This window comes from Panthera tigris, chromosome E2, assembly GCF_018350195.1.
Source record: "Panthera tigris isolate Pti1 chromosome E2, P.tigris_Pti1_mat1.1, whole genome shotgun sequence".
NCBI classification, from domain to species: Eukaryota; Metazoa; Chordata; class Mammalia; order Carnivora; family Felidae; genus Panthera; species Panthera tigris.
This window is the reverse complement of record NC_056674.1, coordinates 20581181-20720000: the sequence shown is the minus strand read 5'-3', so window position 1 is coordinate 20720000 and position 138820 is coordinate 20581181. Positions and strand designations below refer to the sequence as shown.

Genomic DNA, 138820 nt, shown 5'->3' with positions numbered 1-138820 from the left:
AATATTTCATCTTGTGACTATATCAAAAGTTACTTAACCATCCCCCAATCATTGTCCAAAGTGTTTCTAATGTTTGAATCATTGTAGATCATGTTGTAAATAAAATCTTCATGCATGAAGTTCATGCATGTTGTAACTAAAATCTTCATGCATGTTCACATTGTTTAGATCACCAGAGGTGGAATTACTAAGAAAATAAACATGTGTGAACCTCTTAACGGCATTCCTATTTTCTAGATGTGAAATGCTGTATGAAGACTATTATAAGAAATGATGGGTGGGCATAATAAATAATTAAAGAACATGCACTATTTCTTGGGCATGAAGGCTCTGTACTCTCAACATGTCCGTCTTCCCCCATCTAATCTTTCAACCAAATGCAAGTCCAAAAACAATTCCATCAAAGCCTCTTTGATATTTTGTCACATTGATTTCAAATTTTATTTGAAAGCATAAATAAGTAAAAAATATCCAAGAGACATTTTTGTAAAAAAAAAAAAAGAGAGAGAGAGAGAGAGAAATGGGGTTTTGCTCAACCAGATATTAAAATGTATTGCAGAAAGCAACAATAATTAAAACCGTGAAGTTTTAAAAAGTTTAAAGGAAAATAACTGTGGAAACAAACACATACATTTACATTTTAACACAAAGGGCATTTCATATCAATGGGGAAAGGATGGCTCATCGATAAAAATAGAAGTACAATCTGCCACTCATTGGGAAAACAAAATTAGTGCCCTGCTTCATACCACATATTAAAGCAAGCCCTGTAGGCATTCAAGATTTAAATTTTTAAGTGAAACTAAGAAGTACCATCTACATAAATTGCAATGGGGAAGGTTTTTCTAAATCCAATTCCAAAGACAAAAACCAGAAAGAAAAAAAAAAAAGATAACTAATGTTGAATTATACAAATTTAAAATATCCACTTGTGTGGGCTCCTGGGTGGCTCAGTCGGTTAAGTGTCCAACTTGGGCTCAGGTCATGATCTCACAGTTCGTGGGTTTGAGCCCCACATCAGGCTCTGTGCTGACACCTCAGAGCCTGGAGCCTGCTTAGGATTGTGTGTCTCCCTCTCTCCCTCTGCCCCTCCCCCACTCATGCTCTGTCTGTCTCTCTCTCTCTCAAAAATAAACATTGAAAAATTAAAATAATAATAAAATAAAATAAAATAAAATATCCACATGTGAAAAAAACAATTTTGCAATTGAAGGTAAACCAAAGCCAGGGGGAAAAGTTTTATACATATAACAGAAGGTTAATTCCCCTAATGCATAAAGCTTTCTTACAAATGTATAACAAAGAAATATTTTAACAGGAAAAACTATATTGAGGACAAAAGTAGCAATTCACAAAAGAATAAACATAAATGATAAATAAGCATATAAAAGATGCTTGACCTTATTAGTAATCAAAGACACATGCATTTAAACAACAATGAGTTCATTTGGGCCCTTATATTGGTAAAGATAGAAACAATGCTAATATAGGGGTGCCTGGCTGCAGAGTGAGCAGTTCTTGATCTTAGGGTTGTGAGTTCGAACCCCACGTTGGGCATAGAGCCTACTTAAAAAAAGAAAAGAAAAGAAAAGAAACAATGATAATATATCATATAGGACTGTCAAGGACAAAGAAATGAACCCTTTCTACACTACTAGTAATAGGGTAAGCTGGGCAACCTTTATGAAGGATAATTTGATAATATTATCAAAAGCATTTAAAATGCACGACCCAAAGATTCTATTCCCAAAGGAATCAATCATGGATGTGTATAAAGATTTCACTTAAGTTGTTCATTGCTTTTGGGAACAAATCATAATGTCAACAACAGAAAAGTAAATATACATGAAGAGTAGATATGTATGTATATATGTATAAATTCTCCATACAATAGAGTCCCCAAAAGTAATGTTATAGAAATTTACTTATTAACATTTAAGGATTTATCATAATATTCTGTCAAGTAATAAAAAGCAAATTACAAACAGTGTAACTATGCTTTCTGCACGCATAGAAAAACTATAAGGGTTTACCTCCAAATAATAATAGTGTTCAAGGTTATAAGTAATATTTAATATTCTTTTTGCTGGTTGGTACTTTCTAGCTTTCTACCCTTAATGATTTCTAATCAATTGTTAATGAGAAAAATAGTTTTTAGTGGTTTCCTAGAAATGTACTGGTATACATTCCCACGAGCAGTGCATTTAGGTGTCTGTTCACAGATTCACAGAATATGCTCAGAACACAGACTAAGGCACATTCTAGAAGCAGAGCCACAGGCATAAACCCTCAAGGAGTTCCAAGTTAGAGAGACCAAGAACAAAGCAAGAAAGCAGCGCTGGGATGATACAGAGGAAGCGAGCGGATATTGAGAGGCTGGGGAAGGGAGCTATCCCAGGGACGAGCTTGGGGAGGGCCACTCTGCGAAGGTGAGGAAAGAGGAGAAACAGGAGTCTGGTGAGGAGCAGGTCCTTGCACATCTGGGCAAGTATTTCCTGCAGAGGCAACAGCAAGGTTTAGGGCAGAGTGTGTGGTGTATGTAGAAGGAGGCTCGTATAGCTGGAAGAGAAAAAGCAAAGGTGAGCTGGCAGAAGGTGGGGTCAGGGACATCGAGGGAGGGGATGAGTAGCAGCATCCTGGAGAACCTTCTGGGCCATCATAGGAAGTTCAGATTTTCTTCTGGGTGTAATTGTAATGGGACCCGGGGAGGATTTTGTGCAGAATGATGTGACCCAATTTCGTGTCCCCAGGATACCACTACTCTGGGTTGAGTCAGGAGGTCACTGCAGACACTGAGCCTGAACTGGAGTGGCCTCAAGAACCGGGCAGCACTGGCCGTCACACGTGCTAATTTTGCAAGCAGCCAGGACAGCATCTGGCGGTGGGGGGTATCTTAAATTTCTCAGGGCCCCTAGCTAACAAGGATGCTCAGGCAGTTCATCCCTCAGTAGATCTGGACATTTCTGAAAAACAGAAAACTAGGCTGTGAGGGTCAACCGAAGATACAACGTCTGCCATCCCTCTCCAGTCCAGAAATCATCCTACAAATTGGCCTTGCACCCAACCTAAATGGTGACCAGTTAGTGGCTAAGCAAGGAAAGGAGAACATGAATCATTGGATCATTCAATCATCTACCTTTACTTTGTGTCCATCACCACATGGGCCAGCACAGAAGCCACACTTTCCACAAAACATGGATCAAAAGTTTTCCTGCATCCAATGCCCCATGTGATGGAAGGAAGGATATACGTGATCTCACATCTTTTCTCAGGGCTGGGAGATCACTGATGGATTTCCATGACTTATTTCCTCCTGAGTTCCAATGTGAGCCCACTGTATTCATATGGGGGAAATTTCTATGTTTTTCCTACCAAATCTTTTAAAAGACATTATCATCACTTGTATGATACAAATTAATGAAAATTTTTTCTTAAAATTATTCTTCTGAACTGAGGGGTCTGTTCTAGACCTACACATCTAGTACCCCCCAATTACAGGAGGTCTCTGCCTCTCCTGGTGCCATATTCCCATTTCTCTGCACACTGCTTCCCCAGTTTCTGAAGAGGTCTGTTACCTTGCTTGGGAAAGTCATTCTTTTATACTCAGAAAGCCCACTTGGGGTGTTGGGGGATAGGCAAAGTGGGAGAAGGGCCCTGGGGACAGTCTGGGGTTAGTCCCCTGCCTTCCTGGGAGTCAGACACCAGGGTCCATCGGCTCTGTGCAAATAGATCAGCCATGAATTTGTGATTTCCATCATCCTCACCCAAAGCTAGAACTGGCTGCTCTGTGTGCACCTGGGGGACCATGTGCATGGGGGGATGGGGGATAGGGAGGTTCTTTTGTGCGAGACGACTCAGGAGCTCAGCCAGTGTCTGAATGCCTGGGGATAACCTGGTTGAGTAGATGTGAAGGCATCAGAGAGGGAGGTATCTGTGTGGCTATAGGTAGTAGCATTCCAGGTCGGGACCCTCTCAGCCAACTGAAAATCCATCTGTCCCAAGCCCTCCGGGCACAGTGCCACCGTAAAGGCTAACCCAGGACCCACGGCACTGGCTGGAAAAGTCACAGCACGTGATACACAAAGCTGTCTATGGATAGCTTAGTGCCAGCTGACTCTGACGTGCCCCAGGCCCCCAAGGTATCACAGAAGCCACAGCCCAGCCTGAGACAACATCACGACACCGAGACAGCCCGGGCATGCAGTTGGCAGGCCTTACCTTTCCACTCTGACTGCTTCAACAAAGGGAAGAGTGGTAACACGCGTGGTGGCATGTGTGTGTGTGGTTCTGTGAGCATCTCACCTCTGGACTCATACTCCACTGCTCTGCCCTGGTCCTTAAGGTGATGCTGGGCACACGGTAGGCACCTAACAGTGTTTGCTAAATACAGAATACCACAGGGGAAAGTGGAAAGGACGTGTAGACACAATCCAAGGGCTCATTTCTCTACCTGTTTTCTATCCAAAGGCAGCACAGCAGAGCGCGTGCACGGTCATCAATTTCACACGAGTATCGCCGTAGGGGAGAAGGCCAGGCCCACAGCCCGGGTGGCTTGTACCGTCATAACGAATCACCTGCCGAAAGACACCGAGGTGTCCAAGTGCTGCTGAGGCAGGACACGGCAGAGTCAGAACTGCCCTCGGAGGCGGGCTGCAGAGCAGAGGCCGGCAGGCTGGAAGGTGAACACCACCACCGACTTGGCTACAGGGAAATTTGGACAACGCCGGATCTCTGTGTCCCTACGTGCGAGGCGATGCTAATTACCCATGCTTGTCCCAAGATTCTAATGACTTAATGAGCACAAAAGCTCCTCGTTAGCCAGGGGGCTAAAGGCATCACTGTGCCATGTTGAAGGGAAGCCGTGTTTGCTACTGGCCAGAGCAGGGAGGGGGTGGAAGGGGATGAACACACCTATCAGCGTCTGAGGCCAGAATTTTAGCCCTGGGGTGCCTGCCCCTCCCCGTGGGGGCCAGAACTGGATGGATGAGTCCCTGTGGAGTGCAGAGCAAGGAGCAGCTGTAGACCTCCAGCAACGCACTGCCCTGGAGGAAGGGGAGGGTTCATGGTTGGGGAGACGGGGAAGGCAGCCCCACACTTAAGTGTCTGTGCTCCAAGTGACCTCCTTTCCCCCAGGGGGCACCTCCACGCCTATCTCAAAATGGTTAAGGGATTCGGTGCCTGGGTGGCTCAGTTGGTTAAGCATCCAATCCATCTTGACTTTGGCTCAGGTCACGATCTCACGGTTCGCGGGTTTGAGCACCACGTCTGGCTCTATGCTGACAGCGTGGAGCCTGCTTGGGATTCTCTCGCTCCCTCTCTCTGCCCCTGCCCCGCTCACTCATGCTGTCTCTCAAAATAATTATTTTTTAATGGTTAAGAGATGAGAGGTGATATAAATTAGGAAATAGATAAGCACATATACTAAACATGGAGTTCTGTTGTGGTTTTTTTACCCCATTAGATTACTAAGCAGGCATTCAGCCATGCTTCCTCCACAAGAGTAGTGTAGAACGTACTAGAAACAAAGGGATCAGTTGCACTGACCCTGCTCTTTTCCCACCAGGCCACATGCCCTGGCAACAGTCTGTGTCAGGCTGTTTCCACGACCAGGAAAGGGTCCCCAAGCCGGAAAGGGAAGGATGAGAGCCCTTACCAACAGCAAACCCCACTTATCATAAAGGCAGAACTCCAGGAAGTTGGAGCCATTTTTTGCACCCACTGGCATATTGGGGGGCTGACCCATCCCCTTCAGTGACCTTCACCACCCTCAGGCTCACCAAAGATACACAACATATTTTAATCCAGAATGCTCTCCCTCAAGCCGTTCCATGAAGGGACCCAGGGACAAAACAGCCAAGTTGGAGACTGGGAGGTGTCTCCTGACAGCCTGTCTCAGTCCCGCCACCCTTAGGCCTGAGGAGATCACCGGAAAAGGCAAAGACGCAGTTCCACTTCCAAAGAGTGTGGAGGAAGAAGACCCAAGCTACAAGGGGATCCTGGGGGAGGAGGCGAGGCTGTCGCTGCCCTATGCCATGTGGCCCCACAGAGCCCGGCAGAGATCCATACAGGCTGGGCAGGCAGAGGCATGTCCTGGGGGAGTGGGCCGTGAGTTTCCAGCCTGTAGAGTGTGCTCTTTACCAAGCGGTGTTCCAGGTTCAAGAGAAATGTTCATCACAGGCTCCCTGGTCTGCACTGTGCCCAGTGGCCGGGAGGAGCCAGCTTGGCCCCTCCAGGTCGCTCCTCAGAAAAGAGCATGAGAACCACAGAGCTGGCCTCATTCAGGGCAGGAGACATCAAGGGAGTGTAGGCTCTCAGACCAGCCAGCGTCCCTGCCGTGAGGCCACCCCTGCTGCCTGCCACATTCTACCCACCGGCCTCTGAAATCCACACATGGAAGTGACAGGGCACCCTGCTGGGAGGTCATTAGATCTGAAAGTTAACTACCCTGAAATACTGGGGTCTCACCTCCGTCCCCATCCCACATTGAACACACCAAGCCCTCCTCCTCATCTACAACTGTGTGCAACCCCTTCTTTCTGGACTTTTCTCCCTCATTAACCGACAGTCATGTATTCAGATGCAGATCAACCACCCCTCCCTTCCTCAGGGGCATTTTTTCCACCCACCCCACCTGGCCTCATCTCCTGATTCTTCAGGGTGGAAAAGGGAAATGCTCACCTCAAAATTTAAGGAGGCACCAAAACACTCAACAATCAAGGTTAAGTGCAATATTTTTAAAAATCACAACTGATGTGGAAAAAAAAAATTCAGATGAGAAAAAATCTCAAAATTATATAAATAAAGACAGGGTCTGTCCTGGCACAGCACAGCCCTGCGTCAGCTGCCTGACCCCAAGGCCAGGCCCTGCCACTTCACACGGTCAGGGGCTAGTCCATATTCGTTGGGGTGACGGCTGGATTAGTCTCTGTCCCCACAAGGGCAAGGGCAAGGGCAGCGTGCTTCACCAGCCCTGGTGTGCCTGGCCTCCGGCTGAGAGCGTGGTGCACGGTAAAGAGATGCCCAGGGACCCCGGAATGATCACAGGTGGCAAACAGCCCTGAAAGCTGTGCTGTGAGCGGTTCTTGTCCGCTCAGATGCATGACAGCCTCGAGGCTCCAGCTCCTGCCCCGGGGGACCCCCTGCAGGACCAGCCACTGCTACGCAACCAGCCCCCGTCTTCTCAAAGGTAGGAGCCTGAGCTGGGCTCTGATGAGCCCTTTGCCGTCATTTGTGAGACAATATATTAAGTACAGAACTGACAGGATGGATGCAGTGAAGATGAGAAAAACAATCAGGCAGACCCAGAGAAAAAGTGGGACCAATTTCTTGGGGCTCCTGCGACTTTTCTCCCCGTTTCCCGAGGACTACAGCCAAGCGGCCGTGGGAAGGCATGTCCTGCCCCAGCAGGCGCCTGGGTGCCTGGGCTCCTGCCGCTGGGGAACCAGGCTGGATCCATATTCCAAGGCGGTCACTCTCTGTCCACCTCTTCACAGAGAACATTTCTATTTTGAGGAAGTGTCATCTGAGGCTGGTCTGGAATCACAGTGTACAGGTTTGCCTGAAACATGCCCAAATTCTGACAACTGCTCAATAAAAATCCCCAAATAACCATGCTCTATTTTTGCGTTTTTACAAGTTCTTTGAAAGAAAAAAGAAAAAAAAGAGAGAGAGAGAGATGAAGAAATACAGAATTTTTCCACTCTCTTACCTGATGTCCCAGTTGCAAGAGAAACAGGAAGGAGGGGAGGACACGAGCACGGGGGGGGGGGGATCGCCACACGGGCAGTCTGCGCATGCCGGCTGCCCCTGCCCTCTGACACACTCCCGCACTGCAGGTGGGCATTGCCCCAGCCTCTGCGTGCACCTGCCTTTTCCCTCCGGTCTGGAGAAGCAGCTGTGCTTCTCTGCTGATGAAAAGGGGGAGAAGTGCCCCAATCTCCACCATTCACTCCCCTGGCTCCTGGAAAGATGCCAGCCAGAGAGGGTGCCCATGCACAGCCCCTGATGCCACAGCCCAGCGCTGCTGGCTCCTGAGGACCCAGGCCACGCCGGAAACCAGCCTGGCTCATTGTTGAGGGGGGACGGCTGCAGAGGGGGAAAGCAACACGCTGTTGTGATTCTTTGTTGAAGACTCACAAGCCCTGCCGAAGGGTCAGTCTCCCTTTCAGAAAGGACATTAGGTGCCATTTTCCTCCTGGAAGCCCCATAAATCCCCACATCTCCTCGATATACAATTCAAAAAAGGCCTCAAAATTGCCATTGCTGTCATGCTAAGCACTGGAAAGTTCTGCTTGACCTTTATTAACATTTTTCTAAACCAATATGTTTTTTTTTTGCTACAAGCACCCTGAGGAATTATGAAAAATACTTTTTTCTGTAGTTTATCCCATATGCACTTAATAGGCTCACAAATATAATACCATTATAAAAAAGAAAAACTGCCAACTCTGCTAAAAAAATTGTCATAACACTAAATTATTATATAAATATAAAAGGAGTGTGTCTGTAAAATATTCACTCAATGAACATCCCAAGGTGATGGTTTTGCTATGTTGTTTTTATTCCTGAGAGATCCATAATGCATTTGGATATGCCACATGTCACCACATGAATCAGGCAGTTAATGCATGTGCTTTTTAGAAGCAGGGATGTCTTCCCAATAGAATGTGCTATAAAAAAATGTAGAGATCCGGCTGCTTTGTCTGATAGGCATAATTTAATGTCTTGCTTATAATACTGCATCTTAAGGAAAAATACACACTGTCCTATGTAGTTATTTACAATATATTGCTAAGTCTATGCAAATATGTTTCCCCGAGCCTGGGATTATATAACAAAGGTCAACAATGTTTGAAATATTTTGAAGCATATTCCCAATATGCTTAGTGTATGGTGCTAATGTCCAATATATGCACATATATCTTAATATATTTCCAGATATTTCTGTTCATTGTTCCCTCCATAGCTTCCCACAGAATACTATTAGAGGAATGTTTTCTTCGGAAGAAAGCCAAACATTGCCTATCCATCTTGGAAAAATTTATTAAGGTGGCTAATTACGTAGTCCTTAATATTGCTTTCGTATGGAGGTTGCTCAGTGGAAACTGTGGAAGAGAGAAAGATAGAAGCCAGTTCAATAACACCGAAATAGGGATACAACCTACACAAAAAGCCAACACACACCTATGTGATCTTATTTCTCTGTCACGGATTTCCAAAGCAGGCAATTAAACTTAGGCATTACATGTGTGCGTGCACACACACACACACACACACACACACACGGGTTTGTGATTTGGCCTACGTAAAAACAAAGATTACAAGCCACACATTTTATTCTCACCTCTAAATATTGCAAATTCTGTCCTTATTTTTCTGAGGCGACTTCTGTGGTCACATGCACATTTCATTCAGGTCACTTTCTTAAGAAAAGAAGATTGAGCTAGCTACACAAGATGAGGGAAAGGGTCTAAAAACCAGACCCCCAGCATCCAAGCTGTGCCCAGAAGAGAATGTAAGAGAGATTGTTTGCATCAAGGGTATCTGAGATCTGAGTGCCCAGTGTCATCTTTTATCCCAAATCGTTCCATTCCCTTATCGTTCTCCACTCATTGGGTTGGACCAAATTGAAGAAGCCTACACAGTCACCCAGATGCCAATACAAAGCAGCCGATGCTGTTAAGAAGAGGTTCCTTTCCAGAAAAAGATGGTCATCCCCAGCATGTGGACCAAACTGAACAGGTCAGCCAGCTTTTCATTTCTGGGCTGTTGTAACTCTGTGTAGCCATCACGAACTCTAGGCCACATTACTCCAGAGGTCACTCTGCTGGCTTCAGGCCCCCCCTGGCCTTCAGGGTCCTCAAAAACCCCTAGGCAATACTCTTCCAACCAATCCACTTTTAAAACACTACAAATATCACCCACTTTCAAGGACTATGAAGTATGTCTACATGTCTAGATCAGGACCTTTTATTACAATCCTTTTCGATATTGTCAATCCAGCCAACCACATGGCCCACCCGATGAGGCCTCTGAAAAAAGGGCCAAAGCTCTGAAATAAGCTTTTTTTCCCCTCCTAATGCTTTGCATCCCCATCACTGGCAGAAATGACTGACCCAGAGCTACCCTGAACAGAGACTTCTCACAGGAGGGCAGACACAGAATGCAGGTCTTCTCAGGGAAAGGCATACTCTCTTTTTTTCTGCAGAAGGGAACTTCACTAACACGCTTTGTTCCAGAGGACTTTTTTATTTGTCCTTGGGGGTCCTCTGAACCCCAGTAATGATCCCACATGTGTGGGGGTGTTGGGAAGACATGTGGGCACTGAAGGCAGGCCCTACTTCCTGCTAAACTGTACACCAGCTTTCATGGAACATTCCAGAAGGTTTTAAGGAAGGGTTTTCACGAAGGAAGGCCCAGAGAGCCATGAGCATCTTTGTTCTCCCACTGGAAATTCAACCGTATATAAGGAAGAGCAAATGTTAAATCATTTAAAGAGAGTTATTTTTCATAGTTTCCAGTACATAAATGTGTTTCAGTACATGTTATTGTAAAATAGTGTTTCTACTTACGTTCTTATACATCTGTTGTTATGTTTACTCATCCTCTAGTTCTGACTTTTAGAAATAGCAATAAATCTATTTTTTAATTCCCTCTCCTGATGACTGATTATTCATCACTAAAAGGGATGGAGGGAGGTCCACGTGAGGAGTGACCCACTCTGTGGAGCAAGCTCCAGTTTCACAAGATAAACAGGGTCCAGGGAGATTCCTCTTCTGTCCTGGGTAGTTTATGCAAACGAAATAAGAGTTGGTGGCAGCTCAAATAAATATAAATTACCCTCCAGTGGAAACTCCAACCACTTGTTACAGTCAATTTCAGCGAGGAGGAGCCATTGGTGACATCTACACAAACAATACAATTCATTTTCATACCACATCCCTAACACCAAGATCATAAATGGCTTCGTGGAGTCAGTCATCACTGAGCTAAACCCAAGAGGATGGGGCGTCAACCAGGTAGAAGGAGGAGGACAAGGAGCCTCTACTTCTGGACCCTGGAAAGAGGGGAGGGGTTGCCAAAGCAACTGCTTTTAGAGGGATATGTAGGCCAGGACAGGACGGGCTTGGGCAACTGTAACAAACAACCCCAGAACCTCCATAGCTTAGCACAGCGAGGTTACTTTCCCAGCTTCACAAAACCCCCTGAGGGTCTGGGAGGTTCATAGGACAGCTGTGCTACATACCATGTGACTCAGTGACCCAGGCTGCTTTGATCTTAAGGCTCCTACATCTCAACATAGGCCCTTATGCGCAGAGGAAGCCAAAAAAAGCCATGATAAGCCACACACAGGCTGGTCTGTGCTTTTACCCAGAAGCAGCCCTTTGGCCAGCAGAAGGCACACTCTCTGTGTTTGCAAGGAAGCTGGGAAATTTGGGAGAACAGAAGGGAATGTTTGATGGACATCGCCATCTCCACCACTGGTAACAAACCATTTCACAGAGAGTCAATCATGATAGAAGGAAGGCAGGTCCTAAGCAGAACACCTAATGAAGCACATTCCAAGCGCTTTTTCTAAAACACTATTTCTCCTTTCGTGTCAACTAAACTGGGCTTTGTTTAACTGGACTCCTTAGGCTACGAGATCAAGGCAATGTCATTTCCTCGTCTATAAAATGGGGGTCACAATACCAGTCTAACAGGCTACCATAAAGATCTAAGACTTCATGAATTTCAAACCATATAGGTTTGCACACATATAGGCTAGTAGAAATAACATCCATAGCCATATGGCCAGTGCATTTCAGCATGTTGGGACGTGCCCTGCTTCAATGGCCTGAACCATGGCATCCAGAGTGGTCAACAAATGGTGACACGCATTCAGTTCTATCTGATGTTTAGCTGGTTGCTTTGGAAACCACATTGCTTTTAATGCCCTTCATAGTCCCATTTGCTTTAACATCTCTTCCCCACCACCACCACCCCCTATCTTTTGTATACAAGTTCTTACTAAGTTTCAGAAATTCTGGGTTCCATCTACTTGATCCCACAGTGGAATGCCTAGATTATTGGCCCAAATTTTGTTTTTTAAATGAATTCCAACACTATCCTGGGGTATCTTGCAGCTCAGACTCCCTATCTGGTTCTTAGATTTGCACTTAGCACATGGTTAATTTTGTTGGTTTGCCCACACTGGAAAGTTCGTTCTAAAGGGTATGTGTGGGCATGAGGTCCAGCCATTTTTCCAATGATCTAATGCTGATTTTCTCACTGGGTTTTTGGGGGGTTTCTGTGTGTTTGGTGTTTTTGGTTATCCATGTATTGCGAACTGTTATTCCTAAAAGCTTCTAGACGCCTCATCTCTAGGCCCCATCAGAAATGACCAATTACAAACTAAACTACCTTTGAGACATGACAAAAGGAAAAAGATGAGCTGGAACCTTTCTCACTAGTTCAGTGGGAGAGCGGAAGAATCTTGACTTTGACCTTGAGTTCCAATCTTAACTCTGCCATTTGCTAACTTGGCCTTGAGCAGATGGCATCCTCTCTTTGGCCTCTCCCGGCAGGAGAGGAGGACAATATAGGGAAGATTCCATGGACAACATGCCAAAGACTGTGGCTTGGTGAGTATGGAGTGCTCCGTGAAGGGTAGTTCTCTTACTCAAACCTCTGGTGACACGCTCACCCCTGGACGTCCAAAGTGCCATAAGACCATGGCCCCATGTAAGTGTCACGGGCACACCGATTCAGAGCATGCATGTGAATCATCTCCTTTTTATACCTCCTATTGGTAAAATGGAGCCCCTTTCAGAAAGCTGCCCTCGTGGCTTGAACTCTGACTCCTGGAAGCACCCAACACCAGGGCCATCCCATCCAACCGTGGGCTTTCCTGCCTGACACCCACAGTCAGAGTCTGGCCCTTGCTGTTACTGCCTCCTCCAACATCACAGATGTGAACTGTTATCGATTTCATGGGTCCATTCTCAGATTATACCAACCTGTGCCTAATTCAGCTTCCTTAACCAGTCTATCGGCTCCTTCAACCAAATTACCAAAAACGCAAAGACAGAATAATCAGAAATGCTAATTCGTCACTGGAAATCTGGCAAGCAGGGCCTATATTTTGCAAGCGGTTTAAATATTACACTTTTGTGCTTTCCTAAACTAATTTAGCCTACTAATTTTCTATAATTACCTGAATGCTCTTAGCTTCCGCTGGTCAGATGAGTTCTCAGACACTCATATAACCAGCATTAAAAAGATGCATTTAGCAGCTTGGGTTGTTAAAGTAACAAAGCCTATAGAATCCAGAGGTTATTGTATTCTCCCAAAAGTACTTAAATAATAGCCTAAAATCTGAAGAATTACTTTAATACTTCAATAAAAATAACCCAATTCAAAACATTTTCAAGGAAACAGAGTTCTTTGCTCTAGGCTACCAAGTAATGGCTGAGAGAAAGTATATAGCCTGTCACTTCTGATTAGAGAACTGTGCCTCTGTGCTTTGAACGAGGGGCATGTCTGGTAATAGGAAGTGCAGATATTAAAGTTAATAAAATAATGTGGAATACGATATATATGAAACTTGACCAAGTATAGCACAGAATATAACATACATTACCCTGTTCAGTCAACTCCTGTGGCCCGGCATCTAATGACAAGCTTAATTTCTGTTTCCAATGAGGGTACAGCTAAAAATACAATTTCCAGATTAGACAAATATTTTATCCGACTCCCTAACAAATGTAACCAGGAATGGCTGACATGTCTCCACAGACGCCCAGCGACCATGAGAGGGAATTACTAGGATTGCAAACTGCTCAGCCTGAAAAGTCCATGAAACCTCATCATCTTTGAGGTCATTATAAATAATTAGTTGCAAACACGGCGACGTGGCGGCTTCACCACTGGAAAAGGACAGGGGCGCCTCCATTTCTCTCCCGCCCTGAGAGGCTCTCGGCTCCCTCTCGACACAATTAGGTCTCCCCAAACAACTGGGCATCCAGGGCTCTGCACACCCATTATTGCATCTTTAATCTGAAACCCCAACGCCAACTGTAATGGTTTTGTTTTGCGATACATTAACCTTCAACTTGTATTTTCACTGTTAAACAACCAGCCTGAGAACCTCCTGGAATTTTTTTTCTTCCCAGTCACCTACAGGAAGCCATACGGTACCCATGATGTGACCCTCTTAAGGGATTTAAAAGCAATTCAATGAGCTAATCTCAGTAAACCCAGAATTAAAGTTCTTGTTTCCATATTTCACTTTCAAAATATTTAGAACTTTGACAGATATGACATTATGTTTTCATTAAAACAGCTGATTTCAAAATGCTGCACTGTGCAGAAACGCCATAAACAGTTTATGATGAACTGCCACGCTCTTAATTAAAACAATAAATCCAGCACACAATATTTGCGCAGCCTTCGGTCTGACCTTTGCCTCTTGCTATCCACCACCAAGCCGCGGCTGCGTTCCCAACGCCAGACGTGGAAGGTTTTAAAACATGATCTGAAAGGCACTAAAGATAAAATAAGAGAAAACGTACCATTAGTCTTTGCAGTTATGATTAATTCAGTTCATATTTTACAATCTGGTTATGGAGTAAAACTGCAGACTTTACATCAAGTATTTGCCATTCACTATACCTAATGTATAAAAATGCTTGATATTTTAGAAAATGGCACCGAGCTAATTCACCACAACCCCGTTGAAGGACAGGAATTGAAATCATAAACACGGAGAGCGATGAGCTATCCGTCTGAAGTGACGAACGGAACTCACTCGTTGGACGGTCAGCCTCGGACGATAAATATGCCGGTTGCAGCCCAGTCTACCATGCCACTCTTATCTCCGTGCTGCTAGATTTCAGATTAAAATATTCCCTTAAATCTCTCACATCTGCTGCTGGAGCAGGCAGCAAGGGCGTTAATTACCGAGCAGGAATAAACGGGAAATTTGCTGCACTGGCCCCGGGGGGGGGGGGCCGCAAGTTAACTTCGGGCCCCACCCGCTCCCAGGGTGGAAACCGTTCTGAACTGGGTCTCAGAGCATCCCATACTGAGAGGGCAGCAGGATGACTGGGGGAGCCCATTCTGCAGCTCCGATTCCGCGGGACAGACACCGGGTCCGCAACTTGGCTGCATAAGAAAATAGCGCCACCCACAGGAGGAGCGGGGACTTCTGGCAGGAAGGGGAGGGCGTGTCCAGCTCCTCGGGCGGGGGGCGGGGGGGGGGTGTGGGGGGAGGGGGGGATTGCGGGGACAAAACCACACTGATGCCTGCAGCGGGCTAGTGCCCAAACACTTCCTCGCCACACCTGACCTGAGCGTACGCGTGCAGCCCTTCCCCCCAGGCCTTCGTCCCCGGACCCCCACCCCACCCTGTGCATATTGATGAGACAAGCACAAGCCCCTGGCACTGGACACGTTCAGAGCTGAACCCTGCAAAGCCTCGGAGGCTGGGGAACCAGAGGGTGACAAAGAACTGGACCCCCACCCCCTCTGCAGGTCCTTGTTGGAGCTGCAGGTAGAACCCACCAGAGTTCTAAAAAGACGGAGAAGGAAGCCACGCTGGCCAGAGGAGACCACGCAAGGTCTCAGTCCAGGACCTACATCTATTCCATCCACGTTGAGACAAGTGGAGTACCAGGTGAGCCACCTCCTGTTGTGAGGGCAAGACCCCACCTTAGCCTAGGGGGCTCTGGCTTGCACCCACCTCCACAGCCTCATCTCGCCTGCCCCCTCCCTTCTCCAGACGCCTGACTTCCCACCAAAGGCCCCTCCCGGCCCATGCTGGAGTGTGGACTCACAGCTCTGGCCTGTGCCCCAGCGCCAGAGGGGACCTAAGCTATTAGCCCTGCTCATGGAGTCTCCAAAGGTCACCACCAGGGAGACATGCCTAGCTACTCCCTGGGCCTTCTTCAGCCCTTGTTTGGTTGGGGAATTCTGTCCCAGCTGTCCTAGCAGGTGAAAGCCCTACAGAAAGGCTGGGCTCTGTTGGGGGAAGGTGGGCGGGGGGGGGGGGGGGGGGGGGGGGGGGGGCGGGCGGGTGGGGATTGTCTCTGAGTACCAGGCAGGATTCCTGTGCCCTGTCCCCCAGCCCTGACTCAGGACTAGCCTGGCCCTCTATAGGAGCCATCACTCAGTGCCCTTGTCCTTTGAGTCAAACATCATAGTAGGGGTGGTTCCCATTTACCCCTCCCTTTTTACCAAAGAGGGTTCCCCAACAGGAGTCAACCCCCTGCACGCCCCAACCACCCCCCACACCTAGACCCTGGGACTAGGAAGATCTGCCCCAGACACTGGGCACCTATAGGCCCCTCCACCATCCAGGTATGCAGCCCACCCTGGCTGACGAAAGTCACACTACAGGTGTCCTTATGGTCAACTTTGACCCCCCCCCACCATCTTATAAATACCACCATTTTTCAGAAGACTGAGGTCCAGAGGAATAAAGTCTCTATCTTAAAGTCACCCAGCTAGTGAATAGCACCACAGAATTAAAATCCACCTTCTCTGACTTTGGGGCTAGCGCTCCTTCAGGGAGCACCTCCGTCCTCCTTTGGACAGACTCTGACTCTCAAAACTGAGGCCCATGTATATATCCTCAGGGGGTCCACTGCTTTTGGCAGTTTTTAATTTTTTTTTTTTTTTTTTTTTTTAGTATTTTTACATTGGTGAAAATCCATCTAAAAGATACAATGAGTATAAACATTCTGGACCGCATAGGTAACCATTCCCATGCTAGGTTTTGTGTTTTCCGTCCTGTAGATGTCAAAGCACACTTTTGTCATCATCAAAGACTAAAGGGGTGGGGACTGAGTGTGCACTGGGGCTGATGGAAGGAGCAATAAAATTCTAGGTGCCTGGAGGCACCTGGGTGGCTCAGTCGGTTGAGCGTCCAACTTTGGCTCAGGTCATGATCTCACAGTTCATGAGTTCGGGCCCCATGTCGGGCTCTGTGCTGACAGCTTGGAGCCTGGAGCCTGCTTCAATTTCTGTGTCTCCCTCTCTCTCTGCCCCTACCCTGCTTGTACGCTCTCTCACTCTCTCTCTCTCAAAACTAAATACATTTTTTTCTTAATTCCAGAATTCTGTTCATGGCAGTGTGAGCCCTGAGTTACTCCAACCTCGGTGTGGAAAAAGGGGGCATGTACTGTGACAGACTGACCCAGGATCCATCAGGATAATGCAGAGGATAGCATATAACACGCCCCTGCTTTTCTCCTCTGAGTCATCTCTCAGTCCACACAGAGTCCCCCAGGTGGACACCTGGTATCTTCACTCTCTGGTCGCTCTTGTCTCCTCCAGCTCTCTTGGTTTCTTTGCATCCTACGCCTTCCCTCTGGATCCACATCCCACACTGGAGGGGCAGGGTCAGATTTTCCAGATGCCGTATTACTTTGAGATTTTAGATAGCTCGGATTCTTCAGACTGTCTCAATGAACCTTTCTTCCTAATCTTGACAGGTCTTAGAGTGTAACTTTCATGTGTTGTTATGCCATTCACGTACCTTCTCTCCATTGGTTCTTTGGCAAGGAATGAGGAAGGTAAGAGAAGAAGGGGTCAAGAAAAGAAGGAATGCCTGTCCTGTCACCAGTGATAGTTCAAACAGAAGAAAAATGGTAGAAAAGTTGAGTCTGCCCTCCTCCCACCCCACCCCACCCCCAACACATGCAATCTTACCAATCTGGAAAGAACCTGGCTTGTCTTTGCCAGTTCCAGATTCATCCTGTGAGTTGTGATTTAGGGTCAGCAAAACAACATCATCCTTTCCGTTAAATGAAAGTTGCTATTTTAAATTTCATTGGTTTTATCATTTTGTCTGTATTTAATTTGTACATGAGGCCTGGTTTTACAGTTGTCTACAAGTTATAAGCATAAGGAGTTTAACCTACTTTTGTAATATTGCAGTCAAGAACATTATTATATTCATTCATTGAGTGGTTATAAGAATTAAAGGAAATCATGGGGCACCTGGATAGCTCAGTCAGTTAAGAATCTGACTCTTGATTTCAGCTCAGGTCATGATCTCGCAGTTCATGGGTTCGAGCCCCCCATCAGGCTCCATGCTGTCAGTGTGGAGCCTGCTTGGGATTCTCTCTCCCTCTCTCTGTGCTCCTCCCCCACTCATGCTGCCTCTGTGTCTCTCAAGATAAATAAATAAACTTAACAAAAAAGAATTAAGTGAAATCATGCAGGGATAGTGGTTAGCACCATGTCTGGCACATGGGAAGTACTCAATAAATGTTACTGAATCTTATTTATTTTATAGTAATAAATATTGTAGCAAAAAATAATCCAAGTTACCAGTGCGGATCTGCAGTGGTTTATTTTTTTCTCAATAAGCTACACCAATCAAACTTGAGGAATTCTGGGCTGAATTAAATGCCCCCAAAATTCAGATGTTGGTGTCCTAGCCCCCAGGACCTCACAGTGTGACCATATTTGGAGATGGGGTCTTTAAAGAGGTAATTAAGTTATAATGAGCTCTTTATGGTGGGTCCTGATCCAATATGACTGTTGTCCTTATAAGAAAAGATTAGGGTGCACCTGGGTGGCTCAGTCGGTTAAGCATCCGCCCCTTGATTTTGACGGTTCGTGAGTTCAAGCCCCGCATTGGGCTCTGAGCTAACAGCTCAGAGCCTACTTGGGATTCTCTCTCTCTCCTTCTCTCTCTGCCCCTCCCATGCATGCACACTCACTCTCATAAATACATAAATAAATGTTTTAAAAGAGAAAAGACTAGGACACAAAGGGAAGACCATGTGAGGACACAGTGAGAAGGTGTCCATGTACACACCAGAGAGGGAGAGAGGCGTCAGAAGAAGCCATCCTGCCGACCCCTCGGTCCCGGACTTATGCCTCCAGGACTGCAAAAAAAACAGACTTCTGATGGTGAACCCCCCAGTCTGTGATATTTTGTTATGGCAGCCTGGGTGAACCGGCACACCTCTGAACCCCAAGAGGGGGGAAGCGACTTGCAGTTTCCTGTGTTCTGCCACTCCGTCCCTCCCACAAGGTGCACCCTGCCCACACGGTCATCATGGAAGAGAAGGTAGAAGAGAAGACCGACACGAGGGCTTCAGCCCACATCCCAGCCACCGTCCCATCCACTGGGCTTGCTCACTGGGCCACGACCCCTGAGCTGAGCCTTGTCTTTTCCACCCGGTCTGCCCCCTGGTGCCCAGTGAACAGCCCCCACACATCTGCACCTCTTGGCAGTTGTGCCTCCTGGGTGAGAGGCGGAGGACACAGAGCGATGCGAGGGGCTGGCCCCTAGGTGGGTGCTCAGCCCGGGCTCTGGAGCCCCAGAGCAGCCTGCGTGCTCCCGACGGCTACACATCCATCCTGGGGACACCGGTGCCCGGGCCAGGTGCCCACTACGGTGCCCGGCCCTCTTCCGGGCGCTAGGGCCAGAGGCAGAAGCAGGCTGACAGGGGATCCCAGGGCTCGGCTCGGCTTTACAAGGGGACAAACGGACCGTTTCATTTCCCAAAACAGCCTTCCAGGAACACTCCCATACGGGGCCATAAAAGAAGGTTTAGAACCAAGAACTTTTACAGGGGTTTTTATCTCTGTGAGTGTCTATTGAATTTTATACCCCTTCAGGGTATCCGTCGGCTGTGGGCAGAGGAAGAAAAGGCCTTTCATTAAATGCAGGAGACAGGAACAGCCAGAAATGAGTCGGACTCTTCACCCTCTGGTTTAAGGTAATGCTTTTAGAACCCCTGAGTTCCCACCTGCGAGCGGCCAGCAGACGGAAGGGTGAGGCTGTCTGGCAGCTGATAGCCGTCTAAGCTCTAGCTTGAGACGCAGCAGAAGTGTTAAGCCCCCTAGCTGGGTGTGCAGGCCTCGAGGGCCAGAGAGGCAGGGACGGTGAGGGACAGCTGATGGCCCATGTCCCATGGGACCTATGTCTCGTGTCCAACGGGCTCCGGAGCAGAGGGACCACAAGCTGCACGCTGTGCTGTGGAGGCCCCAGGGCTCCCTGCTTCTCACCGCGTGCCTCAGGACACCTCGCCCTGCCCTTGGACTCTCACACCCTATGGGCTCTGGGTTAGGAAGCGAGACAAGGCTTATAAGGGCAAGGGCAGGCCAAGGAGTCACCGGGTCTTCAGGCCATGCACGGGCCCCTGTCAGAGCAAGGCGCGGTGAGTAGTGTGTTACCAGCAACACGGGCCTGGGACGTCTTACTCCCGCTCTGGCACTGCTGGCTTACTGGATCGAAGCCTGCACAATTGAGATAATCGCAGAACTTGCTGGAAGAGCGAATGACACCCTGCATAAAAGTGCAGAGCACCATGCCTGTCCCTGGCGTGAAATGTAAACCATCTTTCCCACCATCACGGCCATTCCTTTCTTCCTGACGCTGCATCTATCCTACCCAATATAAACAACGGCCCAGAGACCCACAAAGGGCCCAAACTTTCCCCAGAGCCATATTTTGCACCAACAGGCAAAAACACTGGCCCAGGATTGCCTACATCGCCCCCACCCCCAGGACTCAAGCAGCATCAGACGCTGGCCCCGGCTGGCCCCCATCTGCCCATGAGTCATACCCGGTTCTTTTCCTCACCCTGAAGCCCCTGCTATGCAGCTTCACCGTCAGAGGATTGTGGAGGCCAACAGCCAGAGCTGAGCTCGAGGAATCATTCAGTGGTGACTAGGAAGGACATTGGCATCCCCAAGTCTATTTCCATCTCGAGACTCAAACATTCTGCAGACACCCTTCCCTCTGCTGTGAAGGCGGGTCCCTGCCAGTACTGCACCCACACCTACTGCTCCCCAAACCCTGCATCCAGAGCGCTCAGCAAACACGGGTTGTATCTTGAAAGCAAGAAAAGCAGGAAGCGGAACATTGCTAATTCTCACGGCAGCATTAACTCATTCGCTTGCACATATGGGGTATTTGGACCCCAGTGGGTCTTCTATATATATAACTTATCGTACAGCAGGTGCAACTTGGGAGAATTAATGTTGCTATAGGAACATTCAGATCAAGGCTGGCTTCCAGAGTGAAGAGAGAAAAAATAAGTTTTCCTCCTCAGTGTACTTCTCTGTTTTGAGTCTCAAAGAAGAAGCAATGTAATCGAGTCAAATGAGGCAAGGAGGGGCTTCCCCTAGTGGTTTGGGAAAGGTGAGAATTCCTGGAAGCAGCTTCCTGGGGAGAGAGGAGGGAAGCTCAGAGTCTGATCCTCATGTCCATGTGGACAAGAGGGCTGGAGAGAGGGGCCAGGGGTGGCAAACCCCTGTCCGGGCCAGGAGTAGGTCTTGGGTGCCAACGCTGGAGGGTTGCCTTGGGTGTTTCCAGAATGTTCCCTGAGGTCAGCTTGAAGATCCCATGAACTCCAGAATATGCGCTCACCTCCCGCAGCCCCGGAGTGCTGGCCCCCAGCCCCGCATTGCTGTGTCTTATTCTTACAACTTTTCATCCTTCCCAGGAATGGCATCAAGGAAAAGGGGAGATCAAGAGTGAGTTTAGAGGGCTGCCTTGGTCCCTGATAGACCCATGGACCCCTGGGGACCCATCTCTGGCTGAGGGACTAGAGCAGGAGGCATGTTGGAAGTTTGCTTCAACCTCTGGTATTATAACTAACTCAGCTCTCATTGGGAGCAATCGCTGTGCCCATCTGTGAATACCCTATCTAGACTAAACTCTTCTGTCAAAGATCTGAGCATTTGGCTCACCCATCAGAGGTTTTCCTGACTAGTAAACCAGGATACACATTGGATCCCCCATGTGTTTGGAAATGCAGAAGGCTACTGCCTCCTTTCAGGAGAGGCAGGAACCCTAAGTCTCCCTTCCCACCAACCTTCCTACCATATCTGGGGTGCTCAACAGGCCACATCTGCTGAGTGGTCACAGACAGCCAGACATCCTACCCATGGTGAGGATACCCCAAGACACACACCGGGTCCACCACATGACTTAGCCCTAGCATCTGGCGATGTGCTCAGAATGGGTTGGCCAAAGAAGCAGATGTTGAGTCCAAGATGATAGCAGAGCAAGGAGGGAAAGAAGAAAGGTCAGCATTCCTAACACCATTTCCAACTCAGGGTTCTCCAGGCACTCACGTGGTGCTAGGTGCTCTATTTTGCCCAAGGGATACAGAGGTAAATAAGACATTTCCTCTGCCCTCAACATGCTCACAGCCCACCTCGGGGAGGGGAAAGGAGAGGCACGGAAATAAATAAAGGAGAACCGTGTCTTACTTCTGGTCTCCCCAGGAACCCACGCTAGGCAGGTGCAGAAGAGGTGCCTACAAATGCCTGTGGAATGAACGTGGATGATAGAGGGGCGGGGACCTGCCCAAGGAGAAACATCAAGCATCCGAAGCAGCACAGAATAGGAAGAAATTTACTACGGACAAGGAGTCATGGCCCCATAGGCCGTGGCCCATGTTCCAGCTCAGCTAATGAAAGGAAACTCTCCAAGTCCACCTGGGGACTCACACCTCCCGTCCCATCGGGTATTTCAGACATGTCCCAGATACCATGACAGGGAAAGGGGCTGCCGCTAGCTACCCAGAGCTGCTGTTTTGCATTTCACTTGAGGCTGTGTCTACTTGCAAAAGATATACATACTAGTAAAGTGGCCTAGCTAAATGCTTCCCAGTTCACTCTGCTTGGAGCTGCGTGCTGAACATCTAACCACAGGCAGGGGACCAAGTCCTACAGACACTGAGGGAAGAGAAGCACGTCCCTCCTAGGGGAGGGCAGGCAGACAGGGCATCAGCATGCTTCTCTTTCCCACCCTCTCAGATCTTACAGTTGAAATAAAGGTGGATCGGTAGCATCCTTGGGACAACAATTCACCACATTTCACATGACAGACGAGCAAGGGGAAAGCTGAGTCAGAGAACCCACGGTCACCGGTCATTCTGAGATGGCGGTGGGCAGGTGGCGAAGGGTTACCTGTTTTGTCTGATAGGCTTCCTGAGCATCGCCGAGATAGACCCTCTTCTAGGGCTCCCGGGTCCCTCCTACACATGGCCACTCCGCTCTGTGTCAAAAATTCCTCTCTTTCTTCCTTTGGCTTTACTTTAACTCAAGTGCGGTGTTTTCAATTCTGTCTGTGACGTGGCTTTGAAATTAAGCAGTGTGTGTGCTGACAGCTGGTGTTACAACCGGCCTACTCCCTTCCGCCCCCACAGAGAAGCCAACTTAGTGGGTGGATGGCGTCAGCGGGGCTCGCACATGTTCCAGTAGCCACCTTCTCCTCGGGGAGGGGGCGGGGGCTGCAGAAGCGGGTGAGGATGCTGTGGGGGCCTCGCCCAGCCCTGGAGATGTCCTGGGGCAGCACAGGAACCACCCCTAAAATATTTATCCCCTACTTTCCAGCACACGCCTTTGGGGACACTGTCAGGGTCCAAACCACACTCTATGCCATGAGAATGCCTTCGTCACCTCATAGGTCAGGCCACAGGCCCCGAGGGAAGGGCCAGTGCCACTAAGGAGTAGTCACACAGGACATGTGTGTCCCACTGGCATGACAAATGAGAATTCTGGACACACCGTATGCCTTGAGAGCACTTTTTGTTTTTTAAGATTTTATTTTTAAGTAATCTCTACACCCAACACGGGGCTCAAACGTACAACCCCAAGATCAAGAGTCATTCACTCCACCAACTGAGCCAGCCAGGTGCCCCTTGAGAGCCCTGTATATTCTTTAATCTTGTCCTTTGTCTCAACACAGTCTTAAGACTGTGGGTTAGCCTGGCAACCCTACATGCGTGAGGGCGATCCATTTCCCAGGGAGTGAGCATCCCCAGAATTTTGCTGAGTCCACGGTGCTAAGAAATGGTCCCTAAACACAGAAGCAAATGTGAGAAGGTGACCCCACAAAGACCCAACAACATGTGCACTTCCAAGCCTCATCCGTGCCAATCAGTCGGCCACAGCCAGGCCCCACCCCACCTGGTGAGTAGCGAACAGAAGCGGCCCAATCCCCAGGTCGTACGCCCACCAAACCTCAGGTCTCTGGCAATCCTTAATGTCTTCTAACTTACCTGAGCATGCCAGAGCTGTTTTCATTCTGCTTTGGGCATGTGTATCTCCCTCATAATTTATAGGCTATTTTCATATCCTAGACGTAACGTGGAAGTTCCTAAGATGATTTTTTTTTTAACTGCATTGGATTCTAGACCTCAGGATCTGTAAATAGGTTAACAACTAATCTCAGCATCTAACTGCTTATTCACACGAATGCAGCTTTGAGATTTCTGTAGAACAAAGAATATGACATTGCTCTCCCAAAGTTCAGTAAATGGCTCACAAGGGCCTGCAACCCATGCAACCTCTCCCTGCTCTCATTAGTCTCGGGATCAAGTCCCAACTCCCGCCAGGGCCTATGGGGTGCACCTGCTTGGTCTGCCTCCCAATGGGCATGTCTGCCAGGTCCCCCGCCCCAGGTCTTCCCATGCTCAAACATGCCAATCTCCCTCTGGTTCAAGGCCAGGCCCTGGGTCTACTCCTCTGTCTCCATTTGGCCAACTTTTCCTCATTCTCTTCATTCCACACACATGATGCTTCTTCAGGCAAGGGTCTCTGCCATCTATTTCACCCTCTTGGAACACCTCCCCCTTCCCCTGGAGACACTTTTCGCCAGTAAAGTTACATAGTTACTGTATATTAAATAATATGTGCTAAAAATATATATTGTATATAATAGTATTGTATTAATACTATAAATAATATACTATATATTAAGTTAGATATACTACTATATATTAAAATTTATATTTTTACTACCTGTCTAGCTCTATATGGGCAAGAATAGTACATTTTTCTCAGCATGGTATCTCCCACCCCAGACAAGTACTTGGGGCTTAGTAGGTCCTTGGGAAATACATAGTTTTAATGGAGCATTGATTCTTATTAGCAAGTCATGCATACAGTTAGGCTTAAAAGAAAAGTACGTGAACTTACAAATTGGCCTCATCAAAATTAAAATTTTGGCCCTGCAAAAGCCATGTGAAGAGCAGAAAATAGTTGCAAACCACACATCCAACAAAGAGCTAGTACCTAGAATATATAAAGGACCTTCAAACTCAACAGCTAACAGAACACAAACAGTCCAATTACAAAGTGGGCAAAAAACATTAAGAGACACTTGACTGACAAGGATGTACAGATGGCAAATAATCACACGAAAAGGAAAAATGGACGTGTCAACACTCTGAAAGGCCCATATTTTTATGTCCAGAGATTCTACTTGTAGGGATTTCTCTGAAGGAAACAGAAATGTGCAAAAAATATGTCAGGATCCAGCATGTTGATTGAAGCATTATTTACATACAACAACAACAACAACAACAACAAAAGGAAGCTTCTATGTCTCCAACCACAAGGGATTGGTTAAGCGATTGCATTCCATCCAAATGTACCTAGATTGTCACTTCCAGGCTGGGGTCTTTGTCTGGGCATCAGTGTATCCCCAAGGCCTAGAAAGAGCTTCAATTAATAGTATCAGATTAATTTGAACTCAGCGATAAAACACTAAGCACCACAGAAAAATTGTGATGCAGGAAAACATTCACAATACCGTAAGTGAAAAGAGAGAAACAGATTGCAAGACTATGTGCATCGTAACCACAGTTCTGTTTAAAGAAGGAAAAATGTATGTATGTTTGCATATTAAGAGACTGAAGGAAAACAAGGCAAGACATTAGCAATGGCTGTCTCTGGTGAATGGGATCTTAGGGGATTATTCCTTTCCTTCTTTTCCCTTCTTTTGTGTCCTCTGTATGTGTGTGGGTTTTCTAGATATTCCAAATTCTCTACAAAGAACATCTATTCCTTTTTAAACAGACAGTAAGACCGTGGTATTTTTAAAGTACTTTGGAATCTGTGCTGAGTTACTGTGATTTCTGGAACAATGATGGAGTCCAGGAGGAGCAGCCTTGCCCTCTTGCTTCCAGGGCCTCACAGCAAAGGGGAGGTCACCTAGACTGCAGCCCTCTCTTCTCAGGGCACCCTCAGAATTTCCCCCACAAACTGGAACCACTTATACTCTTGTTTACTTAATGTTATCCTTTTTTTAAATGTTTTTAATTTTTTTAATGTGTATTTACTTTTGAAGGAGTGAGAGAGAGAGACAAAGCATGAGCGGGGGAGGGGCAGAGAGAGAGGGAGACACAGAATCCAAAGCGGGGCTCCAGGCTCTGAGCCGTCAGTACAGAGCCTGATGCAGGGGTCTAACCCATGAGCCGTGAGATCATGACCTGATCTGAAGTCAGATGCTCAACCGACTGAACCACTCAGGTGCCCCTTCTTTTTAAATTTTTTTTTAAAGTTTATTTATTTATTTTGAAATAGAGAGAAAGCATGAGGGGCAGAGAGAGAGGGAGAGAGAGAGAATCCCAAGCAGGCTCCACACTGGCAGCACAGAGCCTGATGCGGGGCTTGAACTCACGACCTAGAGATGAAGACCTAAGCTGAGATCAGGAGTCGGATGCTTGACCAACTTAGCCACCCATACTTCCCTATTTAATATTATTCTTAAATTGACTCTTTTTATTTAAAAAAAAAAATGTGTTTAGAGGGAATTGTTATCACTACCATAAAGGAAATCAGTATCATTTGTCACTAATAAAATGTAACTATAAAATAAACACCATGTTTTTAAAGTGGCATTTTTTTTGGTTCTACCTAGACACTGTCTCCTAAAGAAGGTTGTGAGTCCAAGGCCATCTCTCCTGTTTTTAACAAAGGGAGATTTACCAGATGTTAGAGAGGCAAGTGTTAAAGATATATTTGCACCAAATAAGCCCTTCTCTTAGATGTAATGAGAAGGCTTAAAAGTGGATTCAAGGAAGACTGACGTTTGATTCAATGGCGTTCATTGCCATGTCCCTGCAGCACCCACAAGCATTTACAGGCCACGAGCACTACACATCCCATGCTCCTGAGGTCACCGGGCTTTGGGGACGAGCCCAAGGGAAACCCCGGATTAGACCGACGCCTGCTGCTCCTTTGAGCTCCAAGCCAGCCCTCCCCGGTGGGGGACAGCACAGAGGGGGGCAGTAGGAGGCCCAGCGAGTGAGGAGGGACCCTGACCTTTGTTAGGCCATGGGGGACTCAGCAGGTCACCCTTAGACCTTTGGGGGTTGTCTTCTCCCAGGTACAGAGTCGTGGGGCAGGGAAGGGGAACAGCTGGCCCCTCTCTCTAGCTCAGTAAAGGTGTGGGATGCACTCTTTGGGATGCTGGACAGGAAGAACTGGAGTGAGTGATTTGCAGTCATGTTTGCTAGTTACAGAACGGGGAAAAATGATCCTCTCCTGCCTAGAGCATCATCAAGTGAGCTGCACCAGCTACATTAACGTTGGAAGCACCTATACGAGATTATGGGATGTATGATGGCTTTGTCTGGGAAACTGTTCGTTTCTGATCGGAAGTTCTATTACACATGAATTTAATTCTAAACAGTGTTACCAACAGATCCAAATGATTTACATTTTAAGCAATCTTCTTTCATTATCTCGTACCTTGTCGGGTAGCAAAAGATGGATTTTTATGGCTTCTGTGATGAGAAATGATTAATGCCCCTCAATGGGAGGCTCTCCCTACTCCAGCTGTTCGGGCGTGGGGGTCCCATCCCTCAGTCTTGCTTCAGTGGGCACATCTGAGAGCTGAGATCAGAGAAAGGGCACATGGAAAGAGCATTTCAAACTTTTTTTAAGTTGGATCTAAACAGAGGAAATGTTTCCAGGTAGGACACTGAACACCATTTGGTACCAAACATTCTCATCCATCCAGAGAGACAGAGAAAGAGGGAGAGAGGGTTCCCCACTTATGAAGCCAAAAGCTGTACAAAAGCTTCAAAAACATATAAGAGAAATGACTTGGTTTTCCCCTGCCAAGACACAGCTATGCGAGTGGGGAAACTGGACATTGGTCCCCAAACAGAAATAAATCTGGAATCTTGAACCCCTTGGTGCTTTAAAGGGTCATCTCAAAGCTGGGAGCAGGGACACCTGGGTGGCTCAGTGGGTTGAGCATCCGACTTTGGCTCAGGTCATGATCTCACAGTTTGGGAGTTCGAGCCCCTCATGGGGCTTGCTGATGTTCGCTTTGGATCCTCTGGCCCCCTCTCTGTGCCCCTCCCCCGCTTGCACTCTCTCAAAAATAAATAAAAATAGTTTTTAAAAGCTAGGGGTAAATGAGGCAGGCTGGGTCTCTCACTTGCTTTGCATTTGCCTTCGGTTCATTCTTTCCAAGGGAGGCCAGACAACCAATCCACAGACACCATGAAGACAAGGTGGTTGGTTCCACTGGTAAGAGGATACTTTTCTGGAAATCTCTGCCCACACTCCAGGTTCAGGTGAGACATTCCTTGAAGGGCAGATTCTCCTGCCCAACTTCCTGCAGTTAAGACCTTCCCCACCTTTGCTCAAAGGAAGGGCGGGGGGGGGGGGGTGGGTTGCGCAGGGAGGGTTCTCGGGTTCAGAATGGCTTGAGCCAGCCCTTTGGGTTGAACGGCTGAGTGAGAGGCCAAGGCACCAGAGGCGTGTCCAGGGGCTGTCCCCACACACACGTGGCAAACTTCAGATCTTCCCTAAATCGTAGCACACGTTCCCAACTCAGAAGCTAAGAGAGTAAACAAAATGAAAGGCGAGCAACTCAAGTGTTCTGATATCCAACTTTTTCGAAATATGCAGGTACAGCCTCAGAGAAACCATGTTCACAGCACCGGGACTGCCATGATCTGGACAGCCCTGGAGGCACCCCCCCACCCCCCGAAGAATCAGCCGCAAGCAGAGGAACAGGAAAGTAAATTGTGCCAGAGTATACCAACCGCCCTCCACTCGGGGAAGGGAGGTCATGTCCTTGAAGCAGGGCCCACGGTTACCCTGAGCCCCCTAGAAAGCCTCTCCCTCCCCCTACCGTTCATGGTATCTTTAGAATCAAGGCTACAAACTGCATGAATAGCGAGTAATTCAATTAACTCTATAGTCTGAGATGAAAAAAGGGCCATTTTGCTAGCTCGAGTGGAGCACTAGTTTAACCCTGGTGCTCAGGAAATTCCCAGGCCAGACAGCATATTAAACCAGCTCTTCAACTTAAGAACAATTACTGTCATTTATCAGCCTGAATAGCAATAATGCACAAATCGACAGCTTTCAGGAGGCAAAAAGCTAGCTAGGTGTAATGATATGCAAAGCCCCAGCACTCTACATTCGGAACTGTCTCAATCCCATCAATACATCTCCTACCACCTACAATTTATCAATACAAATGTGGTGCCCAATGAAGGCAAGACCGAGAAGATAAATATGAACGGGGTGAGGGGAAAAAAGGCTCAGGAATGTTTGAATTTTAAAATGATGAAGTGCAGATCACATTCTTAAAGCATTTTACATGCAATGACCCGATCACATCAAGTCCTATTCTGAAAGAGGAAACAGAATAAGGGATTTTTCTACTCCAAGGTTGCAGGTAGACGCAGCTTTCATTTCTTTTTCTGTTCCCAGATCATGTCTTTCACAGAAGTATGTGATCATTCTGAGCCTGAATAAAAGTAATAACCATAATGCTAATCACAGTGATGGATTTGCATAGACCCTTTCTCCTGATTACTTTCACATCCATGATCTCATTTCAACTTCATAAGGTCTGCAAGAGATAAAAAGGTAAAATATTATTGTGCCCATTTTGAAAGAAGGGGAAACTGAGGCATAGTGTGAGTTTGAGATTACTCTCCTTATCAGTCAGGGCTGGAACCCAGGTCTGGATTCTCTCACCGCCCTATCAAAGTCACAGCACACCCAGGACAAGACTGAGCCGCCCAGAAGTGCTGGGGAGGGTTCGAGAACTCCAGTATACAAAAGGAAGAAGTACCAGTGGAAGTAGGAGTTGGGGCAGGATGGAGACAAACAGAACTTCAAATTTCAAAATCAGACAAATGGAATTCTGGGGCTGCAGCGCAGGGTGACTGAGCCCCTCCTGAGCGCCAGGCGCTGGAAGAGGTGAGACAATGCCCCTTGCTGACCCGAGCCCTGCTTGTGGTCCCCGATGCCCACACACCCACCACGCTAAGCAGCATCGCTTAACCGATCAAATGCATTTACTTGCTGTCGAGAGAAGCCTGGGAGGGCGGTATCCAAGGTGGAAAATATTCCTGCAAGGGCAATGGGGACCGTATCCTGGGGAGCTCCTGGTGCAAGTCAGGCACACAAAAACCACCCAGCCCAGTGCCCGGGATTTCGGGGAGCTGTTGCCACAGTAGCCATGTTGGTTCTTCACCCCCCAACTCCTTCTACAGACCCATCCCAGCCCCCGAGAACTGCCATCTCAGGTGCTTGCCCCCTCAGCCCACATTTAGCAATAGCCTCAAGCTCTGGCATGCAAACTCTTGGCCTTCAGGTACCAGTTTTAACCAATTTAAAAGGGAAAATAATGGTTGGCGAGAAGATTTAGGGGATTTGTTTGCTTGGCTGCTTGTTTGTAAGGTTGGGTTGTGTTTTTTTTTTTTTTTATTCTGCTTATCTTTATTTCGTAATACAATGTCTACCTAATTTAAAATCACATATGCACAATAAAAGGATCAGATCTTATAAAACACTGAGATAACCATTTGGTGAAACGACACCCAATGTCTTAATTTTTAAATGGGTAGGGAAAAGGCTTGCACAGTGTCTTATTTTCTGACATCACATAAGAAGGCGGTGTATTTCCCTCCCTTCATAAGAAATTACACCTTGCTCTTACTATTAAATTAGAATATCCTCTCTTCTCTCTGAAATTTGGCTGCTTTACAGTAAATACATAAATCGAAGAGGCATGGGATCCAGACGCCAATTGGCAGACGACACTATGAAATAAGCACCAGGACACTGGCGTGCGGAAGTGTTACAACCTGTTCCCATCTGCTCCCTGTTCTCCCTCATAACAAAAGAGGAAGAGAGTCCAAACCCTCCTACACACACACACACACACACACACACACACATGCGCGCGCGCGCACGCCCACACATGCACGCGCCCACACACGCATACACACGCCCACACATGCACGTGCCCACGCATGCATGCACCTACACACACACGTGCGTGCGCATACACACACACACACACAGAGCAAAGTTTGAGAGGCTTCAGCACAGCTAAAGCTGCTAAGAAAAGCCACCCAACTGCTCAGGACCTGGGTGTCTCACTGTTACCGCTGAGCTGCAATTATTTGCCACATCTTGCCAACAGAAGATGGTGTGAACTCGCCACACAATGGCTGAGAAGTTTGGAAAAGCCTGGGGTTTTGCCAGTATTGTTATCCTCGTCATCACTGTCGTCAGGCCAAAGAAATTTTCCAGGCACGTGTCCTTATGATTTTTCTCAAGAGCCATGAGAGAGTGGTCATTAGAATTACTTCCATCAGAAGAAAGAAAAAAAGAAAGAGAGAGAAAGAGAAAGGATAGAAGGAAGGAAGGAAGGAAGGAAGGAAGGAAGGAAGGAAGGAAGGAAAGGAAGGAAGGGAGGGAGGGGAAAAAAGAACTATCTCCATCACTCATGTGGAATAACAGATCCAGAGACACAAGTGAGGCAGAGAATAAGTAAGTGTAACAATTAGGACACTTTTGGTTGCCAGTGACAGAAAACCCAAGCAAAAAAGCTCAAGGTGAAAGAGTATACATATTGGCTCACATAAATGAAGGTTCCAAAGGGTGAGCTGGCTTAGGGAAGAAATGAATCAGAGACCTACCGCTGTCAACCACAGCCTCTGCTTCCTGGGGTAATCCTCTTCCACAGCTTGGTGGGGAGACCTGGTAGCCTGGGGTTCGTGTCTATAAATAAACACTTAGGCCAGAGGAAGAGGAGTCCAAACTAGAGCTCAGAACTGAAACCGATTGGCCCAAACTGCATTTGACTTGGGTCATGTGCACATGCCTGTGCCAATCACTGCAGCCAGAGAGATAGAGTGCACTGCTTGGCTGAGACTAGATCTCGTGCATCTCCCTGGGCAAAAGCTTGGCCAAAACATGCAGGCTCAGAGAAGTGAAGTGTAAGCCCCACCCAGTAAAATTAGGAGGAATGGATGGTGGAAGTAAAAATGCAACAAATGCCCACTTCAATGCATCGCAAGACCCAATCTTCGGTTGGACCAAAAATCTCCAATTTCCATTGGCCAAGGTAGCTTGCCCAGAGTTTACTCACAGTCTGAGTAGTGAATATAGTCACTTACTTGTGTGGAATGCCCCGTAGCTGTCAGCATCCAGATTGCACGGGGCCCCTGCCATCTCCAGAATCTGATGGGTTCACAGAAATGATTCCTGGAAGTGAACTTTGCAATCACTAGTGTTCAGAATTTGAATAGCTGCCACTCTCAAGTTATAAAGCTTACACCAAATGATTAAAAAGTCCCTGTTCAATAAGTAGAGCAATAAGGTGAACTGTAGGACCAAGTCACTTGTGCTTTATATAGTTTCTAAAATTTTAATTAAGATTACAAGTCAGATTAAGTAATTGCTTTCTAGAAGATAGATAAACCTGGAAAGACAGCTACACCAAGATTTTTTTTTAAAGAAACCACTTAGTTTCAACTTTGATAGCTTCTTTTTTTGCACTCATTGAACTTTGCTTGTTGAAATACAACACACGGATGAACAAATGCACAAGTCATATCCCGATTCATTATATTTCGTATAATATTCATAATATCTCAATTCATTATCCCAAAGTAAACACGTTCGAGTAACTACTATTGAGGTAGCCAGAAAGCCCCAGGAGCCTTTTTTGGATCCCCTACCAATCATTGCCCTAATTCTTCCACACAAAGTTAACAACTATCTGACCTCTAACAACATAGATGAAGCTTGCTTATCTTTTGAACTTCATAAAATGGAATCATACAATATATACTCTTTTGTGTGGGGATTCTTTTTTCAAAAGAGATTCACTCAGCTGTCCCATGTAGTGGTAGTTCATTTGTTTTCGTTGCTGCTTAATATTCATATCCTGTAATCTGATGGTGCCTGGGTGGGTGACTCAGTCAGTTAAGTGTCCAACTCTTGGTTTTGGCTCAGGTCATAATCTCGCAGTTTCATGAGATCAGCCCCTGTGCTGGCAGCGTGGAGCCTGCTTGGGATTCTCTCTCTCTCCTTCTCTCTGCTCCTCCCCCACTTGTGCTGTCTCTGTCTCTCTCAAAATAAACTTTTTAAAAATAATTTTAATGTTTTACTTTTATTTTTGAGAGAGAGAAAGACAGAGAGTGAGTTGGGGAGGGGCAGAGAGAGAGGGAGACACAGAATCTGAAGCAGGCTCCAGGCTCTGAGCTGTCAGCACAGAGCCTGTCACAGGGCTCAAACCCACAAACCATGAGATCATGACCTGAGCCAAAATCAGACACTTAACCAACTGAGCCACCCAGGTGCCCCAGATAAACTTAAAAAAAAAAGATAGATAGATAGATAGATAGATAGATAGATAGATAGATCCTGTAATCTGTATGCAATGGACTGAATGTTTATGTACCCTCAAAATTCACATGTTGAAATCTTAAACCCCAGTGAGATGGCATTAAGAGGTGAGGCCTCTGGGAGATAATTAGGTCATGGGGATGAAGCCCTCATGCATGAAATTAGTGACCTTATATAAGGACCACAGAGCACTCTCTCATCCTCCTGCATCACTTAAGGATACAGGAAGTCAGCAGTCTGCAACCCAGAAGAGGGCCCACCAGAACCTGCCCATGCTGGCACCCTAATCTCAGACTTCCAGCCTCCACAACCATGAGAGAGAAATTTCTGTTGTTTATAAGCTACCCAATCTATAGTTTGTTATAGTAGCCTCAAAGGACTAAGACACAATGTAAGCAATCTATTGGTGATCATTATTTTTGGTTACCATCATGAATATTTTTATACATATGCAGATATGAGAAACCATTGGGTTTTGGGCTTATCTTTAGTAGATCAAGGCAAACAGTCTTCTCAAGGGGATGTACCAATTTATGCTCCCAGCAGCAGTAATACTACCCTGAACACCTTCAACCACTAGCTGTCACCTCCTTGAACAGCTCAGCTCTGCTCCTAACCATGACCCAACTCAAGTGACCACGTGTAGAGCCTGCAAGGCAGCCAAAGCTCAGTAGAAACCCTGGCTTCACCACCTGCCTAAGCCGTGAGTGTTTCTTTGGAGAATTTCATGTAACCTCAGACTCTTGATCTGTGAAGAGACCATAATCATAATGTTCTTGTAAGAATCAAATTGGATTTTATACACAAAAGTGCTTTGCAAACTGTAAAACTATATAGGTATATTAGGGATTAGAAAGAAACTGTGGGTCTTATTGGCTAATATTACAGTCGCCTGGTATTAAGATAGAAATCTCCCCATATACTAGGAATGCAGCGAATAGCACGTTAGAAAAGCCTGGGTTAAAGTCCTGTCCACAGCACTTACTACGTGGCCTTTGAGGAGTTGCCAAATCTCCTTGATCCTCAAGTTTTTTCATCTTTGAAATAAGAATAGTAAGACTCCTCTGATAGTTGTTGTAAGAAAAAAATGGCATAATGTATGAAAAAAGAGTAAGAGTGACAGCAGAGTTGGGAGAAAGAGAGAATCTCAGTACCTGGAACACACCAGGTACTCAAAAAATGACTACCTTCGTTAGTAAAGGTCTAGAAAAGATGGGACACACCTGGTTCCATGAATCCTTTTCACTGATACTCTTATCTTTCATAATTAAGGCTATGCAAAATTGCCAATTGATAAAATTTAGTTTTTGTGCCTCAAGATGCCCCTTTTTTGTTTTCTGCCTGTTTCAACCATTCAGGGGCCCAACCTACCCGGCATCTCTGCCAACCACCTGTCTAAGAAAAGTTTGCTGCCAGCAAAGAGTGAAATGTCAAATTCAATATGACAATTCCAGAATGTCAAAGCTAGAAGGGACCTGAGGGCATACAACTCATTCAATTCATTTTACATATAGTGAAGCTGAGGCCAGAAATCTAAGGTAACACCACTGGTTAGTGGCAGACCCAGGGCTAAGGCTCAGTTGTCCTAACAACGAGCCCAAGGTTCATTTTTTACCAGCTTAGTGTAAATGTTAATCTGTATCTCCAATTGTAAATAAAGGAGTTGGTTCTTTCAAATAGCAGAGAAAAAATTAAATCACATCTAATCCATCCATACATTAAATGGGTCCTGCTAAAATTTAAAGCACTGACATAGACAAAAACCAGCAGCATGTATATTTCAATAACATACTCTCTTTTAAAAAATTGGAGAACTCTGCTTCTAGCCATGACAAAATAACTGATAAGAGGCATGCCCTCCTGCCAGAAACAACTATAAAACTGGATGACTATATGAGGCAACTGTTTCCAGACAGTGAAAAACACGATGCAGGACTGTAATTTTGAAGGAAGGCATACATGTGGTGTGGACCCCATTATTTCTATCCAAATCCAGTAGTTGTACTAAGCTAAAGAGGTAGAGATCAGAGTTTTAGGCTGTTGAAGCAGCTGAATTTGGTGGAGCAGATTAACAACAACAAAAAAAGAACTTCACAAAGAGAGGCCCTGTACATCTAGTTAGGGTTTCACCATGGTACCTTGACCAAGGGCTGGGATGTGCATGCACAGAGTCAGATTCCAGGAAGCCCAGTAGACACCTCCTCCCATGGAGCTGAGAGTGGTATGGTGATACCAGAGGTTATGGCACTGTTAGAAGACCTCAAAGTTTCAGCCAAGTCAAAGTAGAGAAGCTTCACTGAAAGCTCAGTGTCCAGTTGAGATCTCAGAAGGCCATGTCTTCAGATTAAGAACCATAGTCCAAAGTGAAGACAAACTCAAAATTAAAATAGATCTTAACAAATTAAACCAACCCTAACAGGACAGAAAATCTCCACTAGTAATATCACTGTCTGACAGAACAAAAGTTAAACTCTTTGGAGAAAAATAACATAATCTGGAATCCCCACAGAGCATCATCATTGACAATGTCTATTAGCCACTCAAAAATTACTAGACATGAAAAGAAACATGAAAATCTGATCCATAATGATAATAATAATAATTCAATAAAAACTGACCCTAACATGACCCACATGTTGAAATTATCAGGGAAAGGTCTTTCAAGCAGCTTTATAAATATGTATGCAATCAAGGACTTAAAAGAAAAGGCAATCATGAGTGACAGCAGGGATATCCAAAAAAATGATACACACACACACACACACACACACACACACACACACATATGCAAAAAGAACCAAATGGAAATTCTGGATATTAAATTCTGCAATGCCTGAAATGAAAGCTCTGTATACATAGCTTTAACAGAAAATTGGGGGCTGAACACAAAAGTTAATGAATTTGAAGACACATCAACAGAAATTATTCAATCTGAAAAACAGAGAGAAAAATATTAGACAAAAAATGAACAGGGCTTCAGAGACTTGTGAGGCAAAAAAATAAGTTGAACATACATGTGATTAGAGTCCAGGATGGAAAGGAAAGAGAGAAAATAGAGAGAAAATTATGTGACAGAATAACAAGCAGCTTTTTTAGAAATTTTGTGGAACACATGAACTTATAGATCCAAGAAGCTCAGTGAATCCCAAAGAACATAAATCTCCTTGTGGAGAACCACACCTAGATCACATCATAGCCAAACTGATGACAGCTAAATATAAAGAAACAATATTAAAAGGAGCCACTCAATAAAGGCTCACAACATACAGGGGCACCTAGGTGGTTCAGTCAGTTAATGTCCAACTTCGACTCAGGTCAAGATCTCACGGTTCATGAGTTCAAGTCCCACATCAGGGTCTGTGCTGACAGCTCAGGGCCAGAAGCCTGCTTTGGATTCTGGGTCTCCCTCTTCTTCTGATCCTCCCCCACTCGCTCGCTCTCTCTCTCTCTCTCTCTAAAAAAATAAACATTTAAAAAAAAATTTTTAAGACTCACAACATACAGAGGAGCAATAATATGAATGACAGCTGATTTCTCATCAGATTGGAATTCAGATCTACAAAAAAAAAAATGAAAAACATCAGAACAGAAAATGTGGGTAAAAATGAAAAAATTTTGTTCCTCCCTTAATTTATTTTTAAGACAATTGTGTAAGCAAAAAATAGCAACACAGTGTTGTAGGGCTTATTAAGTACTATTAAAAATATGACACCAATAGCTCAAAGGATGGTAAAGTAAAAGGACGTTACTATTGTAATGCTCTTACTCTTTATGTGAAGTACAATATTAACTAAAATAGATGGTGATGAGTTTAAAATGAACATTGGAATGCCTAGCATGATCAACTTTAAAAAAATACTGATCACTAGAATTCTTTGTATTAAAAAGAATTAAAATGGAATGCTAAAAAATAGTACAATAATGCAAAAGTCTTCAGGAAAGGAAGGACAAATAAAAATCAAATGGAACAACTAGAAAACATACTGCAGCTGGTAGACTTGTAGACACCAATTATTAAATATATTGGACATTACAAATATAATTCACGAAACTCTCCAATCGAAAAGCATAGATAGTCAGATGGGATTCAACTATATGCTGCCTACAAGAAACATTTTAAATGAAAATAAATAGCTAGTTTAAATTTAAAAGAGTGGAAAAAATACAATAAGTAAATAGGAAAGCTAACTTGAGTTTATTAATATCAGCCAAACAGACTTTACAACCAAGAGTATGAATATATATAAAGAAGAACATTTCATAGTGATAAATAGGCAATTTATCAGGAAGACATAAAAATCCCAACTATGTGCACAGAGCTTCAAAATACATGAAGCAAAACTCAACCAAACCCAAAAGAGAGTAGGTAAATCAACAACTGTTGAAGATTTTAACATCCATGCCTTGTTAATTGATAAAACAACTAGACAAGAAAATCAATAAATATATAGAATATTTTAAGAACACTTTTCAGTGAACTTAACCTAATTGATATTTTTAGAACACTGCACCCAACAGTAAAAGGCACATTGTTTCCAAGTGCACCTAGAATGTTCACCAAGTTAAGTCTTATACTGGGCCAAATTCAAGTGTCAATAAATTTCAAAATATTGGAAGTTTAAACAATGTGTTTTCTGACCACAATGGAAAAACTGCAAATATTTGGAAATTCACAACACACATCTAAATAACCCATGGGTCAAAGAAGAAAGCCCTGAGGTGCCTTGGTGGCTCGGTCAGTTGAGCATGTGACTCTTGATTTTGGCTCAGGTCATGATCCCAGGGTCATGGGATCGAGCCCCATGTTGGGCTTTGTGCTGAGTGTGGAGCCTGCTTAAGATTCTGTCTCACATTCTCTCTCTCTAAAATAAAAAATATAAATGAATGAATGAATGAATGAATGAATAAATAACCCATGGGTCCAAGAAGAAATCACAAAGTAAATTGCAAAATATTTTAAACTGAATGATAATAAAAACACAACATATCAAAATTAGGAGGATGCAACTAGAGCAGTAATTAGAGTGAATGTATAGCTTTTAATGGGTATAGCTTTTCTAGCTTTTTATGCTAGAAAAGGAGAGATTTAAAGTCAATGATTCAATGGGGCGCCTGGGTTGCTCAGTCGGTTAAGCGGCTGACTTCGGCTCAGGTCACGATCTCGTGGTCCGTGAGTTCGAGCCTGGCGTCGGGCTCTGTGCCGACGGCTCAGAGCCTGGAGCCTGCTTCCGATTCTGTGTCTCCCTCTCTCTCTGCCCCTCCCCCGTTCATGCTCTGTCTCTCTCTGTCTCAAAAATAAATAAAAACGTTAAAAAAATTTTTTTTTGTTGTTTAAAAAAAGTCAATGATTCAAGTGTCCATCTTAGCAAACTGGAAAAAAAATCAGATTTAACCTAATGTAAGTATAAGGAAGGCAGTAATAAAGAAGAGAAATTGATAAAATAAAAAGCAAACACATAATCAAGAAAATCAACAAAACCAAAATTTGAATTTATAATATTAACAAAATTGATGTAGAAAGGCTAAGAAAAAAAAAAAGGAGTAAACCCAAATTATTCATATCAGAAATGAAAAAAGAAACATCATTACAGATTCTATAGACACGAAAAGGGAAAAAAGGCAATATTATGAACAACTTTATTGCCAGTAAATTTAACAGCTTATGTGAAATGGACAAATTCCTTGAAGATTTCAACTTACCAAAACTGGTATTAGAGGAAATAGAAAATCTGAAAAGTCTTAATTCCATTAAAGGAATTGAATTCATAAACAAAAACAAACTTGAGGCCTAAATGGTTCTACTGGTGGATTCTATCAAATATTTAAGAACAATACCAGCATTACATAAACTCTCAAAGAAAACAGAGGATGAGGAAACACTCCTCAGCCAGTTGTATAAAGCCAAGAGAACACTGTTTCCAAACCTGACAAAGAAATTACAAGGAAGGATAATTACCAATAAATATACTTCTGTATTAACATAGGCACAAAATGGCTCATAAAATATTAGCAAATAAATCTAATATATAAAAAGAATAATACATCATGATCAAGTAGAGCTTATCACAGAATGCAATTGGTTTAACAATCATAAATTAGTGTAATGAACTATATTAACAGAAAAAGGGAATGAAAATATCATCTGACTACATACCAAAAAAACTTAATTGAGATGTCACACCCTTTCATAGAAGAAAAAATGCAAACTAAGAGTAAAAAGAAACTGCATCAATCTGATAAAAGCCTTCTATGATAAATCTACAGATAGCATCACACTTACTGATAAAATGTTAACTTCTTTCCCCTGAGATTGGAAATAAGGCAAAAGAAAGTTCTCTCTCACCATCTCTATTCAACATTGTCCTGAGATCTTAGCCAATGCAATAAGAAAAAATAAAAGACCAGGATTAAAAAAGAAGAAATAAAATTGAATTCATTTACAGAGAATATGATGATTTATCCAGAAAATCCTAAGGTATCTACAGAGAACTTGCAAAAACATAAGTAAATTTAGCATGGTTGCAAATAAGTCAGTATGCAAAAATGAACAGTACTCCTATACAATGGCAGCAGAAAGAAAGAAAGAAAGAAAGAGGAAAGGAAAGGAAAGGAAAGGAAAGGAAAGGAAATTTTAAAACAATGCCATTTACAATAGCCTCAAAAATATAAAATATTTAGAGGGGTGTCTGGGTGGCTCAATCAGTTGAGTGTCCGACTCTTGACTTGATCAGTTCATGATCTCGCAGTTCGTGAGTTTGAGCCCCAAATTGGGCTCATGCTGGCAGTGCAGAGCCTTCTTGGGATTCTGTCTCTCTCTCCCTCCCTCCCTCTCTCTCTCTCCCTCTCTCTCTTTCTCTGTCCTTCCCTGTTTGCTTTCTCTCTCTCTCAAATAAATAAACTTTAAACAAAAAAATTAATATATATGTATAAAATATTTAGAAATACATTAACAAAGAAAGATCATTCTCTGAAAATATCAGTAGGAGAAATTAAAGAAGACCTAAGTATATGGAAAAAATATATCGTGTTCGTGGTTTGGAAGACATAACATTGGGGCATTTGGTTCAGTAGGTTAAGCATTTGGAAGACACAACATTGATTGATATTCTAATTAGCCTTCTGATACTAGAAGACTTGATATTGAAGAGTCAATAATGATCAAAGCAATCCCAATGGAGTTTGTAAGAATTTATAAATAAGCTCTAAAATTTTTATGGGAATGAAAAGAACTTATAAAAAGACAAAACCATAATGAAAAAGAATAGTAATTTGGGGCTCCTGAGTGGCTCAGTCAGTTAAGCATCCAACTCTTGTTCTCAGCTCAGGTCTTGATCTCAGGTCGTGAGTTCAGGCCCCACGAGGAGCTCCACACTAGGCATGAAGAAAGAAAGAAAGAAAGAAAGAAAGAAAGAAAGAAAGAAAGAAAGAAAGAAAGAAAGAAAGAAAGAGAAAGAAAGAAAGAAAGAAAGAAAGAAAGAAAGAAAGAAAGAAAGAAAGAAAGAAAGAAAGAAAGAAAGAAGAGAGAAAAGAGAGGGAGGGAGGGACAGAGGGAGGAAGAAAGGAAGGAAGGAAGGAAGGAAAGAAAGAAAGAGAGGGAGGAAGAACAATTTGATAGACTTATGTTACCTAATTAATCACTAATAGTCATTGAGACAATATGGTATTAGGATTAGAACAGATGAATACATCAATAAAACCAAATAGAGAATCCAGAAACAGACCCACATGTCCTGACTTTCAGCAAAGGTACCAAGGTACCTCCCAATGGGGGAAATAAAAGCCTTTTCAGCAAATGGCATCGGAAGAACTGAATAAACATATGGGGGAAAATGAACCTCAACTCCTACCTCAGGAATACACAAAAAATTAACTTGATAGTTAGATCATAGACTAACTAGAAAATTCAATACTATAAAGTTTCTAGAAGAAAACACAAGAAAATATCTTAATGACCCTTGGTAGGAAAAGTTCTCTTAGAGAAGATACAAAAAGCACCCACTTTAAAAGAAAAATGATTGATAAATTGGACTTCATCAAGGCTAACATTTTCCACTCATCAAAAGTCACTTTAAGAAGACAAAAAAGCAAGCCACAAACGGGCAGAAAATACTCACAATTCAAATACCTGGCAATATAAAGAACGTACACTGATCAATACGAAAAGCTAAACAATTCAATTTTTGTAATGAACTAAAGACTTGAACAAACTTTTCACAAAAGATACACAAATGGCTGGGGCACCTGGGTGGCATCTGACTCTTGATCATGGTCTTGATCTCTGGTCATGATCTCACAGTTCGTGGGATGGAGCCCTCATCAGGTTCTGCGCTAAGAGCACATAGCCTGCTTGGGATTCTCTATCTCCTCTCTCTCTGCCCGCATGCTCTCTCTGTCTTTCTCTCTCTCTCAAAATAAATAAATAAACATTAAAATATCTATCTATTGTTAGGAAAGAAAGAAAGGTATAGATATATATATATGAATGGCCAATGAGCACATGAGAGGTGTTCAACATCATTAATCCTCTAGGAACTACAATTTTTTTTAATGTTTATTTACTTTTGAGAGAGAGAGAGAGAGAGAGCACAAGCAGGGGAGGGGCAGAGAGAGAGAGGGAGTCACAGAATCCAAAGCAGGTTCCAGGCTCTGAGCTGTCAGCACAGAGCCCAACATGGGGCTCGAACCCAGGAACCGTGAAATCGTGACCTAAGACGAAGTCGGACACTTAACCAACTGAGCCACCCAGACACCCCTAGGAACTATAAATTAAAATCACAATGAAACACCACTTTGCAACAACTAGAATGGCTAAGATTGAAAAGACTAACACCACCAAATGTGGACAAGGTTAAAAAAAACAACTGGAACTCTTATACATTGCTAGTGAGGGTTAAAAAGGTACAATCACTTCTGAAAAGCAGCAGTTTCTTAGAAATTTAAACCTACATGTATTATATGACCCAGCAAGTGTACGTTTAGGTACACACTGGAGAGAAATGAAAATGTATGCACACATAGGACTTGTCCACAGATGTTTATAAGACCTTTTTTTAAACATTTTTGATGTTTATTTTTGAGAGACAGAGACAGAGCATGAGCGGGAGAGGTGCAGAGACACACACACACACACACAGAATCTGAAGCAGGCTCCAAGCACCAAGCTGTCAGCACAGAGCCCGACGCGGGGCCCGAACTTGTGAACCACGAGATCATGACCCGAGCCGAAGTCAGGCGTCCAACCAACTGAGCCACCCAGGTGCCCCTTAAGAGCTTGCCCCTTAGGCAAAAACTAAGAACCATCCCAAATGTCCACGAAGAGAAGAAGGGACCAACAAACGGGTATGTGTTCATACAGTGGAACACAGCTCAGCTGATCCATGCAATAACATGGACGAATCTCTAAAACATGTTGAATGAAAGTGGCCAGACACAGAACAGTACATGCTATGTAATCTTATTTTATTGAAGTTCAGCACAGATCAAACTATCTATAGGGATAGAAATCAGAGCAGCAGTTGGCTATGGGTGGTACGCATTCACTGGAATGGGAATTTTCTGGGATGATGGACGTTTTCTATATCTGGATCATGGTGTTGGTTTTAGTTGTATACTGTTGTCAAAACTTATGGAATTGTGGGGCGCCTGGGTGGCTCAGTCGGTTGGGCGACCGACTTCGGCTCAGGTCATGATCTCACAGCTTGTGAGTTTGAGCCCCACGTCAGGCTCCATGCTGACAGCTCGGAGCCTGGAGCTTGCTTCGGATTCTGTGTCTCCCTCTCTCTGTCCCTCCCCTGCTCACATACTGTCTCTCTCTGTCTCTCTCAAAAATAAACATTAAAAAAAAAATTTTTTTTAATGGAATGGTATGAGGCACCTGGGTGGCTCAGTTGGTTAAGTGTCTGACTGTTGATTTCAGCTCAGGTCACAATCTCACAGTTGGTGAGATTGAGCCCCGTGTCAGGTTCCGTGCCGACAGTGTGGAACCTGCTTAGGATTCTCTCTCTCCTCTCTCTGCCCCTCCCCTGAGCTCTCACGCTCTCTCTCTCTCTCAAAATAAATAAATAAACTTAAAATAAAAACTAATGGAATCGTACTTTTAAGATGAGAATTTTGCTGTACACAAATGTTACCCGATTTTCAAAAATATAAAGGCATATACTATTTTCACCGAGTCTTGCTAATGTGGGACGTCTGCCCACCAATATCTGGAGTTCCCACGAAACACTGCTTCATCGCAGCTGCTGACTGTCATTGGGATTCCCGCAGGCTCCAGGGCACCCCCTCCCCCACCGCAAGCATCCCTGCCTTTCCTAGCTTGGCTCTCCTCCCCACCTCTGCAGTCTCCCTCTGTGCTGGGTGCCCACACACTGCCCTGGCCCCTCGAGCTGGGAAGCTGCGTAGTTATCCTACGCAGTAAGGCCTCACTAGAAGGCTCCTAAGCCAGCCCTGCCAAGGACAGCTGCCACAATGTCCTATCAGCCTTCTTTGTTGTTGGGTCCAGACATTTTGCTGTTATTAGTGTTGTTTTTCCGAAAAATCATTCTTTCAGGTTTGGCTTAGATCCACCTTCTTCCCTAGGAAATGTGGGAGCTAGACCAGAATCAGATCTGTGCTGGAGACAAGCTGCTGTCCCTAGGGGATCGCATTCCCCTCTGGGACAGGGACTACACAGCTTTGTTCTCCCCCTTCCAAGGCCTTTCCTGCACGACGCTCTCCGAGCCCTGTCTCCTCTCAGGAGAAGATGGGCAATCCCAGATCTCCCCCTTCTCCCACATAGGTGTGTGGATATGCGGGGAGAGCCGGTGTGTTCTTCCCTGGTGCTTGCTGCCTTTCCCACGGACCACTGCCATCAGCTTCTCTGTTCTTGCCTTAAAAAATCTTATATTCCCTCCCATTAGCCCCAGTTTTGAGTAAAAGTTTCTTAAGTTCAGGTTCATAGGGCTTTGGGAAATGAGGGAGGGCTGGGGCCCTCCCCTTCCAGTCCACCTTGCCCTGTGTGTGAACTTTTAAAAGGAAAAGGAACATTTTACCACTGGATGCCACCAGACCTCTTGATTCCACCACCATGCCTTCCTCCAGGGGTTCCTGGCTCCCAGGCTGATGATGCACTGGACTGCCAGGACTCTCTGGAATCCTCTCTCTCCCTGGACCCATGTAGATCTGCCCAGAGGCATCAGAAAGTGTCAGAACAAAACAGAAGCCAGTTAATGCCGCAATGTCAATCCACTTAACATGACTGCAGCCCCAGAGCCAAAGCAGATTATTGGAGCTAGACTCTCAGTTAGAAACGTGGGGTTTGGTTTCCAGAACTGGGATGGATCCTTGGGTTTCTGCTTACCAGCCGGGTGACCTGGAACAGGTGACCTCTCTATGCCTTGTTTTCCTCATCTGAAAAATAGAGACAATAACAGGACATACCTCTTGGGGTGATGTGTGAGGATTAAATGAGTTACTACGTGGAAAGGGCTTAAGAGAGTGCCTGGAACAGAGTAAGTGCCGTTTAAACGTTTGTTACGTCAATTATAAACATTACATAAAATTGTCCTCATCGACTTCAAAAGGAGGACCTTACCTAGAGGGTGAAAATTAGCTGAAGAAGCCCAAACCTGGCCACTTCCTTGTAATACACCAGTGTGTGAACATTTTTAATACAGTGGAGGGAGAGACTATATACATACATACACAAGGCTGCTTTTAGCTTAGTCAACATGAGCAGGAACTCCAACATGCCAACATAAAATAACATCAGAGGCAATGATGGAGGAAAGGTGAATGGGGAAATTGGGGTCAAGCAGTCTTAAATTGAGGGCAATATCTTGGCTCTACTTTCCCATAGAGTAAGAAATACAGTGGAAGGAACACATGGAAGGACATGGGCCCGGGAGCTGCCTGAGTGGTCCGAGCAAAGAGTCACCAAGGCTGGCTTGGGGGCAGCTGCTCTATGCTCTGAACTGGGAAGGGCAGGGGAAGGACCTTCCTGAGCGGCATCCTATGAGGCAGAGGAGACCAGACTATCCATCAGAGCATCATAATGCTTAAGCAGCATGAAGTCGTAAAGCCAGCTGCTGCTGCCAGCATCCTTCTCTCCACTTCCCCCAACCCCTCCCCAGCCTGAGGGCAGAGGCAGGAGACCCTGACTCTCCCCAGCCTGATGGCCGGGGCAGGAGGCCCTGACTCATCAGCTGTGTCACTGGCAGGAGAAAGCTTCTGAGGATGAACCCTCTGTCCTGCCTGCCTGCCAGGCAAGGTTACAAGGGCCTAGGGAAAGCAGTATTCTCTCCTCTTCTATTCATTCATTTGGTAAATATTTATTGAGTGCCTACCATGTGCCAGGCCCTACCCTAGGCACTGCAGCCATAGAGAATCAAACCAGGAAATTTCTCTGCCTCAGGGATGCTTCTTTTCCAGTGAAGGGAGTCAGACAACAGCAATAGCATAATAAATAATTACATGCGATGGTAGGCTAGCAGAGGCCGAGTGCTTTGGAAAACATAGAGGAGAGGAAGGCGAAGGGGCTCATTGGGTAGGGGAGAGAGTGGGCTGCAGAAATAAAAAGGGTGATGGGAAAGCAGGGCAGGGACCAGGGTGAGGAAAGTGAGCAGGTGCTCAGGGTGCCACGGGTAAGGAGGCCCTCCTTCTCAGGGTCGTGCAAGCACAGGGCCCGCCCTGAATGAGCCCCTCCTGATGTTTCATGCCCCAGGCACCTCTAGAACCTCCCCCTAGCTCAGGCCCTGAGTGCAGGCCTATTCGAGAGAGTGAGATTTGGGCCAAACTGGAAAAAGAAGAACAAAGCTGGAGGTCTCATATTTCCTGATTTCAAAACTTAGTACAAAATCTATAGTAAACAAAAGAGAGTGATAAAGACATCATGACAGTACCATATAGACTGATGGACCTACACACCAATGGAATAGAGAGCCCAGAAATAACATCCCACATAGAGAGTCAAATGATTTTCAACAAAGATGCCAAGACCACTCCACGGGGAAAGGACAGTCTTTTCCACAAATGGTGCTGGGAAAATTGGAAGACCACATGCAAAAGAATGAAGTTGGACCCTTACCTCACAGCATATACAAAAATTAACTCAAATAGATCAAATGCTTAAACATAAGACCTAAAACTATATTAAAAAAAAATCTTAGAAGAAAATAAAGTTTCATGACATTAGATTTGGCAATGACTTATTGGATATTGAGAAAAAATAGATCAATTAGTGTCAGAATTTGAAACTTCAATTAATCAAGGGACACAATAGAATGAAAAGGCAACCAACAGAATGGGAGAAAAGATTCGCAAATCATATACCTGATACAGGGTCAATATCTAGAATAAACCAAAAACTCCTGCAACTCAACAACAAAAAAACAAACAATCCAATTTTAAGAGGGGCAAAGGCGCCTGGGTGCCTCAGTCGGTTAAGTTTCTGACTGACTCAGGTCATGATCTCACAGTTCGTGAGTTCGAGCCCAGCATCAGACTTCGCGCTGACAGCTCAGAGCCTGGAGTCTGTATCAGATTCTATGTCTCTCTCTCTCTCTCTCTCTCTCTCCCAAAAATAAATAAGCATTAAAACAAAATTAAAGGGACAGAGGACTTGAACAGGGCATTTTTCCAAAGAAGATATACAAGGAAAACGTACAAATGGCCAATAAGCACGTGAAAAGATGTTCAACAACACTGACCATTAGGGAAATACAAGTCAAAACCACAGTGAGATGCCACCTCATACCCCTTAGGATGACTACGATAAAAAACAAAATAAAATACAGAAAACAACAAGTGTCGGCAAGCATATGGAGAAATGGAACCCGTGTGTGCTGTCCATGAGAACGTACAATGGTACAACCATTATAGAAAACAATATGGAGGTTCCTCCAAACGTTAAAAATAAACTTATCGTAGGATCCAGCAATTCCACATGTGTGATTCCCACTTGTGTGAAATACCTAGAGTAGTCAAATGCTCGGTGTGGCTGGATCACAGCCTCTGCCCAGACCTCAAGCCCACGGGCAATGGTGCACGTGGGCGGAGGTCTTAGACCCTCAGTTCCTCACACACAAGCCTCAATCTGCTACCTACTTGCTTAAGCCCCCACCGGTCGGGTTTTGAGGAATAAGCATCTTGTAAAGCACATTCTTCTGGGCAGCACACGTGTCTGCAGATGACATCGTAGATTAACAGGCCCCACTCGAGGTGCCCCAGGAGTGCCGTGCGGGCCCCGGACGGAGGCACCCACAGCTGCTCACTGGTAGCACTGTGCTAGAGACAAGAGCACAAGGAGAGGGAGAGAGAACACACTTCATGCTCCACAAAGGAATAAGGTCCTTGAGATATAAGGCCCTGGAGGCTTAATGGGCTATGTTGACTCACCAGCTTTGGTGATAAATAAATTTCATCATTCCCCAGTCTGCTGATAATGAGCTCTCAGACAAATCAGTGATCAAACTTAAAAAGATGGTCTGTGAACCACTAATCTCACAGAACAATTGCACAAAAGTTTACTGTAGCCATATGAAGGGAATTTTTATGAACCTTTTAAATCTGCTGATATACTTAGGGAGCGAGCGCATCAGTGGTGCATTTAAAAGTCTATGTGGAAGTAAACATTTTACTGCATGTTTGGGAAGCAGGGAAAAGTTAGCCAAGATTCATATTTTTCTAGGGCAAACGAGGTCATGCACTGGTTTGCGGCTGGTTTTCCCTTCCACGGGGTCCTGTAAAGATTCGGGAGGGCCCCCCAAACACTGCTGTTTTGTTATTCCTGGAGATTTATGGGGTTTCGGTGAAAGGCAACAGTAAGCGTTCTCCCCAAGACAGACCAGGAGGCAACAGCTGCAAGATGGCAGCATTGCTCTGCAAGTGGGAACAGCAGCGCCTGCCCACAGCCTCCCACAGCCTGCGGCCTGGGGACCTAGGAAACGCTACAGGCATGTCCAGGCCTCGCAGGAGGGCACTCTTTCTGCTCCCCAGACCTATCTGGAGCTCAGAGCAGGGGCACAGCGGGGTACCAGGGGGACTGTGCTCCCATGACGTCTCAGCGGGGATGGGGCCCTCGTCTGAGGGCATGTTGGCCACTTGTGGCCACTCGACATCTAGTGCCTCTTTTTCCCAGGTCCCAGTGCTCTTTGAAGGACTTCTCCCCACCACCACCCCCCCCCCCCAAGCCAAGAGGCGGCCTGCTGTCCTGTTGGCCAATCAGGCTGCTTAACTCGGGCCCTGAATTTTAAGGAAGGAAGCCCTTCACTCTAGCCTTGGTGCCTGGTCTTGCAGAAGCCATCACACCACCTGAGGGTCTTGGGCCACCTCGCTTCCGCCCCTTTTTCTGAGCCCAGTTCTGGAGCCATCTGGGGCCTTCCAGTAAATTCCCAATGTACTGATATTTGCAAGAGTTCATTTCAGCCGCTGATGAGTACAGATGGGCATCGTCCCTGGATGTGCTACCAGAACAACCAAGGAAGTGCTCACATGTCATATCTTGAAGCAAACACTGTGTCACCAGAGACTGTATCTTAGCAGGACAAATGCACCTCTCTGGGGCTCAAATAAAGGCCCAAGGCACTGCTTGCAATTGATAGGCAGTCTTCGTGGAGGCAGGCAGAGACTCACCCTCTCAAGGACCCCTTCCTAAACAGGATTCTCAGGTTGGAAGAGTCAGGAGTCATCACAAACCAAGATGCCACAGTGAAGAATCCTGAGTTTACTTGGTTTTATCGTGGTAAAATATACGTAACATGAAATACACCACTTTTGCCATTTTTAAGAGCTCAGTTCTGTGGCATTAAGTACATTCACACCTTTGTGCATCTGCCTCCAGAACCTCTGGGTCCTCTCCAACTCACACTCTGTACCCATTAAATCAGAACTTCCCATTCCCGCCTCCCCCCGCCCCCCCGCCCCCAGCCCTTGGAAACCACCCTGCTACGCTAGGCACCTTATGTAAGTGGAATCATACAGCACTTATCTTTTTGTGACTGGCTCATTTCACTTAGCATAAGCATAGTGTCCTCGAGGTTTACCCATGTTGTAGCACCTGTCAGAATTTCTGTCCTTCTTAAGGCTGAATAATATTCCACGGTGAGTATATACCACGTTTTGTTTATCCGTGTCTCCATTGACGGACACTTGGGCTGCCTCCACTTTTTGGCTGTTGTGAACAGTGCTGCTATGAACACAGGTGTACAAATATCTGTTCAAGTCCCTGCTTTCCACTTTTTTGGCTGAATTTACTTTTGAAGGCTGCCAAATACGGGTTGGTTGCATGGCCTTGTCTTTTTATACAGGTGATTTACATGAATAATGTCTTTCTGAGCACTTGCTACGTGCAAGATGTTATACCAGATTCGAGGGATACAAAGATGGATAAGTTAGGGCCCTCCTCCGGCGCCCACCAGGAGGGGAAGAGGCTCCGGCACAGACATAGCAGGAATAATGGCTGCATCACTCCCACGAGGCCCAGACAGGAGTGCCATCGACTCCTCTAGCGTGCGCTGGTGGGGCGCCGGGGGATGGGCGGGTGCCAGCAGGGATCACTGTTGCCGGGACCACCCATCTTCGGGCCCCATTAGGCAAGGTCCAAGACAGGCCTTTCAGGCCCCTCCTCACCTAGGGTGGCAAGACGCCCACCCCACCCCCACACGGCAGGGACTTCCCATGCATTCCCAGAGGACGGCAGCGAGCCTCCCAGTGCATGCGATCTCGTGTAAGTTTTCTATCGCAGCCTAAGTTACCCGAGCCTGTATTACCTCATCTGGAAACGCATCAAGCTCTTGTGAGAGCTAAATGCAATCAGCCAAGTCAACACGCAGCCCAGTCCCTGGCCATGGAAACGCACTCACGGTCTCAGCGACTTCTCCCTGACCCGTCAGCTCCCTCTGAGAGGGAAGTGGGCTTCGTTCATCACTGCGGCTCCAGGGCCCAGCAGAGTGCCTGACACTGACCAGGCGCACAGTGCATATTTGTTGAATTTTCTAATCTTCACATTTTCGGCCACAAAGAGAAAACGAGTCAGGCCTAGGTGAACACAGAGCATAGTAGGTACCGCCTCTCGGCGAAAGTCACCCCCCTAGCACCGGGGCTGGACCCCAGCAAGCCATCGTGTGCATGTTCCTGTGCTAGCTGGCTGGCTCGGGTGAGGTTCCAGAAAGCACTGGAAGAAAAGTGGGAGGCAAGAGGAAGCGAGAAGCCATTTTCCCAGCTTCTGCGTCTCTTCCAACAGAGGTACCAGCAATAGTGGAAGAAGGCCAGCAGGGACGGGGACGGTGGCCTGGCCGGCAGCAGTGGTGGCAGCAGAGGGCCAGAAGGCGCAGGCCCGGCTTCCTGCTCAATCGCTTGTTCCCAGCCCCAGCAGTGGCACCAAACTCTGGGTGCTGGCTGACACCGTGTTCCCGATCGTTCCTCAAGTCCGGAGGTGGTAGCAACTTCCTGCAGCTGTCGATCATGCGCCAACTTTACCTCAGCTCTTTCTCTGCCTCCATTCTTCCTATACCTCTGTGAGCAATTCCCTGTGCTCAATTCCCTGTCTTGAAATCCCCAGGAGTGTTTGAGTGATTGGATACCAACTAACACAGTTAACGTCCTGGAAGCAATGTCTAGGAGGCTTAAGGTGGCCCTTCCACAAGGGCCACTCAAGATGTGGGGCCACCTCTTCATCTCTGCCTAGCAAAAGCTGTTAGGAGGAAGCTCCACGGTCTTCCCAGTACCACCTGGGGCACAGGCCACTTTGTACAGTTGTGCTGGTTGTTCACTGCACAAAAGTGCCCTACTTTTTCTAAATTAAATGTGGGCTGGCAATAGTCCCGCTGAAATACTTCCAGGCCCAAACCCGGGTGGGGGCAAACTCCTTCCCAAAAAGCTCAAAGCCCCCACCTTCCTCCCAAGAAGCCCCCGACACTGTTTTCTAGGCTGACTGGGGCATTTCAGAGGAAAAGCATTTTGGTCAGAATTGATTGTCATTTCTAGTCAGGTAGAGGCGAGGCAAGGCCAGAACAGAACAGGTTCAGGACTCAGCAGAAGTTCCCCTGAAGCGGGTCTTCCATTGCTCAACACATCCCCAGGCCTCCATCCCATTTTATGTGGCCCTGAGCGAGGCGCAGAGAGAAAACACGAAGCTGACCCCTCCCCGCCTCCATGGAGCTCCTGGACGCGGAGAGCCTCACAAGCCACAAACCTTTCTCCGTGCCTCCTCTCCCTGCAGGAAGAACCCAGAAGGCTGCTGGGAGTCCTCCCCGAATCACATGTTCCTCGGGCCAGGCCTTGGTGCCACCAATGCTTTCCGGGCATCTGTAACAACACTGCATTTGTGAAGGGTTTCAGGTACTCGGATGAATGCAATTAAATGAGGCGAGCCAGCCTCACTGGGCTCCCTAATGCGTGCAGAGTTCACCACTCCCTTCTCTGTTGTTCAGGAGAAGCAGGGGAGTCCGAGAGACCACACCGCCCGCCGAGTTCACAGCAACCGAGGCATCCCTATTCCTGCGTGAGTGTGCGCGTCTACTCTTGAAACCCTTAAACAACCCCTCGCCATATGTGTCGTTTTTAAATGGAAACCAAACGGGACAGGATTCTGACGACAGTCTGTCACTGAAAGCAGTACTTCCCCCGGTTAATTTATGTCTTCCGTAATCAAGCTGATGCTTTTTAAAAGGCTCCACCTGGGATGGCACTTTTTTGCCCATACGCTCACATTCAAAGGTTCCCCAGCCTGTGAGCTAATAGTCATTTTAAGACACTGCACCCTGGTAGCACTTTATCTTCCTCGCTCTTTACCTGTATTAATTAATTAGTGCTATAAATACAACCAGCACATGACTATTCTAGAGCTAATCAGTCACTGACTCAGCTCTGTACCTGGAGGGAAATTAGGAAAATTGAATCTTTCAAGAGTTGGGCCCATACGAGGTAACTTAGTCGATTTTATCCTGAGGGTCAGTGAGGACTAGTTGATTTGGGCTCCAACTGGGTAGAAAAGTAATTTCCTTAACAGCAAGCCAGCAACCCTGGGTAAGGGGATACTGACCTCTTCCAAGTAAACCACAGACGATGTTTTCTTGCAGATTGAGTGTACTGGCATTTACTGAAGGCACGGACTGGATGCCTCATCCTGGGCTATGTGATAAATGTCAGGCCCTTTCTACTAAATCGTTTTGGTGGGGATAAACAAACCCAGCATACAGTCCAGGGTCAGAAACATCAACCCCCAACATCAAGCAAAAGAAATCAGGGGTCTGGGAGTTGATATAAAATATTATGAACTCAGAGTCATTCAAAAAAAAAAAATACTAATGGAGCTTCTACTGTGTTGCATGCCAGAAAAAGACCTGGTCTCCGCCAGGAATACCAGGAGTAAGATTTGGTCTCCACTCTTGAAGGGCTTACTGCCACCGAGGAAGACAGACATGAAAACTACAATTTCATACAGAGGATTCCATGGTGCCCACAATCCAAGTGGGGAAATTACCACAGGGCATTCTAAATCCACTGGGTCCCAGACATGTCCAGAAAGAAGGCTGAGAAAGGAGAGTTCTGCTCATTCAGGCATGGGCCTCAAGGATTGTCCTCACTGCTGATGCAAAGCTACTTCTGTTTCGTTTGGACCTTATCTCTGAGTTTCTAGGTCCAAATTTGCTTCCGATTCCAGGTTTGGCAGCACTGGTCCTGGACCCTGCGCCTCAGCCCCGTCCTGGCCTGCAGGCCTCTGCCCTGGGATTGGCCTCCGTCTGGGTCACAGGTAAATAAGGGCCCCACGGGGTGAGGTGAGGGAGAGGCACGCTGAATCCCGATGGCCGGCCCAGACCATCACTTCTCCGGCAGCTCAGTTTTCTTCCATTAACTGCAGACTGAAGACCTTGTCCCCTCCAGGTCTTTCCCTGAGTCAGGAGCTGCCGGCTGGTATCTTTATTTGTGGGCGGAAGCGTTTGCTTCTGTCTCCTGTCCCCATTGCCGATTAATCCTGGTAGTGCCCTTACACAGGGGTTCTGGGCGGGGCGCTGAGGGATTCAGGATGCAAGAAGCCTGACGTAGGGGACTTCGCTGGGAGCTCAGGCCCCAGGCGGGGTGGGGAGGATGTGTGGACAAGCAGCAGTGCTGAGCTCACAAGAAGCCCTGAAGGCGCAGGGTGGAAGCGCTGGACTCTGCCGGTTCCGGCTGGGTGGGGAGTGGAGGAGGTGGGTTGGAGGCCTGCTGGAACAGGGCTCCTCCCTACAGGGAGGGTTAAGCAGCGAGGGGCGTGGCTGGGATGGGGGCGGAGCATTACAGGGCAGAGAAGATGGTGGGCAAGGCAGGGCGTGCGGGAGAGTGAAGCTTGGGAGCCCTCCTTGAACATTCATGCTGAAAATGCTCTGGGACCGCCACACCTTGTAGATTTCATTTCCTCTTTCAGTGACCCAATCCCTCACTCCCCCACAGCAGGCATCTTCTGACAGCAGCGAAAGCAGGCCTGTGGGGAAATGATCTCCTGTATCTCCCGTGCCCCCCCACCCCCTTCCACAACACCATAGTCCAGCTCTTTGTTGAGGCAGCCCCTCTACAGAGAAAGAGGTGGTTTTTCTTGCTTCCTTGAAGCAACAAACCACCCCCAGATGTTTTGTTTCTGCTCCTCTTTGCAGAGTCCAAAAGGTCCAAACACAGATGCTTTGCCTGCCCACATAGAATGGGAAAGTCCTGTGACTGGACAGGCATTCTGGGCAGCTACAGGTTGAAGACTGTGAAACTGATGGGGAAAAGCACCGATCCCCACTTTCTTAAGGTTTTCACTCAATGGCCACAATGAACTCCAGGGCTGGAGGGGGCTCTGGACACCATCTGGAGCCCATGAGAGACTCATACCGATGCTGTCCAGGAATAGACGCCACTACCTGCCAATGGAAACTTTCCCAAATTTTTACCTGCATGCTGGGAGCCATAGTTTTGTGGGCGCTTGGCCAGGGCCACCTCTGCTTTTAGGAAGGTGACTCTCTGTGTCAGGGATCTTCAGGAGCACTAAGCCACTGCCCTACACCAGGCAAGGAACTCCACATCTTCCAACAGATGGAAGTCCTACCACCTCGTAGCCACTTTCCTTTCCTCTCCAGTGGCCTCCAGGGGTGCATCTCAAGGCCACCCACTCATGCCATCAGTGCCTTTCTCTGAACTCCCCACAACGGAGGGGCTTCCCCAAGATTACCCATGCAGTAGTGTTGGAACCCATCTCTTGAAATGAACAAATGGGTGAATGAATGAATGTACGAGTGAATGAATGAATGAATGAATCATTACACTATACTTCACCCTGTGCTCTCAGAATAGAAAACCTAGAAGAATAATAGAAACACAAGATTTAAGCTCAGGATCCTGTACCACTTCGGTAGCATTCAGATCTTCCAACTTAGGAAAGCTAATTATCTGCACCCACTCTTGCATGAAACAGCAACATTCAAAAAGAACAGAGCAGCTCATCTCCAAAGATGTGTAAGCAGAGGTGCAAGGATTATCTGTTCTGAACCAGAGATATTCTGGCCTTGTGCTACTACAGTGTGGCCCAGGAACCCGCTGCATCAGTCCTGAGACCTGTTAGAAATGCAGTACCTTTTTAGAAACACCCACCCCAGATCTACTAGCTCTGATCCTGTCATTTATTGAGATTTGCAAGTGATTCATGCCCACATTAAAGTTTGGGAAGTGTTGGTCCCCAGCCCCAACTGCATATTAGAAGCAACAGGGCAAGTTTAGTTTTTAAATACCAATGCCCAGACCCCTCTGTAGACAACTGAATCAGAACCTCTGGGGGTGGGGCCCAGACATTTGTCATGTTTTAAAGTTCTGCAAGGGAGTCTCATGTGGCATGAGTGGGAACTGCGGCCCCCAGAGATTCCTGCACTTCATATCCGGCTGAACTTGAGATATTTGCTTTCTCTTCCCTGTTGTTATTTTTGAAATACATCGCTTTTTAAAAGTCCAAGAATACAAGCTAGTATACAGTGAAAAGCAAGTATCTCTCCATCCCTAACCTTCCAGGTTCCAATTTTCCTCTCCAAATGCAATCACTACTACCAGAATTTTAGGTCTTTCCGGAGTTATTCTCTGCATGGCCAAACACATCTGCATCCATACAGCCTTCTTTACACGCAGTGGTTTAAACTACACATGCTGTCCTCTAGCTTGCTCTTTCCACATAACAGTATATCTTAGAGAGTGTTCCATAGCAGTAAACATGATCCTGTCTCTTTCCTTTTGTCAACTACATAATATTCTATTGCACGAATGTAACATAATTTCTTAACCGGTCTCCAGTTGATGGACACTCAGGTTGTTTCCAATTTTCTGCAACTACAAACTATCTGTAATGAATAACACATACAACCACACCCACTTCTGCTACTCTTGCCTCTTTTTCTCCTTTTTTTTTTTTTTTTTTTTTTTTTTTTTTCCGGTAGCACTTACCAGCACCACATCAGAATGACCATATAATTTGTTGTGCAGACTGGGACAGTTCTGAGAACAGAAGGGGGCGCTATTAACAGTTCTAACTAGGACATAAATGTGACTGTCCCAGGCAACCGGGCTGCATGGCCACCCTACCTGAACTTGCTATGTATGTATTCATTGTCTGTATTTGTTTCTCGCCTACTTGCCCTCTAGAATACAAGCTCCTGGAAGGGTAAGAACCAGTCTGGTCTGTTCACTACTCTTCCTCCAGTACCTAGAACACTGCTGGAGTGCATCAGCAGCTCATTAAATATTTGATAAATGAATTAATAACGAATGTCTTTGAATATCCATCATTGGCACATGTATGAGTATAGCTGTAGGATATAAATTCCTAAAAGTTGAATGGCTGCATCAAAGAGTATGTGTATCTTATAACTTCATAGATGTGACTCCATGGAGTACGTACTCCCACTGACAATAAGAGTGGAATTTCTGCCCTCTCTTAGTCCTCTGAATCCTCATGGTTGCACGTGTGTGTGTGCACATAAATATGTCCATGTGCACACATCCAAACTCAATGTGCCCCCCACACAAAGACCCACTGGCACAGCCCTGCCGTGACCAAGTATTGAACCTTCTGACCTCCCAGGGGCACATGTTTCGGTGCAGGCATAGGTGAGGAAAAGACCTTCCTCACATGGCTGACTGGGGAGTTTAGTGTATCCCCTCTTCTCCCCAGTCCCCTTCCCGGGCAGGATCAACACTTGCCTTCCAGGCCCCTGACTGTCAGACACAGCATGCCAGCACCTAATGTGGGCCTGGCTCAATAAGTGCTTAATTAATTAATCAATCAAGCCAAATCAAAGATTAGGTTGATTATCCAGATCGTTTCATCTATACAACACTAGGCAACTGGTTAATTGCTTTTTCTTTTTTTAAGTTTTGTACCGAAATGACAATATGTTTTAGAATTACATAGATACACCCTCAGAGGTCAAAAACCTGATAAGTAGGAAATATTCCCAGGGTGTCCTTAAGAGCAGATTGCTGCAGAAGCAATAGTCATTATCCTAGAAGTCAATGCCTTAATGTTACCATAATGCTGAGGTATATAATACCCTGGCTTATGATAGGATAACTAAAATCCCCAAATATGAGCTACAAAAATAAAAAACCAAACTCAGAGAACCTACATCAGCACTATTTTCCCCACTGTGGATGTCCATACATATGCTGATCATAAGGACAAAGGAATGTGTTATTGTATAAGAGTCTTAATTGTGCCTCTCCCTGTGGGATTCTGTCAGAATCTCAGCATGGCGTAGCTCTGTAAGAAAATATTATGTTAGGTAAAATGTAGAAAAGTGAAAACCTGGTAATCAAATAACCACAGTGAAGAGAAATGCTGTGTGGTTCCTGTGTTTAATAAACTTCCTATGGATAGTGGAGATTTCCAGGAAACCCCATCCAATAGGCTCATGGAGCCCCGTGTTGGGTTCATACATTCACTTAACATTCATCAACTACCTGCCTTAGTCTCACTCAAGGATCACAAGATGCTGAGATTTTTGCACTATTTATTTTTAGCCATAAATATTAGACTAGGCCTTTCTGGATATCAGTCTGATAGGAACTGTGGTATGTTTGGGGCAGAATAAGGTCATGGCATCCCGAGGCCCTTCTCTGTGCATGCTACAATCGTGCACCCAGGGCAGACACATCCAGAACCTGCCACTTGTTTGTCACTGGCAGCAGCTTGGCCCAAACAGGCCTAGGACCTCAGCAAGGTGCAGTACACAGACCAAGCCATCTTAGCAGGTTGAATCCAAGTGGAAATTTCGGGTAACTTCCAGGAGCTGAAAACAATGATTCACAAAAGCATCTTCTCCTTCCTTTCTAAAGATTTGCCTTTGATTTTTAAAAAGCTCTTTTGGGTTGAGTTAGAGCACTCACTCACACATCCGTCTGGGAGCCGTGATCTGGCAGCAGCCCATGCCTCAGAGACTGCCAGGAGGACTCCGGGGGCTCGTTGGGGCCTCTGATTCCCAGCAGCCCGAGCCCGAGCTCAGAGACGCGTGATCCCGACCAGAAGCGCTGCCTTCACAGGCTGTCGGAGAGTGTGAACCTGGGACAGCAGAGCTGGCTGTCGGCCCCACAGTAGCCACTTCCTTCTCCACCCGCAGTGATGCAAACACTCAGAAAGATCAATGGCTGTCGCTTCAGAACTTTCCCCTTTGCAACGTTTTTAACACATGTTCAGCCACACACTGCAATTATGTAATTCCATAAACACACACACACACGCACCAACACACACATTTGTCACATGTCGATCTTCATGGTCAACGCAGCACTTTAAATGGCACAAGACACTCCCCAGGAGTGGCAAACTCGGGTCTGGCTGAAGACTGATGCCAACTGGCCCCCAAAGGATCCAAGGTCCAATTGAAGTCTGCCAAGGATTTGGGCACTATGGTCTGGGGACCTTGCAACCACGCACGGACATTTGTGCCTTCCTCAAGCCTGGGTTTCCCGTGAGGGGACCTATGTCCAGGGTCTGAGTGATGGATCAGGTATCAGAAAGCACAAGGGTGCCTGGGTGGCTCAGTCAGTTAACCGTCTGACTCTTGATTCAGTTCAGGCCATGACCTCACCATCGTAGATCGAGCCCCACACAGGGCATTGCGCTGGGCTTGGAGCCTGCTTGAGATTCTCTCTCTTCCTCTCCCTCTGCCCCTCCCCCACTCACGTGTGTGTGTGTGTGTGTGTGTGTGTGCGCGCGCGCGCGCGCTTGCTCTCTCTCTCTGTCTAAAAAAAGAAAGAAAGAGGAGGAGCCAAGATGGCGGAACAGCATGGAAGTTTTTTGTGTGTCTCACGTCCATGAAATACAGCCAGACCAACACTAAACCATCCTCCACACCTAGAAAACTGATTGGAGGATTAGCACAACGATCTGCACAACCTGAACCACAGAACTCAGCAGGTACGCGGCGCAGAGAGGTGAACTTGGGGAGAGAGAAGCCGGCGGCAGGCAGGGAGCCACCTTTGCCAGCGGAGAAAGGATAGAGACTGGGGTGGGGGAGAATACGGGAAAAGCACCCCTCCCCAAAAGCAGCAGGAGAGAAAGTGGAAAATTGGTAACAGCCACTAAAAAAGGGAGAAAGGAGAGGGCTTAAATTCCATTAAGACTGTAAACAGGGGGAGTGCAGAGTCTGAAACTCCGCAGCTCCATACCTGGCGGTGCTCTGGTGAGAAGGCTCTCCCAGGAGCAGAGTGGAGTCCGGGGGTCTTCAGGCCACACGGGGAGAGGCGGTTCCCCTGCTGGGGGACACCTGGTAGAGGCTGTGTGGGTCCCCCAAAGGCAAGGCCCCAGTGGACCCCAGAGAACGGCCACATTCGCTGGTACTGGAACAAGGTCGTTAAAGGGGAAGCCTGGTGCCAGAGGCGTGTTGTGATTTTCCATAATCCCTGAAACGCTGCTGCCCCACTATCTCGCGAACTTTTTCTGGGGCGGGCTGGCACCTGGCTGCAGTCTCTGGGCGTCAGCAGCAGCATGACCCACGAACGTCCCTGGGTGCGGCCGGCACCCGGCCATCGCTCCGTGAGACCCTCTGCAGAGGGGAGGAGCGGGTCAGAGCCGCAGTCCCTCAGAAGTAAGGGGTCGGGGAAAAAAGCCGCATCTGAGACAAAACTCAGGAGGGAGGTGCTGCCTGGGGCTTGGTCACAAACTGTGTAAAAGCAGTGAGCAGATGGAAGCCGAAGACGACGGGTGCACAATTGCTGATCCGGGAGAACAGAGTTCGGATATTAGAGACTGGGTAGCTGGGTGACGCCATTTTCACCGCTCCCGCGCATGCGCATACGCACCTATAAGCGCCACAGCAATCCACCACAGTAAGCTAAGCAGCGCCATCTAGTGGAAACCAGAGCCATTACACTAAGCCCCGCCCAACTGGGCCAACCTCGCTCTTCAGAAACACAAGCAGTCTCTCCGCCTGCTTAGTTTATGGGCTATAAACTTCGTAGTTTGGCTTTTAGGGGAAAACGAAGTAATTTCAGTCATATTTCAGTCTGTTCACTGGTCCATCTATTCAATTGTCTTTCTCTTTTTTTTCTTTTTTTGTTTTTCTCTTTTTTGTTTCTTTTCTTTTTCTTGAATACAGAAAGAGAAAAAAGTCATTTTTATTTTCAATTTTTATTAAAAATATTTTCTTTAATTTTTTTCTAGTATATTGTTTTACTTTGTGTAAATTTTTTCAAATTCTATTTTACTTCCATCATTTCATTTTAGTCTAGTGTATTCATTTTTTCAAATTTTCAAATGATTTCCTTTTTTTTCTTTTCCTTCCCCTTTTTTCTCTAATCTATCAAGGCCCTTTCAACACCCAGACCAAAACACACCTAACATCTAGCATCATTTATTCAATTTTGTGTGTGTGTCTGTGTGTGTGTTTGTTTTTTATTTTTTAATTTTAATTTTTAATTTTTTTACCCCATTAATTCCTTTTCTCCCTTCAAAATGACGAAATGAAGGAATTCACCCCAAAAGAAAGAGCACGAAGAAATGACAGCCAGAGACTTAACCAACACAGATACAAGCAATATGTCTGAACCAGAATTTAAAATCACGATAATAAGAATACTAGCTACAGTCGAAAATAGATTAGAATCCCTTTCTGCATAGATAAAAGAAGTAAAAGCTAGTCAGGATGAAATAAAAAATGCTATAACTGAGCTGCAATCTAGAATGGATGCCATGGCAGCAAGAATGCATGAGGCAGAACAGAGAATCAGCGATATAGAGGACAAACTTGTGGAGAATAATGAAACAGAAAAAAAGAGGGAGATTAAGGCCAAAGAGCGCGATTTGAGAATTAGAGAAGTCAATGACTCATTAAAACGAATAACATCAGAATCATAGGGGTCCCAGAAAAGGCAGTGAGAGAAATAGGGGTAGAAGGGTTATATGAGCAAATCATAACGGAAAACTTTCCTAACCTGGGGAAAGACACAGACATCAAAATTCAGGAAGCACAGAGGACTCCCATTAGATTCAACAAAAAACAACCATCAACAAGGCAGATCATAGTCAAATTCACAAAATACTCGGGCAAGGAGAGAATCATGAAAGCAGCAAGGGAAAAACAGTCCTTAGCCTACAAGGGAAGACAGATCAGGTTTGCAGAAGACCTATCCACAGAAACTTGGCAGGCCAGAAAGGAGAGGCAGGATGTATTCAATGTGCTGAATCAGATAAATATGCAGCCAAGAATTCTTTATCCAGCAAGGCTGTCATTCAAAATAGAAGGAGAGGTAAAAATTTCCCAGACAAACAAAAATTAAAGGAGTTTGTGACCACTAAACCATCCCTGCAAGAAATTTTAAAGGGGACTCTCTGAGGGGAGAAAAGATGAAAATAAGTAAATAAATAAATAAATAAATACCAAAAGCAACAAAGACTAGAAAGGACCAGAGAACACCACCAGAAACTCCAACTCTACAAGCAACATAATGGCAATAAATTCATATCTTTCAGTGCTCACTCTCAATGTCAATGGACTAAATGCTCCAATCAAAATAGGGTAACAGAATGGATGAGAAAACAAGATCCATCTATATGCTGTTTACAAGATATCCACTTTAGACCTAAGGACACCTTCAGATTGAAAGTAAGGAGACGGAGAACTATCTATCGTGCTAATGGTCAACAAAAGAAAGCTGGAGTAGCCATACTTATATTAGACAATCTAGACTTTCAAATAAAGACTGTATCAAATGATGAAGAAGGGCATTATACCATAATTAAGGGGTCTATCCACCAAGAAGACCTAACAATTGTAAACATTGATGTGCCAAATGTGGTAGCACCCAAAAATATAAACCAATTAATCACAAAGATAAAGAAACTGATTGATAGTAATACCATAATAGTAGGGGACTTCAACACTCCACTCACAGCAATGAACAGAGCATCTAATCAAAAAATCAATAAAGAAACAATGGCTTTGAGTGACACACTGGACCAGATGGACTTAACAGATATATTCAGAACATTTCATCCTAAAGCAGCAGAATATACATTCTTCTACAGTGCGCATGGAACATTCTCCAGAATAGACCACATACTGGGACACAAATCAGCACTCAACAAGTACAAAAAGATCGAGATCATACCGTGCATATTTTCAGACCACAACACTATGAAACTCAAAATCAACCACAAGAAAAAATTTGGAAAGATAACAAATACTTGGAGAATAAAGAACATCCTACTAAAGAATGAATGGGCTAACAAAGAAGTTAAAGAAGAAATAAAAAGTTCATGGAAGCCAGTGAAAATGATAACACCACAACCCAAAACCTCTGGGATGCAGGAAAGGCGGTCATACTAGGAAAGTATATAGCAATCCAGGCCTTCCTAAAGAAGGAAGAAAGATCTCAGATACACAACCTAACCTTACACCTTAAAGAACTTGAAAAGGAACAGCAAATAAAACCCAAAACCAGCAGAAGACAGAAAATAATAAAGATTAGAGCAGAAATTAATGCTATCAAAACCAAACAAACAGTAGAACAGATCAATGAAACCAGAAGCTGGTTCTCTGAAAGAATTAACAAAATTGATAAACCACTAGCCAGTTCGATCAAAAAGGAAAAGAAAAGAACCCAAACAAATAAAATCAAGAATGAAAGAAGAGAGATCACAACCAACACAGCAGAAATAAAAACAATAATAAGAGAATATTATGAGCAATTATATGCCAATAAAATGGGCAATCTGGAAGAAATGGACAAATTCCTAGAGACATATACACTACTAAAACTGAAACAGGAAGAAATAGAAAATTTGAACAGACCCATAACCAGTAAAGAAATTGAATTAGTAATCAAAAATATCCCAAAATACAAGAGTCCAGGGCCAGATGGCTTACCAGGGGAATTCTACCAAACATTTAAGGAAGAGTTAACACCTATTCTCTTGAAGCTGTTCCAAAAAATAGAAATGGAAGGAAAACTTCCAAACTCTTTCTGAGGCCAGCATTACCTTGATTCCAAAACCAGACTGAGACCCCACTAAAAGGGAGAACTACAGACCAATTGCCCTGATGAACATGGATGCAAAAATCCTCAACAAGATATTAGCCAACCGGATCCAACAATACAATAAAAAATTATTCACCACGACCAACTGGGATTTATACGTGGGATGCAGGGCTGGTTCAGTATCTGCAAAACCAATTAATGTGATTCATCACATCAATAAAAGAAAGGACAAGAACCATATGATCCTCTCAATAGACACAGAGAAAGCATTTGACAAAATACAACATCCTTTCTTGATAAAAACCCTCAAGAAAGCAGGGATAGAAGGATCATACCTTGAGATCATAAAAGCCATATATGAATGACCCAAAGCTAATATCATCCTCAATGGGGAAAAACTGAGAACTTTCCCCCTAAGGTCAGGAACAAGACAGGGATGTCCACTCTTGCCACTGTTATTCAACATAGTATGGGAAGTCTTAGCCTCCACAATCAGACAACACAAAGAAACAAAAAGCATCCAAATCAGCCAGGACGAGGTCAAACTTTCACTCTTTGCAGATGACATGATACTCTATATGGAAAACCCAAAAGATTCCACCAAAAAACTTCTAGAACTAATTCATGAATTCAGCAAAGTTTCAGGATATATAAAATCAATGCACAGAAATTGGTTGCATTCCTATTCACCAACAATGAAGCAACAGAAAGAGAAATCAAGGAATCTATCCCATTTACAATTGCACCAAAAGCATAAAATACCTAGGAATAAATGTAACCAAAGAGGTGAAAAATCTATATACTGAAAACTATAGAAAGCTTATGAAAGAAACTGAAAAAGACACACAAAAAAGGAAAAATATTCCATGCTCCTGGATAGGAAGAACAAATATTGTTAAAATGTTGGTACTACCCAAAGCAATCTACATATTCAATGCAATCCCTATCAAAATAACACCAGCATTCTTCACAGAGCTAGAACAAATAATCCTAAAATTTGTGTGGAAGCAGAAAAGACCCTGAATGGCCAAAGCAATCTTGAAAAAGAAAACCAAAGCAGGAGGCATCACAATCCTGGACTTCAAGCTACACTACAAAGCTGTAATCATCAAGACAGTATGGTACTGGCACAAGAACAGACACTCGGATCAATGGAACAGAATAGAGAACCCTGCAATTGACCCACAAACCTATGGCTAACTAATCTTTGACAAAGGAGGAAAGAACATCCAATGGAATAAAAAGACACCCTCTTCAGCAAGTGGTGTTGGGAAAACTGGACAGCGACATGCAGAAGAATGAACCTGGACCACTTTCTTACACCATACACAAAAATAAACTCAAAATGGATGAAAGACCTCAATGTAAGACAGGAAGCCATCAATATCCTCAAGGAGAAAGCAGGCAAAAACCTCTTTGACCTTGGCCGCAGCAACTTCTTACTCAACATGTCTCCAGAGGTAAGGAAAACAAAAGCAAAAATGAACTACTGGGACCTCATCAAAATAAAAAGCTTCTGCACAGTGAAGGAAACCATCAGCAAAACTAAAAGGCAACTGACAGAATGGGAGAAGATATTTGCAAACGACATATCAGATAAAGGGTTAGTATCCAAAATCTATAAAGAACTTATCAAACTCAACACCCAAAAAACAAATAATCCAGTGAAGAAATGGGCAAAAGACATGAACAGACACTTCTCCAAAGAAGACATCCAGATGGCCAACCGACACATGAAAAAATACTCAACATCACTCATCATCAGGGAAATACAAATCAAAACCACAATGAGATACCACCTCACACCTGTCAGAATGGCTAACATTAACAACTCAGGCATTGGTAAGGATGTGGAGAAAGAGCATCTCTTTTGCATTGCTGGTGGGAATGCAAACTGGTGCAGCCACTCTGGAAAACAGTATGGAGGTTCCTCAAAAATTTAAAAATAGAAGTACCCTACGACCCAGCAATTGCACTACTAGGTATTTATCCAAGGGATACAGGTATGCTGTTTCAAAGGGACACATGCACCCCCATGTTTATAGCAGCACTATCAACAATAGCCAAAGTATGGAAAGAGCCCAAATGTCCATTGGTGGATGAATGGATAAAGAAGATGTGGTATAGATATACAATGGAGTATTACTCGGCAATCAAAAAGAATGAAATCTTGCCATTTGCAACTACGTGGATGGAACTATAGAGTATTATGCTAAGCAAAATTAGTCAGTCAGAGAAAGACAAATATCATATGACTTCACTCGTATGAAGACTTCAAGATACAAAACAGATGAACGTAAGGGAAGGGAAGCAAAAATAATATAAAAACAGGGAGGGGGACAAAACATAAGAGATTCTTAAATATGGAGAACAAACTGAGGGTTGCTGGAGGGGTTGTGGGAGGGGGGGTGGGCTAAATGTGTAAGAGGCGTTAAGGAATTTACTCCTGAAATCATTGTTGCACTGTATGCTAATTCGGATGTAAATTAAAAAAATAAAATTAAAAAATATATATAAAAAAGAAAGGAAGGAAGGAAGGAAAAAGAGAAAAAGAAAAAGAAAAAAGAAAAGAAAACACAGACCTGGTCTCTAGAGGGGCAGCGCCTTGAGGCGTGAATCCCAGAGCTGACACTGCTTCTCCAGGGGGACCCACATTTTCACCCATTTCATCTTCCATCAAGTGCCACGGCAGGACCTCTACCAGATGGCAGCTCTGGAACTGTTTCAGGTCACCTGTGTCTGTCTGTTTTTAAAAGGAGAGGAAGAGGAGCAGCTGAGTGGCTCAGTCAGTTAACGACTGACTTTGGCTCCAGTCATGATCTCTCAGTTAGTGAGTTCAAGCCCCGCATCAGGCTCTGTGCTGACAGCTCAGAGCCTGGAGCGTGCTTCAGATTCCGTGACTCCCTCTCTCTCTGCCCCCTGCCCCGCTCATGCGCTCTCTCTCTCTCTCTCTCTCTCATAAATAAACATTTAAAAAAATTTTAATTAAAAAAAAGGAGAAGAAGAGCTGTCTTTCCTGGGGACTCTTACTGAGACCAGGGCAAGGTGTTGTAGAAAAAATGTAACTTTAGCAACGCACAGGGGTTGGGTTCAACCTCTTCCTCCACCACCTCACTGGGTGACCTCAAGCAGGTTTCAGAACCTCTCAGATTTTGATTTCTTTTTTTTTAAGTTTATTTATTTATTTTTGAAAGAAAGAGCAAAAGTGGGAGAGGGGCAGAGAGAGAGAGAGACAGGGAGAGAGAGGGAGACAGAATCCGAAGCAGACTCCAAGCTCTGAGCTGTCAGCACAGAACCCAACGTGCGGCTCGAACTCACGAACCATGAGGTCATGACCTGAGCCAATGTTGGATGTCTAACCAACTGAGCTACCCAGATGCCCCATGATTTCCTAATCTTTAAATTGGGGACGATAGCATCTGCTTCATCCAGTGTGTTGTGAGGATTAAAGACAATGTATATAAAACACTTAGTATCCAATAGGAGTGTAGCACATGGAAGGGGAGGAGAAAACTAATGGTCACCCATTGAGTAAGAAAACAATCTACTTGTGGTCTTTCTTCTGCTGCAGGGTAACCTTCACCAGGACCCTCCAGGAAGCAGAGATCAGACCAGTGTGCTTCTCTAAAGGATCATAGCCTTGGGATTGACCATGGAAAGGAAGAGTCAGGGTCATATGAAGTGACACCAGGTGATAAAGTTGTGTGGGGCAAGAATCAGAGGCTTGGGTTGAGGGAAAAAGGAGGAAAGCCCTATGCTAAGCATGCCCATCACAAACCCCCAGCTAGAAAAGAGAGGAATTGATGGTGACCACCACGACAGATGGTATTGAGGCACCCAGGAGACTCAGAGGACAGAGTCCTCACCGGCAGGTCTCCACCCCTCAATCTTCACATGGTGGGCCTTCAGCAGCAGAAGTCACCAAGAGGGTGGGGACCAGCCCACACATACGCCCAGTCACCAAGAGGGTGGGAACCAGCCCTTTGCAAGTCTCCAGCAAGCTCCCCCTAAAGAACAAGTTCTTTAGACTTCTATAAGTATCTGTAGTATCTTCTATAAGTATCTTCTAAGACTACTATAAAACCAAAGGGGACCCCTGGACACCTAAGAATGGTCATAGGGAGGAGTCCCAACCCTGAGTGGGGACAAGCTTAGAGGACATTGGTGTCCCAAGGTGGAACATTCACATAGGCAGTTGGAAATGTTGACTATCATTATCAATCGTTCTGGTTCAGGAGGTCGGATTGAACACACAATGGGGAAGTTGCCAGTAAGATTTCAGAGCAGAAAAGAGAATTGAAAGTGACCTCTGGAAGCCACTTCAAGAATCTACATGATGTGATGGGAATATAGGACAAGAGGGAAATTTTTCACTTCAGATTTCCTCCTGGAGAAAAATTGTATCTATGTAAAGGAAATACTTGATAAGCTGCCTGTGGTTTGAGGGTAAAACTCCAGGAGCATTCTCAAGTAATAAAAATGGCAAGCAAACTGCCTACTAAAGAGTATCTTGTTAACTGGAGGATGCTTTGTGTCATTGGATTTGGGTTAGGGAGTTTGAGGGTAGGACTGAGAAAAGACCTGAGCAGTTTGGCATAGAGAGGAGGGAGATTTTGCATCCTGGCACTATGAAGAGCCAGGTGGCTGCGCACTGCATAAAGGGAAGTTGCAAATGACCAGTAGTGGTCATTGGTAAGCAGAAATTCCTACTGAGGATGCTAGAAGGTCTTTGTGTTACGATCCTCTCTGCCATCCCAATGCTTATGAGTGCCTTCATGGGTGAAGATTTTGGAGTGTAAAGGCAATGCCTAAGTTGACTTGTAAGCAAAACACATACAGCATGCCTAGACACAGGAGCCAGCGGATGAAGGCAGAGCTGATATCTGGGCTGGAGAAAGAGCACAGAGCAGGAGACAGAAGTTTGGGTGCAGGACAAGCTCTGCAACCAATGATTTTTGAGACCATGGAAAAACTCCCCACAGTGGGCTTTATTTACTCAACCTTAAAATGGGCTCATAGCCTTCCAACCCTAACATTCTACGACTCTGATTTTAGTTCCACACTTTCCACAACACAACGTGGGATAGTGGTGGTTATTAGCAGAGCATTTGTGCATTCATATGGAATGTGTTTGCTGCCACAACAGGATAATGAATTTTCTCACAAATTACATGTGCAAAGAACTGCTTAGATTGAACTGTAAGATCACTGCAGACGCACTATTGATTTTCATTATTTTCATTTTCTCCATCCCTGAGTTCCTTGCAACCATCCCCCAACTTGATTTTACCCAGCAGAACAATGTGCCTCTTCTTCCTAGCACTCAGTTCATAAAATCTCAGAACTTTGGAGTCAGAAGTAGACTGGTTTGGATAGAATTTTTTTTTTTCCTTCCAGAGAGATGATGGTTTCTGACCTCCAGGAGCCAACAGAAATTTCTCCAGCTAGAGCATTAGGTGTCCAATGGCAATGTAAAGAACCAATCATGCATGAATACTCACTGCTCTTACATACTAAGGAAAGTAACTTCTTTATGAAAAATTATCTTGCTAAAGCACGAATGCTTTTTGCCTCTACCATGGCTGCCCACTGGGGAGTGCTGAGCAGCCCTTCTCCATGGAGACTCTTCCAGTACCCACTATCTCACCAATTTTGCCCTTTTGACCATGTTTCTTTGCAGTAACTGGGATGTGCAGTTTCTAGGTGGTACCAGTTCTCCAGAAGGGCAGACAAGGTGGTTTTCCAACAAAGGAGGCTTCTCTTGACTTTGCCAGGGCTGTCCAGGTGACCGAGATCCCTTTTCAGCATTTTGCTTCTGATTCATTATCATCCCTGGGCACATTAGCTCGAAATACAAACACTAGGAAATTAACATTGGACACCACTCTGACTCTGACATTAGGGAACTGTTGCTGTGGCTTTGCATGGAATGACTTCCATGACAGAGCAAACAGGTATACAACTCCAAGGCTATTTTTTTATAGGAACGAAAAGTAAAACTGGAAGGACAGGCTCATCTAAAAACTTTCAAGAGAGCAAGAAATAAGTCCAGGAACCATAGTGGGGGTTCCTTGTTGGGGGGGACACAAAGAAGATTCAACAGCTTGATATATTGGCATAGTGGTTTGGGATGACTCATTCATTGGTGGCACAAAGGACTGGGAGCTGTCCTAGGTGCTGAATCCCCACATAACGGAGAAAGACCAACAAGGTCCCTGCTCCTCTGGCACTTTCTGGTAAGGGGAGACCAACAATTAAGGTGTCAACATATCACAGACATGACGACTCAGAAAACTGTAAATACTATGAAGAAAATAAAACAGGATTGAGAGACATCAGTAGGGTTGGAGAGGCCTCTAGAATAGTCTGGGTGGTCAGAGAAGGCCTCAGGAGACTTATAAATGGAGATGTGCAGGCTTAGACAAAGCCAGCCATGCAAAGATCAAGGAAAGAGCATTCCAAGTATCCATCACAGCTCGTGCAAAGGCCCATCGGTGACTTCAAGTGCAGAAAAAATGTCCGTGCGGATAAAGCACAGGGGAGAAGGATACCAGATGAGATTAGTAAGAGGTAGGAGACTTGGCAAAAAGTTTGGATTTTATTCTAAGGGCATCAGGAAGCCCTGAGGTGTTTCAAGCACAACAGTGACATGATATGACTTTATGCTTTTTAAAGATGGTTCTGGCCACTGTCTGAAGAGTGTTTGCAGGGGGCAGGTGTGGCAGTAGAGACACCAGGGAGGAGGTTCTCATGGGTGCTAGGTAACTGATGATGCTGGCCTGGGATGATGGCAGTGAAGGTGGAAAGAAGTAACTGGACTTGGGTTTGTTTGCTTTTTGTTTTTGTTTTTTGTTTTTTGTTTTTTTTTTTTTTAGATGGGAGCCAACATGTGCTGTTAATGGGTGAAGTGGGATGTCAAGAAAGAAACTCAGGGTGACTCCTGGAGTTTTTTTCCTTGACCAATTCTTTGATGGAATTTGAGTTATTAGTATGTCAGGATTAATGATAAACCCTTTCCCATATCCTTGGGAGGGAGACTGGGGGTTTGTTAGTTTGTTTGTTTTTGTTGTTTTAGGAAGTTAGGCACTAACTCATAAGAAATATAAGTGTGGTTACATTCAACTCTGCAACATGAGAAATGTTTTAGCTTTTGTTTGCATATGATGATTTTTCCCCTACTTCTTCAGAAAAACAAATGCTGAGCAGAGGTTAGGAACAAATCTTGGCATAAATGTAAACATCCACTCTGTGAAGACTCCACCAAAGGCAGGTCCTTTCTCTGCCAGAAAAGTGTTTGTTTCTAATCTGTAAAGTGCAGGAGAGGCCTCAAGTCAAGTCTTTGGGGGAGGGGAGAATTCAGACTTTACCCTTATCCTAGTGGGTCTGGAAGCCAACTTAATGGAGGATTTTAGTGTGTTCGGGGGAGGTAAGTGGGCAAAATCAAACTGAGGATGCAGGGGAGGGATGAGATTTTAGAAGAGGCAGAATATCAAAGAAGAGAAACTGCAAACAGATTCAAGAGGATCGATTGGCTGCCCAGCAGCAAATATCACTTCTGTGGTTCCTGTGACAGAATCACATGACTATTTCCAAGTGCATTTGCTTGCTGCGTGGATGGCCTCTAATGAGACACAGTTTCTAGCTAGTTGGATTTCACATTGCTCAGTGCCAGCATGGCGATTTGTTTTGCATTAAGCACTGCAGCCTGTTAACCTGGTGAGTTATGGTTCTGGGTGGACAGCCAGAAGCCCTTACAGCACTTCAAACACTTTTTGCCTAAAATTAAAAGAAGGTGAAGGTGATGGTGATGGTGATGATGATGGTAGCGAAGATGATAAAGAAAGTGAGTTTGATCAGGTTACCGTCTTGAAATCTTGAACTCATCGAACTAAAATGACCCAGATAATAGGCCTTTTTTTAATCTTTTCTGGATCATTCCAGGCAAGAGCTCAATCTATTTTTCAACCTTTCTCTGCTCTCTGTTCTTGTTGGGAGAAGTAGACCTCTTCATTTCTTTCTTTTCGGGCTCAAGATCATTTAGAGCCCGAGAGTGAGGAGGACATGTGGGAGCCTGGCTTGGGGCACACTGAGCCAGAGACGGTGGCGTAGAGAGTAACGAGTAAAAATTCAGGAACAAAGACATCAGACTGCATTAATCCTGATTATAGAAGAAAAGTCATCCTGTGACTAGTGAAAGCACTAGGAAAGTAGGAATTTTCTTGTGTAGGAGACAGAGAAAGCGCCATCCCCAGCAGTAGTCTGCTCACAGACTCTCTCATGTTAGTCCGAACGAACTTAAAACCAAGCCAAGAGTGAGCCTGAGCGTGCTCCCTGAAGCTCCGTCAGAGCATGCCACTTACCTTAAAAGGTCTGTGGTTTTCCTCCCCACATTCCTCCCACCCCTTTCCAAAAAAGGGAAAAGCGCACATTAGCTTTGATATCAACAAGCGCTCAGTAATGGGCGTCCCCGCTCCTTTTGCAATGGGAAACTTACTGCATAAAATAGCTCACCTTCGAACCTCCTCGCCACAAGGTCAGGGCAAGGAAACGGGTGATCACAGTCTCTCTGAAAGATGAATCTTGGTGTTCTGAGTGTCAGCCGCAATGCTACTTCAGTGAGAACTGCATAGAGCTAATCAGAACCACTGGACTGCTCAGAGAAGATGATAAAAGCAACACTCCATCCATGGGTGAAATTCAGTGCCCATAATAAAAGGTTTGGGTGGCAATAACAAGTGTTTCTGGCTTATGATGCAAACTAAAGGCCTTCTTAGCTTGGAGAAGACAGGAAAAACGTGTGTGCACCTATACACACATGTGTTTGAGAGGGTTATATGCGTAAGTGTACATGGGTGTGTGTATGTGTGTGTGTGTGTGTGTGTGTGTGTCACCTGCAAAGTATCAGAGGTCAAACCATCCATTGACTTTCTGACAAGATGCATGGTCCCTTTCAACTACCAAAACCAGAAAGATGACCACGAGCTAGAAGATGTTGGCAGGAAGCTCAGGAAGTGCACACCGGGCCTCCCCAAGTGCCTGATTAAACTCACATTGGCAATTGATCACAGTGAAATTTCTGATCCCGGGACAGCAAGACAATCCTCCCAATCACTGTGGCCCCTTAGGCCGAGCCCAGAAGTTGCAGAGCTCATTGGTTTTACACCAACATGTGCATATGGAAAAGTTGTGCCCTGGAGAGCCGTGAATTCTTTTTACGTGTTTTGTGATCTAATATCTGTGGTCTAATATTTCAGGCAAACAAAGTCACTTTCCAAAAGACGATATTTCCCTTTTTCCCCTCTCAAAGAACCCAGTATTAGCAAGCCATTTGGGACTTATCTTTTGTTTGGTGATGTGTTTGTGAGATGGTTCCATAACATATAAAATAAACTTTATCAGGTCAATATGTGGCTTTGTGAAAATTGACAGACAAGGGCTGCCCTGGAGTCCAATACAAATAGGACTGGGTTATGGCCAGACTCCCAGCTCCCAGAGCATCCGGGGGCAGGTCAATCCTGAAATTTATAAATACATACCATTGTCACTGCAATTCAAAGAACTTGTCTTGTTAGACCATTTCACACAAATATTTTCCAACATCTTCAATCAGCCCCCTCAAATTGATGCTGTCACCAAAATCAAATCAATACTTCTTGTGAAAGATGAATAAGTATCTTATCTAATAATCAACTTATTTGAGATTCACGATGCTGGTTGCCATTACCAAAAGGCATTTCTCAATTATTTACATTAACTATACATTACTTTGATCTTTGTCTCAGCTGCATTTGGATAAAATTTGAGCTTCTAATTTAATTTTGGTTTGGATTTCCTCTGACATATCTATTTATGCCAACTGCCCAAGAGGAAAAGACCATCGTAATAACAATAGTTATGGAAAACACTTATTGAGCACTTCTAACATGCCAGACTCTGGGCTTGAACCATCGCTAGGATTGTCCACTTTAATTTTCAGACAAGTCTACACGGAAGCCCTGATTGGTATCCCCATTGTAGGGATGATGAACTGGGTCCGAGACATTAAGTGACTTATCCCCAGGATCTGACCCAGCCATTCTGACTTGCGAGCCCTGTTTCTAACCACTACTTGGCTCCACTTGTAAGCGACACGAGTAATTCCGAGAAGAGAGGTCTCTAAGCTTCCATTCCGCTCTGAGTTAGCCAATAACCAGAGGTCATGCTAGAATGGACCTAACAGATGACCCAGTCCCCAGATAAGGCCAAAGTGACTCCTGTTTACTGTTCTCAGTGCTTCAGTTTCCCTCTGTCTAGGATGTTTGCCCCTTCTCTAGGAGTGCTGTATAATACATGAGGCAGCCGTCCATCATATTCTTTAGACAAAGGGCATTTTCTGAGCGAGAATATAAGGGAAGAAACATGCGCATGTGTATGGCACGTGGATGAGGAGTGCCTGTGTATAACCCCCAGCTCATCATTTATGCACTTTGTGTCCCTGATAAGGTTGAATCCTCTGTACCTCAGTTTTTTTCACCTGTAATATGAGGATGGTCATAATTCCTCTGCAACACGGGTAAGGGAGGGGGTTCTAAGAAATAACACATGTAAAGCACTCACCAAGCACCTGATATAGAGTACGTGCTCAGTTCTGTTATATGAGCCATGATCACCCACTGAGACACCCATCACCACACCCTGCATGACACCTGCTATGAGGCTTTGTTTATACACTTTGCTCCTCTACCGTCACAGCCTGGGTTGTGTCTCATTCATCTCACGATCCACATCCCCCAACAATTCCCAACCCACCACTGGCACTCATGAATGTCTGTTGAGCGAATGAATAGTTGCATATACGCACTTATTCCAATGCCTGCTCACGATACAAACGAAGTAACTGAAGTTCAGAGAGGCCAAGCTACTAACTAAGGCTATGAAACAGGATGGTGCAGAGCTGGAAGGGGGAATCCAAGCCTCTGGACTTCCAGCCCAGGGTCTGCCCACTGCAGCAGAGGACCTCAACTTTGCCTTTGCTTAAAAAAGGTTTAATCAAAGACCAAGACCAGCATCATTAATGTTATCAACTAGGAACACATTCAGATGTTTCCAACTTCCTATAACTTATATGTCAGTAACCCATGGCATAAAATGCAAAACAAAAGGGGGGGGGGAGAGAGAAAGAAAGAAAGAAAAAGAAGAAGTTGCAAAAACATAGGCCTAAACATTCTTAGTGCCTTGCATCTTCAGTAATTACACAGTAATACTATGATAATCTAATAGCAATTGACAAGACAAAAATGCATAGCAATCATGTATTGTACCTGATATAAGCAATAGTACATCACCTAATATCCTGCCTTTTACACAACTATTTCATTACTGGGAAGCTCCCTGGTAATGAATATGCTATTAAGCAGCTTTTTTTAATTTGCATGTTTCTCTTATAGTGATTCTTCAATAAATTTTTCTGACTTCCTTCATAAATAAGTTTCATTATTCCTCATTATTTAAAAAAACAACCACATTCTCCTCTCCTGAAAGGATACCATATATTAGATGACCTTCCTATATAAAATCATAAATGAAAAAGGGCCAGACAACCTGCAGGAAAATAAGTAATCAGACAATAGGGCACTAAATACAGCTGGGCAGACATAAGGCATCACGGTATAGTAAAAGCCTGAAAAAGAATATTTTACAATTCAAGGAATCAAGAGAGAATTTAGTTTTACCAGAACAGGAGACAAATTCCAGCTTTTGCAGAATTTATCACCGATTTCTTCATTTTGTTGTTTTAAACATGCTTTTAAGACATACTGGATGACTAGTAAAAATTGTATACAATGCAAATGACATTTCAGATAAGTTTTATTGACTTAATGCTCCGATAATAAAATTATAACAATCAGTATTATTCTGATTTATTGCCATTTTTACTTTCACTTTGTAATGGACTTGGTGCATCACAGAATGGAATGGAATGTTGCTGCCACCTCAAGGTCACTCACTGAAAACGAGGTGGCTCACTTCGTCTAATGCACTAATGCAAGTAAGTAACTGAGGGCTTTATGGAGGAAAATATCACATTGTGGTCACGTCACAGTAAATCTAAACTTTTATTTGCAATGAAACAATGGGTTTTATATGCAATCTGCAACGGAAACATCCTCCAGCCATGGGAGGATGGCATTGTGAGTATCAGGTCTGCGAGAGGGAAGGCTCTTCTATCACAGTCCAGGGGAAGAAATGTCAATTCATCAAACTGAAGAGCCATCTGTGCATAACTGGCATATTGACAGGGCATAATCTAGACACAGTGGTTTCTTTAGAAAAAAGAAACAGTCCTTGAGTTTATTTCTCTTCCAAAAGCTCACGTGGCTCTTTTCCGCTCCTTCTTAAATCTTTCCCAGTTGGTGACCTCTGTGAACCTGAGTCTCTTCCAAGTGGATTTATCAAAACTACCCTTAACATGAACAAACAGTTTACAGAGAAGGAAATGCCAATGAGCCGACTCACTCAGAGAGATACATGTTTTGCCTAACAGATTGTCAAAGATCAACTTTTGATCACACTGGTTTGGCAAGGTGGTATGTAAATTAGAAGAGAGGGAAATGTGGTGACATTTCCCAAATTTTAAAATGCATATACCCTCTGACCAGCAATCCCCTTTCTACAAATTTATTTTTCGTATATATACATACACGGACACAAAGATGTCTGTACGAGGGAATTTATTACAGCAGAAGATTGGAAACAAACTAAATGTCCATCAACAGAAGACTTGTAAAGTAAATTATAGTAAATCCATAAAATAGAATGCTGTGCAGTCTTTGAGATCAACAAGGCGCTCTATACATACCAATATGGCATGATTTCCAACATCATATGGTTGAGTAGGGGAAAAAAACCATGTGCAAAATTGTATGTACCGTATGCTTTGTGTGTGTGTGTGTATTTGCCTAGAATCTCTTTGTAAAAAAATACAATAAACCATTAACAATGGCTCCCTCGTGGGAGAATTTGGGGGGGGGGCTAATAACAGGAGCAGGGGAGACAATTCTCACTTTGTACCCATTTTTGTCTTGAATTTTATACTGTATCTATGTATTAACTACTTGAAATGTGTAAATAGAAATAAAATGTTTTAAAAACTGCTTTAGACTGCACTTCAAAAGGAAAGCCAAAACTAGGAGGAAAAGACAAAGGAGGCCCCCAGGGTGAGGAGAGAGGGAGAAAGGGAACCAGAAGGAAAGGGTGGTTAAGGGAAGGTGTACTGGGGCCAGGGGCTTGCTGGAGGCACTGCTTCCCCCTTATTGATCCCTGCTCTGATCCAGCCCAAACCTGCCATCTTCCCTGGTCTCCTCATTCCTTTCATTCTCCTCTGACTCTTCTAGACAATTCTCATTTCAATTGCTCTGTGATTCCTGTCTCTTTCTAGGGATCCTCTCCCCCCCTTGGTCCCCCATGGTCCCCGACATGAGGAGGATGAGAGCCAGCCCTCTCCTTCCCGGTGCCAGTACATGACTGGGCTTGCCAGGTCCACGCTGTGTGCACTCAAGGTACACAGGGTGAAGAAGCAGCATTGCGGTGAATGGCCCCAGAGGCCATCTGCCCTCTACTGGAACTCAAAGTTCAACAGAGAATTGTGGGCATTTAGCTCCTTCCCTACGCCCAGGTACCGCAACAATGAACACTCTATCAGCCCATTAAACAGCCCTGGCCAGGATGCAGAGGAAACACATTTGGGACAGAGTCTGGAAACCTGGAGCTATTTCACAGCTTGGGAGAAGGCAATGGGGTGGGGCGTCCACCTGCTATCTCGCGGATACGGACTGGGGTTGCCCTGTGCTAACTGGCTGGCCGTGTCGATACCTCGGTTGATTGAGTGTGGAGCCCTCAGCTTAGAGAAAAGAGAGGCAAAGAAAGGAAGTGGGTGCCTCCAACGTTGAGCTTCATGGGTTTATTGGATTTAATTTGCCTTCCCTTTTCCTTCTTTTATGAAAACAAACCTCTTGCTATTTTTACAACTCCTTTCAATGACACATCATTAACAGGGAAGCCAGAATTCTATTTGACATTGTTTAATCACTCAAATTTCATCAAACATCCATCAAAACACTAAGCCACGGAGTGGCAGCATTTTAAAAGCGTGCACATTTCCCATCCAGAGCCACTTGTGGGCGGGTTAGCTTTCTTTTGGTAATAATTCGAAATGTTCAGGAGATTAGGGGTGTTCCTGCACGAACGCAGCAAGTCTTGCAAACATCACCCATTTTTAAAAGACACCATCATTTTTATTATATTCGGAGGCTATGGAAAAGCTATAGGCCAAATGATAAGCAGGGGGTATATAAAAAGGGATGCCATATGGAAATCCCTCTCCCTTGTCCTCACAGAGACACACGGAGAGAGGGTGAACACGCTGAGCCTGCCGTGTGAGAGGGAGCCCCCCAGGAAGGAAGGCGGGGCAGGACCTGTGCAGAGCCTCACATCTGCTCTGTGAGCCCCCACGGTGGCCCCACCTCCCTGCCCTTCAGGTCTCTGAGGCCCTTCAGCTCTAAAAGTCTCTAGCATTCACTCTGAGATAAATAGTGAAGGCAGGGGAGGAAGCAAACGTGGAAAGAAATGGAAACAAGAGTTTGGAAAGCTTAAGTCAAGCCTTGGGCCCAGCCAGAGTCAGGAAAGAAGGTTCCATTGTTTTCTCCCTCCTTCCCCCAGGGATTTTACACAGATATAAATGAAGTGAGACCCTTTTACGGAGTGTTTCTGTTTCCAGATCCCTTCTTGCATCTTCTATGTAATTACCTGCAATCAACTCAGATATAAAAATAGGCACATTTAAAAATACCCCCACCGCATCAGGTGCTCCCAACTTGGTTTCGAGATGGCATTCTAGAAAGTCGAGATCTCCTGAGGACATGAGGTGTGTCATGAGTTGAGGAGGAAAAGGAGCAGATCTGGTTTCTGAAGTAACAGCTGGAGTCTCAGGAATCCGAGCCCTTAACCAATGAGCCAGCCTGGTGGCTGCAGAATAACGGCCCATGGGAGAAGTCAAAGGCTCCTGAAGACAGAACTTGGGGTTGGGGGAAGGAATTCTCTAGAAGGGAAGAAGTGAAGTCAAGGACTCCATGGTGAAGCACTGACCTCGTCAGCCAGGGAATCTGAGGTGAGGCCTGCCACAAATAACACTAGTGATCACAGATCTGACGTGTGGTCCCCCTGCTGACTACATCCCGTCATTGTACAAAAGTGGATTGGACAGGATTAATTACTACAACTGTTGACGGTATGGGGCTTCGAAGACTTTTATTCAGCATTTAAGAGATTTACAGGAAATCTCCAGGCAGTTAAGGCGAGGGGCTGAGCTTGTCTTTCAGCTGGCTCAAAGCCAATCATTTGGAGGGTAACTTTAATTCCTGGGATATGGAGTCATACAGTCAGGAAGCAGGCCTGACCCCAGTAAGGTCAGTGTCGTGGCCAACTACCCTGGGCTCAATTTAGAGACATAACTATGGCAACGACTGTGCCCAATCGGTTATTAGAGAAGATTTATTGACGGATATGCTTGAATAGCAGAACCATTAATTGCAATTACCAGACAAGACACTTTGTTCATCTCGGGGAACTGGATGCCAAAACCCCCTAACAACTTTAAAATCCCATTTGCTCCTGGGCTCTCGGCTGGCGTCACCGCACCTGCTTCAGCCTCCCGCTACTGAGAGGGAGAAGAGCAGGGGTTTAGCTTGACATGGCACTGGCTGCAGAAAATGGCAAGTGCCAGGGCATGAGCAGTAGACACCTTATGCGGTCCCCACCACGCCCTTCACGAAAGGGAGGGTGCACTCAATAAGCAGACCTGCTCCACCTGAAGGCCCCTCCTCTGGGTCCCACCCAGAGGGGGGTGAACGCCTTCCTCCTTCGCTCTGCCAATCCATGCCCTTCATTTTCTTCCAGATTCTCTGGGTTGCCTCTTGGCCTTCCTGAGCTGGATGTAGCTCGGCCCGGGCTCTTTCACCTTGTGGTCCCCCAATTCCTGGATTTTATCCTTCTCGCCTTCCGCCAGGCAGCCTCTCCTAAATACCCCATTTCTCTAAAGCAGTGACTAACTCCCACCCTCCATACCTTCTGCCCACCGCCCCGCCCCCCTCACCGCTCTGGTTCCTTCCTAGCACAGCCATGCTACCTACCGGTCTGCCTGATTACCTGTCTGCTTCCGTCTCCCTCACTCAGTTCTAAGGTCCACAGGGCCAGAGGCCTGGTCTACCCTTCCCACTGCCATATTCCTGGTGCCTAGCAGAGTAGGTGCCCAAGAAGTATTCGCTGAATGAATGAATCAAGTCGGTACATTCTGCAGTTGTGGTTAGAGGGCCCTCCTCTCCTCAACTAGATCATAACATCCCCAAATGCAGGGATGCTTCCCATGGCATCTTATTCAGCACTGAGTACACCTTAGGTGCTTTAGAACTTACACAAGTGGATGAGAGAGGTTGCAAGCCACAAATCCAATCCCTGCCTTGGAAAAGGCAAAAGCACATCTCCTACCACTTTTCAAGGAATAATCATAGCTAGCATTGAAATAGTGCTTTCTGCAGGGGCACTATTCAAACGACCCTCCAGGGTATTCATCCATAAAACCCACACGATAGGCCTGTGGGTCTGGAACGTTATTCTTTGCCTGTTAGCGACCAAGAATTAGGACACAGAGAGGTAAAGTGATAAGCCCAAGGTCACACAGCTAAGTAAGTGAGGGAGCCAGGAAAGAGACACAGAGAGTCCAGCCCAGAATCTGTGCTCCATGTTCTGCTATTTCTCTTGACTTTGGAATCTAGGATAAGTACAAAAAATAATTAGAAAAATACCTCGAGAGAGGTCTCTGGGCACTAACACTAGGTCTCCTTGAGTTGATTCCTATTTTTCATTCAAACTAGATTACAAATTACAAACCTCTGCTCCAAATCAAGATGTCACTTGATAATCTTTCCCTTATAGATTAAACATCAAGACTATACTTTACCTGAGGATAGTGAGGCAAATGATTCAGAAAATTCCTTCTGTGGGAGAGTGGAATACGGTTCCTGCCTAGAGCTGAGAAGGGCAACCCCATTCTGGGGCTCTGCCTGGGTTTGGATTATAAGAGCCTACAGCTAACACAGACGAACTCCTCCATCAGTGCAAAATGGGCCACACCAGGGGCCCTTTCATTTCTACATCATTTCAGTGTTAATGTGCAGGAGGACCTTTGACTAATGAGACTACTCAAAGAACTGGAACTTTCTATACTCAACACTAGGGCCCAGTAATGTAACTGGAAGTATTCGTCTAAATCAAAATCTCCTCAGTAGGTCCTAGAACCCACAGAAATGTAACCCATGTTGTCTGTCATCTACACAGATGACACAATCAGACACAATGCTACAAACCGAATGTCATGTTACCCCCCAAATTCATATGCTGACACTTAGCCTCGAGATGATGGTATTAAGAGGTAGGATTTGGGGGAGGTCATGAGGTCATCAGGGTGGAGCCCTCGTGAATGAGATTAGTGCCCTTACAGAAGAGACGCCAGGGAGCTCCCTCGCCCCTTCTACCATGCGAAGACACAGCAAGAAGACAACTGTCTATGAACCAGGAAGCAGGCCCTCACCAGACACTGAACCCGCCAGCGCCTTATCTGGAACGTCCCAGACTTCAGACACGTGAGAAATAAACGTCTGATGCTTATAAGCCTCCTAGTCTATGGTTTCTGTTACAGCAGCCTGAACCACTAAGTCACAGAGTGATTTGATCTCAGTCACCTAAGACAAACCCCACTATATTCATCACTCACTCACTCACTCATTCATCCATCCACTGTCTGTTTCCTCATCGGCATCTACCAGCACCAGGCACCTCGCTGACCCCACGCATCAGCTGACCTCACAGAATGTGCCATTCATGGAAGGGGGTTGGCGTTGATGCAATGACCACGCAGATACCCTGTAGCCATGGTAGGAGCTGTAGCCAGAGGGCACAAGTCAGCAAAGGGAGGGCAAAGGCATTTCACTTGGTCACGGAGGTCAGGGAAGGCTTGCCTGAGAAAATGGCTCTCTGCGGAGACCAAGAGAGGCCTGGGAAGAGGGAGGAGGACACCAGGCTTGGTGCAACTGGGAAACCGAAAAGCACCCCCAGGAATGGGGGGTGGGGGGAGGGGCTGAGGCTGGGGCTGCGACCAGGAATGCAGGAATGTCAGGCTGGACCACAGAGGCTGGTGGTCTTTGCTAGAAGACTTTGGACACCACCAGAAAGGGAAAGATCCAAGAACTGTTCAGAAGGTGACACTGACAGCCTGGCGACGCATTACTTCTGTTCAGTCTGCTGGCTAAGGCAGGAAACTGGGCAGACATGCTAAGGAGAGAAAAGGAAAGGACAACAGCAGGGGTGGAAACTAAAAGGATTTCCTGGCTCATCTTAAGATGATCAGAAAGTTAAATGGTGGGGCGTTTGTCCCCAGAGGGGTACCGTTAGGTCTCACTACCCTCAGGCCACTCTGTACAATCCTGCAAACCAGAAATGACCCTTACAGCTTGGTAACATTGAGGGTCAACTGGTACCCATGCAAGGAATAGGTTCTATTTGCATTACTTTCAGTCGAACATAAAAAAAAGAAAAAAAAAACTATAATTCTTGTGCTGACACCAACATTATTATGCATCAGTATAACAGGGTACTAATTTTGATCTGCACAAAAATCACAGAAATTTCATGCTGAAAGGAACTTTAAATATCATCTGAATATTTGTGAATTTTTCCAGTATGTTCATAGATGTTTTCATGTATAATTTATTTCCTATTAACATGTATGTTTGGTGTCCTCTAAATAAATTGCTTTTCATGGGCTTAAACCTATGTATATTGCCTTACATTTCCCTCTCATTCCCACCTGAACCCCAGTGGGGTGCACACACACACACACACACACACAAGACCGTACCCAGAAGGTGCTCAATCAACAGCATTAGTTTACTGACTGACTGACTGACTGGCTGACAACAGACAAAAGGCTGCCTCTGAATCTGACAGTCAAAGCCATAGTCAAGAGAATGATGTAGCCCTCATTTAAAAGAATCTGGTAAAAACATAAGGTAGAGATGAGGTGAACTGTCAAAAATTCCTTCCACTGGCTCATCAACGAAAGGAAATGGAAAAAACTGGAAGGAGCTAGAACCTGAGACCCCAGCCCCTCTCCATGCAAGGAAGGCAATTCTGTCATCCACAGAAAGAGTGGAATATGGCATATTTCTGGTGAAAAGGTCGGGGGGGGGGGGCGGGGAGGGAAATGAATATATAGATGAGTATATTAAGCAAAATGAGAGGTTTTGCAATTTTAGAAGGAAAGTAGCTTTCTTAGATGACAGCAGAAACCACTTCCAGATTTTTCTTTTCTCTGATCCATCAATGTTGCCCTAGCCCTCAACCAAGTTCACACAGTCCAGACATTTTGGATTGAATCAACATGTTAGCACCCTTATTTTTTCAAAATGCAGAGGATAGATATCTAAGATTAAACCTGTAGAAACCAACCCCTAGATGTCATTGTTGCTGCTAAAATATCAAATCTTTGAGTCTTTGAAATTTTAAATCTGAAGAGATAGCAGTGTTAATCTGAATAAGCCATTTAAATAATGCAAATTCAATTCACTTTCAATTTTTCAAAGCCAAGTCCAAAGTCTTCTGGACTTCTTAACCAAAATGTAACTAAAACTTAGGGTGTTAGCACGCATTCAGTTGCCAAGAAAATCCGCGTTTCGGAAAAATAGGCTTAAAACCCACGTAGTCATATGTGACATGACTAACTGGGCTCACATCAACTTCCACAACTGATGAGCTGATTTTAGAGTAGCTGGATGATTCTGGCCTCATCTTTTCCGTGTGTCCCCTGACTTCTGTGCTTGCCTCTGTCATTGGTATTGGAGCCAAGAGCTGTCTGTGCCTCCCATCGAGGGCACACTGAATGAACAGAGATGCTCGCGGGCCCTCCCCTTCGCACCCTGTTTCCAATTAGCCTCACAAGCTACATGTTCTTAGCTCAGTGTCCCTGTCTCCCTCTCTCCCTTCCATTTTGTACCATTCCAATCTGAACCTTTGCGATAATAATATTTCTCGCTGGGCGCGTGGATGGCTCAGTCGGTTGAGCATCCAACGTTGGCTCAGGTGATGATCTCACAGTTCATGAGTTCGAGCCCCACATCAGGCTCTGTGCTGACAGCTCAGAGCCTGCAGCCTGCTTCAGATTCTGTGTGTGTTCTGATTGTGTGTGTATGTGTGTGTGTGTCTCAAAAGTAAATAAACATAAATAAATAAAAATAAACTTAAAAAATAATGAATAAGCAAATAAATAAACAATATGTATCGTCTGTTAATCATTTACTATGGGTCAAGTGTATCAGTGCTTCATATACATCATGCGCCTTAAACTTTTCAACAGCCCTAGGAGATCGGTGTCTTTACCCCCATTTTACAGATGAAGTCACAGAGGCACAGAGAGGCTAAGTAACTTGCCTTAACACACACAGCTAGTGAACACTAACGGGTTTTGAAGCTTGGGGTGAAACCCAGGCTACAGCCTGGATTCCTAGGGCTTCTCTGAGGCCAGCTCTCAGGTCCTTAACTGGATGCCATCTTTCTTCTATCTCCTAGCCCTCAGTTCTCAATCTGATGTTGCATCTTCCCAAAAGACTGCTTTCAAGCTCCTTAAATAAAGTCCACGACTAGAAGTGTGTCTGCTGAGTGAAATCGCTTTTTCATCCCATCAATGAATACTTATTCAGTGTACCTATATTCCCAGCCCTATTCTAGGCCGGGGGGAATATCAGTGAACAAGACTAACAAGATCCCTGGGCTCTTGGAACTCATCCTCCACCAACCTAGACAGATGGTAAGGCAGGGATTACATATGTAATTAATGACCAGAGAGCTAAGTCCACAAAGATGTGCGAAATAAGACAAGCAGAGCCCATAACACAGGGCCCTGCACCAGGAGGGCCCTCCATATTTGCCTGATGCCTGTCTCTGCCTGGGCAAGCCCTAGTCCCGCTCACACCACAGTCCCAGTCCCACCCCCACCACAGTCCCAGTCCCAGCCCCACCCCCAGTCCCACCCCCACCCCACCCCAGCCCCACCCTCACCCCTACCCCAGCCCCACCTCCACCCTAGCCCCAGCCCCAGTCCCAGCCCCACCCCCACTCCAGTCCCACCCTAGCCCCACCCCCACCCCAGCCCCAGCCCAGTCCCACCCCTACTCCAGCCCCAGTCCCAGCCCCACCCCCACCCCAGTCCCACCCTAGCCCCACCCCCACCCCAGCCCCAGCCCAGTCCCACCCCAGCCCTAGCCCTAGCCCCAGCCCCAGCCCCAGCCCCAGCCCCAGCCCCAGCCCCAGCCCCGGCCCCAGCCTGCCTTTCTGGCCAAAGCTCTCCCTGCCCCTCAATGGCCAGGCCTCCATGCCAGGCAGGGTTGTCTCCATGACCCAGACAGATGCCTAGTGCCCACTCTCACTCCACACGTCCATCCATGTCGGTCCATCTCCTTCCACATACCAAGCTGATCCATTCATAGACTTAGCTCAAGCTTCCACACACCCCCCCCCCCCGCCACCCCATTCAGGCAGTCGTTGGGAGCTCCTTCCTTGTGTGGCCCAGACCTGTGAGCTGAGGGAGAGGTGCCTGTGAGAGAGGGATGGAGCTGGCACGTGCACTGAAGCCCCACTCGTGCCTGATTCTGGATGTGTCGCTTCGAACTCACAACAGATTTCCACCGGGCCCTCCCAACCTTATGACTTGCTGGAGGGTCGTGGCCAGAAAGGGCATGAGAACTGCAGCGTAGACCATCCCCGGGTGCCACGTGCATCTTCGGTTTCCCGCTCATGTTGCTTCATCGATGAAAGAAACATCCCAGGAGATCAAAAACTAAACAATGTTTTTTATGCTTGGTTTTCCCCAGCACGCGAGGAGCTCAGAGCTGGAAGGGCCTAGAAGGTAGACTACTCGCTATCTATGGGCGTCCATGTACTGATGACTTAAGGAAGCAAGACGCGGAGCTCCCAGCCAGCTAATGATGATGCCAGTGGCCTCCCCCAGTCTATCATCTCAAGAGGAGCTGTCAAAGTAACAAACGACACATTTTTAGGTCACAGGATTACCCCTTAGCCAGGCCCTCTCGGTTTGATTAGCAGTTGCTTTTCCTCTTAGTGTCTTTCTTCATCTTCTTCCCCTTCTTTTCATTTTCTTCCTCTGCCCCTCTCATCAATAAAGGTCACCGCGTCAAGGAAACCGCTTCTCTGGGAAGAATTTAACAGTATCCTATTATAATCACATCGTCTTGTTCCGAAGCAGGTGGTATTACCTGTCAACAGGGTTTTGGACTTAGCAAATAACTGCCACCCACCTCAGCTGAGGCTCCCGGGCAGATAAAGTGACCAAAGGAGACAGCCCTCTGGAGGCCTCAAAATCTCATTTTCATTCCCCTTGTGGAAAAGAGACTGACTTTATTGACAAAGACGACTGAAAATTGCTTGAGCGTTCCAATACCCAGTCTGCGCTGAAGCAGAAGAGACAGTGTGGCGGAGGCGAGCTCCCTGCTCCGCGGCAGCTCCATCGAGCCCCGCCGGGCCGCCTCACCAGCCTGTGCATATGCGGACCAGACTGGAAGGAGCCTCCCGAAGTTCTCAAACGCAGCCCATCTCCACCTCCACTCCCAGCCGGCTGGGGCCTTTCCTGGATCCCAACCATAAATCAACATGAATTCAGGCAATCTCTGCCAGAAACCAAACTCACAGACCGATTCAGGGGCCTGGAGGTGGGACCTGGGCTAGCTCGACATTCCCACTGGAGTGCTCTGTGGCTTGACTGCACATCCCAGGTAAGCCACTAGATGTCACCACCGTTGATTCTTGTCCTTCTTCCCAGGTCCTGCATATAAGGCAGTCCCAGGGGCTAAGGGAAGTCTATACAGAATTCCACCACCACCACTGGGACCTCAGGGCTGCCTTAGATGCCGGGGCAGTCTGAAGCTCCTTCAGCGGGCCTCTCCGAAACCAGTTTGCGGCTCAGACCCCAAACAGCCGAGCCGAAAGCGAGGTGTGGACAACGTTAGCCAGAGCCACTCCTCACTCTCATGACAGATGCCCCCCCGCTCTACCTCCAATCCTTCCTAGCCACCATCGGTCACTGGGTACCCATCTGGCTTATTCAGGTCCTCAGGAAGAAATAAATTAATATGTGTGCCTCGTAGCACCAGAGATTTTAGATGTCAATGTGCTGCGGAAATAATGTAGGTCTGTTGGCTTTTAGCAGAGAATGAATGACAGATAGATAATTTATGATGATTCTTGAGATCTGAACTATAATTATGAAGTATTTCTAGGTGTATATTCGGGATGCAAAGTGTAAGGAACCTAGAGCTAATGTTAATTTATTACTGACAGCTGTATATATAATAATCTATCATGTCTTTTAATCTTACATTCCTTCTGACTTACATCAAGCAATCCTTTCATTCATTAATAAAATCAAGCCTTGCCATTATTCTTAATGATGAAGTCCCATTTTGAATCCAGAGGACTCCTATAATTAAACTCCATACTTCCATATACCAGACATCTGAAGCTCAAAAAAAAAAAAAAAAAAGATAAATTGAACTTGTTTTACGGGCAGGATGAACACATCAGAAACATGGAGCCCACCTGCCCACGGTCCCAGTGGAGCTAAACAGAAAGTCAGGGGAAATGTTTGTGTTTATCTCAGTTCACGCCACCACTCTGATTTTTCCTCCTCTCAGCGCCCCCCCCCACAATCTTTCCTTTTTTGAGGCAGTATATTCCAAGAATTTTTTTTAAGGTCATGATAAAAATTACAACTAGAAGAAATACAGGCTAACACGTCTCCTCCAATTTTCTATGCTGTGCCAAAGACTTACACGATTAATCCTGTCAAAAGGAATCTAATCTAATCTTATTACACCAAAGACAAGGTGTCCTTTGTAAGTATCCTGGCTTGGGAACAAGTTGGTCTTCTCAAGATTCTTTTTTTTTTTTTTAAGTTTATTTGTTTATTGTTGACAGAGACAGAGACAATGCGAGCAGGGGAGGAACGGAAAGAGAAGGGGAGAGAGAGAATCCCAAGCAGGCTCCGCACTGTCAGCACAGAGCCCAACGCGGGGCTCAAACTCACAAAACCGTGAGATCCTGACCTGAGCTGAAACCAAGAGTCAGATGCTTAACCGACTGAGCCACCCAGATGCCCCTGTCTCCTCAAGTTTCAACGGGTTCCGTGTCTCATTCAGTTTACAACCAGTCATCACCTCGGCAACTCACTACTGCGCTGCCCTTAGCTCTCCCAAAGTTTAAATGGTGCTCCAGTGTAAGTTGTCAAGCAGACTCCCTGGTCACTTCCCAAGGCTACTTGTTAGAAGCAAAACCTTTAACCTCATCCATTAATTAACAATCGCAAATAATGAGATATGTAGAGATAAGACCCAGTTATCCGGGTCATCTCTCATCTGGAGACAGAATCCGATTCCAGTGAGTAGGCGCTGGAGAACTGAGTGAGCAAATTTCCTATCTGCAACACCAAATCTTACTAGGACTGGTTAATTAAATCATGATAAATAACATTCCGTGGCAAGTGGAAGGTGCTCCAAAGAGTTGGGTGGGATGACCACAAGTTCAATGGAACCACCTCTGAATGTCTTTGCAGTCCTCTGACTTAAAAACGTCCCCTGTAATTTTCTGGAGAGCTCTCGTACAGGAAAGAAAACTACTGAGGTTTTGCTCCACTGGCTTTTTGAAGTTGCCCACGTTTTCCTATTGGATTCTGCGTCCCATACCTTCTCTGTCTTCAGGAATGAAGGTTCTAATTCTTTCATCAGCATCGCCGTCTGACTGTAATGGTGTCTTTCTATCGGTTCTGCCTCTTCCTGCTACTTCGGTGTAGGGAGGAAGAATGCCAGTCAGCAATGTGGCTACATTATGCTGCGGTAACAAACAGCTCCAAACCTCAGTGACTTCCTCACCCTACATATCCATTGCGGGGCGGCTGGGGGCTCAGCTTGGCATCGCTACTCTAGAATGTACGCTGATAGGGTGGCCACCATTGTGAACATTGCCAGTCATCAAGGCAGCAGGAAAATGGTGCCCTGGATGCGAGTGCACTGGCAACTAAATGCTCCAGGATGGGGGTGACACATCCACACACGCAATTCATTAGACGGCACCAGTCACTGGCCACACCTCTGAGCCAGGAAGTTCTATTGAACCTTGCCCTGCACGAGGGACATCGGGAAACAGCTGGCGTATACTGGAAAAAAATACCACAGAAACTTCAGACAAACCAATTTATCTTCTTCCCCTTCTTTAGAAGTTCCTTATTTTCCCTAGATTACAATTCCTCTGCTTTGTGTTTAAACTCTTCCCCAAACAAATAATTCCCTGACTTGTGTCCACTTTCAGATTCATGGACATTACAGTTGTTGCTGAAGAAAACGTCTTCTTCAGATGGCTATAAACTAAGATTATATGTATAGCTCAAGGAAAGGAAAGAAATTTGCACATTAACTGCTTGTTCTTGCTTTCCCCTTTTCATGTAGTTCTGGTTTTCCTTGTTTTTTTTTCCTTTCACCCTTCCATGGTAGTCTCCTATTTAATCTCTTTTATTGAAAACAAAAATTGCTCAACACTTTATTTTTTCTTCTCCTTAGCTCTTTGGCCCAATCAGCAAAGGAGTCTGTAGAATAGCAGAATGCTAACTTTGCTGGTTTCCCAACCCCCCAATTCAGGTGAATTTGAATCCTGAGACACAGTAAGGAGAATTACTGACCTGTCTCAACAGTGACTAAGTTTTGCTAGATATTTCTCCCACTTGATAAGTAAAAGCCCAGCCTACTGCAAAAGCCTCTAAATGTACCTGGAAGTCCCCAAGGGCTATCTCAATGAACAATGAAGGGCTATCTCCATTGGGCTTGCTCCCTTCCTACTGCTCCTGGCCCACCTGGTGAGTCCAGACCCAAACTCCCTGCTGTGTAGTTCTTAATGTTCCAAACAGTCCAGTGTTCTCTGTGAAGCTGGACGAAATGCTTCCCTCCCTTTGTATTTTACTCTGTTCACAGTGGAACTCAAACAAGGCTGCTTATAACCCTGGTGTGTATGCCACCCATAAAAACAAGAGCCAAATGACCAACACGATGGTGTCCTCAGAATGACTGAGCTTGTGTCAGGCCACAACCCCTAGGATGCGTTCTTTCCCTGAAAATCTTCTCGCTCTCAAGTAAACAGATGACCCAAGGCTAGCCCTGCCCCTCACCAGTCACACCTGAAGTCCAGTCACAAACCTAGCTGGGACCTCTACATTTTAGCCAAGAACACCACAAAAAACATGCCCAACAAGCACAGTAACATATTCCTGAGCATAAGGCTGAAAGAATGCCAGTGGTCTAGGTGAAAAGCCAGTTAGGGAGGGGATGGGGTGAAGAAGCTAGCCCACAGAAGATTTGGGCGACGTGGGGAGAGACACTGACTTCTAGGCCCAGGTGACCATTGAGAGGGCAACGCAGAGGCCTTGGGAGGTCGCCTACCCAGACCCGTACCCGCCCAAGACTGGGATAGCCCGGGCCGCTGGGGTACCTTCGCGCCCGCCCAGCCCGAGAGCCCCGGGATGCCCATGGGCGGGGCCTGAGCATCGCCCCGCCCCGCCGCCCGCCACTCGGGTCACCTGACCTGCCCGCGGCTCACGTGATCCGTTCCCAGCGCCGCCATTTTGGAGCTCCGGATGAGGAGGGGAAAAGCGGGGGAAAAGAGGGAAAAGAGCCGGGAGAGAGGTGGGAGAGGACGAGGGCGAGGGCACGGCCGGGCTCCTAGCCGGCCAAAGGAGGCTCGCGGAAGCAGCAGCCGCCGCCCGACCGCAGGTACAGCGCCCCGGGGCCGCCCCTCCGCCCGCAGGTAGCGCCGCCGCCGGCCATGTGCGTCCTCCCCTCAGGCCTCTACCGGCGCCTGCTTCCTCTTCAGCGGGCCGACACCGCCCGGGGCTCGCCACTTGCCCCAAGCTCCGCGTCCCTTTCCAGTGCTCTGCGCAGCCCACGCAGCCCACGGCGAGGCCTGCGGAGACCCCTGGCTTGCCCTGCCGCGGGGGGTGGGGGGAACCTGCCGCTCTCCGCATACTGTCACCAGCCTGGTCTGCAAGCGGGCCGGCCGAGGCGTTGCTTCCTTCTCCTCTGCGGTTGTGAAACCGCTTAGGCCAGCCGCGGTGAAGCTCACGACGGTGTCCTCACCGCATCTGTTGGTTACTTTTCTCAACCCCCGATCGCCCCAGCCCTTTAACCAATTCTTGATGTAGGAAAAGCTAGTACAGAAAATCCTAGCCTTCTGACCCTATTACGAACCTTTTCGATGAACTGGTCTCTCGATCACTGAGATCAGTGGGAAAATCTCCCACTCTACGGGCATCCGGAGGGAATGGTTTGTGTGGAAGGCTTGGATGATTAATTAGGCGGAGGCCGTCATCCCAACCCGTAGGCGATCTTTTTAGTTACTGTGGTGGGCTGTAATTTACTATCAGTCTGCATCTCTTTTATCAGGCAATTACTGGATTTATCACCTGCTTGAGCTTGTACTTTCTTCAGTACTCCGCTTTGACTCAGTGTTTGGATTGCGTTATTGATTAAAAGAGAGAGAGCCTGGCCCTTCATTCCTTTACCTTACCAACTCGTTTGAAATTAACTCGAAGGGAGGACCGAAGACGTGCTTTCTGCCCTGGCAACGAACTGTTTACTTAACCGTAATCGATAAGATAGCTGCGTTCTAGGTGAAAGGAATAGGCTTTATTTGATATTTTAGATTCATCCTAGCTAGTATAGGAAACTGCAAAGAAATGTAAGACCAGAGCAGGAAACTGCGTTGGAAGATATATAGGTCAAGCTACTGTGTCCTATCTTTTCATGCCCACTGTGCTTGCAAAATCATCCTTTAGATGGCATTTTGGGTTAAGATTAAAATGGCGATGTGCAATTTATTGTTCCTTATTCATTAGAAAGTGTTATCAGTAAACAGTAGTATTTTGAGTCAATTAAATTCTGAGCCAAAACAAAACACAATTATTGAGAGAAGTTTCCAGAGCAATTTTTTTTTTCTAACTTGTACAAAGTGGTAACGTCTGCTTGCTAGATAAATTATGTAAAATTGCAACACATGATTGGGTTGCATGAACATTCCTCTGAATGTCTTTTTGACATAGAATATTGGGGAATTTTTCACTGCCAAAAGAAATCATTACTTTGTTTCACCAAGAAAGAGAAATGTTTGATACTATGTACTTTCATTCTTGGCCACAGCTGAATTCTGAAGATTGGTCCAAGGGACTGTGTTAATTTCAGGAATTGATTTGAAAGACATTGGCTCTGCCTCTTAACAGCCATGTAACCTTGGGTAAGTCACTGAAACCACACTGAGTGTTTCCTTATTTGTAAAATTGTGTAACACCCACCTGGCCTGTTCCAGAGTTATGAAGATCAAACAGGCTAATACGTTTGATATAGCCGGGCTGTAAGGGGCCAATTCTTTTCAGTATTGATTTTATGTATTTGTCCTCATTGAGATATAAGAAAGAAATTGGTGTATTAAGAAAGGGGATTTAGAATCAGATAGTCCTGGATTCCAGTTCTTAAACCAGTTATTGCTTTACATCTGCGATCCTCAGGTTCCTTACCTGCAAAAAAGAGGCTAGTGTTACCAGAAATTCATGAATAATACACAAAGTCTACATAGGCACTGCCCCCTGGATGGTGAGCACTCCAAGGACAAGGATTCCTTCTTACTTACTTGTGTAGTCTCCAGCACTGTGCTTGGCACATTATAGGTGCTCAATAAATGTTAAATCTTAATACTGGTTAATGTTAGTTAGACCTTATGTCTTCGTGGTCTGCCAAATTAGCTGCCAAATTAGAATATTCTCCCAGGCTAGATGCCAGCTAAGAAATTTTAGATTATAAAATTCATGTTCTTGCGATATTTACACTATATTTTTCTTAGTGGCAGTTAATCACATTAAGCTAAGGAGATTTTAATTCAAATGAATCATAGCTGACATTAATAAGATAAATCTATAAATAATGTGTAAGCAATCTCAAGGTGATTTTTTGTAGGCAGTTTACAGTTCAGGGACATAACAGTTCATATCTTTGCCTAGTTGGGAAAGAACAAATTTTTAGTCTGAAAGAAAAGGTTTTTTATAACACTGAACTGCCTTTGCACATGCACAGAAAATTACAGCCTTTCTCCAGCCCTACTCAGGCTCACATGAATTGTTCAACTTGATTTTACTTATGATAACCATACTCTATAACTGAAAGGAACTAATTAGATATACAAAGAAACCTAGTAGTAATTATCAGGAAATAAAGACAACTGAAATAATTTGGTTCTTTTCTTGGGAAAGACATTAATTATAAGCTTTTGCCTTTGGAATACAGGTCTCCCCCACTTTTTACAGTTTGCCTTCTGCCACTTTGTGCTTTTTGGGGGCGGTGGGGGAGAGAGAGCACGAGAGGGGAAGTGGGGAAGAGAGAGAGAATCCATGCTGAACATGGAGCCTGACACAGGACCCAATCTCACAACCCTGGGATCATGACCTGAACCAAAATCAAGAGTCAGACGCTCAACCAACTGAGCCACCCAGGTAGCCCCTGCCACTTTGCTTTTATGAAAGACATACATTAGAACCTGATTTCTCTAACTGAAAGAAATCTAAAGATTTCAGTCTTACACCAAAGGCAAAAATAGTTTCCAATGTTTGTTTTGCAGCGAGCCATTAATAGAGGCAGCACGTAACCCAAGCAGCAAGCGTGGCCCCACCAAGCTCCTTTCCTGCCCAGGAACTGTACTCGGAATCTCTGCACCAAGGCGCCAGAGCTTTGAACTGTGTCTGTGAGCATCTGTGCTTTATCTCATTTTTTCGTGTGCGCTCATTAGCAAGATGTGTTCTAAAATATCAGAAAAGCCTAAGAGAGGTCATTTTGGGGTTTTTTTTCTATATAAATAAATGGTAATTGCTTTTTCACTTTACATCATTTCAGCTTCTGAAAGATTCCATAGGAAGGATCTACTTTCAGGTGGCCAGAGAAACCTGTCCTGTTGTCTAGGAAAGATTTAAGACTCAGTGGGAAAGATGCTAGAACTTTTCTGGTTTGGGATACAACTTATATTTATTTATTTGTAATAGTTTGATAATATTTTGTGTAATGTGGTTATGTCTAAAGATTCCAAATAAGAAGCTTCCTACTTTGGTAATGCCTCTAGGCTTTACTCTTTCTGTAAACCTTCTTGTTCAGCCATGTTGATCTTTTCACTAACTGCTAGATGGAAGGTTTATTCTCACTTTTGGAAACGTGATAATGTTGTGGCTCTTTTCCTTGTCAGTCTTACCCTTGTGTTGACAGAATTCCAAAAGAGAAAACGATGCATTCTAATTAAGATAATTCAAGGAGGACGTATTTACAAAAATACTCATAATAAAGGCGTTGGACTTGTATAGACAAACCACAAGGATAATGCAGTTATCTGGAGGTAGCAGCATCAGAAGGAAGAGAGGTATCAGAACCAGGAGAGTTTTGTAGAGCCCCCTGCCTGAAGAGAATGGTCTTCCATTGAGAAACATGGCCAGTCCAAGCTGACCTAGAGGGAGGGAATTAGGGGAATGAATATCCTGATTTCACTATGCTGCCTCCTTCTGATCTCCTCTCATGGCTCCCCATTGGCATAACGCAATCAGAAACCAGAGGGCATAGGAGCCTACTGATGTAATATACCTCCTGGGGCAGAGAGCAGAGTGGAGGAAAGTAGGCAGTGAGCCCAGAGGGACAAATGGTTGACATCTGGCGCGGCCGTCTTTTAGAATACAGTATACGTCTTACCTCTTCAAAAACCTTTTGCTTACTTTCCTAGACCAAAACTAGCTTTTCGGTTTGTTAGGATTTGGTCATTGACTGTTGCCTTCTGACTGTTTTACTTTGTGTACTGTTGTTACAGTATATAAAAGCTGTTACTTCTTTTTAACTTCTAAACATGTTTGTCCTATCCATTCAACTCTGTTTTAAACCATTAGTACTGTGATTTTAAATTTTTTTCCATACTGTTTTTTTTAAAAAATGTTTATCTATTTTTGAGAGAGAGACAGAGCACAAGCAGGGGAAGGGCAGAGAGAGAGCGAGACACAGAATCCGAAGCAGACTCCAGGCTCTGAGCTGTCAGCACAGAGCCCGACTCAGGACTTGAACTCATGAGCTGTGAGATCACATCCTGAACCAAAGTCAGACAGTTAACCGGCTGAGCCGCCCAGGCACCCTGACACATAACCATTTTTTCTGTAACTTTTTAGTATGAAAAGTTGTAAATATTTACACAAGTAGAAAGAATAGTGTAAGGAACTCCTAGATACTTATTACTAAACTTTAATTACAAAATTTGCTATTCTTGCTTTATTCCTACCCTCTCCACCCACCCTGACCATGTACTTGTATTGATCACGTGAAGGCCCTCGATAGTATGCCGATGATCATAATCTGTGTTGTCATTATTGAGCCACTGGGATTGTGTTTGTACCCTTATTTTCATCTCTCTGTCTTTTTTTTTTCCAAATAAATTTTACTTCACTTGACATAGGATCCCATATATATGCACATTGGTGGCCTAAGAGAAATTTTTGTGAAAATTTAAAGAGTTGGCCTTAAGGTCACAGGCCTTCCTCCCTGTGTATACTTAATTATGAACTGTTCATCTAACCCTTTCTAAGAGAGACTTTTGTTTTGATGAGATTTAACTCATATATCGATTCTGCCATGTGGACCCAAACTGGTTTTTCAGGTGTTTCTTGATGTATTTTATGTTGTCATATCTGTTTTATAGCTGCCATTTCTGTACTTATCCCCAAATGTATGCAGCCTCTAAAATGAGATACTTACATAAATGTTCAGGGAAAATTGGAGCATCTGCTGCAAATTTCCATTAGCTCTTAATGCCTGAGCAGACACAGCTTTTCAAATCTGAATGTTTTGTCAGTTTCTTTTGTATTAGTTTTTTTCTTGAGATAACTTGAACTGCTCCTCCTCTTCATTCCACACTCTTTTTAAGGTGCGCACTGAAATATCCACAGGGAGCAGTTGCACTGCTCTCTTTCCTATTCTGTCATTAGGTAAAAGAGGGACCACGTGAGTCACCTTTGTAACCCTGTGGGTACGCAAAGTCTGTTGAGCAAATATTCACTCATTAACCTGCGGACTGTCAATCAGCCTATATGGATGTCCTATTTCATGGAGGAGGAGACCTTAGATCTACAGTAGACCACCAAATCTTGGGCAAGAAATTGAATGTTCAAGGATTTCTGTTATTAACAATGACTTAACTAATTCCCATTTAACAATTGAACTGAAAGAAATAAAGCCTTAAGTGAATGGTCCTAAAGTGAAATCATTAGTCACAGAAACAGCCACAGCTCCCCTTGGCCGAAAAATTGTGGAATTCTCAGGCAATAAGGTGACTTAAGACGTCACAAAGGATTTTCCTAAAGAAACAAGTTGTTCCCACACTGGTCCCTCTTTAGTGATTTAAGATTGAGTGTAGAGATTTAAAAATACTGTTTTTTCTGCTTGAGAAAGATGGAGAGGAACTACATAGTCTTTTGAGAGGTAATGACCTCAGGTTGTTTAGAGAGGAGAGCGGCTAAAGGGCCGCAGTCACCCAGACTTCTAGGTCTGTGGGAGCTGGGGTAGTGGTCGTCGTTGTCATGGCTGTTGGGTGCATTCCCTGCCACGAGCGCAGTTGGACATGGAAAAGAAACGAAAGCTGATCCCATTGGACAGAGTATCAAGAAGGAGGGAAGAAGCAGTACTAAAGCCGAGAGTAAAATGTTTGCATTTTTGCCTGATGTGGCCCTAGATATAGAAAGTTTGTGTGCCAGAAAGAGCAGAAAATAAGAGGAAAAGCTCTAACTGCTGCCAAGAGTAGATACGGGAGGGCTGGCACTGCAGCTGGTCAGAGTGCTGGTAGGTCCAGCAGGAGTTCGGTGTGATCTTGGCAGGGGCTCAAGGGCCCTTCCATGTTGATTCAGCCACCTGGGGGGAGGGAAGCCATGATTCACCTCCTAAAATAAGAATTCAGAGCCTGTGATTGAGGTTTAAGAATAGTATGGTCTTTGGTCTATAGCTGGTGCCACTAAAAATTTTGCTGGCATTTATTGAATGTTGTGAGTAAGACTCCAGAATGCACCTAAAATGTGGAAAAACAAAACTTGTTGCTGGAAAAAAGCCTAAACTGAAAAATGTGATCCAAGTCAACAAATTAATCTCACTTTGAGCCAAAGGAAATGTTTGAAATGAAAGTACTGCCAGGAAATAGAGGATTCAAGATTTAGGGAGAAAGATATTGTGAGTATTTTTTGTTTTGTGACTTCCTTGGCTGTAATGCATTGCTGGAACTTACAGAGAACCCCTTTTAAGGACTCTGAATATTTAGACCTGAAACACAACTAGAATGTCAGGTCTTTTTCCTTCTCTGATGCCCCTTTCCCTTTCAGGAAAATGAAATTACATGTATTCGTGCATGAGTAATAGTTGACCACTAATATGGCCTCTAGGAAAAAACCACAGCGTTGTTTGTGGTTTATCTTCAGGGAAATCAATCGAAGGAAGTAAAAGAAGGAACTGGATCATTGCTTTTATGTAGTTTCGTTTGCATCATACTTCTCAAAATTCACTCTGCCATTTACAAGAGGTTACCAGACTATCTTTTCATAACTCCAAAGATATGGAGTGAAAAAAACAAATTTATGATTTTAATAATAAGACTATAATTATTTTTGATATAAGTAGTTGTCTCCCAAGAATTGTGTCAGTCATGCGTTAGTTTTGTTTGTTGGTTTTGTGGTAACTTGAGGTGGTTCCACATACCCTGGGAATGCTTGTGTCCCTTCAGTCAAGGAACAGCAGTCCTGTTTTTTTGTTTTTTGTGGTTTTTTGGCATTGCGCAAAAGAGAGGGCATGCTAATTGGGTCCAGCTAGATGTCTGGGGGAAAGAAAGTGAAGAAAAAAGGATATGCATATCGTTAAAGTCATTTCCAAAGAAAGAAATAGATGGAAAGATCATCCTCAGTCTTGATAGGGGATGACATTCTCTAGAGAAGTTCCAAGCAGTTTAAGTCTCTGCTGGGGATACGGGTATGCTGATAATGGAGCTCCCAGGTTAGAAAATAACTGAGATTAGCTTAAACTCTAAGAGTAGCTCAGGTTTCCTATAATTGCATTCTTATAATACCTCTAACTCGATATTTCTTTCTGTTGTATATTATCCTTTCTAGATATGGAAGAAAGCAGCAGTGTTGCCATGTTGGTGCCAGATATTGGGGAACAGGAAGCTATATTGACTGCTGAAACTGTCATCAGTTCATCACTGGAAATTGATGAACAAAGAAAAGTTAAAACAGATCCATTGATCCATGTTATCCAGAAGTTAAGCAAGATAGTAGAACATGAAAAGTCACAAAAATGTCTTTTGATCGGGAAAAAACGCTCATGTTCAAGTGCTGCAACGCACTCTCTTGAAACCCAAGAACTTTGTGAGATTCCAGCTAAAGTAACCCAGTCCCCTGCTGGGATCAGAAGGGCAGAGATGTCTCAGATACATTTTACCCCTGGCTCTCTTGCCCAGAACGATGGGAAGACTATGTCTTACCAGTGTAGCCTTTGCAAGTTTCTGTCATCATCGTTTTCTGTGTTAAAAGATCATATCAAGCAGCATGGTCAGCAAAATGAAGTGATATTAATGTGCTCAGAGTGCCACATTACATCTAAAAGCCAAGAGGAACTTGAAGCTCACGTGGTAAATGACCACGAAAACGATGCCAACAGTCACACTCAATCCAAAGCCCAGCAGTGTGTAAGCCCCTCCAACTCTTTGTGTCAGAGGCCCACAGAAAGAAACAGTGAAAGCATTTCTGATGTCCAAGTGAGTGTGGACAGTGCGCAAACGCACGCTGCCCAAAACGCACCCACGGCAGAAATGGGTAAGAGGAAATGGTATGCGTATGAACAGTATGGCATGTACCGATGCTTGTTTTGTAGTTACACCTGTGGCCAGCAGAGAATGTTGAAAACACATGCTTGGAAACATGCTGGGGAGGTTGACTGCTCCTATCCGATCTTTGAAAATGAAAATGAGCCCCTAGGCCTGCTGGATTCTTCAGTGGCTGCTGAACCCGGTGGGGTGGATGCAGTCGTCATTGCTATTGGAGACAACGAACTGAGTATCCACAATGGGCCTTCAGTACAAGTACAGATTTGCAGCTCAGAACCGTTATCCTCTTCGTCTCCTTTAGGACAGAGTGCAGAAGGTGGAGTTCATCTGACTCAGTCAGTTACCCTTGACCCCAGTGAGGAAGAGATGCTAGAGGTGATATCTGATGTGGAGGAGAACCTGATCGCTGATAGTCTGCTTTCATCCGCACAGAAAATCATTAGTAGTAGTCCAAATAAAAAAGGTCACGTTAACGTGATAGTAGAACGTTTGCCAAGTGCTGAAGAAACTCTTTCACAGAAACATTTCCTCATGAATGCTGAAATCGAAGAGGGAAAACACCTGAGCCCGACAGAATCCCACATTGGGGGTGAAGGAAGAGATGAAGTTTATCATGCTGATAAATGTACTGTTGATATTGGGGGGCTGATCATAGGCTGGAGCAATCCAGAGAAGAAAGACAGTGAGTTAATAGCCAAAGGACTGGCTACTGATGAGAATGCCCCACCAGGCCGAAGAAGGACAAATTCTGAGTCTCTCCGACTACACTCGTTAGCTGCAGAAGCCCTCGTCACAATGCCCATAAGAGCTGCAGAACTGACAAGGGCCAACCTTGGGCACTACGGGAATATAAACCTTCTAGATCCAGATACCGGACAAAGGCAAGTGGACAGTACGTTGGCGGCTTATTCTAAAATGATGTCGCCACTTAAAAACTCTTCAGATGGATTAACTGGTTTTGACCAAAGCAACTCTACGTTGGTAGCACTCCCAGAGGGTAGGCAGGAGTTGTCAGATGGGCAAGTGAAGACGGGTATCAGCATGTCCTTACTGACTGTAATCGAAAAGTTGAGGGAAAGGACAGACCAAAATGCTTCCGACGATGACATTTTGAAAGAGCTGCAGGACAACGCCCAGTGCCAACCCAACAGTGACGCAGGTCTATCGGGAAGCAACGTGGTGGAATACATCCCTAATGCCGATCGACCCTACCGCTGCCGCCTGTGTCACTACGCAAGTGGTAACAAGGGCTACATCAAGCAGCACTTGCGGGTCCATCGACAGAGACAGCCCTATCAGTGTCCTATCTGTGAGCACATAGCTGGCGACAGCAAAGATTTGGAGAACCACATGATCAACCACTGCAAAACAAGAATATACCAGTGCAAGCAGTGTGAAGAATCGTTTCATTATAAGGTAAGCATCGGTTCATGAAATCATTCGGAGAACCTTAGGCTTTTTAGAGCAAGGAGGGAACTTGGCAGAGAGTCCAGCCGTCTCATTTTATAGATAAGGAATCTGAGGTGAGGCCTAGGAAAGTTTGGCAATTTGCCCAGGGGATCCCAACTAATTAGTATTAAAATTGGGACTGAGATCTAGGTCATCAGGATTGGTGTAGGATTGTTTTCCCGTCTGCTTCCTCCTTAACAGTGTCTGTGTTTATTGCTTTTAGTGTTTTAGCATGTATATCTTTTTTTAAACGTGTTGATTTTAAATTGCAGGGTAATTTCAAGAGAATGTACAGGGGAAGGACTTAACAGTTGATTTACCCAGATGTAATCCTACATCGATGCAAACAAACTCCATCTTCCATGTCCCCAAAACGCAGGTTGCTCGCTTCAGCCACACAACCAGCCAACAGTAATCTGTGTCCTCGCAAGAGGGAAAGTAGACTATGTTGGACTTCATGACAGACAGTAAAGTGGAAATAGAGCCACGTGTGTTTAATGGGCAGTTTAAGGGACTGTAAGGATTTTGACCGTGATTTTCATCCTATGTACTACCTTAAAACCAACAACCAGCATGAAATGGCTGTCTTCCTAAAGGAAACAGGATTCATTTAATCATTAGTTTAGAACTTTTCTTCTCCAATGTTGCCAGTTGACTGTCTGGAGGGCAAAAAAAAAGAAAAAAGTATCCTAAAAGGCTAACTGGGATGTAGACTTCTCTCAGCCTTTGAGTCTGAGATATACTGCCTCCTTGGATTGCCCTCATGGTGTTCTGAAGTGGCCTCAGGCTGCTAGACAAGCAGCACATCCAAATGGGCTGTAAAACCAAGTTCCAGAAGTTTCTTTTGTTCCTGCACTCTTGATTTGTGGGGTGGTGGTGAAGGAAGAAGATATTCATCAACACGTTAGCTGGTGTTGAAAGGCAAGAATTAGCAGGAGTCCAGCAGTAACTGGTTGGATTTATTTTTGTGAAAGCATCGGGTTATTCCAAACACTCTGCTCTTCCCTCCTCCGGGCCTGCCAGTGGTTCAGTAAGCACGCACGTGCCGTGCAGAAACCCCTCTGAAGATAGCGGGGGCTTGCTTTTGGAGAATGCAAAAAGAACTGCCTTTTTGATGAGATTGTGATTTCTCCAGTGTATTTCTTTCCGTAAACTGTCAAATAAATCAGATAATCTTTTAGCACATTTGGTTTTAAAATATTGGTAATGTGTTCTAGGTACCAGGCCATGAAAGCAATTAACTGCTTCAGCAGTCTCTTAGTAACAGTGCAAGTATATTTATTGAAAGTTACGTGGGACTATTTCTCAATTTTTTAGAGTCAACTGAGGAACCATGAGAGAGAGCAACACAGCCTTCCAGATACCTTGTCAGTAGCAGCTTCTAATGAGTCAAGAATTTCCAGTGATACAGCTGATGGAAAAGGTGTTCAAGAAGGTATCTGCATTTTTTTGACTAGCGTATTAGGTTTTTTAAAAAGCCCTTAGTTATTTTCAGGACTAAAGCCGCATATGTTCTCTATTTTCATACTGTGGATGTGAATGAATCTTACCTGTGTTCCTGAGGTAATTCTGAGCACTAAATGAAATGCTATATTAGTAAGTAGTCGACTGTGTAGGTAGATAACACGTTGAAATTTATGCTGCCCTGTAAGAGCCAAGTACATCACAAACCCTTGGGTGACACCCCAGCAAGCCAGGGAAGCTGCAGTTTGGAAAGCAAGCCCTCCCCTCTCTCAGTACCGTTGACCCACTGAGAATATAGCAGCTTTTGCAGATGGCAGGGCCCCACCTCAAACTGTAAGTGAGGCTTCCTGCTGTGATCTTATTCTTATCCAAGTATGACTGCCAGATTTCATCTGCATTATTTAAGAAAAAAAAAAAAAAGCCAAAAAAACAGAAGATCTTTTTGTGTACTAGTTAGGTACCAGTCGGCTGAGTTTCTGCTAATAGGAATATTAGAATCAAAAGATTTAATTAGAGTTCCATGAAAAAGCGGATGCCACATCCGGAGAATGAGGGATAAAGTGTAATAAGCTGTGCTTCCTTGCATCAGCTCTCTCAAATTGATATACTTTAAATGTCTCAAGTGCGGTGCATAGTGTTTATGGGAAATAAAACATATTGGGGTGACTTTCCTTTTTAGATTTCCTAAGAATTAAAGTTAGAAACGACTGCAGAGTAAAATGTTTTACCATAATGGTTCATTAAATTATACCCCAGAAAGCATAACTGATTCAAGAATGTTTCTGAAAGAACTGATTTTGACACCACTGTAGCACCAAAATTCCCTTGTCAGACAGATGTCATCCCTGTAAAACTATCCAAAACAAAAGGAGTTTATGACATAGCATCTGTTTCTGCAAGAGATGGCTGAGCTAAAACCGTTTTGTTTCCTTTTTACAAAACAGCCCTAAATGCCTCCTTTTATTTTAATTCATTATGTTTCCATATCCCCTTAAAGGAGACATTAAAACATTTGATGTCATTGGACCATAAATCCCTAATGAAGGAATAAAGTAAATACTACTCAGTGGCACCACCTGCGTGCGGTTAACAGTAGCGGCGGAATATGTCTTTTCTTGCACCGTCTTCAAAAGCAGTAATTTATAAAACTGTCCAAATGGGTTAACAAATTAGAACTCACAACTTTAATAAAAGATTAAAATGTCAGCTCAAAAGTAAAGTAACCAGTTTGAGCTTTACCGCGACAGCACCTGTCCACCATATTCCATTTTACGGCATCTTTTCTTGGTGCGTCCTGCTGTTTCTCGTGGTTGAATGTATGGATTTTAAATTGCTGCCATGTCTGTTTTTCTCTCACTTCACTCCATTTGCTTTTCTCTGTCCTAGTGGTCCAACAATTCAGGTGACTGATAACCGCCTGCACACTTACACCGATACTTGATGAATTCCGTATTAGCACTTTTGAAATCTGGTTGTTGAGCCAAAAAACAAGTGTTTAGCTCACAAAGAAGGTCAGAATAATTCGTGTTTTACTCTAGATTTTTTAGCCTTGTAGTAAACTTGCTGGACAAGTTGGGGGAAGTGTGCCTCAGTGGTCCCCAGCCACTGCCCATTATGATGGCACAGATAACTTGGGTCAGGTTTTTGACTCAGAGACCCAGTGTAACATACTTCAGACATTGTTCTGCCAGAAGGCATGGTGCACCCATTCCGAGCTGGATACCAAGCTAGGTGCAGGGAGTACGGTGAAGGCCTCACTGCCTGTAAGAAACCCAGCCCTGGAGGAAGACAGAACCGTATGACGGCTGTGTCCGCGGAGAGCACACGTGCTGTGTTAGAGCCACGGGCAAAGCATTCTCATATGATGTTCCTTCGCAAACATCATTAATGAAACCATTCCTTATTGCAAACATACGATTCATGAACCCCGGGGGATGCAATGTAAACAAAACGCACAGATCCCTGTCTTCAGGGAGTCTACAGCAAGGGACAGGTCAGAGGCCTGACACAGACCTGCATGTGACGTACAGACTGCAGTGAAGGAAGAATAGAGTCCTCCTAAAGCTTACTCAATAAACCATGCTGGGAGATTCTAGAATTTCCATCCTGTAGATGAGAAAACCGAGTCTTCAGGAGGTGAAATGCTTTGCCCACTATCATCCTGGTACTAGGTAGAAGAGCAAGGACGAAGCCCAAATCGTTGAACTTTAAATCGTGTATTCTTTCCATTGGAAACAGTTGCTGGAAGTAGCACAGGCTCTCGTTCTGTGCTATATTAAGTTTTTCCATCTGTCATTTTTATTAGTTGTCATTGATCTGTAATATTTCTCACACAAAACCATTATCCAATATTTCACACCTCATTTTTTTCAGGGTTTTAAAAAAAAACTGTATTTGGAACAATGCCACTTATAATCAAGTCCAAGTTTTTAACCTAGCAATTAAGAGCGATACTTACGTTATAATTATGATTAGAGTGTATATTAATGTTGTAGACGTATACCAGGAAATTAGGACATTTTGTTCTGCCTGACAAAAGTAGTTACAGGCGAAAGAGAATTTCAATTTTAGAAAGCTTAAATTTAACTTAAGAATTTTCTTTGTTAAAATTTCAGCGTGGGATTCTCTTCTGCCACCAATTTTACGTTTATGCACTGTGCACTAATATTCTACCTAAGCTTCCTTGCTGCTCTGCCTTATTCTTTAGGTTTCCATGCTTGCTTTGTTTCTGAATGTAAAGCCATCGGCCTGTGAATGGCCCACAGACTTTGTGCTTACAGAAGAGTAAAGAAGGTGTTGAATATCTTCAGGAACAGTTTTACATGATCAGATCATTCAGCTTGTGTTGTCTCAGGCTTACCCTGATTTAAATTACCCAGCCTTGTTGGTGCAGAGTAAGTGTGGTGACATGGCCTATTTCCAATCAGATCCATATATTCTGAATTTCAGAGGGCTGCACATTCATGTTAGTGATAACATTTGTCCTTGTAATGTGTCAGTTTGCCAGGCATATGCTATATTATATAGCACTTAATAATTTGCAGTTGTTTTTCCTTCCATTGTTGCACTGGTACCTGACATTTTTATAAACAAAGGAAACCCATAGGGTGAAAAAGCTTTAGGCTTTTATTTATTTATTTTGAGAGAGAGTGTGTAAGCGGGGCAGGGGCAGAGAGAGAGAGAGAGAGAGAGAGAGAGAGAGAGAGAGAGAGAATCCCAAGCAGGCTCCAAACTCCATGCTGAGCCCAACACCGGTCTCGATCCCACAAACCATGAGATCATGACCTGAGCGGAAATCAAGAGATGGTGGCTTAACCAATTGAGCTACCCAGGTGCCCCAAGCTTTGGGCTTTTTATATTGAGTTTGTTATATATGCTATGTAGCCATACTGTGTAATATTGCATTATAGTGTTAGATCACAGCTTGTTGGCAAATCAGTGTTTCCTTAAGACAGTTTATCCAATATCAATTAGACTAACACTTTTCAAATTAACAGTATATCTCTGCTTAATTCAGCTGCTGCAGTCAGCAGGGCAGCTGGCATCAGCTTATTTTATTGTAGCATTTTGTACAAGGTCATGCAGAAACCAAGCCAATGTATCTATATTTGCAGGTGAGATGACGTTCGCTTTGTATCTGCTGATAGTCCAGTTGCAGGAGAAACTGGAAAACCATGTTCAAACTTGTTAACTTTATTAAAAGAGAAGGCCTTGTTGGAAATGTTGGTACAATGTGCTGTAAATATTCGTTTACAGTGGAGATGATGTTATTTCTATCTAATCAAAGTATGTCACTAAAGCTCTCCAATCCCTTGTCTAGGGAGTAAGTCTTCAGTACAGAAACAGTATCGATGTGATGTGTGCGATTATACAAGTACAACCTACGTTGGTGTCAGAAACCACCGGCGAATCCATAACTCTGACAAGCCATACAGGTGAGTGTGACAGTCATAGAGCTTTAATGCTTGTGTTAGAATATCTTATAGTAAAGGAAACAAGTAGAAATAGTTAAAGATTCATAACACTTATTTGAACACAGATTGTGTGCAAAGAAACTCACTACTGGTTTCATGAGTGTTTGTTAAGGAACATGAACTTTAAGCTTGGGTCTTAGGACAATAGGCATTTTGTCTAGTTAAAATGAAGGAAAATGTCTACTTCTGTCAGATATGTTTTCAGTTTCAGTTGGGTATAAATTATCATAGCAGACTTTCAGTGCTTAGACTTCAGTTCAGTAATTTGGTGGGTTAAGTAGTCAATATTTCAGAAAAGATGCTTAAAACTAAAATTCCCTATGAACAACTCTGTGTTTGAAAATTAAGCTGTCATTTAATAGAATTTTGTTACGTGATTTTTCACAAAAGCCAATTCTAACACATATTTTCAGGAAATACAGGCCTTGTCAGGTGATCGAATAGAAAAGTAGAAATCATTTCTTAAGTAAACTTCGCCTCTTGAGAATGCACTGCGTGTTGTTTATGTATGGTAAAGGTACAAACGTTTCTGCGGAAGCGTGTCCAGCTGCCACAGAGCAATCTGTTGCGCTTGCAGCCATGATGGAATGTCAGGTTCCTACTCAAAACTGACATAGTCACCGTGACTAACCGTGCTAGGCCACGGGCATGAGCTGTTTCAACTGCTTATCAAAATCTGCTTCACATTTTAACTTGTGTCCCCAGCCATGGTATGAGTATGACACAAGTAGGTGTGGGGGGTCACAGTATCAGTAGCTAAATGAAGACTTGACAGACTATGCCTGAAAATGCCATTGTTTGACGCTCTAAGTGTGTATCTCTCTCTATATATATGGCTTTTAATATATAGCATGTGCTTAATTTCCTAAGCAGCAGACTTGTTTATAATCACTCTTCTTCAGACAGTATGTCCATTTGCAAAGACTCGTAATTCTGTGGAAGGTGTTTGGCCTTGCCTCAGTGTGTCTGTGTTTATTTCAAACACTTTTAAAACTAGGATCCCTAGTTTTCCCAGAGTACAATGAAGGCCATTAACCATTATTAACAGTAACTCAGTGCCAGAAAATACATATGAGAGTGATAGGTGGTATTTGCATGTATCATTTATGATTTGCACTAGAAAGTATTTAGGAGAACATTATGAAAACAGGGGATGCTAGTTCATCTGATAGGAGAAGGCTTTGCCTTTATATTTTGGATATCTTTATTTTTAAATTCAATGACATACCATGCCAATTCATGTGATCCAGGCAAGAATAAAATTAGATATAGACTCTTCATTCAAATTCATTGAGAAAAATTTATTGAGCAGATAATTGTGTTCCAGGAGCTGTGCTAGGCTCTTAGACTGTAGTCATGATAAAAGGGATATCGTCCCTCTATCATGAACCCTGTAGACAAACAATAAACAAGTAAACTCTCAAGAATACAATTAGGATAAAAGAGGTTAATGATTGATTCCAAGTCTGTAGAGGAAAGTCTCACATCTACTTGAGTAGGTTAGTCTTATAGCTTAAAGATTTATCTTGACGGTTTTTGGTGTCCTGGGGTTTGTGTTTTCTTATGTTCTTAAAGTATTCACAGACTCCTAGGATTGGTTGTAATTGTCCTAAAGTCTTCCTGCCAGTGGGCAGTGCACTCTGAGAACCCTTTTCCTCTTAAAGCAGAGAAGTCTCAGCGTGTTATTTTCCAAGTTTATACACACTACACTTTGTCACTGGGTTTGGCTGAGTGTTTATGTCTCAGAAGAAATGTCATACATCCCCCTTCCCTGTAAATACAACCAGCTTTTTCTCATAAGTCTTATTTTCCAACTGTCAAATCTTGTGACTCCTTTTTTAAATACTTTAAATCCACATAGGATTTGCAGTCTACAGAGCACTGTGAATTAACACACTGTATTCAAGTATGCTTCTAGGATTTTCTGTTCCTGGTCATAAACTTCGTTTTAAGCTAAGCTAGTAAGCATAGCCTTCTTGAGATCTAATTTGATCTAAGTTATCACAGTAGTTTTTCTGGCTTATTGCACGTAGGCTTCATTCAGTTTTGCTGCCTGGTACACTTACTGGTCAGAGTTTGGGCTTATTTTCTCAGAATCCATACCCTACACATTTCTGATTACCTACTTTTTGTTAAGGAACATACTCACCGGGAGCAATGGTGAACTCCTCAGAGTTAGAGTGCCTTCTTGCACAACTTGCAGTCTTTGCGCAAAGGCAGAACAGGTGTGGTGTGTGTTTGAATGTGCCTGCTTTGTAATAGATTTTCTGCAATATTTATAACTGTTCTTTGCTCATGCCTTTACTTTTTATGTTGCCATTCCAATCCTTCACGGAACCTATTGTGTGATCTGGGCAGTACATTTTCATGTGTAAGAACCCTGGTTCTGGGGACAGATAGTCTCGGGATTGAATCTGAGCTCTCTGACTTGTGGCATTTGTTACCTTGAGCAAACAATTTCACCCTGCTATGCTTGGTCTTGTCTTTTCTAAAATGAGGATAATTAAGGCATTACAGGGTAGATGTGAGGACTAAACTAAACAGCATACGTGATGTACTGGCACAAACTAAGCACCCAGTAAGTGGTGGCCATCTAATACTCATTGGCCTGGCTTCTGTCCTCGTCCCCTCCCACTGATTCATTGTCTGACACCACCCCCCACCAACCCCCTAAAAATGCTGTTTACCTCTCATTTTGGAAAACAAAGCATAATCCTGTTCCTGGACAGACAGACATAGCTTATTTATTTTACAAAAGGGATGCTATCCCCAGGTAGAAGTATTGTCACAGCTGAGGTCCCCGTGCCGTGTTGCCTGCCTTGAAGGCAACCTAGTGTCCTGTGTAGCACTTCTGCTTTATAGTCTCAGGCCTGGGCCACGGACCTCCTTTGCCCAACTGGGTGACCTTGTGGAGGTTATTCCAAGCTAAGCCTCCTTTCCCATACAAAACGGGAGAATACTGCCTAGCTCATGAAGCTCTGTGAGGATTGGATGAGGTTATGTGTTTTAAGCACCCAGCATATTTCCTGGTGCATCAAAGGGGCTGGTTTTCCCCTGCTGCTCATGTAGGTGTACAGGCATCTCAGAAACTCTGTCCTCATTACAGAAGGAGAGCTATTTTCCGTTCTTGTGTGAGGACAGGGAAAGATGAAAAAGGCATCATCCCGCCTCAGTCTTACCAAATCAGCAAACTTTGTTTTTCAGTGCTTTAGTAAGGAACGTTCTAAAGCACATACCCATTATAGTTATACCTGATGTTTAGGACATTGGCCCCACAGTTACTAGAAGGTTCCTTTCAGGATTTTCAAACATTAGATCATCCTCAGTTTAGTGTTAATATTGCAGTTCTAGAATTCCCCCTGGTTTACATCCCCCAGTATCACTTTTGTGACTGGCTGGAGATGGAAGATGGGATGACAAAATATTTTCCTCAAGTTACCGAGTTTCCTTCTAACTATATGACATTGAACCATTTTCCCTTAGAAACACAGTTGTGTTGGTACTTCTGTTCTGAAACTCCACCATGGCACAGTGAGGGGTAGGTGCCACAACACGACAAAGAAGGAAATGGGCTTTGGCATAAAGCACTTGGTATATGACCTGGCATGTATTAGGTGCTCAGGAAATGGTCACTGATAGTTATCTGTATACCTCAGTTTGCCTTATCTAGGAAATAGCTCTGGTTCTGTAAGTTTTTTGTACTTTGAAAAAAAAAATGTATAATGGTGTTACTATACTTTTTCTTCTTTAAGTAGAAAAGCTACCCACATAAGTATGTTGAATTTTTTAAGAGTCCTGTTTTAATACCTAGGCCAGAAATACCCAGTGTTTCCCTAAATGTTTCAAAAATGTACTTTTAGGGGCACCTGGGTGGCTCAGTGCGTTAGGTGTCCAACTTTGCTTCAGATCATGTCTCGTGGTTCATGGTTTCAAGCCCCACATTGGGCTCTGCACTGACAGCTCAGAGCCTGGAGCCTGCTTTGGATTCTGTGTCTCCCTCTTTCTGCCCCTCCCTTGCTCGTGCTCTGTGTCTCTTTCTCTCTCAAAAATAAATAAAAACATTAAAAAACATTTTTTTTTAATTTTTTTTTAACGTTTTTTTTTTTTTTTTTTTTAATTTTTGAGACAGAGAGAGAGAGAGCATGAACGGGGGAGGGTCAGAGAGAGGGAGACACAGAATCCGAAACAGGCTCCAGGCTCTGAGCCGTCAGCACAGAGCCCGACGTAGGGCTCGAACTCACGGACTGCGAGATCATGACCTGAGCCGAAGTCGGCCGCTTAACCGACTGCGCCACCCAGGCACCCCTAAAAAACATTTTTAATATACTTTTAGAGTTAGTTTGTTCAGGGGCGCCTGGGTGGCGCAGTCGGTTAAGCGTCCGACTTCAGCCAGGTCACGATCTCGCGGTCCGTGAGTTCGAGCCCCGCGTCGGGCTCTGGGCTGATGGCTCGGAGCCTGGAGCCTGTTTCCGATTCTGTGTCTCCCTCTCTCTCTGCCCCTCCCCCGTTCATGCTCTGTCTCTCTCTGTCCCAAAAATAAATTAAAAAACGTTGAAAAAAAAAAAAATTAGAGTTAGTTTGTTCATATCAGAAGCTAAACAAGGTCCAAATGTTGCATTTGATTGAAAACTCTCTTAAGCCTTTCTCTCTCTTTCAAATTTTTAATACTTTATAATTTAAGGTGGTATATGTCCTGAAAATTGCATAAATTGTAAGTGTGCAGCTTGGCCAATGAGTCACATTCACTCCTCCTCTTAACTACTCAGACCATGAAATAAGCCATTGCCAGCCCCTCTGTAGCACTCTTCTCGGGGCCCCCAGGCACCAGCTCCCTTTCTCCTCTGTCCCTCCAACCATCTTGACTTCTAACATCATGATTTTGCCTTTTTTTTGACTTAACAGAAATGATATCATGCAGTACATAGTCTTTTTTTTTTTTTTTTTAAGTTTATTCATTTAAGTAAGCTGTATACCCAGCACAGGGCTGGAACTCACAACCCTGAGACTGAGTCACATGTTCACATGTTCTTCCAACTGAGCCAGCCTGGCGCCCTGGTGCATATTCTTTTATATCAGGCTCATCATCATTGTGTGTAATGTAATGTAGAACTAACACCGTCCTTTTCATTGCCATATAGTATTCCATTGTGAGACTGGCAATTTATTCATTCACTCTACTAGTGATAGGTATTGGGGTTACTGCCCGATCTTCCCGCTATTGTGGATAATGCCTTTTGAACATTCTTTTACGTGTTTTTGGTGCGTATATGAAATTGAGTCCATTTTCATTGGGTTTATACCTAGGAGTGAAATATCTGGGTAATAGGGCCCGCGTATATATTCAGCTTTGGTAGATCTCAACAATTATCCAAAATGGTTATACCAGTTTACAGTGACTATACCAGCTCATAGTCTGCCCAACACTTCATATTGTCAGTCTTTAATTTTGATCGTTCTGGTAGGTGTGTAGAGGTATGTTGTTGTGGTTCTGATTTGCATTTTCCTGATGATTTATGAGGTTGAGTATCTTTTTTGCCTGTTTGTGTACTATTGCCCATTCCCTTATTGGTTGTCTGCCTTTTTCTTACTGATTTGCAACAGTCTGTTCTGAATACAAGTTCCTTGTCTATTATGTATATTGCACGTATCTGCTAAACTATGGTTTGTCTTTCTACTCTCTCAGTTATGTTTCTGACAAACAGAAATTCTAATATTTAATGTAGTCAGATTTATGAATCTTTTTCTTGTGATTACAGCTTTTGTGTCTTTATACTCTGAAACTGATGTTGATGTCTTTGAAATACCCTTGTAAGATACATGATTCGAAGTAAAAATGTGTGCTTATAAAGTAAGGATTCTGATTTTAGGGATGTACATCAGCTGGGTCAAAAATATTGTGTGCTTATATGTTAATGAGCCTATATTTTGTTCTAACATAGCACAAAAACTAAGAGAAAAATTTTAAAAATCCAGAAAAGTTTTAAGCAGCGCGAATCACATTTTGGAATGACAGGGGTTGCCACTCAGTGTGGTCAGTCATTAAATAAAGTCTAGTCTTTGTTTAATATAAAAAATATTACGAGTAATAATAACCGTTAACATTTTTTAGACATTCTGCATGGACCAGACAGTGTGCTAAGCACTTGATTTGTATCAGCTTACTTAACCGTTACTTAGGAATGTTGCTATCCCAATTTCATAGATGTGGAAAGAGAGACTGGGTAGATGAAACTACTTTCCCCAGGTCTCCCAAATGGCAGAGCCAGGGTTTGAACCTTTGCTTCTACCGGCTGTGTGTCTCTGTTATGCCAGAAAGAACTCTTTGTGAGGCCTACTGCCACTGCATGCCATACTATCCCCAATTTAGTGGTATATTATAATGCAGCAGAAGTTTTATTAAGCTCAGGGTTTCTGTGGATCGGGAATTGAGGAAGGCTACTGTAGGGATGGCTTGTCTCTATTCCATAAGGTCTGGGCCTTTGCAGGGAAGACTTGAAGGCTGAAGGCTCCCTCACCAGCCTAACTGGTGGTTGATGCTGGCTGTTGGCCGGACCCTCAGCTGGGGATCTCAGCTGGAGCACATACACCATTTCTCCACGAGGTCCTTCCAGCTGTGCTAGTGCCCCAAAGTGAATGCTTGGATTAGAAGTAGGCAAGCACTGGGGTGCCTGGGTGGCTCAGTCGGTTAGGCGTACAACTTTGTCTCAGGTCATGATCTCATGGTTCGTGAGTTCAAGCCCCACAGCGGGCTCTGTGCTGACAGTGTAGAGCTTGCTTGGATCTTCTGTCTCCCTCTCTTTCTGCCCCTCCCCCAAGCGGGCGTGTGTGTGCACTCACTGTCTCAGAAAAATAAATAAACATTAAAAAATTAAAAAAAAAAAAAGTAGTCAAGAATGTTAAAAAAAAAAAAAATTAAGTAGGCAAGCACTGTATCACCTCTTATGACCTGTTCTGGGAAGCCACATACCATCACTTCCACCATAGTTATAGATTTCTTAAGTCTCTCTCAATCTGGAGGCATGTTGAATTTCAGTTATTTTTCTTGGCTTGGGGGAAAACTCAAGTCTTTGAAAAACTTGAATTTATTTTAAGGAAACAGTTTAGCAGATAGTTTAATTTGGAGGAAAACAATATGTGTTGTTTCTAAGGGATGAACCAAAGGAGTTTGTTTTTCACAGTGGCACAAAGATTTCTTGGGTTCTTCACAAAATCTGAAGTGGCCATTTCTCTGGACCTTAGTTATTTACTCCTTTGAAAGCACAGAAAACAAATGAAATGTGGTAAGACAAACCCTACTGCAGAATTTTTATTGAAATCTTTTTATGCACGTTCAAATCCTTCTCAGGTCACTTCAGATCTTACAGAACATCCAGGTTCTGCTTTCTTTTACCTCATCCCCCAAGGCAGTCATTCCCAGTTGAAGAGACCTGGAGTAAGGTCCAAGTAAGGTCCCAGGTCAGGGGAGTAGGGTGTTTGAGCCACATTCCTATTTTTCTGGGGTTCTGGGACTATAAAGTAACTGACCCATGAGCAGTAGGAGAAAGCCTATAGAAAAATTCAGTCTTAGGGTTTTTTTTTAGCCAAGAAAAGCATTGGGTTTTCTTGTTGTTTGTTGGTTTGTTTGTTTCTTTGTTTGAGAAGCACTGGGTTTTCTGATGTTTTTTCTCCACCATCAAGCAGTTGACTCAGTCATCAGCAGACACCAACTGGGGGTCCTGCAAATTTAATCCTATTCTAACACTACCAGGAGATAGCATTGGATCCCACTGGTTAAGGGCTCAGTTCCACAAGACTGTCCCCACTTCTAGGTTGTCACCTGTGCTCCTAACCAACTGACCATAAAGCAGAGGTTTGCTAGACCAGCTCACAAAACTCAGGAAACCAGTGTACTAATATTTACCCGTTTGTCATGAAGGATGTTGTAAAGGATACGGATGAGCAGCCCGATGAGAGGTTCAAAGGGCAAGGCCCTGGAGGAGCAGAACGTCCATGCCCTCTCTGGGTCACCACCCTCTCAGCACCTTCACCTGGTCACCAACCCAGAAGCTCTCTGAACATCCTTTGGGTTTTTATGGAGGCTTCATTATGTAGCCGTGATTAATTACATCTCCAGCCCCTCACCTCCCCTAGAGGGTGAGACCGAAAGTTCCAACCCTCTGATCCTGTGATTGGTTCCTCTAGCAACCAGCCCCCATCCTTAGGTTACCCAGAGGGGTTCAAAAGGTCACCTCATTAACATGACAAAAACACATTGTTTGCTCTCCTCACGTACGGAAATTCCAAGGGATTTTGGAGTTTAGTGCCAGGAATGGGGGCAAAAACCAAATATATATTTCTTGTTAGAAATCATAATATCACAGGTTTCTCCATCGGCTTTCTTTTGGTTGCCAAAATAGTTTTCTTACATTGGGAAGAAATCTCATTTTTCATACAGATATGGATAGGACTTTATTGGTTGACAGAGGCAGTGTTCATTCTGGCATTCCAAAGCTTCCGTCCAACCTTCTGTAGAGATTACACCAGGAAACCAGCACTTGGTCTGTTAGGATGCTCATGTGTTTCCTCACGTCATGTATACTTTGCCTTGACAGATTTGAATAATTGAAGTACCAAATGGGATTGTCATGGGAAGATGCCAGTTGGGGCAGTTCCATTAAAAAAGCAAAACAGGGGCGCCTGGGTGGCTCAGTCGTGGGGTGTCTGACTTCAGCTCAGGTCATGATCTCACAGTTCATGGGTTCAAGCCCCGCATCAGGCTCTATGCTGACGGCTCAGAGCCTGGAGCCTGCTTCAGATTCTGTGTCTCCCTCTCTCTCTCTGCCCCTTCCCTGCTTGCGCGCTCGTTCTCTCTCTCTCTCTCTCTCTCTCTCTCTCTGTCTCTCTCTCAGAAAATGAAAAACAAAACAAAATTGTGACAGGTGATGTCCTGTAAATGTGCTGCTGTTATTCTTATGTCACTAGGGTTTGTTTTTGTTTGCTTTTGGGTTTTTATTATCTTTTTTTTGCCCACTGTGCAGGGTATTTGGAAATAGGGATGTTGACGGTCTGCTGGTAACATGGTTAGAAATGATCTGTTAGACATAATCCTCTGTTTCGAAACATTTTTTATGCTTTTTCTAGGTACTACATTACATGTATTTTGGTCAGGTCGGTGTTACCTGTTCATTTTCTGACTCATGGCATATACGCTATGAAGATTAATAAAGGGAATCCTCATTAGAATGCAGTTGGAGGTTCAGCAAGGGGAGCTCTCCTGCCCTGCCACTCGTTGTCAGTTGCACACCCCAGCAGGAAGAGGAGGACCTTGCAGGTGGATACTTGCAGGAGAAAGAAAGGCTTACAGGCCTCCAACAGCTCAGCCAGTCAGAGACTGTTTATAACAGCCCTCCTTACCTCCTGCTTTCCTGTGTAAAAGAACATTCCTATCTTTGTTTGGAACTCTTGCCAGTGGTTTTCCCAAACTTCTTGTCCCAGATTGCAATAAACCCATTTTTTTTTTTTTGATGATAAAATAACTGGCAGCTTTATTTTTTTTATTTAGGTTAACAATACCTTCACGAAAGAAGATAGACAAACAACAATTTCAGAAAATAAGTGTATAGTAAGGTGAATAAAACAAGATAACGGTACAATAATAGTTCACTCTCATGTTTTAAACTAAGAGAATTTGGTTTGCTCCATGGAATTGTAAAGGGAGAATGCAGAGGGAATGGAAAGGGAGAGAATAATGCTTCAGCTAAAGGAAGCTTACTCCGAAAAAGGAAGTAGAAATACATATAAGCCGCCTTTACATAACTCTGAAGTTGAGGTTCTTTTATAGTATCTCTTGTCCTCTACTCAGTTGAAAATCATTTTAATAAGTGCTTAATCTTGTCAATTTTTTTCCACACTCTTCACACTTAGATCTTTTAATGAATAATTTGCATTGCAAGTGTCTCTTCAGAATAACCTTTCTACCAAGCTAAGTTTGATGCTCCTAGAATTAGGGCTCAGTTGTTCCATATACTGCTCTTGCTTTCTTTATCTTCCTCTGTCAGGAAAGATTTTAAGGAGTTCTTCATATTAAAAGATATTGAGTAACCAAGTCAGCAGAATTTATAGAAGTAAGTTCTTGTCCAATAGGATGGGAGAGAGCAATTTTAAAAGGCTAGATAGAGCAGGAAAGCAAAAAGGCTTCATCTGTGTGTGTTGTTTGCATAGGAGAACTAATGAAAGTGATAGACTCTAGGTGAGCTTCTAGATCACTCTATTAGGAAAGAGCATTTCTGGGGCACCTGAGTGGCTCAGTTGGTTAAGCTCCGACTTCAGCTCGGGTCATGATCTCTTGGCTTGTGAGTTCGAGCCCTGTGTCAGGCTCTGCGCTGACAGCTTGGAGCCTGGAGCCTGCTTTGAAATCTGTGTCTCCCTCTCTGTCTGCCCCAACTCTGCTCACACGCTCTCTCTCTCTCTCTGTCTCCCCAAAATAAATAAACATTAAAAAAAAAAAAGGAAAGAGCATTTCTGATAGTAAATAATATTTCAGTGTAAATTTTAGCTATTCTCAAACTCTTCAAAGTGGCCTTGTCCAACTCTGTAAACTATTCTAAAAATAATTTTAGCATTTACTTCTGGAATATGTGATTTACTGCTTACATAAATATACATTATTAATTTAAATGTACTTTATCATTCCTCATTTCTACCTCGAGTAGTAAATGATGACAGTTCAAAAGCCTTAAAAATAGCTGTATCCCACAGTTCAGGAATGTTCTTACCTCTGGGAAAGGAAGAAGAGACAATCGAGAGGCACACAGGGAGTTTCAAAGATGTATTGGTTATATTCTATGTCTTAACTGTGAGTGTTTATTTTTTCTTCTCTCTTAAAAGATTCTGGTGGAGGAAAATAGACTGTATCCTACAGAATAATCAGTGATGCATGTAGATTGTTTAAAATGTTAAAAAGATACAAAAACGTTCTACTTTATTTTTGAATATTCTAATTCTTAATAATAATAGTACAGTGATTAACTTATGATACTTGCATAGGATGGAACATCATGCCCCATTGAAAATACATAACTTTTAACTTGAGAAAATACTTACAGAGCACTGTCAAAAATACGATGAAAAATCTTTAATAAGATTCCACTTTTGCTTCAGATCTACATATGTACATTAAAAAGAGTGGGAATTTTCTAGATAATTTTTTGGAATTTGTATTTGTACTTACCTGTAAATTCCATCTTTGTATAAGGAATATAGGTTATTATAGGGGTGCTTGGGTGGTTCAGTCAGTTAAGCGTCCAACCCTTGATCTCGGCTCAGGTCATGATCTCATGGTTTTTGAAACTGAACCCCAAATTGGGCTCCATGCCCAGCCTGGAGCTTGCTTGGGATTCTCTTTCTCTCCCTTTCTCTCTGCCCCTCCCCCACTCATTCCTTCCCTCCTTTTCTCTCTCTCAAAGTAAACAAACATTTTAAAAAAGAGAGAAATAAAGATTATAGGGGCACCTAGGTGGCTCAGTCAGTTGAGCATCCAACTCTTGATTTCAGCTTAGGTCATGATCCCAGAGTCGTGGGATCGAGCCCTGTGTTGGGTTCTGCACTAAGCATGGGGCCTGCTTGAAATTCTCTCTCCCCCTCCTCTGCTCATGCTCTCTTTTTCTTTAAAATAAAATAAAATTAAAAAAAATATATATATATATAGTTTATATAATCAGGAAAAATTTTAAAATAAAAACAGCATTTGCTCACCAGTTGAGTAAGACAGAAATTGGCGTAGCTGTTTAAACAGTTTAAATGGGGGCAGGGGGCCCCCATTTCAGACAGCACAGCGAACTAGATAGCCTGAACAAGTCTCCCAGTGAAGTTAACTAACATGCTGGGTCAGTGTTTAAATGTATAGCTCATCTAGCAGGGAAATCAAGAAACTTTACAGGTAACAATAAATCAGGTACTCTGTGAGGTAATTGAGCTGTACCTGTCAGCATGGATGAATCTCAGAAACACTGAACTAAGGTACAGTAAGTCACACAAGAATACATAAAGTATGATTCTATTTATATGCCCCAAATCATGCAGATAAACAATTATTTAGGAATACACTACAAAATTCGGAAACATGAGACTTCTTTTGGGGAGGAAGATGAGATCTTGGAGGAACACACAAAGAGCTCTTAAGATAGAGGGAACATTCTCAAGCAAGTATGATGTATACATTATTTTTTTAATTCCATGTATACACCTTATTCTCCTTTTATATGATGAGTTTCATACACACACAGGAACATTTTTTCAATTGAATGTACAAATTAAACCATATTCTATGAGAGAAGTGATAGTAAGGAAATGAAGTTAAGTGTGTGGATTTTGTACGTACTTCATTTTTTTATTTGTTGTTTTAATTGGGTAACACATATGAACTTCAGAATCAGCTTATCTAGTTTCCTCTAAAAATAATTCTCTTGGGGCACGTGGGTGGCTCAGTCGGTTAAGTGTCTGACTCTTAATTTCAGCTCAGCTCGTGATCTCACAGTTTGTGAGATGAAGCCCTACATCAGGCTCTGCCCTGACCGTGTGGAGCCTGCTTGGGATTCTCTCTCCCTCTCCCTCTCCCTCTGTCTTTCTCTCTGTCTCTCTCTTTCTCTCCCCCCCCGCCCCCCATTTCTCTCTACCCCTCTCTCACTTACACATGCACACTCTCAAATAAACTTTAAAAGTAATAATAATTCTCTTATTTGTGTTGGGATCGTGTTAAGCTTCTAGATTAATTTAGAAAGAATTCACAACTTTCTACAAACAAGGTATGGACTTTATTCATTTGTTCAAATCATCTCTTGTGTTCCTCAGTAGCATTTAAGTTTTGTCCCTGTATATTGTGTACATTTCCTGTTTCGTATGTGTGTAAATCCACGCACACATTTGTGTATATAGAAGTGCACAGGTAGTCAATCACAGTTATTCTGTGATCCTTAATTTTTTTTCTTAAAGCATTTAAAAACTCTCTTACTGTTATAAATGTATAGGGAAATGAAAAATACTATAAGATATATAGCACACTGTAACTTAATGCTTAAAAACATTAAGAATTAAAGTGTTTTATTTCTTTTGTGGGAAACTTACCCAGAATAGTCTGCTCAGTGCTCGCTTCTCCTTACAGTATTATAGGTGAGCATGTTTTCGGTGCCTTGGCCGTTTGTCATACTCCTTTCTGGGTATGGATCAGCTTTCACCATTTTATCCTTTGCTCGTTCAATTCAGTTTGATTACAGAGAGTTTCTGTACTGATATTTTTCACAGGAATAACTTCTTCCAGGAACCCACTTTCTTCATGCATGTCATCAAGTTCACCTTCATGTAGATCCTCTGGCTGCATATCCAGAGTTTCTTCAGTGGTGGCCGTGTCAACATTCCTGTGGTCCCCTATTTGCTCTATAAATGCATTTACATTTGAGCCTGATTTCACTTACGGGGTTACAGGTTTCTCCTGTATTTCCATTTTGTTGGCCAATTCCTTCTTTTGGAGTCTACATTTTTGTAAAAAGGCACACGGGACATTTTATCAGTGGGAGATTAGGAGGCACCACAACTTAATGCTTTGCTGTCTGTGAGTGACCAATTACTGACTGAATGAAAGAAATGACATGATTGGTCACTGATCCCGAAGCATGTCTTTGCCTAGTGGACTCAAAAGCTACCAGTGAAGTCTGTACTCTACAATTACACAGTTAATATATTTTGATAACTGAAATTTGAACAGTTGTTAGGGGGGAGTGGTGACATTTAACTAAACCATAGTAACCAGGATCCGTGCATGGCAGAACCATACAAAGCAAGGACTGCCTGCTCACCCCACACACACACACACACACTGGTTGTGAGGCATATGCTTATGTATTTCATTTTTTCTGTTGCTGCTATAATGTGGGTCTTTTCCTTCCTTTCCTAGTTCTCAATTCAATATTGTTTTTATATAGGAAAGCTGTTGATCTATACAGAACGTTCACTTTATGCCCTTACTTTCTTTTTTTTTTCTCTTACTGAACTTCTTATTACTTTTAACCGTTTTTAATTGGTGTTTGTATAGATATATAATTATATTATCTGCAAATAATTTTCTCAACCTTCCCTATATGATATTTACAACTCTTATTTCTGTCTCTTACCTAACTGTACTGGCTAGTGTTTCTGCCGCATACTAAGTAATAGTGGGGATAGTGAAAATCCTTATTTTGTTCTTGGGCTGAATGGATATGCTTCTAATGTTTTCTCATAAAGCTTTAGACTAGTTTTGGGGTTAAGATAGATATGTTTTTTCATGAAGAATTATTCACCTACCCTATTCTGTGGAGAAATTTTATTAAGAATGTATATCGGGTATAGGTATTGTCAGCCTGATGTAAGTGCCTCCTAAAATATGGTGGTAGGGAATACACAGCTGTCCCTAGGAAGTATATTTGCAAAAAAGAAAAAGTGGGGGAAAAAATTTGATCCTGAATCTAATGAAACCTTTATGTCAGTAGTTCTTAACCAGGGAGAAGGCTTTTCTCCCTCATCCCCCCACAAAGGACATCTCATGGTGTCTAGAGACATTATTGATTGTCACAAGGGGGAGAGGAGGTGCTACTAAGACTTAGTGGGTAGGGGCGCCCGGGTGGCTCAGTCAGTTGGGCGTCCGACTTCGGCTCACGTCGTGATCTCGCAGTCCGTGAGTTCGAGCCCCGCGTCGGGCTCTGTGCTGACAGCTCAGAGCCTGGAGCCTGTTTCGGATTCTGTGTCTCCCTTTCTCTGACCCTCCCCCGTTCATGCTGTGTCTCTCTCTGTCTCAAAAATAAACGTTAAAAAAAAATTAAAAAAAAAAAAAAAGACTTAGTGGGTAGAGGCTAGTGATGCAGATAAACATCCTACAGTGCCCAGAACAGCTCCCACAATGAAGAATTATCTAGCCCAAAATGTCAGGAGTGCTGAGGTTGAGAAAGCCTTTTCTAGGTCTCACTGTCAGATTATAAGAAATGTGAAAGATACAGGAACATATACTGTAACATCAGAAAGTAATCAGTGCAGCACATGATATGAAAAATTCTACAAGGCAGATGACCTGGTTTCTTTAGTACATAAACACATGAAGGGGATTGGGAAAGAAAGAACTGTTACAGATTAAGAGACTTAAGATATATACCAACCAAATGCAATATATAGATCTTGTTTTGATCCTCATTTGAACAAAACATTCCTGCAGAAATTAGGGAAATTTTAAGTGGGGGTTACATGAAACAAGACTGGTAAAGTGTCAGTCATAATTGAAGCTGGGTGATGGAATTTCATTATAATTTCCTACTTTGGTCTTTGTTTAAAGATTTCCATAGTAGGGGTGCCCGGGTGCTCAGTCGTTTAAGCATCCAACTCTTGATCTTAGCTCAGGTCATGATCTCACAATTTGTGAGTTCAAGCCCCGGGTCAGGCTCTGTGCTGATGGCACGGAGACTGCTTTGGATTCTGTCTCTCTTTCTCCCTGCCCCTCCCCAACTTCTGCACATGCACACTCTCTCTCTTAAAAAAAAAAAAAAAAAAAAAAAAAAAAGATTGCCATAGTAAAAAGTTTTGTTTAAATGGATATTGAATTTTAGATTAAGTTTCAGCAATAACAGTGAAAATATGACTTCTCTGATCCTTTCAAATGGTGAATCATCATGATAAATTTCCTAACACTGAATTCTCTGTATTCCTAGAATAAGCCTCCTTTCGTCATGGTATATTATTCTTTAATATACTTGGGAATCTCTTTGCCAGCATTTTATTCAGGATAATCTACATTGATATCCGTAACTGAGATTTGGTGTTTAGTTTTCTTTTTTCTGTTGCCTTTGCCAAGTTTCAGTATCAGTGTAATTCTAACTTCATAAAAAGACTTAGAACGACTTTTTTTCTTTTAAACTCCCTGGAACTGGAAGATACAAGCTAATTTGAATACAGAGAAACTGGCTATTTTCTATTCACTTTAAATATTCCACTGATAGTCCTTTGAAAACATTAATAACTCGTTTCTTTTCCTAATTTCTACTCTAAGTGTCTTCCAAAAGAATGAACATATACTGTTGCAAACATTAGAGCTTATGGGCAGTATTCTCAATGACTTTTTTGTATCAAAAGCTTTAAGTGCCTAAAATTCTTATTATATAAGATGACTGTCAACTTTTAATAGTCTTTATTTTTTTAGAGCAGTTTGGGTTCACTGCAGTGTTGGGCAGAAGTACAAAGACTTCCCATATACTCCCTACCCCACTCACTTATGGCCTCTTCCGTTATCAGCATTCTCCACCAGAGTGGCATACTCATTACAGTTGATGAACCTGCACTGACGAATCATTATCACCCAAAGTCCATAGTTTACATGAGGGTTCATCCTGGGTACTGTACATTCTGTGGGTTTGGACAAATTTATAATGGCATGTATCCACCATTGTAGTAATATGGTATCATGCAGAGTAGTTTCACAGCCCTCAACATCCCCTGTGCTCTACCTGTTCATCCCTCCCATACACACATCCAGACTCCCGGTGACCACTCATCTTTTTACTGATTCCATAGCTGTGTATTGTCACTTCTTCAGCTTTGTTCTTCTCCTTCAGTATTGTATTGGCTATTCTAGATCTTTTGCCTATCCATATAAACTTGAGAGGCAAAAACAACAAAATAACTTGCTGGGATTTTTAATGGGATCACACTGAATATATAGATCAAGTTAGAAAGAACTGACATCTTAACAATATTGAGTCTTCTTAATATAGAATATCTCCATTTATTTGGTTCTTCTTTGACTTCTTTTGTCACAGTTTTGTAGTTTTTCTCATACAGATTTTATATATATATTGTTAAAATTAGGTATTATATATTTGGAGAGTGGTAATGTAAATGGGATTGTGTTTTTAATTTCAAATACCATCTGTTAATTTCAGGAATATGGAAAAGTGATTGACTTTTATTTATATTAACCGTGTGTCCTGCAATCTTGCTTTAATTGTTCATTAGTTCCAGGAGTTTTTTTGTCAATTCTTTTGGATTTTCTATATAGACAATAATGTCGTCCGCCAAGACAGTTTGTTTTTTTCTTTCCCAATCTGTGTATCTTTTATTTCTTTTTTTTACTACATTAGCTAGGACTTCAAGTACAATGTTGGAAAGGAGTGGTGAGAGGGGATATTCATCTCTTATTCCTAAACTTAGTAGGAAAGCTTCCAGTTTCTCATCAAGTATGATGTTAGCTGTATATTTACTGTGGATAGTCTTTATTCCTTTGAAGAAGTTCCTAGTTTGCTGAAAATTTTTAACATGAATGAGTATTGGATTTTGTCAAATGCTTTTTCAGCATCTATTGATACGATCATAAGATTTTTCTTTACTTGTTAATACGGTAGATTACATTGATTTTCAGATGCTGAATCAGGCTGGCATGGCTGGGATAAATCTCACTTGGTTGTGGTCTAGAATATTTTTTTTACACATTGTTGAATTCAGTTTGCTAATACTTTGTTGAGGATTGTTGCATCGGTGTTCATGAGAGATACCAGGCTATCGCTTTGTTTGCTTTTTCTTATAATATCTTTGTCTGGTTTGGGTATTAAGAGTAATGCCGACCTCATAGAATGAGGTAGGAAGTATTTGCTCTGCTTCCATCTTCTGAAAGAAATTGTAAAGAATTGGTATAATTTCAGGGCGCCTGGGTGACTCCATCAGTTGGGCATCCAACTTCGGCTCAGTCATCTCGCAATTCATGAGTTTGAGCCTCGCGTCGGGCTCTGTGCTGACAGCTCAGAGCCTGGAGCCTGCTTTGGATTCTGTGTCTCCCTCTCTCTCTGCCCTTCTCCCACTCATGCTGTCTTTCTCAAAAATAAATAAACATTAAAAACCTGTTTTAGGGGTGCCTGGGTGGCTCAGTCGGTTGAGCATCCGACTTCAGCTCCGGTCATGATCTCACAGTTCGTGAGTTCAAGCCCCGCGTCGGGCTCTGTGCTGACAGCTCGGAGCCTGAAGCCTGCTTCAGATTCTGTGTCTCCCTCTCTCTGCCCCTTCCGTGCTCATGCTCTGTCTCTCTCTGTCTCTCAAAAATGAATAAACGTTAAAAATTTTTTTTAAATAAATAAATAAATAATAAAAACCTGTTTTAAAAGAAAAAAAGTTGGTATAATTTCTTCCTAAATGTTTGATAGAATTCACCAGTGATCCCATCTGTACATGGTGCTTTCTGTTTTGGAAGAGTTATTATTAATTATTAATTTAATTTCTTTTTTTTTTTTTTTAATTTATTTTTAAGTAGGCTCCATGCCCAGTGCAGGGCTTGAACTCATGACCCTGAGATTAAGAGTCATGTGCTCTACTAACTGAGCCAGCCAGGTGCTCCAAATTATTGATTTAATTTTTTAATAGATATAGAACCTCTTCAGATTGTTCTTGTGTGAGTTTTAACAGATTGTGTCTTTCAAGGAATTGGTCTGTTTTACCTGGGTTATCAAATTTATGGGCATAGCACGGTTCACTTATTCCTTGATTACCCTTCTAATGTCTGTGAGATCTGTAGTGGTGTCCTCTCTTCCTTGTGAAGTAGCCTAGTTACTTACTGGCTTATTGATATCATCCATCTTTTCAAAGAATCAGCTTTTGGTTTTCTTGATATTCTCAATTGATTTCTTGACTTCCTGATTTCAGTTTCATTGATTTCTGCTCTTTTTATTATTTCTTTTTTTTCCTACTTATTTGGATTTAATATGCTCTTTTTTTCCCCTAGTTTTTTTCCTAAGGTGAAAACTTAGTGACTGATTTTAGATATTCCTTCTTTTCTAATATATGCATTCAGTTCTATAAACTTCCCTTCAAGTACTGCTTTTGCTGCATTCCATACATTTTGATGGGTTGTTTTTTCATTAGTTCAAAATACAGTAAAATTTTTCTTCATATTTCTCCTTTGACCCATGTGTTATTTGTAAGTATTTGTTTAATCGCCAAGTATTTTGAGATTTTCTATTATCTGTGTTGTTCTACCTTAATTCCATTGTGATTTGAGAACAGACATAGCATGGTTTTTCTTCTGTTAAATTTGTTCAGCTGTGTTACAGCCCAAAATATGGTATTTCTTCATGAACATTCCATGTGTATTCTGTTGTTGGGTGAAGTAGTCTACAGTTGTCAGTTATATCCAGCTAATTGATGGTGGTCTTGAGTTCAGTTTTGTCTGCTGGATCTATTCATGATAGAGAGGTGTTTAAGTCTCCAACTACAATAATGGATTCATCTGTTTCTCCTTGCAGTTCTGTCAGTTTATTTATGCCTCATATAGTTTTATCCTTTGTTGTTTGACACATTCATGTTAAGTATCATCTGTCTTGGAGAGTTGACCCATTTATCATTATGTAATGGCCCTCTTTTTCCTTGATCACTTTCCATACTCTGAAGTCTGCCTAGTCTAAAATTAATATAGCTACTCTTGCTTTCTTTTGATTAATATTAGTGTGGTATATGTATCTCCATCCATCTACTTTTCATCTCTATGTGTATTTATATTTAAAATGAGTTTCTTATAGATAGCATGTAGTTCTTGTTTTTAATCCACTTCAACTTGTCTTTTAATTGGCGTTGTAAGACTACTGACATTCAGAATTATTGATACAGTTGAATTTGTATCTACCATATTTGATACTATTTTCTATTTCTTTCCCTCATTCTTTGCTCCTGTTTTTCTCTTCTGCTCTTTTTCTGCCTTTTGTGGTTTTAATTGAGCGTGTTATATGATTTCATTTTCTTTCCTTTCTCAGCGGATCAGTTACATTTCTTTTCTTGGTGGTTTCCCTAGAGTTTGGAATGTACATTTACAACTAGTTCAGATCCACATTCAAATAACATTATACCAGCTTCATGGGTAGTACAAGTACCTTATATTAAAATAATCCTAATTTTTCTCTACCATCCCTTGTATCATTTCTGCCGTTAATTTCATTTAAACATAAGTGTGTGTGTGTGTGTGTACACATACATGAGCATACGTAATCAGTAATCAGATACATTGTTGCTGTTATTTTAAACAAACTTGTATTCCTTAGATCAGTTAAGCATAAGAAGCAAGTTTTTCTTTTTTAATCTTCTCATGCCTTCTCTGATGCTCTTTCTTTATGTATATCCAGGTTTCTGACCTATATCATTTTTCTTTCTAAGGTACTTCTAACATTTCTACTGGCAATAAATTGTTTCAGGTTGTTTGTGTGTCTGAAAAAGTCTTTATTTCTGCTTTACTTTAGAAGAATAGTTTTACTGGCTGCAGATTCTAGGTTGGTTGTTTTTTTCCCTTCATACTTGAAATATTTTACTCTTCCTTGCTTGCCTGGTTTCTGAGAAGTCAGATGTAATTCTTCTCTCTGCTCCATTATCTAAAGTATTTTCCCCCTCTGGCTTCTTTCAGGATTTTTTTCTTTTTCTTCTATTTTTTGTAGTTCAAAAATGATATGTCTGGGTGTAGTTTTTCTGCCATTTATTCTGCTTGGTGTTTTCTGGGCTTCACAGGACCTGTAGTTTGGTATCTGACATTAATTTGGGGAAATTTCCAGTAATTGTTCTTTCAAATATTTCTTCTGTTCCTTCTCTTTTCTTCTTCCTGTTACACATATGTTATGCCCCTTTGGGTTGTAAATTTTGTATTCCAGTCTTTTTTCTGTTTGCTTTCCAGTTTTGGAGATTTCTATGGAGATACCGTCAAGCTCAGAAATTCTTTCTTCAGTGAAGTCCAGTCTACTAATAGGACCATTAAAGGCACTCAACCATTAAAGGCACTCTTCATTTCTGTTACATATTTTTTATCTCTCGCATTTTTTTTGGTTCTTTGTTAGACTTTCTATCTCTGTTTTCATTACCCATCTGTTATTGCACACTGTGTGTTTTATTCATTAGCACTCTTTGCATATTAATCTTAGTTGTTTTATATCACCAATCTGATCATTCCAATATCCTACCATATGTGAGTCTGTTCTGATGCTTGCTGTCTCTCTTTAAAGTTTGGTTTTTACCTTTTAATGTATCTTGTAATTTTTTCTAGGTAGCCAGGCATGATGTATTAGGTAAAAGGCACTGCTGTGAATAGCACTTTAGTAGTGAGTAACCTGTGAGGGGAGAGCAAATAGTCTACTGTCCTGTGATTAGTAGGTCTCAGCGTTTTAGTGAGTCTGTGCCTCTAGACTGAACTTTACGTGTGCTACTGAGTCCCCCATCCCTTTGGTGAGACAAGACAGCTGGAATGGGCTGGAATCGGGCATTTCCTTTTCTTCAGGTCGGTGAGGCTCCAATAAACTCCAGCAGGTTAGGCTCTGGTTAAATGTTTGTCCTAGGGGTAGACCTTGTTAAAGACAGAATCCTGTAGCATATTTCAAAGTGGTTGTTTTATCCCTCTACCTGGATTTTTCTCCAACATTCAGTAAGAATTTGGTAGAACTATAGGAGATAAACTCAGAAAAGTGTGGAGGATCCTGTATGATTGCATCCCTTCACATTTTTTTTATTTTTATTTTTTTAATTTAGAGCAGGGGAGAGTGGCAGAGGGGGAGGGAGAGGGAGGGAGAAAGAGAGAGAATGAGAGGGAGAATGAGACTCTAAGGCAGGTTCCATGCTCAGCGTGGAGCCCAACACAGGGCTCGATCTCACAATCCTGGGATCGTGACCTGAGCCAAAATCAAGAGTTGGATGCTCAACCAGCTGAGCCAGCACCCACGTGCCCCTCCCTTCACACGTTTACTTCCCCTAATTGTCTACACTTAGCTGCCAGCAAATCATCAATTACTGTTCAGGTCGCCCTGTTCCGGCCCTACTTCCTTTAGGAGTAAAAGGTCTTTCCAGTTTGGGGTGCAGGGGTGTGTCCTGTAACCTCAGTTTTCTTACAGATCTAAGATGGGTTGTTGACTTTTCAGTGTGTTCAGTGTTTTACTTGTTAGGATTGAGTGGCAATTTCCAGTCTTATATACTAAACCGGAAACCAGAAGTTCCTGATTGTCATTTTTAGAATTATATTTTTTTTTGCATAAAATGATAGGGAATTGTGGATTGAATGTCACCAGTTGCTTCCAGGAATAGAATTGTGGGCAGCTGTAAAATATTTTATCATAGAAAATTTAAGTTACATCGGGGAATATTAACAAAACAGTCAACTTGCATGATCACAGTTTTATAAATATATGCATTTTAAGACTGGGAAAGGGGCACCTGGTTGGCTTGGTCAGTTAAATGTCCAACTTCTGATTTCGGCTCAGGCCATGATCTTACAGTTCGTGAGATCGAGAACCGTGTCAGGCTCTATGTTGGTAGATAGCATGGAACCTGCTTGGGATTCTCTCCCTTTTCTCTCTGCCCCTCCCCTACGTGTGTGTCCTTCCTCTCTCTCTCCCTCTCTCGCTCTCCCTCTGTCTCAAAATAAATAAGTAAACATTAAAAAAAAAAGACTGGGAAATAAACATCAAAATGATAATATTGGTTACATCTAGTGGTTAGGTTATAGGTGATTTTTGTTTTCTTTGTAGATTTCTAATTTCCTACAGTGAATTTTTGAAATCCGGAAACTATTTATAGAAATAAAGCAATTCATTCAGCACCTAAATCTTGGTTTCGAATACTAATAAAAGTAACAAGAGAAATGGCTTAGAGAAATGATTGATCTCTAGGTAAATAAGTGAACCTGGAACATCTTACGGTGCCAGAAAGTAAGGAAAGTGCTCGACAAACAAAAGATGGGAGTATGTCAGCAGGACATGGGACCTGGAGGAGCCCTCAGTAACCTCAGCAATAAGATAAATAATGTAGTATTAAATTATATCCGAAAGTGCAAAATACATAACCAGGAGTCCATACTGACATTAATGATTGAATAATAAATGGGTGAGAATAGAGGAAATCCCTGTGCAGAATTCCCAGTGATTTATATAGATAACTCTACTGTCGGTAGGTGGTAACTTTCTTCCAAAGTATATACAGTATGGGAAGAGGGGATAAGAAAGTGTAACTTTCCTGTGGAGAAACTCGATCTCAAAGTCAGCATCAATAGTGCTAGGTCATGTTGCGACGGTATTCTGTGCCGAGGCTCGAGGGTGGCACTATACCTCTGGGGTCTTCCTCCCAGGAGCCCATTACCCTAGTCTAAACATGAGAAAAACCTCAGACATACCCAAATTGAGGGACATTCTACAAAATACCTGGCCAGTATTCTTCAAATCTGTCAAGTCATTAAAAACAAAGAAAGTCAGAGAAACGTTAAAGTCTAGAAGATCCTAAGGATATGTGATGACTAGAATTGAAGGACAAAACTAAGGAAACCTGAATAAAGTATGGACTTTAGTTAATAATAACGTATCAACTTTGGCTCCTTGTTTATGATAGATATACCTTAGCAATAAAAGATTTTAATAATAGGAGAAACTCAACTTTTTTATAAAGCTAAAGCTATTCTGAAGTTAGTTTGCTTTAAAAAAAAAAAGATAATTATTTAATTGAACAATTTATTCTTACTTTGAAAAGTTTTGAGTAATAATGGAGATGTTCCGTGGGATAAATTTGCAATTTCTGACATTTGTGTTTTGACCCATTTTTCTCAGAAGTATGAAATTCTCGTTGCATAAGCCTGACTTTCCATTCAGAGGACGCTTGATGTGCAGCATTGTGTGGTTCATTCTGGGTACAGAGTTTTCCAGTGAGGTTTCAGGGCAGATCCTGAATGCAAAGTAATCTGAAGAGTCAAGAGTTTATATTTCTCCTTTCTTTAATATAAATATAAAGGTGTTCATATTATCAGTTACCACGTAGGTGTTTGACATGTGTGAAGGCATTGTACTTGGTGAAAGTACTGAGGGGGAAGGAACGAATGGGCATCTGTTGGCCTTGACTGTTCACTCCTACTTGCTCAGTGTAGACCTGAGTGCCAGGCCACTGTGGTGCAGGGCAGTCTCTACTTTCTTTAAAAAAAAAAAAAAAAAAAAAAATTTTAACGTTTATTTATTTTTGACAGAGAGAGACAGAGCATGAGCGGGGGGAGGGGCAAGAGAGAGAGAGGGAGACATGGAATCTGAAGCAGGCTCCAGGCTCTGAGCTGTCCGCACAGAGCCCGACGTGGGGCTCGAACTCACCGCGAGATCGTGACCTGAGCCAAAGTCGGACACTCAACCGACTGAGCCATCCAGGCGCCCCAAAGGGCAGTCTCTACTTTCAAGGGACCAGTGCAGAAACGCTTGAGCCAGGGACTCAGCACATTCATCGCATGGTGTAACTAGTGCAGTCGCATAGGGACACTGAGCTGAATGGCACGGAGGGGGGCGTGATCACCAACTGCTGGCCCTTTTCTAGATGTTAGTGAAACAGATTTATTGAGATGGATGGGTCCAAAGATAGATATAAATGGGCAAAATAAAATGAATTAAAATTAGTTTTCTGTGTGTGGCCAGTAATAAAATTATGCAAGCTATAAAGTCTTTCTTTTTAATGATTTTTTCATGTTTATTTATTTGTTATTTCTGGGAGCGAGAGAGAGAGTATGTGCACGAATGGGGGAGGGGCAGAGAGAGAGAGAGGGAGACAACAGAATCCGAAGCAGGCTCCAGGCTCTGAGCTGTCAGCACAGAGCCCGACGCGGGGCTTGGACTCAAAAACCACGATATCATGACCTGAGCCGAATTCAGACACTCACCCGACTGCGCCACCCAGGCGCCCCCAGGCTACAAAGTCTTGAAGAGAATGGGATAACGGTCTTAAAAATATTTCCAGTAATAAAACATTTCAAACATTTTACCACATTTTGAAGAAATAAAACAGGGACAGCTAAAACTTGTTCTGCCCTTCCTTCCTGTTGTGCTGATGCTAATATATATCATTTACTACCGTTTTTTAAAACTTTATTGTGTGTGTGTGTTTACACATGTGTGTATGTATTAATAATATATACTGGTTTGATGTTTTAACAGTTTATTTAAATGATACACCAAAGAAATCTTTTTTTTAACTTTTTCTTCTCACTGACCATTATTGACATCAATTCATGGTAATAAGTATACATCCAGTTCTTTTAAGCACAGCATAATGTTCCATTATATGAAAATAAACCATTTTATGTCCACTGTGCTGTGGAAAAACAGTGGTTGTGAGTTGCATTCTTTTTTGTCTTTTTTTTTTTTTAATGTTCATGGCTACAGTGATGCTTCTTGCATATGTGTCCTTGTGGACACATAGCCGCCTAGATCCAGGGTCACAGGTGTGTGCCTCTTCAGCCTTAACAGATGCTACCAGGTTGCTCTCCAGACTTTGTACTCTGCACGCCGTCTGTGCGTTTCCCCTTCTTCACACCGGTACAGAAATGGCATGATCAGACTTACTCATCTTCCAGGCTTATGGGTGTGATGCATTTGCCTGCGTATTAATGAAAATCGTATATCTTCTTTATGTTTGAGTTTATGGAAATTCTTCTAAGAAATGCACATTTATTGCCCTTAAGTAGCTTGGTGTTTGCTGAGGTAAAAGGCCCTTCCCTGGCCTTGGATCTGATGTCTCAGGACCTGTATTAAAAGATAACACTGCTGAACCCACCGTAAAGCGGAAGGTGGGTTAGAGGAAGAATTTAGTCCTTGCCGTATTTAGTTGTCTTATTTATTCCCTATTGTGCTTTTTATTTTCTTTGTGCTTCATTATCAGTGACCGTGTCTCTTACTGTGAAGGGTTCAAGTAAGTTACCTGATTTGTTAGGCTTCTACTTAGGTATTTACAGGGCACCCGGCTTGCTCATTCATTAGAGCTTGAGACTCTTGATCTCAGAGTCGTGAGTTCAAGCCCCAAGTTGGGTGTAGAGATTACTTAAAAATAAAATCTTTAAAAACATTTGCAGTTGTCCAAAAAGATAAATATAATTTTATCATACAATTCAGCAGTTCTGCTCCTAGGTATTTACCCAAAAGATGAAAACTCCTATCCATACAAAAACCTGCATGTATATATTTATAGCAACTTTATTCGTAATTGCCAAATGGGGAAGCAGCCAAGATATCCTTCAGTAGGTGAATGGATAAACAAATTGTGGTACATCTTGACAGTGGGGTATTATTTGGCGATAAGAAAAGAGCTATTGGGCCATGAAAAGAGATGAGGAACTTTAAATGTGTATGGTTAAATGAGAGAAACCGGTCTAGAAAAACTACATACTGTATGATTCCATCTGTGGGACATTCTGGAAGAGGCAAAGAATCAGTAGTTGCCAGGGATTCGGGGATTGGGAGGGGTGAACACGCAGAGCACCGAGGCTATTTCAAGCAGAGAAATTACTCTTCATGATTTATCATGGTGGATACGTGACATTATGCACTTGTCAGAACACAGAGAACCGTGTAACACAAACAGTGAACCCTAGTGTAAACTGTAGACTTGTTAATGATGGATGATGTTCCCATATTGGTTCACCATTTGTATCAAATACTCCACACTGATGCAAGACGTTACTAAGATGGGGAACTGGGTGCCGGAGAAAGGGGGCATAAACCTACAAGCGTTCTGGAAGAGTCTATTCAAAAAGAGAGTCCGTTCCTTTTTTTACTTGTTTTTAAATGTTTCATTCAGTTCAGATTTTACCAAGTGTAGCCAATTATGTGGGAACAAAATGTTATTTTGAATAGAAAACGTTTTTAAGATGATTAATTATCCATTTTATTTATGAAACTTAAATTGTTGATGCTTTTCAGGACTACTACTTCCATTTTGTGTGGATCTGTAAACAAGCAGAGTTCTTGTTAAAATTATCTAATTCCTTTTTGCTTTCTTGAGAAATAGAGTGGTATAGAGAGTATCGATTTTGTGTATTTTTCTTTCTGTGTGTGGTTAAATAATTTAGAGCAAAGATTTTGTATGTTAGTATATTAGAAATCTTTCCAAATACTGTAATAGCCAAAGTAATCTAGGATGTTTGTCATGATTCTAATAATTTTTTTGCAATATAAAATCCCTAATTTTATCAATTCTAGGATATCTGTTCTAGGACACGTTAGCCTCTGAAATCAATATGTCACTTACAATCAGTAACATCTTAGGTTTAGTGAAATACCATGTCTCATAAGGCTTCAGGGAAGGAATTCCTTAATTGTCTTTAACTGATGCTGGGGATGGTTCTGACTCACTCGTGTCTTTCAGATGTTCTCTGTGTGGGTACGTGTGCAGCCATCCTCCTTCTTTGAAGTCTCACATGTGGAAGCATGCAAGTGACCAGAATTACAACTACGAACAAGTAAACAAGGCTATCAATGATGCCATTTCACAGAGCGGCAGGTATTTATCCTGTCCCTTTCCTTGTTGCTGTATGTAAACCAAAGTGAGGGTTGAATCTGCCAGGCTTATGTGATAACCAACTCAAGGTGTGGTGTGTTCTGTTTTTGTTTTTAAGAGTTCTGGGGAGATCCCCTGGAAAGATGCTCTTAAACAGCAGTGAGGACAGAGCCGATCGAGCCGATCCTGTCACTGGAAGTTCTGAAAACTTGGTGTCAGCCTCAGAGCTGATTTCCCAGGCCCCCGGCGAAGTTGTAGGTTCCAACGACAACGAGAAACTGAGCCCTACGAGTAATACCTCATACAGTTTAGAAAAAAACTCCAGTTTGGCCCCTCCTGGCATGGAGTATTGTGTTTTACTCTTCTGTTGTTGTATTTGCGGTTTTGAATCTACCAGCAAAGAAAATCTCTTGGATCATATGAAAGAGCATGAGGGTGAGATCGTAAACATCATCCTAAGTAAGGACCACAACACAACTCTAAACACAAATTAGATTGAATAACTCCTTGAAGAGGGACACGGTAGAAGAGAAACCCTTTAAACCACAGGTTCACCTTTGCGCTATCAAATAACTTACTAGACACAGAAGAAATAGTTGGTGTGGGGTGTTTGTTTGTTTGTTTGTTTGTTTGTTTGTTTGTTTTGAAGAAAAGACAGATATGACTTTGGAATCAAATTTGCAGTGTAATAAAAAGAATTCCAAATGGATAAGTGGGAATGCTATTCAAGTATCGTGAGTGAGGGGAGGTAGGTTGAGGAGGAAGCAAAAATGTAACCCTGTGTTTGCCCTGTCACCTCTTCTTAGTGGTGGGTGTATTTATTATTCAAACCTTAATGTAGTGTAGAAATGCAAACAAAAGAGTTAAGAAACAGCTTTTCCGGAACTTCTAAAACTTCTTGTTCCAAAGGTGTCACATCTTAAGCAGAGCTTAGTTCTCTTTGTTGTGAACTCGGACATGCCAGCTGTGGAGGGCCGGGCCTCTCGTGAGGGGCGGGAGGCAGCTCTCTGAGGGCTTTTCACTGTGACCAGCAGAGTCAACAAGGAAAAGATCACCAGAGGGCTGTGAAATGATCTACCCAAATCTTTTCCCAAATCGATAGGAATGAATCATATACTCAATCTAGGATATATTTCTCCCTAAAACAGAAAGAGACCTCTGAATCCAAATCTAGATTGTAAATAGGCATTTAAGAAGTAAATTGTTGTCTTAAATTTACAGTGAATGTCTTGTGGGCAAAGGAGAAAATAGGTGAATTCCCACCAGCCTCAAACCAAATCGCAAGGTGTGTGAAAACGGGAACTCATTTAGCACAGCACCCTTCCCAGAGGCCCTTTCCAGGTTTGACGGAACACCGCACTTTTCTCCGTAGTTGCACAGGCTGACCCTCTCTTCTGAACTAGACCAAGTGTCTCATCTCAAAGGTCTATTCAAGCAGCCAAGTGTGAAGATTGGCATTTGATCATCAGACCTCGGAAATCTTTGGAACTCTTAAATAAAAATCATTTGAGGGACAAGAGGTGAAATTCAGAGGCCCCTTAAAATGAGTACTGCTGTTGAGATTTTACTGCCTGGAGTTTATTAATCTAGTTATACTTAGCATAAGAGGTATAATCAAATGTGGCTAAACTATAGTAAACATTCAGGTTGTTTATAAAACTTTTAATAACAGGCGATTTGGCGCAAGTCTACAGGGTTTCTCCTGTCTAGGATGTTCCGTTTTGTTAGTGTGCAATAGGACATATGGACAACCAACTACAAGTGCTTTTGCATTAAAACTCGCCATCGAATACATGTAATCTTCTCATTAATTACACATTTTGTATTATAATGTATTTCAAAGTGAAGAGAACAGGGGTGGTTTTGGTTTTGCTTCTGTAGTACTGATCATTTATCTTTGTGTTGTTTTGTTGAAGTAAATTCTGCGTACAAGTCAAAGGCTGGTGCACCGAGCAGTGCACTGTCTTCATGGTGCTCTTTCTGAACTTGATCTCTAACATGTTCTAGAGCTGAGGCTGTGAGTCTGATAAGTTTAGAAGACATTGATTACTCTGTAGACACATTTTAGGAAAGAATTCCCTTCCCCAAGTCCAGGTGTGGACTGAATGAATTAATATTTTTAAGATAGCATCAGGAACTATTACGTGGGGCCAGGCCATCTTGAAACATTGTTCAGTTTTTTCTACATCTTATTTTGATGATGATATTTAAACAAACAGAATCGGTTGTAATTGCCAGCTGTTTGATTTAGGTAGCTTTATTTATGAGAGTTAATCCGTTTCTGATAGGTGGTTTTTAAAAACATAAAATGAATTTATATATACCAATTATATATATTACCCAAATTCACTGCATGTGGATTTATGTTCATTTTCTCCTGTTTTCAGAATTAAAAGACAATTCTATTTCATTTCATGTTTAAGTAAATAAATGGTTCCATTCTTACCGCTCATTCTGAAAATTAACCCTTATTAGCAGAATTTTGTTTTATAAAGGTTCCTTGGTTTTAATTTCATGTAATCATTTGGAAAATACTAATGACCAAAAAAAAAAAAAAATCCCAAAAGCATTCATAGTGAGTTTTTAAATAACCTTCAGTTCCCTAACCCATTTCCGTTGATTGTTACTTAAATTTTCCATTTGGAATCATGAATTTAAAATTTCCCTAGCTCGTGGGAAAAAATTCACCCAAAAGTTCCAAACCTTTCAACGTTCATCTGACTCTGGCCTAAAATGCCCTCAAAAGCTTTCTGTGGGGCTTTGGGAAGAACCATATGCCATGGGTGTTCTGTACCTTCCTGTGACCATTTTGTGGCGAGCTTGAAGTTAACAGTGTCTCCACCAAGAACAATTGAGTGTTTCTAAAAGTAATAATGAAGGCTGAGTATGCAATGTTAATTGTAAAAGAGATAGGTATTAGAATAATCATCAGGGACTCCCTTCATAGGAATAACTATCTAGTGGTACTAGATCTTTTGCCATATAAAGATCATAGTATTTGTTTCCCACTCTGAACACCTAACAGTTGTAAGATTTGATAGTAAAACTAGTCTTTAAAAGAAACTGACTGGATAAGGCAAAGGCGGGGAGGGCGGAAGACGGTGCGTTGCGTTCTGATCATCACAAGTAATACTTTCCAAGGGTCAACATTTTCTCCCACTCACTCCTAGTCCAGAATGTGGTTGGTGTCCCCAGCGTTCTAACAGTCCCAGGCCTGTATTCCAGTGGATCCCTAGACGTTAGTTCTGTGTGCAGCCAGTGCGTTGCAACGACGCTGGCAGAAGCTTTCGTTCTAGATCCTCTCATCCTATTCGAGGTAGCTGTTGGTGGCTTCATTATTATTTTCTCTTTTCTCACAAAGCAGATGGTGGGCACCCATGTTTACATTGTATCTTCCCACAATGTACTTGGCTTGACAAAGACAAGCAGGCTTCTCTATCGAGACTTATTATATTTTTAGTTTTCATAGACACTTATTTAATCTTTTTTTATTGTACAGCAAGGTGCTCTAAGTAATATTCTATAAAATATATTTAATAGAAATTTGAGTTTGATATTCATGGACATGAATACATGTATTTTTTTAAGAAATAAGTATTGTGTAACACTATGGCATTGCTTCTATAGCCAAAGTCTAAAAATTTCTGGAACACTGACATGTAAAGACTACAGTTAATTCTGACACTGTATCTTATTAAAATAGGATGATTTGCATTTTGTAAAATTATCCTGCACATCGAGCTGCATGCCTTAAAGCCTAAAACTCTAGGATCGTGTTCATGGTAGAACAGTTCATCTGTTCAACAAACAGTGAAGCAAGGTCTATAGTGCTTCTTTAACTACCTTTGGAAATACTGTACAATGTTAGAATAATTTATTTTGCTTTACAGGAGTTTGTCATGTATTGACTTTAATATTGTATTTTGGTAATAAATTTTTTGTTAAAAACACTCGCCTCTGAAGTTTTATCACCAAAGGTTTTTATCATTTTTATCTTGGAAATGTTGATTTGGTCACTTGGAAAGTGGGGTTTAAATACTGAAGAGCCTCCCAAGGGTTGAACTTAGGATTATGGCTTCTGATTACCCTTGGGTGACTTCTTCAGCTATTGCTGGCTAGCATGCAGCTCTGTTACACAGAGATGACTGAAAAAGTACTTAGATTGTTTTAATCACTGTAAACATTCACTCTGGTTTTGAAGCTTTTTGCCCTTACTACTCGGTTCTTCATTTTCTCTCCCAAATTGCATTTTTCTGTGCTTTCAGTTCTACTACAGTGCCAGTGCTGGAGACTAGCTGTATTCATGACAGTTAGCATTCTTTATGGAAGGCCCGAAACGACAATAGTGTGTTCACACCTGATCGTTTTGTGGTCTACATCAGATACGTTCTCCAGTTAGCTTTGTTGGCTGCATTGAGAGGTGAAGCTGACATGGTCTCACTGTGTCATTGGTCTGGTTATCCTGGGCCACCTCAGCTTAGAGTCGAGAGGCCAAGTGTTTCTTCCCAACAGCTATAATCCGCTCTCCTGTCTCCCTAGAGGCAACGTAATTATACCCCCTATCTTTTAAGACCCAAATGCCAACACTTTGTCACTAAACTCCAGGTTAGTTGTAGAAATCCCATCATGGAACTTCTAGAACATCGGCTGCAGTTGGTTAGCTGCTGTTTCCAGTGAGCACTTGAAATACGACTGGCATGTGGTGAGTATACGATGCACGACCGTTTTGAAGGCTTAGAACAAAAAGTGAAGTATCTTATTAATAGTTTTATATTAATTACATGTTGAAATGATATTTGAGGTTAAATAAAATGTACTATTAAAATTCACTTTTTTCCCAATGTAGCTACTAGAAGAATTTTAATTACGCAGGTGGCTAATGTAATGTTTCTGCTGGACGGTGCTAGTCTAGAAGAGGGATTAGTAAACTACATCCCTTGCTTCAGTTCAAGCCTGCCACTGGTAAAAACCAGTAAATAAAGTTTTATTGGGGGGCACCTGGGTGGCTCTGTCGGTTAAGCATCTGACTTCGGCTCAGGTCATGATCTCACGGTTCATGGGTTCGAGCCCCGCATCAGGCTCTGCGCTGACAGCTCAGAGCCCGGAGCCTGCTTCGGATTCTGTCTCCCTGTCTCTCCGCCCCTCCCCTGCTCACACACTCTCTCTCGCTCTCAAAAATAAACATTAAATTAATGATAATAATAAAGTTTTCTTGGAATATAGCTGTATTTATTGGTTTACATGTTGCATGTGGTTATCTTCAAGGTACAACAGCAGCATTGAGTAGTGGTGACAGAGACTGGATGGCCCACAAAGCCCAGATTACTTACTATTTGTTTGATGGTAAATAGTTCCATAGAAAATTTCTGTCTGCTGACCTCTGACCTGGAGGAATAATGGTGCGATCCGTGCTTTAAAGCTACCAGAAAGAAAAAATCTTTTTATAAAGAAAGCTTTTTATAGCACTGTTTTCTAGCTAAGTTGTATTATTTCTCCCCCCGTAATTTTTATAAAGTCTTCCTGTTTTTCCACAGCCCTTATCCATAATTTATGACTTTAACCTGTTTCATCGTCTCTGCTCTTTAAAGCCAAACACAATTTGTTTAAAATAACAGTGCACGATTAAATAATGCTGCTATAAAAAGTACTGTCTTGTTTTCCTCCTGCCAACCTTGCGGTGTTGCTGGTGCCCTCCCTGCCTCGCCCTTTTGGAGCCGTGGGCACCACCGCCGATTGTGGCAGTTCCAGGGACATGTCTCGCTGTGGTGCACGGCAACCATGGCAGCTAATCCACTCAACTGGGGTGACAACTGACTTCAGTAATCCCGGACACACAGAAAAGAGTCTTTGATGTACCGCTTTGTAACGGATAAAAGCCAGATTCATGGAGGCGGTAGTTGGCTTTCGTGTAGATCTATTGACTAAACCGGCCAAGAAACAGTCAGCAGTACTTTTTGACCTACATGTCCTCCAGATCTGTCAGCAAAGACATAAAATGACCATTTTCAGCCCCATAAATTCTTTGAAAAGTTTTTAACTGGGGCCATATGACAGGCTTACTCAGGTCATGTGTTTTGGTTTATATCTCAGGATCCAAATGACTATAAGGTGCTTGAGCCATTGCCAGAGTCCTACCTGTGCAGCAGAATCCACTTTGTATATTGTGTTGGGGGACTCGACCCCACTTTTGTGATGGCACATTAATATGCTGTGTCTCGTTTTCTCATCGAACCATGAAGTGTTTGTGAGGTGATGACCTACTTGATTTTCTCATTTACGGAGTTATTTCTTCCAGTAATGGGTAATCATGTTCACTTGTTTGCCTTACAAAAGTAGATCATAGTAGATCTTCTCTGGAATTAAAGAGTTTAATTTTAGGCATCTCCTATAAATTCTTAGATGTATATGACAAAATTAGCAAATGCTGGTGTCTTTTTGCTTCCTAACCCAGCCACGTTTACGCCAAGTGTCACTGAATGCAGACAGTAAAGGCACCATCCTGTAAAAGTTGGCAAAACTGGATGTATGACAGAAGCTTCTAGGGTAATACTGAGGTACGTGGGGCCTTTGTTTGGGAAGGACATTACATAGGTAGCTGGAGTTTGAGATATACAAATCCGAAAATAATGAATCCTTGACCATAAGCTCAGACTCAACCATTCCATCTTTCCGATTCCTCGGCTTTATCCTTTGTTCAGAAAATAAAA

At 43.5% G+C, this 138820-nt stretch overlaps 1 protein-coding gene and 1 long non-coding RNA gene across 5 annotated transcripts; both read left to right on the top strand.

Moving 5' to 3' along the window:
• The first annotated feature begins 11949 nt into the window (after positions 1-11949).
• LOC122234277 lies at positions 11950-14902 on the top strand. Its single transcript, XR_006212040.1, has 2 exons — positions 11950-12623; positions 14682-14902. It is a non-coding gene; the product is annotated as an uncharacterized LOC122234277 (long non-coding RNA).
• A 74732-nt stretch (positions 14903-89634) lies between these two features.
• ZNF507 (zinc finger protein 507) lies at positions 89635-136824 on the top strand. Of its 4 annotated transcripts, XM_042968451.1 has the most exons (8): positions 89698-89783; positions 91206-91299; positions 92674-92796; positions 97220-99351; positions 100702-100819; positions 104669-104783; positions 131982-132116; positions 132232-136824. In XM_042968451.1, exons 4-8 carry the CDS (start codon positions 97222-97224, stop codon positions 132605-132607), a joined length of 2874 nt encoding a protein of 957 aa, XP_042824385.1. In that variant the 5' UTR covers positions 89698-89783; positions 91206-91299; positions 92674-92796; positions 97220-97221; the 3' UTR covers positions 132608-136824. The 4 variants fall into 4 exon arrangements, with proteins under 4 accessions (XP_042824383.1, XP_042824385.1, XP_042824386.1 ...); XM_042968452.1 differs by lacking the exon at positions 91206-91299 and having other exon boundaries at positions 89720-89783; XM_042968453.1 differs by lacking the exons at positions 89698-89783; positions 91206-91299 and adding an exon at positions 92531-92548.
• The last annotated feature ends 1996 nt before the right edge of the window (positions 136825-138820 follow it).

What these genes read in the sequence shown, in the direction of transcription:
- ZNF507 (XM_042968449.1), top strand. Translation starts at nt 89,648, where the DNA reads ATGAGGAGGGGAAAAGCGGGGGAAAAGAGGGAAAAGAGCCGGGAGAGA. An exon ending in AAGAATCGTTTCATTATAAG is followed by an intron (nt 99,352 to 100,701) that starts GTAAGCATCGGT and finishes TCAATTTTTTAG; the next exon opens with AGTCAACTGAGGAACCATGA. An exon ending in TGGAAAAGGTGTTCAAGAAG is followed by an intron (nt 100,820 to 104,668) that starts GTATCTGCATTT and finishes TCCCTTGTCTAG; the next exon opens with GGAGTAAGTCTTCAGTACAG.